Source organism: Lygodium microphyllum, chromosome 11 (genome assembly GCF_053477565.2).
Source record: "Lygodium microphyllum isolate KBCC chromosome 11, Lygodium_microphyllum_v1.1.10, whole genome shotgun sequence".
Lineage (NCBI taxonomy): Eukaryota > Viridiplantae > Streptophyta > Polypodiopsida > Schizaeales > Lygodiaceae > Lygodium > Lygodium microphyllum.
In genome coordinates, this window is record NC_141145.1 from 93449431 (window position 1) to 93593609 (window position 144179).

At 41.6% G+C, this 144179-nt stretch overlaps 1 protein-coding gene across 3 annotated transcripts; it reads left to right on the forward strand.

Moving 5' to 3' along the window:
- Window positions 1-7759: 7759 nt before the first annotated feature.
- Window positions 7760-66615, forward strand: LOC148029094 (pentatricopeptide repeat-containing protein At3g09040, mitochondrial-like). Of its 3 annotated transcripts, XM_087687853.1 has the most exons (3): window positions 7760-8129; window positions 63685-66221; window positions 66313-66545. In XM_087687853.1, the coding sequence occupies exons 1-3, from the start codon at window positions 8028-8030 to the stop codon at window positions 66401-66403; spliced, it is 2730 nt and encodes a 909-aa protein (XP_087543979.1). In that variant the 5' UTR covers window positions 7760-8027; the 3' UTR covers window positions 66404-66545. The 3 variants fall into 3 exon arrangements, with proteins under 3 accessions (XP_087543979.1, XP_087543977.1, XP_087543980.1); XM_087687851.1 differs by having other exon boundaries at window positions 63685-66615; XM_087687854.1 differs by having other exon boundaries at window positions 63932-66614.
- Window positions 66616-144179: the final 77564 nt, after the last annotated feature.

The window sequence follows — 144179 nt, forward strand, 5'->3', positions numbered from 1 at the left end:
TAGAAGCGTCCACAACAATTCTCAAACAATGGTAACTTCAGTACAAAACAATTCAATTCTAATTTTTGAAGATTCAATCAAAACTGCTTCCTTCCATCTTCATTCCGTAAATCTTGGACACGACCCCCTGCTTTACCATCAAACACAAATCCAAATCCTAAGCCATCTCTTCAACCAAATCCCAACATTCCTAAACTTTCCGCTATCACCAACAATGTTTCTAAAGCCAAATCCATAGTTTGTTATAAATGCCATCAACCTGGACATCAAGCGGTGAATTGTCAATCCAAAAAGCCAATAGTTCACATTAACTATTTGGGAGTGACTGAAGATGAAGACCATGAAAAAATGCCAGATTTCACAGAAGACGATGACGATAACGGCACTACTTCAGATACTTTACCAGGTATACCAAATTCCCATTCTTTATTAACGATGAAATGTCTTGTGCATGGTAAAAAAAAGACTATTTTACATGATAATGGGAGTACACACGACTTCATTTTTCCAAAATTGGTCAAAGAATTGAAATTACATACTATTTTCACTCATTATTGCATCAAAGCTGCATTCTTAGACACTAGATACAATGAAACACAAGAAGTGCATGACTTAGAAATTAAAATTGGTGATTATGTTGAATGTAAAAATTTCTTAGTTGTGCATTATTTTAGGAATGCCTTGCCGTCATCAGTATAACCCCGATATAGATTATTACACGCATTCAATGAAGATTCATTCTCATGGGAAACAAATCACATTGCATGGTGTGCATACTTTTGATAATTTTCAATTGCTTAGTCATACACATGCTAAATGTGCATTAAGAAAATGTAGTAAATCCTATTTAATCTGGGTGAATGAAATTGAAGTTAAGACAAATAAGATGCATCCTAGGCACACACAAATTTTTTCACAATTTAAAGACTGTTTTGTTGCTGACTTACCACCTAGTTTACCACCCACACGTCCTGAAGATCATAAAATAGACTTAATTCCAAGTTCTCAACCACCATGTAAAGCACCTTATCGACATAATCAAATTGAACAGAAAGAAATTCAAACTCAAGTTGAAGAATTGTTAACCAGATGACTCATTAGATCTAGTAGTTCTCCATTTGGTGCACCTGTCATATTAGTTAAAAAGAAAAACAACACTTATAGGATGTGCATTGATTATCGTGCCCTAAATAAAATCATTGTCAAAAATAGATATCCGATCCCTAGGGTAGACGATCTTATGGACAAACTACAAGGGGCTGTAATATTTAGCAAAATAGATCTTAAATCGGATACCATCAAGTACGACTGGACACATCTGACATTTTCAAAATTGCATTTAGAACTCAATTTGGACATTATGAATTCCTTGTTATGCCTTTTGGATTAACAAATGCACCAACTATATTCAATCGTATGATGAATCGTATATTTTTGAAGCATCAACATTGTGTCATTGTTTTCTTTGATGACATATTGGTTTTCAGTAAGAATGAGAATGAGCATTATGAACATTTATCTTTGGTTTTCAAATTATTGAAAGAGAATCGATTATATGCTAATCTTGAAAAGAGTGAATTTTTTCAAACCCAAATTGAATACTTAGGATATATTGTTTCATCTGAAGGTATTAAAGTTGATCCTAAAAGGATAGAAGCAATTTTGAATTGGCCGATACCTAAAAATGTGCATGAATTACGTTCTTTCTTAGGTCTTACTAGCTTTTATAGAAAATTTGTAAGAAATTTTTCATTGCTTGCATTACCTTTGACAAAATTATTAAAGAAATGTATTGTGTATCATTTGTCTGAAAATCAGCAAAAGTCCTTTGATTTACTGAAACATGCTTTGACTCATGCTCCTGTATTGCAACTCATTGACTTTAATAGACCATTTTTCCTAGTAGTCACTGACACTAGTGGATCAGGAATAGGAGCTGTCCTAAGATTCCCATCCCATAGCATACTCTAGCTGCACGGTTAAACCCTCTTAACTCAAGTATTCTACCCATGATAAGGAATTGCTAGCTGTAGTACAAGCTTTACGTCAATGGAAACACTATTTAATGGGATCTGAATTCATGATTAAAACTGACCAACAAAGTATCAAACATCTCCTTAGTTAGCTTCAAATCTGTGGGCTGTCATATTAAATGGGCTACTTTTATTCAAAGTTTTCATCCACTTATCCAGTATCAACTAGGAAAAGAAAATGTTATCGATGATGCCTTGAGTAGAAGATCAACTATTTATAATATCTATGTGATATCTTTTGATTCTCTTATCCCTATGAAAGATACTTATGACCAAGACCCTAATTTTCAAGCTGATTGGAATAAATTAATTGCCAATAATTGAATTCTGATTGATTCATTGTTTTATGTTGATGGATTTATATTTTATGAGAAAAGGTTATGTGTAACTGTTCCTTTTAGATCATTTGTGTTGCATGAAATTCATTGTCTCCCATATCAAGGCCATAGAGGTATTATTTTCACTTTGCGTATATTGATTGAAGATTTCTATTGGCCACAAATGGAATCTGATGTTTCTAACTTTGTATCCGAGTGTTTAATTTGTCAAAGAGTTAAGCAACACCATGGTAAAGTAGTATGGTTTGTTAATGCCATTACCAATTCTTGAAAGACCATGGGAACATATTTCAATGGATTTTATTACTAGTTTGCCCAACACTCAACTTAATCACGACATGATTCGGACTATTGTAGATTGGTTTAGCAAACATGCATATTTCATTCCATGCAAGAAAATATTAATTGCATCTCAAGCTGCTCAATTGTATCTGAAAACAGTTTTCACTAACCATGGTTAACCATAAGTTATTATTTCTGACCGAGATTCTAGATTCTACAATAATTTTTGGACTACTTTGTTTGCTAACTTAGGAACAAAGATTGATTTTTCATATGCATTTCATCCTGAAACAAATGGGCAAATAGAAGCTACAAACATTACAATCTTAGATCTTTTACGTGCATACACCATTTCAAAACCACAAACATGGGATACACACTTGCATTTACTTCAGTTTGCATACAATAACACTCCACATACAGCTACACGAAAAGCACCTTTTGAAATCATTTATGGATATAAATTGCCTACATCTCTTACTTCATTGTCAAACAAAGTTAAAGTTGCTGATGATATTGCCCACATGCATGCTACTATTTCCGATGAAGTTAAAGATATGATTGCGAAAGCCCAACAATCATATACTAAACAAGTAAACAAGAAAAGAAAATCTATGAATTTCACAGTTGATGATTATGTTTGGTTACGAATTGAAAAGCGAGGACTACAAAGTGTTGAGAAACACCTTGTTGTAAAGTTAGCTCCTAGATTTTATGGATCTTTCAAAATCATTCACAAAATCAATGACAATGCCTTTAAATTATAACTACCCCAACACTGAAAAATCCACAACACTTTTTATATCAGTTTGTTACGACCTTTCAAAGGCCAATTACTTATCCATCATGTCTATGAAAATCCTCCTTTGTTAGAAGAAAAAACTAAAATCCTTGAACCTGAGACTATTCTAGATACCAACTTTATGACCACTAGAACTGGCTGTAGATATTCTAGATTTTTGGTGAAATTTAAAAATCATCCTATTGAAGAGGCTCAATGGATGCACGCTCATGACCTAAGTGCTTTTCCCTCACTGCTCGCTCCACATTGAGCTAATAGCAATTGAGGACAATTGCTATCCCACCCCGAGGGTATGATGCCAGGAGGCATATTCCACGATGGATTCCGTGAGATTTTGCAATGGATTTCATAAAATTATATTTATTTATCGGGGCTCGTACACAAGGTGGATTCCTTATGTGAAAAGTTGATGGAGACGCCTGTCCTTTTCGGGCGTCATGTTAATTTAATGTGCAAATGGATGATTCCATAGCGGGTGATTCCGCAAAATATATATTTAATTAATGGACGTTTATAAATTAGAGCGTGCACTCGTATTAAATTAAGATCAAGACAGAGTTCTAACCTATTTATTTATTTGGTAGTTGAAGACTACTAGGTATTCACTTTTATCGGTTTAATTTTATTATTTTCTAACAATTGTGAATGCTTCAGTTGATGTGTAGAGCAAGCGACGGTGGCGTTGGGAAGCACTGGGCGATAGCGTGTATTCAAGTTATTTAGAAGAAATTATAATTTTTTATGGGCGCATGTCTTAGGCATGGCGCCAATATTTATTTTGATACATTTATTTATTGAAGCACTTGATATATATTTATTATTTTGTATGCACATGGACACACGATTTAAATATTCATTATTAGACATTGTATTTGGGCACAGTCCGACTCTTGGGACGCCCAACCGCTTTATTATTTATTTGGACAAAAGCAAACACAAAAGCTAAAGCCCGCTAATTGTAAATTTGGGCTATTTTTAAGCTTGGAGATGAATAATATATTAAATACATACTTTGTGGAGTGCTCACACAAGGCATGGGGGGAGATTGTACCCAATTGGTCTTCTTGCTTCATGTCGTGCAAGTCTACTCTCTTGGTTTTTGAGCAAAAAGTAGAGTTCTTTGTTCTTGGGGACCTTCCAGCGCTCGCTACGTACGCATACGGCATCCGATTCGCGCACCAATGGGAGCTGTCCTTATGCAAGATTCACATCTCATAGCCTACTCTAGCTGCAAACTTAAACCCTTTGAACTTAAGTATTTTACCTATGATAAAGAATTGCTAATAGTAGTACAAGCTTTACGACAATGGAAACACTATTTAATGGGATCTGAATTCATGATCAAAACTGATTCAACAAAGTATCAAACATCTCCTTAATCAGCCACAAATCTCTGACTGTCATATTGAATGGGCTGCTTTTATTCAAAGTTTCCATCCACTTATCCAATATCAACCTAGAAAAGAAAATGTTGTTGCTGATGCCTTGAGTAGAAGACCAACTATTCATAATATCTCTGTCATATCTTTTGATTCCCTTATTCATATGAAGGATACCTATGATCAAGACCCCAATTTTCAAGCTGATTGGAATAAATTAATTACAAATAACTAGATACCAATTGATTCATTGTCTTATGCTAATGGATTTGTGTTTTATGAGAAAATGTTATGTGTAACTGTTCCATTTAGATAATTTGTGTTGCACGAAATTCATTGTCCCCCATATCAAGGCCATAGAGGCATTATTTTCACTTTACGTACATTGGTTGAAGATTTTTGCTGGACACAGATGTAATTTGATGTTTTTAACTTTGTATCTAAATGTTTAATTTGTCAAAAAGTTAAGCAATACCATGTTAAGCAATACGGTTTGTTAATGCCTTTACCAATTCCAGAACGACCATGGGAATATATTTCAATGGATTTTATTACTGGTTTATCTAACACTTAAGCTAATCATGATATAATTTAGACCATTGTAGATCGATTTAGCAAACAAGCATATTTCATTCAATGCAAGAAAATGTTAACTGCATTTCAAGCTACTCAGTTGTTTTTGAAAGCTGTTTTCACTAATCATGGTTTGCCAAAAAGTATTATTTCTAATCGTGATTCTAGATTCTGCAATAATTTTTGGACTACTTTGTTTGCTAATTTAGGTACAAAGATTGATTTTTCATCTTCATTTCATCCTGAAACAAATGGGCAAATAGAAGCTACAAACAATACAATTTTGGATCTTTTGCATGCATACATAATTTTAAAACCATAAACATGGGATACACACTTGTATTTACTTCAGTTTGCATACAATATAACACCCCACATATAGCTACACGGAAAGCACATTTTGAAATCATTTATGGATATAGATTGCCTACACCTCTTACCTCATTGTCAAACAAAGTTAAAGTTGCGAAAGCCCAACAATCATACATAAAACAAGCTAATAAGAAAAGAAAAGCTATAAGTTTTATAGTTGATGATCATATTTGGTTACACATTAAAAAAAGAAGATTACAAAGTGTTGAGAAACACCCTGTTGTAAAGTTAGCCCCTAGATTTTATGGACCTTTCAAAAGCATTCACAAAATCAATGACAATGCATTTAAATTAAAACTATCACAACACTGAAAAATCCACAATACTTTTCATATCAGTTTGCTACGACCTTTTAAAGGTCAATTACATGTCCACCTTATCAATGAAAATCCTCCTTTGTTAGAAGAAGAAACTGAAATCCTTAAACCTAAAACTATTTTAGACATTGATTATATGACCAGTAGAACTGGCCACCACAGATATTCTAGATATTTGGTAAAGTTAAAAAATCACCATGTTGAAGAGGCCCAATGGATGCACGCTCGTGACCTAAGTGCTTACCCTTTACTGCTCACTCCACATTGAGCTAATAGCAATTGATGACAATTGCTATTCCAACCCGGGGGTATGATGCTAGGAGACATATTCCACGGTGGATTTGGTAAAACTATATTTATTTGTCGGGGCTCGTACACAAAGTGGATTCTTTGTGCGAAAAGTTGACGGGGACGCTTGTCCTTTTCGGGCGTCATGTTAATTTAATGTGCAAGTGGGTGATTCTATAGCGGGTGATTCCACAAAATACTTATTTAAATTAATGGATATTTATGAGTTTAGAGTGCGCACTCGTATTAAATTAAGGTTAGGACAGAGTTTCAACCTATTTATTTATTTGATAGCTGAAGATTGGTATATATTCACTTTTGTTGGTTTAATTTTATTATTTTCTAACAATTCTGAATGCTTCAGTTGATATGTAGAGTAGGCGACGGTGGCGTTGGGAAGCACTGGGCGATAGCGTGTATTCAAGTTATTTAGAAGAAATTATCATTTTTTATGGATGCGCGCCTTATCATTAAAGGCGTGGCACTAATATTTATTTAAACGTGCTTATTTATTGAAGCGCTTGATATATATCTATTATTTTGTATGCGCATAGGTGCACGGTCTAAATATTCATTATTGTACATTGTATTTGGGCACTGCCCGACTTTTGGGCCGCCCAACCGCTTTATTCTTTATTTGGACAAAAGCAAACAGAAAAGCTAAAGCATGCTAATTGTAAAATTGGGCTATTTTTTAGCTTTGAGATGAATAAATTAATAAATACATGCTTTGTGGTGTGCTCACACGAGGCATGGGGAGACATTGTACCCAATTGGTCTTTTTGCCTCATGTCGTGCAAGTCTATTCTCTTGATTTTTGAGCTTAAAGTAGAGTTCTTTGTTCTTGGGGACCTTCCCGTGCTCGCTACGTACGCATACATCCGATTTGCGCACCACACAGAGAGAGAGAGAGAGAGAGAGTGTGTGTGTGTGTGTGTGTGTGTGTGACTTACCTTTCTTCTTTTTATGATCATATATCTTAAGTTCAATTAAAAACAGAGAGTGACGAAGAGTGTATGTGTGCATGTAGAGAGAGAGAGAGAGGATAAATATAACCCAACTCATCCTTCAAGAAAAAACTCTTTTTTTTCTTAAAATTTTTTGAGATATTTTGACATTTTTATCAAATAACTTTAGTTACAAATTAAAGATTTATAAAAGAGAGGCACTGAGGAGCTAATAGAATGACACTCGAGGATGCATTGTTTTAGGGTTTTACAAAATCTAAGATATAAAAAATTTTATATGGCTCAATTGTTTGACTAAAGTTAAACTCATCTGTAATTTTAAAATATTTACATTATATTGTTAAGTAACTAAAAAAGCCACATCTTTCTTGGAAAATTGTCATTCAATTGGGGTGGGATGTGTTTTCCTTTTCCAGTTATTGGCCCCTTTACCCAATGGGACGAATTGCGAGAAGATGAAGTCTTCAGGCACACTCTCTTGAAAACCTTTCTCAGAACTGCCCTGCAGCACATGCCATTCCTGCCAAATAAACACTTCGCAGCAGGCGATTCTTTGGTTGATGTTGTTCGTATCCTCCAGGATGAGCCCGTTGATGGTGCTCAACAGCAGAGGTTTCTCGTGGCTGAACCACTCGGGAGGCTCCTTCTTATGGACCGAAGTCCACCTTCCTTCCAATGACTCCCCTGGGCCGCCGCTCCTTCTGGTCTTCAACAGTTCAAAGAAAATGTGAAAATCCAAGTCTCCCTCCCGTGAACCAACAAAAGCTCACTTGGCAGGTTATCAGTCATAACCTCGGCCTTCCAATTTTTTGTTTTTTCGAAGAGCTTCATTACCTGCGTGGTTAACTGCTCATAGATTACAGAAAAGAGTCAATGCATGCTTTGTTTTCACATACAGTACAACGAACAGTTAATGCATGTTTAATCTAATACGAATAAGCAGAGTACAAAAAAGAGTCAATGCATGTTTAATCCAATGTAAAAGGCAAATAAGATGATGTAATCACAGATTCACAAGGACTTGCGCAAGGCAAGAAGACAACTTATCATAAATACATCATATTAATGGGGCCCTGGACATTGCGCATTAACTTCCAAGCAGTTGCTGAAAGGAACAGTAGAATAAGTATTCATCCTCGAGTAATGTGAAACATACTATCTTCCAACTCATCTGCCCTGGTAGGAGGAGGAAAAACCATTGGCAACCGCATGCTTCATCATCATGATAGATGGCAAAGGCTCATAACGTTTTGGTAAAGGGACCAAAGAGCAGGAAATGATCATTGGTTAGGCACCTCCATGGAGCCACACATCGATATACAATTTTTTGACACATGCAACTGGAACAACTTTTTGACACATGCAATCAGGAACTCCATGTAGAGCACATGTTGCTGGTTTTTATTGTAGGGGAGAAGTAAGAATACTTACCAAGGATGTGAAGAAGGTGAGCATAAGCGCTAAAAGCTAGCAAGGTGACTATTGCAACATGTAGCTTCAAAATTTGTCATTGTCCCAAGCTTCTTGTCTTGAGTCATGCATGCTGACAAAATTCATTTTTTGCCAAGAAAGAAGCTAGTTGTGTTGAGATACCAAATCAAGACTGGTGTTAACATTTAATCATCTTGCATTATTGCCTAATTTTTCTTCTTAAAAACAGCCCCAAAATCTTTATTTATGTTGAAAGGGCTTTATTTGTGCACTGTAAGACAAAGCGTCAAGATCCCCCCATAAAAGTGCATGTTGTGACCACTGATTCTTAGATCATTCTGAAAGATAACTCCTTTTCTCCATCAGCTTTAATTTTCAAGGTACCTAATGGATGCCACCCTTCTTGGAGTTGCTGCCCAGACTTGCTGGCTGCTGCAGAGAGTGGCTAGCTGCCAGCCAACACTCTTGAACTGCTTGCCATCCGCATTTTCAGGGTTTTCACCATGTGGAGGCTGTCACCCAGTTGCTGCTGCAGTTGCCATGCAGTTTCTCACATTTCGGAGCTGTGTTTTCATCTTCTACCCACTGGGTGGCTGCCACCCATTTGCTGCAGTCTGTCACCCATGATTTGGCACAGTCAACCATCTCACGGAGGTGTTGCCAGTCAGTTTCCATCTATGTTTTGCTGCTTCTGCCCTTGGAGGTCACTTTTTCATCATCAATAGCTACTGAGGTGTGTGGTTCGCTCCCTTCACTGCTGTCCCCATTCAATGGGTGTCTTATCCAACATCCCCTTGCTCGGAGGATTTCATTTCTCTGCCCTTCACAATGCAAACTTTATGGAGAGAGCTGAAATTTGCAAGATAAGATGTCTGTCAATGACTAGGATCAGCTACAAATGGCTAAGTGCATTGAATAATGGCCAATTGTTGCATATTGTTGTTGCAAATTTGGCTGACTTGCTCCTAAGGCTGCATTTAATGCTGCCACGACGTCCCCCTAGGATCGAGCCTGTACATGAGACATGACACAAGTCATATCCACAAATAAAAGGGACTAGATATCAAACTCACCTCCTGGCCATAGAGCCAAACCCATCCTTGAGCCTAGGAGCTAGCACTTTGGGTCACAATCTCATCCCAAGGGTTGGCATCCCATACCACCAGCCCACTGCCAAAAAAATGACTAAGAGATGAGAGAGATAATAGGGTTTGCAGGGAGAAACATGAAGTGTACGGCAAACAACAAGAGGAAATAGAAACTTAGAAACATAAAAACACAGTGATGATGCACTGAATCATGTTATGAAGAAAAGCTAATACAGTAGAGCCAAAGCTTAGAAGATGATTCCATTGTCCTGTTTGACTTAGGCAGCAGCACTTGTGGAGAATTTGCATGGTGAACGGAGCAAAACGTAGTCCTTTGGGCAACGGGCTATCGGGGTAACCATTGGAAGGTGAAGTACAGTTGTCAAGGGAGTGAATTGCAGTTCTCAGATGCCATTGGAAACAAGGAAGATGATCACTAGCTATTGAGGGAGTGAATTGCAGTCCTCGAATGGTGGGAAGATGGCCTGGGCAGCGAACGCAGGGAGAGCAGCCCAAATATTGACGCTAGATATAGAGGATGTTCCCAGGTTGCAAAATGCAAATACCAGGGCTCAAGATGTTAATGCCAAGTGCGTGAACATTGACGCCAGGAAGGAGAGTGCTAATGCCAAGCTGGGAATGATGATGCGAGACAAGGGAATGTCAGAAGTGGAGCAACAATGGAAGTGTAAACATATGTTGTAATAAACTATTGAAACACAAGACAAAAGAGAAAGGGAAGGAAAGGACACTGAAGAGCACAATAGAGATGAGAACTCAGATAGATGCTCGGAAAATGGAATCCATATATCCAATACGAGATAGTTGCATACAATAGTGAGTCACTCGGTGCGTGGGCACTGGCATTGGCACCTCTCTCCAGGGAGTCTCCACACGTGTGATGGCAGATGAGTGACTGAGTGAGGAGGAGGAGCCTGAATATATGGGACAAAAATATGTCCTCAATATAATCAGGTCGGCCAGCAATAAATGCTAAATATGACTAAAATGAAGGCCATAAAAAATGCCTTAAATATCCTAAATAATGTGCCTAGCCTCTACATGCACAAACTCACACATGAGCTGATATATCTGCTAATAGGGAAAGGCCTCTAGACAACCAAATGCAAGAATGAATGATGCTTGAAGGGAGAAAAAGTTGACACCAATGTATGATTGTTGACGCCAAATAGAGGGAAGCTCCAAAATGCAAAGGCTTGATGATGTGGAATAGGACACTCGAAGTGGAGGATGGGCACTTGAAGTGGAGGATGAAGATGGAGTAGGTAGCCACAAACCATGAACCGCAATGTCCATTGGAAGAAGTATGAGGGCGATGAAAGGATTGGAGAGAGAAGGGGAGGGTGTCTAATGACGAAGGAAGAGTGGTGGAGAATAATTGAAGGTGAATAATGAATGAAGTGATAGCCTATTTATAGACATAAGCTTTCTAGGGTGGCGCACCACTGAGTTGGTGCCCACTGAAAAAGTGACCAAAATGAGGACACCAGCCCTTTTTGGGACTGACAATGCAAAATCCTAATTGAAGTGGGTGAACTAAAGAAGTGGTTTCTCAACACCCATACCATCTCAGTGTACAGATGTATTGACCAATGGACCAAGAGTTCAAGAGTGATGATCACAAAATGATGTGTAAAATAGGGCCTTGAGTCCTATAAATAGGACTTAACTACCCAAACCCGAAAGTGCCCTTTGTGCAATTCGCACTAAGCCACTTCGGACCATTGTGATTAATGCTACTAGCATAACACATTTGGATGTCTAAGGATGTAATACTTCCCCACTCATGAATGATTGCTGTTCTCGACAATATTCTCAAGAAGGAAGTGAGGAAAATGACTCTTCAATGAACATTGCGACTCCCAAGTAGCCTCTATCTCTAGGTGATTTTTTCACTTGATCAAATACTCAGGATAAATGGCTTGACGGGATTGAAGAGTTTCATTAAACATGGAGCAGTTCTAAAGAGTTCTTGTGTCCCACATATGAAATCCTAATTTGGGAGAGTCCTTTTGCATCTATAAATAGACAGGTTGTCATGAGGATGTAAAATTTTATTGCTTTGCTTAACATTTAATTAAAAGTTAATCAAATGTGCTAATGTGACTTGCACATGTAAGGTGCAAGGCAATTATTTCATAGTGTGGGACCCAGAACCTTGAGATATCAGTTGGTGCCAAAGGCAAAGATTGCAATAAGTTATGTCTGATAGGCACTAGGTGGTACTTGGTATTAGATTTAGGCTAAGATCAAAATTTTGGCTACTAATGTTAGTGGTGACATTAAAGACTAGGCATTCATTAATTAATCAATGTTAGTCTAGGGATCAATAATTGCTCAAGGACACTTGGGAGATAAATTGGTCTAGCTAATTTAATTATTGGCTAGTGGAATAATTTTTTTGGGTGCTAGAATAATTATTATATTAATTTTCAGAATTAATATTCTACATATTAATTTAATAAGTTGGATAATATTGAAAAATGGGATTGGAAGGTTGCCACTTGGCAAAACTTACCTATGTAAGTGGGAAAAAACGTTTTTGGGATTGGTGGAGGTCTATTCCAACATTTGTGAGAGAGAAGGAGGTTGTTAGAGAGCGAGGAGATGTTAATGATGTGATTTGCAGCCAGTAGGGGCTAGCCCTATTGCAGCTGAGAGTAGTTTGGAGCCCTCTAGGGGTAGGAAGGTCGTGTTGGTGCAGATGATAGCATACTGGTGGAGGGGCAACAACCTTTTTGGTGATCCTAAGTTGTAGGTGTGATAACTTCCATGGCTGTTTGAGCAGGGCAACAGCAATAGTTCAACCTTTCTCGCCATGAAACTTTGAAATCTCTCTCTCTACAGCATTCTCTCTCATGCCCTAACCATCTCTCATGTTATTATAGCAAAATCTAGCCATTTGGGTCATCGAAGGTGGAGATATTGGAAAATTTTTGCTATAAACCCTAACTTACAACAAAAATTAGGGTTTGATAGGCACCTCAGGATGTGTGCTCAAAATTGAGGGCCTAGTACTTGAATTTCAGCAGTTGAAATTGAGGAATTTCAGGGAGATTTAAGAGGTTAGCCAATCAATATTAGATTTGGGGTGGAATTTGTATTTCAAGGAGCATGTTGAAGGCGAATTCCAAAGCAAACCAAGGGGCAAATTGATTTGGAGGCTTGTTGGTTAGTCTTAACAGTAAGTAGCACCTAGATTAGTGAATGAGATTAAAGAATCTTAGTTGTACTCCATCCATTTGCAATAAAAGATAAAAAAATACTGCAAAGGGGCGCTAGTTTTGGGGCAATAGGTTGTTCAATGTCCAAGAATGTTATGGTAAAGTGTGCATTTCAGATTATGTTCATTTGTTAATTGCTGTAATTAAGTGCTTGATCAGGTTTTACTATCCTCTTCAAGAAGGAAGGCTGGTTTCAAGGTTTTATTGCTGGGATACCATCAATTCTCTCTAGTTGGTGGGCCCAAGGCACTTGAATAAATGTCAAGCTTTGTTCTAGTGCTGAAATTATATTCAGCTGAGCATTATAGCAAGAATGTCATTAGATAATGAGATGGATCAAGTAGGGATGATGTCTCTCAATCTGAAAATTCACAAAGTGTTGAGGGAAATGAATGCCTGATCTTGGATAAGGCACGTAGCATGGATAGCAAGCTGAGAACGAGGGAATTGGATAAGAGGCGGGTCCTTCTAGGTCTCTTGAAGATGATGACTAGCAAGAGGAAGAGGAATTTCATGACTAGTTTAAAGATCAGTTAAGGACAGCAGCTGAAATGTTTGTGCAATTGGCAAATGATCCTCAATTCATACACTTTTTGTAATCCTTAAAAGGGGGCAGCAAAGGCAAGAAGAGAAAATTGTCTTCAAGAGCTTTGGGACAGCAATATGCTTCGAAGAAAGAGCCAATACAGCAACATGATGTTCCAAATGTGGGCAATGAGCATAAGCAAATGATGCCAGTGGGGCAATTGATGCTTACGCAAGGCCAATTTGAAAGTGACAATTCAATGTTTTTTGGACGCAAGGCATGCATGTAATTATGGGGCAGCCATGGTACTTCAGTGGTGGCACTAGTTTCCATGCTATGGTGGGTTAAGGACTGCATATGGAGATGTATGGCACAACTCCTTATGGTATGCATCAACCAATGTGTGGTGTGCAAGGCCCAATGTATTTAGGTACGATTGGTAATATGCATAACCCCATGTATAACAATATTGGCATGATGTTGGGGCATAAAGTGGTAAGTTTGACAATGCATATATGCAGCTCATTGTGTTTGAGACTCATGGTATTAATGTTGAACCTTGGTTATGCAAATGCTTCATATAGTGCTGGTTATGAGGAAAAATGCAGCTAGTAATGCTTGTATGAGGAAAAATGCAACCATTAATGCATGCAATGTATGGGAAAATGTATCTTGGTACGGCTGGTAGCATTCAAATTCCTAGGTAGAGTCACGTTGCAATGATCCAAAGTATGCAAATAAGAATGGTGCCTAACGCATCTGGTGCTCCTAGCATATTAGGTACATATGAGGGGCTAGTCAACTCGATGCAATGTTGCATATTAGTTAAGTTGGAATTGCAACAATGTGAAAGTATAAAGAATTGCAATGCTCACGAGGAAAGAGGGACTAGGACCTACTGGAGGTTTTGAGGCAAGCAAAGTTATAGGTGAAGTTTCCATGTGCTTCTTGGTGAAGCTTCAATATTGTTTCACCTATGAAAGAATGCAATTGGATGGAAGAGGGTGATGTGGCAAATCATTTTGAGTGATGCAATCTACCTTAATGTGTTTCAGTTATAGCCGATTTTGGATTGGGCTCTTTGAGGTTCAATAGAGCATGGAAGATCCAAAGTATTGCGTGACGCTTAAGGGAAAGGTTGCATCTCCACTCCCCTAGTGATGGACAGCTTGGTTTTATAGTGGGTCTTAAATTGTACTTAGTTTGAATCCAAGGTTTTGTATGCTGGCAATATTTCTGCCATTGGGATCACTATTGAGTGCACTAGTCATTGTGAGTTGCTATGTAGATATATATGGTTTGCACCCAGGCTTTGAAACTATATATTTGCAACGTTGCTAGCATGTATGGAATACATGAAATGTTTTGGATGTGATGTACATTTGCAAGACATGTATGGGATACATGGAAGGTATGCAATGTATATTTGCAATAAATGATATAAGAGAAGTACATTTGCATGAGTTACATGTGGTTTGCAACAGCTGATGTATGGTTTACATGATTATTATGTGGTGCATCATTGTTACGAGATGTTGTTAATGCTCAATTCATGCATAACAATGCCTTGGTGGTCAAAACAATATTGGGTTATGGCATGTGGATGCATCCCTCATGGTTCTAATAGTGATTATGATTCATGTGTATGGATTATAACTTGATTAAGTAACTAGGATTTTAGACATGTAGAGGGTATAAGCATGGTTAATCAATAGGTGCACATGTTGTTTGACTACGATGCTAGCATATATTTTCAGTAGTGGCAATGGGTGCCTTGGCACATTGCAGTGCAATCGAGGATGATTGTGAGCATTTCAAGGGGGCGGTCTATCACGAGAACATGAAATTTTATTGCTTTGCTTAGCATTTGATTAAAAGTTAATCAAATGTGTTGATGTGATTTGCACATGTGAGGTGCAAGTCAATTATTTCAAAGTGTGAGACCAGGACCTTGAGATATCAGTTACTGCCAAAGGCAAAAGTCGTAATAAGTTATGTTTGACAGGTACTAGGTGGTACCTGGTATCAGATTTGGGTCTAGACCAATTTATTGGCCATTAATATTAGTGGTGACATTAGAGACTAGGCATTAATTAATTAATTAATACTAGTCTAGGGATCAAAAACTGCTCAAGGACACTTGGGAGACAAATTGGCCTAGCCAATCTAATTATTGGCTAGTGGAATTATTTTTTTGGGCATTGGAATAATTATTTTATTAATTTTCAGAATTAATATTCTACATATTAATTTAATAAGCTAGATAATATTGAAAAATGGGATTAGAAGGCTGCCATCTAGCAAAACTTGCCTATGCAAGTGAGGAAAAAAGTTTTTGGGGCTAGTGGAAGTCTATTCCAGCATTGTAAGAGAGGAGGAGATTGTTAGAGAGTAAGGAGATGCTACTGATGTGATTTACAACCATTAGGGATTAGCCCTACAAAAGGTGACAGCTATTTGGAGCCCTCTAGGAGCAAGAAGGTCCTTCTGGTGCAGTTGACAACATATAGGAGGGGACAACAGCCTTTCTGGTAGTCCTAACCTGTAGGTGACAACTTCTCTAGCTGTTTGAGTAGGGCAGCAATAATATTTGAGCCTTTCGCGTGACGATGAAACTTTGAAATTTCTCTCTCTACATCATTCTCTCTCATGGCCTAGCCATCTATTGTGTTATCTCAGCAAAATCAAGCCATGTGAGTCATCAAATGTGGAGATATTGGAAAATCTTTGTTGTACAAGGTTTGATTACCACCTCGGGATGTGTGCTCAAAATTAAGGGCCTAGGACTTAAAAATTCTAACAGTTGAAATTGAGGAATTTCAGGGAGATTCAAGAGGCCAGCTGGCCAATATCAGATTTGGGGTTGAGTTTGTCTTTCAAGGAGCTGGGTGAAGGCCAATCCCTAGTAAACTAAGGGGTAAATTGATTTGGAGGCTTTTTGGTTAGTTTTGATAGCAAGTGACACTTAGATTAGCGGATGAGATCAAAGAATCTCAATTGTATTCATCCATTTGTAATAAAAGATAAAGAAATATTGCAAAGGGACACATCTTTGATCATGGAGAATATATGGCATTTGGGACCCCTGGTGACCCATCTTCTTTATCTCAGCCAAGCCTAGTGGTAGGTTCGTTGTACAATCCCTTTGAGTCATATGAATCAAAATCCTCTCTTATTCTTTTGGTGTGTAGGATTTATAATATTTCTAGTATTTAAACTTTGATAGAGGGGACTCTTAAAGTAGACATCTTTCATCAGGTATATCTACATCTTTTGTTTCATTTGAGCATGTAGATTAACCTTCTCAAATCCCTTTCATTCCACCCTCTTTTGATCCACACCTGGATTTTCTCTCTTCTTAATTTCTATACCTCAGATTGTACTCTACTTTCACATCCAACATACTAGGAGTTGGATGCTCCATCTTTGCTCCTAGCACTTTCTATTTCTGCACATCATATTCTGCCTACCCTCACTCCACTACCTCTTTGTGCCATAGTACATCGTTAGGGGGAACACCATTCTTTAACACTGTGCCTTGCTCACATCTACAAGTGTGCACATTTGTTTGCCTTGGGATGATGGTGATGGGTATCCCCCTCACTTCCCTTAGACACTCACCTCCCCATCTATTGGCCCCTTAGATATAGGGCTTTCCATCCTTTGCTTATGGTATGCCGTTACTCCACGGGCCACTCCCACGCAAGGATTTCCATCCTCTGTCCCATGTGTCCCTATCCTTTCTCAATGGACTACTCATATGGTCACCATATCCATGCCTAGTCAGTCCATTCCCACCCTTGGATCTACTGTGTACACTTCACACATACATGGTGGGCATTTTGGGATTAATTCTTAAGTGTACTCCACTCCCCTACCCTGTCCACCTTTCCCATCCTTTATGACACTACCACTTCTACTGCTACAATCAAGAATGCCTTTGTGGACAATACTTGTTTTAATGAGTCTAATCTCACCACTTGGTTAAACTTCATGCAACAAGTGCTTGAATCTCAGGGTCTTTGGGACCTAGTCATGGGTCTAGAGCCTATGTTGGACCCTTGACTTGCTTGCCTTGACCACATGCGTCAATGGAGAGCTCGCAATGCTACAACCAATGTTGAGTTAATGTAGGGATTGCTTCCTGAGTTCCACTCTTAGTTACAACATTTTTTCATCGCATTTGAGCATTGGACTCATCTCATTGACCACGATGTGGCATGGGATTGCACTTGATATATTGTTCTCAATTTTGAGCTTTAGGGGTGTCAGGCGACTCAGAAGATGAAGCAGAATTCTTGAGGAATACAGTTCAATACTCAAAGGGCATGAGATGCGTTTCACCTCCCAGCCTTGCCTAGTTAATTGCTGGCCACCCTCATCGTGATCCGATTGCTAGCCGTCAAATCTTGGTGAGTCCTACTATTCTTGGACTCTCTTTACTTCTAGGCTTCCCTAAACCCCGTTCGAGCGCCCAAGGCCCCGGACGGTCATGCCTCGTGCATGTTTCCCTTAATTTACCTTATAAATATAACATTTCCTTCCCCTTAAGAATCGGTTTCGTCCTCGAAAACGATACTTGGAAGGTCTAATTGTAAATTGGGAAACCTTTTCTTTAAGATACTTACTCGCTCCCATGTTGAGCTTTCTTCTGAACAATCTTTCCACTTAACCAAACATTCTTGATAAATAGTATTCCTTGTTCGTCTACTACGAACATTTAATATTCTTTCTAGTTCATGTGGATTAGATTGGTCATCTAATAGCTCCTCAATGTTATCATTAAGATTAGATTATCCAAATCACCCAGCTTTTTCCTTAACTTATTTACATGAAAAACTGGATGTATTTTACTACCAGTAGGTAGTTGGAGCTTGTAAGCCAGTTCTCCCACCTTTTTAAGTATTGTGAAAGGGCCACAATACCTGGGTGAAAGCTTTGGACATTGTCCCTTTTTCATAGTTTTAGTTTGTTCAGGCACCTTAAGATAGATCAATTCTCCTTCTTTAAAGGAGATGTCTCTTCGGTGAGGATCTGCATATGCTCTAACTCGATTTTGAGCCTTTTTAATATTTTCTTGAGCAAATTTTAACATATTATTCATATCCTCCAAAAAATCCTTAGCTGCCTGAACCTTTTCCTTATGCAGGAGCTTTGGGCTGAAACCCATACATTAACATAAATGGACTATATCCAGTGGAAGCGTGCTTGGCACTATTATATGCAAACTCTGCTATCGGTAGATACTCTTCCCAATTAGTTTGCCTTTTACTTACATATGCCCTAAGCATATCTTCAAGGATTTGGTTAACCCTTTCAGTTTGCCCATCAGTTTGCGGGTGATCCGCCATGCTCATGCTAAGTTTAGTATCCAACTTCCTAAATACTGCACGCTAAAATTGACTATCAAATTTTCTATCCCGATCAGAAACTATATTTGTTGGAAGGCCATACAATTGGTATATGTTCTCTACGAACAATCTAGCCAATTCTGGTGTTTTAACATCAGTTGAAGTTGGAATGAACCTAGCCATTTTGGTTAACCTATCCACAATCACCCACACAGAGTCGTGCCCCCTCTGTGGGTAAAGCAACAATAAAATCCATGGAGATACTCTTCCATTTTTCCGAAGGAATCTCTAGTGGATGGAGAAGTCCTCCCATTTTTAATCTTTCAGCTTTATTAACCTGGCATTTATTACATTTGACCACATAATCAAGGACGTCCTTATTCATTTCAGGCCAATAGAACTGCCTTTTAATAAGACTATAAGTCTTATTAACTCCTGGATGTCCCGCGCTAGGGGTATCATGACACTCAAAGAGTATCTGGTACCTTATTTTTGTATCTTTCGGGACACATACCCTACCCTTGTAGAGTAAATAACCATTATCAATGGTAAAATTCTTCCACTTGAATCCGGTTTGAGCAACCCCTAATGCTCCATTTCCTTGTTGAACATCCTCAGATATTCCTTCCTCAGTAGAAGCACTTTCATTTGGATCCCCATTTTTTATTGCTTCCCATATGTTGGAATATGCCGGATCAACCTAGCATTTTTCTTTTAAAGATTCAAGCAAGTTGGAAGTGAACTGAGTAAAATTCAATTAATTTATGATGGGCATTTTGCTGAGTGCATCAGCTACTATATTATACTTTCCTTTTCTATATCTTATCTCATAGTCGAACTCTTGGAGGAGTTCGGCCTATCTGGCTTTACGCTTGTGTAAATCCGGTTGATCATTAAGCCACTTAATGCTTTCATGATCCGATAAAATCAAAAGTTTGGCACCGTACAGATAATGCATCCATTTCTTCATTACATGTACTATTGCATACAGCTCCCTCTCATAAACAAAATAATTCTGTTTTGCACGGTCTAATTTCTTGCTTTCAAAAGCAACTGGTCGACCTTCTTGTAATAAGACCGCGCCTATTGCCTTATCACTGGCATCGGCTTCAACCACAAATGGTTTATTGGGATCCACTATTAATAATACTGGAGCTGTAGCAATAGCTACCTTAAGTTTTTGAAAACTTTCATTTTGGTCTGTTCCCAAATTAAAGCTCTTTCCTTTCCCTTTAAGTTGGTCTGTCATTGGAACAACTATTTTGGCATAATCTCGAATGAATCTACGATAAAATCCAGATAAACCTAGGAAGATCTGCAGCTCTTCCAGGTTCCTTGGAGATGGCCATTCAATAATTGCCCTAACTTTTTTTGGATCCATCTTGATTCCCTCTTTCGAGATAATATGCCCCAAATATTTGACCTCTTGTGCAAAGAATTCACATTTAGTTTTCTTCGCATAAAGGGAATGTGTTCTTAACAGTTGGAATACTAATTGTAAATGTTTCAAATGTTCTTCTCTTAATTTACTAAAGATCAAGATATCATCCAAGAAGACTACTACAAAATGTCCTAGATAGGGCCATAAGACACTATTCATTAGCTTCATAAAGGTAGCTGGTGCATTAGTGAGGCCAAAAGGCATGACCAAAAAATCATAATGCCCGTATCTAGTACGAAATGTTGTCTTAGGAACATCCTGTGCCTTAATTCTTACTTGGTGATAGCCTGATCTTAAATCTATCTTTGTGAAGAATTTTGCCCCTTGTAATTGATCAAAAAGATCTTCCATTCTGGACATAGGAAATTTATTCTTCACCGTTATTTTATTAAGTGCTCTATAATCAACACAAAGTCGCATAGAACCATCTTTTTTCTTTACTAATAAAATTGGCGAAGCCCAAGGTGAATTACTGGGTTGAATAAACCCTTTATCAAGGTAATCCTTAATTTGTCTTTCAACTTCTTGATGCTGCGTTTCACTTAACTTATAAGGTGGTTTAGAAATAGGGTGAGTATCCTTATTTGTGTTAATTGGGTGATTTATATCACCTCTATCTGGTGGAAGGCCACTTGGTAAATCAGAAGGAAACACATCTATAAATTCATCTAACAAACTACTTAATTCATTATTTACATTCAACTCACAAACATAAGAAAATTGTTGCTTTATATTACCGAAAGTAAAAGTGTTTTGTACAGGAAGAGACCATAACATATATACCTCACAAGCTTCCTTCTTTATCAGCTTCTGAACCTCAGTGGAACACAACAAAGGATTATCAGATACTTCATGTTCACCTTGAATGACAAAAGTCTTACCATCCGTTTCAAATTCCAGTGTATTATGATGGTAACTACGTTTTAAGGATGGTTCCAATCCCCATAGCCACTCCCTCCCTAGAGCAATATCAGCTCTTTCCATGTTCATAATTTGGAAATGAAGTTTATCTTTATATCCTTGAATCTCAATTTCCAAATTGGATACCATTGTATCCCATATTTTGTTATCTTGACCTTGCATTATACGAACAACATATTGATGCCCACTCTTTTGTTGGGGAAGTTGCAATTTTTTGACAAGTGCATAATTTATAAAATTATGTGTAGCAGAGTCATCAATCATGACTCTAACCCTCTTTCCAGCTATCAATCCATGCACTCTAACTAAATCATGTGGACCAAAGGTAGGCTGCCACATAGAAGTTGACATACAACACTTGTGTTGTACATCCATGTGCAAGACCTCTAAAGATTTATACCTTTCATGCCCCTTTAATTCTAAGGTCTGCACTACATGGATTTGTTTTTCTTTTCCCTTGCCCTTGTCCTTATCCTTTCCCTTGTCTTCCCCCTTTTTCCTTTGAGGGCAATTCCAAGCAGCATGGTTAGGGGATAGGCAATTGAAACACAGCTTTTCTTTTTTGGCTTTATCAAAGTCATCTGGACTTAATTTTGGCCTTACATATTGTTTCTTCTCAAAAGGTTATTTTTGCTCCTTAAAAAATGGCATTTTCCTTTTAAATTTACCCACAATTTTGAGGTTTCCAATTCCTTAGACTTGGGCTCCGTATCAGTGAGACTAGTGAGTGTACCTAGACGCACACTATCTTCATTGATTAATGCAAATTTAATTGCCTCTTCCAGCGTCTTAGGTGAACTCGTTTTTACTTCCTTTTTACAGGCTTTATCTAGTCCCCTAATGAATCCTCTTGTCTTTTGAAATTTATCTATTCCTTCCAATTTGAGGATTATCTCACGATATTCCTCCAAATATGTCAGCAGGGGTCTTTCCTTTTGTTTGACATAATCCCAATCTTCCCAATTTCTTTCCATTTCATTTTCAGGAAGGAATTCTTTCAAAAAGACGGATTCAAATTGAGCCCAAGTTTCAGGTATTTTATTTGCCTCCTTTAAAGTTCGCCACCATTTATACGCTTTGGGCCCCAAAGTTAAACTAGCCTCCAGTGCTTGGAGATGTGGTGGAGTATTTTTAAGTTTATGTAAATCTTCCCATTTTTGGAGAAAATTAAAGATTGTATCTTTATTTCTATCTTTTTCCTCCTCGTGAAACTGAGGGGGTTTCATGTCTTTTAAAACTGGATTATCCCTCAACTTGTGGTGGGGTTCCTTAGGATCTCGCATAGTCACATCTAAATCTTTCGATGAAGATGGGATATCCGAGGTTTCTATCTTATTTTTATCCCTTTCTAACAATAAAGTTAATTGAGATTTTATTTCAGTGAGTGTTTGAGTTAAAAATTCCATTTGAACCCCCTGAGCCTGCACACGAGCAGTAAGATCATCAAATTGTTCTCGTGTAGCAAAGAATTCTTCCCACTGTTCTTCTCGTATCTCCGTTTCATGGGGATCTACCATAGGGTGGTCCCCAGAACTAGAACCTTCCATTACTCCCTCTTTCCCTTTTTCTGCCATTAATACACTAGAATTGGAAAGCAAAGATAAGAAATTTGCATACAAAGTAAAGTACTTCCCTGGTTTTAATGGCAGGGCTACTGTTGCTGGTTTTATTAATAAGCCCGAAAAGTAAGGAACAATTTTTGTCTTCCCGGACTAGACCAGTCACGTTGGAAATGAAGTTCTTCGGCAGAAAATGGGACTGTCACGTGAACCACCAATATGTCTTTTATATGTAGGACGAGTCTAACTGATTTCAGTTAGCTGATGACGAACCGTTGAATGATTGCTCTCCCAATACGATTGGTGTGGCGTGAGGCACGTGAAACTACCCTCCCAAGACGATTGGTATGACGTGAGGTACGCACGTGAACTCTGTCTCACGCTTTGATCTCCCTGCGGCGTCTCACGTGAAGAGACGTCCCCTTACGGCGTCTCACGCTCCTTGCGGCGTCTCACAGTCCCTGGCACGTCTCACGCTTTTCACCTTCCTTTACGGTGCCTCACGCTTTTACGGCGTCTCCCTTGCGGCCAGTATTAACGTATGACAGATAACGTGTCCATCAAATCGCCTGGCCTCGCCTGAAATGACTTCACGAATGACTAAAAAAAACAGGACCTGGCGGCTCCAGCAGGATACGATGGCTGCTCTGATACCAATGTCAGGTGACTCAGAAGATGAAGCAAAATTCTTGAGGAATACAGTTCGACACTCAAAGGGCACGAGATGCGTTTCACCTCCCAGCCTTGCCTAGTTAATTGCTGGCTACCCTTATCGTGATCTGATTGCCAGCCGTCAAATCTTGGTGAGTCCTACTATTCTTGGACTCTCTTTACTTCTAGGCTCCCCTAAACCCCGTTCGGGCGCCCAAGGCCCCGGACGGTCATGCCTCGTGCATGTTTCCCTTAATTTACCTTATAAATATAACAAGGGGTTTTCCATTAATGAAAGAGATGATTTGAAAGTCAAGTAAGTTGAATATCAATGGTTACTTGTTGAGTTTGCCACTATTGGCTCACTGAAGTTGGATGACGATCAAGTTATATTCTTTTTGAACAAGCTTCCTAAAAAGTATTTCCACTTTATCCAATACATCATCTCATTGCCTCGATTGCCAACCTTCTATGAGTTCGAGGTGTTTCCTCCAAATAGCATGGGGTGTCTAGCTCACATTGTACTAAAGGCTGTGCATTTGTAGATGTAGTGCTTCTTGCTCTCCATCTCCTCATGGCATAATTTGCAAATCCGCTTAGCTTTGGGAATATAGGCTCAAGGCTGTCCTCTTGGTCTTGATCTCAAATTGATGAGAGGATATCTTGAGCTAGTCTATGGCTACCCACATCTCATGTAGCACGTATACATTAGGTATCAAGGTCTCTCAAAGGGTGGTTTTGTATGTTTAGGACGATACGTTTAGTATGTGAATATGTGTGGTTTAGTGTGCACAGAAAATTTTTCAGAATAAAGTACGTAGTTTTGTACGTTCATTTAAAAAATACATACAAAATTATATACAAAATCAGCCTACAAGTTGTGCAACTTAAAGATAGATCATGGAAAGCACAAGTTTCTACGGATTTGAGTAACACAACAATTGCAAGGACATATAAGAGTCGAAACTTAAAATTAGAGTCATGTATACTGTAATATGTTCGATTGAGTGAGAGAAAAAGATACAAAATGGCATTTGCCATGGTAGATGCTATAGCATATCACTCAATGGTCGTAAAAAGACTCTAGATGACAAAATACAAAATAACTCATTACTCATGAGGACTCGTCGTCAAGCCCAAATACTAGAAGAGGCCCCGGACACCTCACCAAAGTCCCCATCACTGATGATGTTCTCGTCATCATCATACTTAGGTCCTCTAAATGGAGCATCCTCTGTAGATTGCAACAATTGCATATGTAGTAGAGGAACTCCTTGAGCCTTGCCTCACATAGGTCTTGATGGGTGGTACAACGGTGGTTGTGTTGCTCGCAACTTGAGCAACAACTTGACGCTCCCGTTGGGTGTTGAGACTCGATGATCAATCTCCTCAAGCTTCACGTAGAGATCCTTGAAGATAGGGCTAGGAGAAACTTGAAAGAGGTGAGGGAAAGGGAGAGGAAGAGGGAGAGAGAGACTGGGGTGCTTGGAGAAGATGGAGGCTTGAAGAAGATTGAAGTAGATGAGCAAACTGCAAACTGATTTGTGTGGGGAGATGGGGGGGGGAGGGGGACTGCCCTTTCATAAGGGCTGAGCCTTGAGGTGAGGGAGAAGAGAAGATGAAGTATGATTCATCAAGGAGGGAGGAGTGTGAAAGAAAAAGTGAAGTTCAAACTTCAAACTCCAAACAGTCCCCAAAAACGGTTAAAAAGCGGCACCAACGGTTGGATTCGGCATGGATGCAACAGTCACCTTTTTGGAATAGTTCAAACGCACGGATTGTGTATAGAAACATATGGTAGCACCATACCGAATGGTAAATAGTATGGAACATTTCGTACGTGCATGGAATGCAATATTAGTTTCTCAATGAAGCCATGTGCTGTAATCTTTATAAAGTGGCCCTTAAAGTATGGCATCTTTGAGGGAAGGGGCTGTTGAGGTGAAATCCATGTATATTGTATGTATAGTTGGTAAAGGTCTTGCCACATGACGAAGTTCCTCTCAGTGTGCAAGAGGTGTACGAAGGGGGAGTCAGGGTTATATTGAAAGGGGGGGAGGTGGTCATTGCCAATCTTGTATCCTGTGAGCCATTGCTTAACTTGTGCATACCATGAAGTCTTATGTCTTGCTTGAGCTAGCTACCTAGAGGCCTTGAAGGCTCTCCTAGGTAGTCTATTGGATGCATGCTACGCACTTTGTGTATAAAGCTGATGGTTTGAAAAAGGGTGTGATGATGGAGGATGCAAGAAACTCGGCTCTCATGATCTCATGTGGTACTAATGGTTTGTTGTGGATCATCCATGAGAGTATGATGATTTGTGGTCTCTTAATATGTGTCCATAGGTATGTAGCGAAGCTAGGGGTCCAAATAGGTGCACCATACATCATGGCTGGTATGACCATGTGTCATAACCACCTCTATGTGTGAGGCTCTTGGAAGTGTGCTTGGTGGCACTCTCTCTCCATCACAGCTAATGTTGCGTATCCTTGTGCGAGTTGATCTCTCCTAGTAGATGCCGCGAATGTGACGCCTAAGTAAATATATGAATCCGCAATCTCCACTTGTCCTTCTCCTAGGGTGAAGATTGATCTTCTCCTCATTGGGGCTGATGTGTGGAAGATCAAGATCTTGATTTTCCCAAATATTAATTGCCAATCCTTGCTATGTGCAAAAAATTCATGAAGTGCACGAAGTTCTCATTGTAGGCCCTCGTGTGGCTTAGAGACCAGAACAATGTCGTCAGTATAAAGCATAATAGAGACCGGTGTACTTGTAATCTCCACCCTATTACCTCCTCCTCATTTGATGTGATGATTTATCTTGTCAATGTAGGGTCGAAGAGTACTAGGGAGAGGGGACAGCCTTGTTTCACTTTGATGGTGCTAGAGATCATGTCTAGAAGTCCTTCTGGGGATCTCACTTCGCCTACCACCCTCTTCTACATTGCAGAGATTCCCTAAATCATGTCAGATTGGATTTATGAAAAAATGTTTGAATGCAGAAACGTAAACTAAAGTGTACGACAAAGCATAAACTTAGAAGAACACTGTTAGGGTTAGGGTATGTTGGGTGTAAAGTCCCTTCGGGTGTAAACTCCCTTTAATCCCCTTGTGTATAAACTTATGTGTGTGAACACACCTTTATTTATACCCTAACATATAAATACATTTTTATTCTTTGTGTACTGTAACACATTGGTACACTCATTGTGGATTCCCTCACTCTCACTCTTAGCTCGCTTCTTGCTCATTCTTGTCTCGCACTCCATTGCAATCTAACACAACAAACTGGTATCAAGGCTCTGGTAATAGTGTTCACACTTCCCAAGAAGTGCGAGTCAGGTTTACATGTGAGAAGAAGCTCTGTTTCGCTCAACAGTTGACAACTATGAGGCGATAGTGAACGCACGGCAGCAGGATGACATGTGTGCAGGTGTGCAGGTGTAGTAGGTTGATAGGTAGTCCTAGGGTGAGGTGATTGTCAGCGTTGCATTGCGTAGGGGTTGTGGGTGACGGGCGACCAGTCAACAAAGAGCTTGTATGTGCACAACATGCGAAGCGGCATGCATATCAGGCCAGCAATGGTGTAGGCCAGGTCGATGGTGCCAGGTTAGGCGGACACCATGGTGTGGGGGTGTGTGCAGATAGGCGACCGCGTGCGCAGGTCTAGCAGGCGACCGGGTCCAGTGGGTGACCGACGGGTGACGAGGCTGGTCAACGACTTGACATGTCCATTTTCTTCCGCTTTTTAAAAATTTAAAAATCTGCAATTTTTCCTCCCCTTCCTTATTGGGTGTTCATGTGCACAAGCATAGTGTGCCATCTTGGCCGAAAATTTTGGGGCTTTTCTTGGATTCAGGAATCGTGATCCAAAATAGGAAAATCCGACCCAAAAATTGCAAAAATTGTGTACATTGGCTCTGAAAGTTTTGGGGTTTTTTCTTATATCAGTGAAATTTTGCTCAATTGAGTCAAATTTACTAACATTGGGGCACATTTGGACCTTTTGGGGCTTTTGCAAGATTTTGGAAAATTTTGCTAATTTTTCCCATTTTATGCTCTTAGGATCTTGTATTAAGGCAATTGGGGCAGATTGGTCAGTGAAATTTTGGGGCTTTTGCTGAAATTTGAGAATTTTGGCAAAATTGATTTCTGAAATGTACATTGGGAACATTGTTAAAGCAATCTTGGTGCTGCAAGCAGTGAATTTTATCTCTCACTTCTGAGATTTTGAAGAAATTGCAGAGAATTTTGGTGTTTTTTGTGTAGCAGAAGATGGCTTGGTCACATATGTATGCAGTACACATGTTGGGCAGCTCCCATTGAGTTGATGTATTGCTGAATAGCCATGCTGCAGCAGTCTTAGTGATCACTTGCAGACTTGGGATTGTTGCAAATGTATTTTTGGTGATATTGCTGAAGTGGAAGTCACTTGCTAGTGATGTATGCATGGATCACATGCAGAAATTTCAGTTATATTGCTGAAAGTCATCCGTTCTATTGTTGTACATGTAGTTGGACTGAATCTTGCTCTTATTGTCTGAAAATTTATGCTGATATTAGCTGAATATTCAGCTCATTGTTTGCCGTCATAAATTGCAGCATTGATATTTGGGTGCATTGCTGAAAAATGGCTGCAAATGCTTCTAGCAGTAGTGGCACTAAATCCCTTCTTGAAATCAAGAGGTTTGATGGTACTGGCTTTGACTTGTGGAAGGACAGGATGCAAGGCATTTTGTTTCTCAAGGATTGTGATGATGCTCTTTTGGAAGTCAAGCTTGTAGCTATGACAGATGAGGATTGGGCTAGACTCAACAAAAAGGCCATTGCATACATTAAAATGGCTATATGTGATGATGTACTTACAGACATTAAGTGTCTTGATATAGCTTATGCCATATGGAAAAAGTTGATGGACAGTAAATCAAGTGCATCTCATGCGCAAGCTTGCAAACATGAGTTGGATGAGTCTAAGCCAGCATCGAAGAATTGAGTGCTTTCACAGGGATTTTGCAGGACTCTGGTTTGCAGCCCTTCAATGATAAATTGAAGGCTATTTTCTTGTTGATGACTTTGCTTGATAGCTGGGAGTCTCTGGTTGTTTCACTAAGTAACAAACCTACTTTAACCTTTGATGGTGTTAGGGGCTCTATTCTTAATGAGGAGATTAGAAGAAAGTCCAGTGGAGAAAGCAGTGGTTCAGCCTATCAGGTCAGAAAAGAGAGGTAATGCAAAAAATAAAGGCAAAAGCAAGAGTAAAAGCAAGGGCAAACAATAGGATGTTACTTGCTATCAACGTGGACGTAAAGGGCATAAAAAGCCCGATTATCGCTACTACAAGAAAGAGCAAGGAAAGAAAAAGGATGACAAGAAAGATGATGACAGCTCTCTCTCAAAAGAAGTTGCAAAGGCAAATGTTGCATCTAGTGTGGTAATTGAAGAGCTCTGTGACACTGGAGAGATACTTGTTGCAATTTCATGTAATGATGTAGATGTTATGGCAATAGCAAGTGACATGCACATTACTAAAAAGGAGGTAATTGATGCCTTACTTTGAGCTCATGATGGGTTGTCTCAATCATGGATAGTGGACAGTAGTGCCTGTTTTCATGTTACTCCCTCTTTGGAGTCATTTTCTGAACACACTATAGGTTGTCTAGGCAAGGTTTACTTGGGCAACAATTATGCTTGTGAAATAGAGGGTGTAGGTTGATGGAGAATGTGGTGCTTGTTTCAGCCCATACAAACTCCTTTTGAGTTTACATACCATCTTCTCTTTTTCCTTTTGCCACAAACCCTTCAGGCTACTGCATATATATATGTCTTCATGCAGATCACCATGTAAGAATGCAGTCTTTACATCCATCTGTATGAGCTCCATATCTTCAGTTGCAACCAAGCCCAAAATGGTTCTCAATGTTGTCATCTTGACTATCGGAGAGAAGATCTCATCAAAGTCAACTCTATGTTCTTGCTTGTATCCCTTTGCAACCAATCTTGCTTTGTACTTTGGCGAGAAACCAGAAGTGACCTTTATCTTGTAAACCCATTTGCATGGAACGGTTTTTTGCCCTTTAGGCAATTGCACCAAGTCCCAAGTGCCATTTTTGCAAGAGATTCCATCTCTGATAACATGGCTTTATATCATTTCTTGTTGTCCTGTTTGTACATTGCTTCCTTGAAGCAAGACGGTTCACCAGAGTCTGTCAACATGACATAATCAGCCACATTGTTTGCACCAGGAACGAATCTATCAGGTTGTCTAGTAGCCCTAGACGATCTCCTAACCCAATGATCATTGTTTGTTGGCTGTTGAGCCTGCAAATTTCCATTTTCAGCTTGCTGTCCTGGCATTTCAGCCTGCAAATTAGCGTTAACAGCTTGCTGTCTTGAATGTTCTTGCACATCTAGTGGCTCATCATAATGGGCAATGGCTGGCTGATCGTTTCCAATATTATTTTCTACATTTGCAGGTTCATTTATAGTAGGTATTTGCTGTTGTACAGCAGGCATATTTTGCTGTCCAAAAGGTATTTCTTCTTGGAATACAACCCTGCGGACTTCCTCTGTTCTTTCGGGCTGTTTGTACATGCGATCTTCCCAGAAGATAACATCATTGCTGCGTACTACTATTCTTTTCTCGGGATCCCATAATCTATACCCCATTTCACCTTCATCACCATATCCTAGGAAAATACATTTATAGGACTTTGGCTCAAGTTTGCTGCGTTCTTCCTTACGTATGTGCACAAATGCTTCGCATCCAAACACTTTCAAGTGTGCATACGAAGGCGGCTTGCTTGACCATTGTCAGAGCGAGTACACTTAAGTGTCTTATCAATCTGATTTTCAACCAATACCAAGAATTTTTGAAACTTGTCAAGCACTTCGTCCTTGGTACGAATAGAGTAAACCCATACCTTCCTTGTAGCATCATTGATAAAGGTGACAAAGTATTTCTTTTCCCCTAAAGATAACCCTAGCATCTGACATACATTGGAATGTACTAACTCTAGAGGAGAAGATTTCAACGAAAGATACTTCTTCTTATGAGACTCTTATGAGACGTCTGTGCATGTTTACCATAAACACAATGATCACAATGCTCAAAATCAGCATAACGAAGACAAGGCAAGTAACCCATATGAGAAAGCACTTTCATTCGAGTTAGACTCATGTGTCCCAATCGGCCATGCTACAAAGAAACACTTGGCTGCTCAGTCACGGCAACAACATAGTCATGCATACTAGATACATGGAGAGGATACAAGGTATCACTTTTACAACCTCTGGCAATCACTCTAGATTCCTTACAAATCTTCAATTTTCCATCACCAAAGGTGGTATGAAATCCATTGTTATCTAGCTGCCCTGTGCTAATTAAGCTTTTCTTGAGCTGAGGTACATGCCGTACATGCTGCAGTGTGAAGACAGAACCATGCTGAAATTGCAACTACACACTACCAATACCTGCAATTTCACATGTATAGTTGTCGCCAAGATGGACAATACCATGTTGACCCCCTGTATAGTCAGGAAACCGCTCACGATAAGGGGTGGCATGAAAAGAAGCACCTAAATCTAGAATCCAAGTGTGCATGTCATCGTCTGTATCTACAAGTAAAGCATGTGTACTAAAGTGTGAAGAGACAAAGAGTACGTCATTCCCACTGTCAGTGTCATGAGTGACTACATTCACCTCTTCAATTTTGACACTGCTCTTCTTAGGCTGACTCTCTTTCTTCTCTTCCTTGCTATCATCTGTCTTCTTGTCCTTTCCTTTCTCTTTCTTCCATTTGTAGCAGCCACGTTTAAAGTGACCCTTCTTGCCACAATGATGGCATTCAACATCTTTACTATATGATTTACTGCGTCCCTTGCTATCAAATGTGCCTTTCTGCTGAAGACTTACTGGATGCATTGTTTTGCCGATTCATTTCTTCCATGAGTAGAGCACTCTTTACATCAGCATACAAAAGTATCACATTAGAATCGCTCATAGTATGGTCTTTTTTTGTTTCGTCAATTCTTAGAAGTTATCCTGAATGTATCCCAACTCTCTGGCAGAGTGCAAAGTAAGAACGTAGCCTTAAATTCTTCATCAATCAAGAGCTTCAAGGCAACCAGCTGGCTGAAAATGGAGTTAAACTTACTCAAATGAGTAGACATTGCTGTACCCTCTATCATATGCAAATCCATAAGCTTTTTCAGTCAATAAACTTTGCATGCGGCACTCTTCTGGGCTTACAGTTCTTCCAGTCGAGTCCAAATAGCATAGGCAGAATCCAAACCTTCAATGTTAAACAGCAAGGCATCAGAAATTGATAGCTCGATGGCTGAGCATGCAAGCTCATTTAACTCATCCCAGTCTTCTTGTTCCATATCTGCGGGCTTTGCCCCTTTGGTCTTAATCAGCTTTGCCTGCTTCTTCTCCAATAGGATATTATGGCACTGTTTTTGCCAGATTGCAAAGTTATGTGCTCCTTCAAGCTTCTTAATGTGCATGAGATGATTGCTATCACTGTTGCCAAACATGATTTTCAGCCCAAATGTGACCAAAAAAATTCAGCAAATGCAGGCCCAAACTGCCACACAAGTGACCAAGGTACAAACAAGTACCGACCAGCAATAAATAACCACGTAAAAGTAGAAATTTCAGATCTGCAAATAAATTTTTAGAAGCACTGAACCTTGTGCTATAGCACTCCGCAACTGATTACAGCTGTTCTAAGGACAAATACATCACATTACATGAGAAGTCTCAAATTTTAGCTGCAATTTCTGTTGTACATGTACTCACGGGCACAAAATTTGACATGCACGGTCAAAAGCCCCAAAATTTTTGTGCTCAAAGCATCAACCATACATCTGCACTGTCTCTGACATGCATAGAATAGACCAATTTTGCCAAAATAGAGCAATTTCAGCAAATTCCTCAAATTTTTTGAAGTGCTAGATGTCCAAATTGCATGGAATTAAACCCGCATGTACATAAAATGACCAAATGGCACACAAATTTCGCCCAAACAGCAAAAGCCCCAAATTGCACAGGGTCCAATGTGCATCAATGTCGAGAAATTGGGTAAATTTCAGCCCAATTCTTGTATGTACATGAAAAGCCCCAAATGTCGGAGGCAAAATGTCACAAATTCTTTCAATTTCTGAGACAAATATCACTGTCGTGTCTTGCTCGCATCAAATCTGGACAAATCCCCAAAATTTTGGCACAAATTTGTCCAAAATTCTGAACTATGCTTACACGCACGAACGCTCGCCAAGAGTAAGTGATGGCTGAAAGTATTAAGGGGAAAGGAAAAAAAACATTTGCGTGACCTGAGGTGGATCGACAGCCTGCACAAGTTAGACGATTGCAGATGACAGCTCCCATGCAAGTGATAGGCAGGCGATAGCAAATGACAGCTTCCAGGCAGGCAACAGCTCACGAGGACATGCGTAGGCAGATTCGTCAGGCGACAGGCACGCGGGATAGGCGGCTGGTCAACGGCTGATGTTTTCGTCACGTTATCAGCAATTTACGTCAATTTTTCATTAATTTTTGCAAGTAGACCCCTTGCTCACTGACCGGGGTTCGTGTGCACAAGCATAGTTCGCAAGTTTGTGCAGATTTAGGCACAGAAATTTAGGGCTTTTTCAGATTGAGTGCTGCTCATGCAAGATTGAGGCATCTGCGTCAGAAATTGCAGACATTGTGCGAGCTTGAATTGGGGATTTCGCCAAATTTATTGAAATTTTATTCATCTGAGTGAAATTTCTCAACATTGGACCCATAAAATTTGGGGCTTTTGCTGTATTGGTAAAATTTTGGCCAGCTGAGTCAGATTGGCTGACATTGGTGCACAATTGGACCCGAGAAATTTGGGGCTTTTGCAAAATTTTGTGAAATTTTGCTAAATTTGTCCGTTTTATGCCTTTGGGAACATGTATTAATGCAATCGGGGCAGATTGGTCAGTGAAAATTTGGGGTTTTTGCTGAAATCTGTGGATTTTGGCAAAGTTAATGCGTGAAATGCACTTTGGGAATATTTCTGAAGAAATCTTGTGGTTATAAGCAAAGTGATTTGAGCATTTTTATCTCTCGCTTGTGCGATTTTGGAGAAATTGCAGAGAGTATCAGAAGACGATACGAGCACATACGTATGCAGTACACTTGCTGGACAGCTTCCATTGAGTTGATGTATTGCTGATTATTCATGTTGGAGCAGTCTTAGTGATCATTTGCAGATCTGGGATTGGTGCAGATGTATTTTTTGGGGATATTGCTGAAGTGGGAGTTACCTGGCAGTGATGTATGCATTTAATGTATGCTGAAATTGCAGTCATACTACTGAAATCATTCGTTCTACTGTTGTACATGTACTTGGACTGAATCTTGCTATTATTTGCTGAAAAATTGGGCTGAAATCAGCTGAATATTCAGATCATTTTTGCTGTCATAAATTGCAGCATTGAATTTCTGGTTTATTGCTGAAAAATGGCTGCAAATGCTTCTAGCAGTAATGATACTAAATCCCGCTTTGAAATCAAGAGGTTTGATGGCATTGGCTTTGACTTGTGGAAGGATAGGATGCAAGGCATTTTGTTTCTCAAGGACTATGAAGATGCTCTCTTGGAGACTAAGCCTGCAGCTATGACAGATGTGGATTGGGCTAGACTTAATAAGAAGGCCATTGCATACATTAAGATGGTAGTGTCTGATGATGTACTTACAGACATTAAGTGTCTTGATATAGGTTATGCTATATGGAAAAAGCTTAAGAATACTTATGAAAATACAGCTCCTGTGAATCAAGTGCATCTTAAGCGTAAACTTGTGAACATGGAATGGGATGAGTCTAAGTCAACATCTGAGCATTTGAGTGCTTTCATAGGGGTTTTGAGTCAGTGACATTACGAGGCATAGTTCATTGTGAGGCATTGAGGCTTTGGGTTGTGGTGTTGCCGTTACGAGCACTTCCATCCTCTTACGTCCAGTAAACCCTTTCAAATGGCTTCCAAGCAAGTCGGGAATGCATTTTCTTCTGCTTTCAAGCATCTCTCCGAACGATACAAGTCTCTTGGTAACTCTACAATCATTGTTGATGAGCTCAACCCAGTTCAAAGTGGATTCTTCCAGAAATTGGTGCATCTCAAATCTATGGGAAAAATGGGATATTCAAGCTCAAGGTATCTACCATGTTCATAGAAGACCAAGGTATTTTAACTGTTGGGGACTCTCTTTCAGAAGACCAGCATGTTAATTTGTTATCTTTAGTTTATTCCAAAATCCAAAAAAAAAAAAATAAAAAAAATCCTTACCTACATCTAGGTTATATTGCTATAGGTATTATCCCTCTGTTTCGCAAAGGATTAAATGCATCTTGTATGGCAGCAGTCTTAGACACTCGCCATTTAGAATTACAAGATATGATAGTAGGAGCTGCAGTATCACCTCTGTCAAACGACCCAATATTTTTTGAACTCAGACCTAACTATGTTATAGCTGTTGATGACCCTTATCTTTCAGACCTTCTTATGTTACACATTAGAACCATAGGATTGCAAATGAAAGCATATTCTGCACATCTAGCCATCCAATATAGAATGGTATTTCGCTGTATGTCTTTAGCTATACCCAGGGTGATTGAAGGAGTTAATTCTTCAACAGATAAAGGACAGACTATCATTATGAAATCTGATGAAGTTACTCAAAGGTTGTTGCCTGACTGTGTCAATTGGTCAGAAATAGAACTACCTACAGAATGGCATCTTGATATTACCTCTATTAGGAAAAAAAAATTACTTCCTCCAAAAATTATCAAAGTCTAGAATATAAAAGGAAAAACATTATTACTTCCACAGAAACAGTTGCTCCAGACTCCTCCAGAACATCCAAAGGTGTTGTACAACCACAACTAAAAGTTTCTCCCTCACAAAGAACCAATCTTCTCAAATTCCACACACAGCCTTGCTCTCATGATCAAGTGGTACATGGAGTTTGCCAGCATTGCAAAAAGCTTATTGAACAAGCTTCCTCCTCTGTTCTCAATGTCATCCAGACTTTTGAGTATGAAGAGAATAATTATAAAGCTGCTCCTTATTTACGTCCTCAAAATGGTCACTCCTGGACACCAGAACTACAAGCAGCCAATTGGACACATTTGGCTCTTTCAGGACTTATGGAAAAGATGGATTCTCTTCAGCAGATCGCAGACCAATTACTTGTCTTATGCCAACAAACACAGAAAAATACTATTGTTAAGCAAGCTACTAATGTTTCTTCAACAATAGTACAAACACCAAGCATGGCAACAGACTGGTCTACCTTCTCGACCAAAAGACTCTATAAAGGATGGACATCACACTTTTCCTTACCAACAACTGGTGCATTGAACATGTATATCTCCAGCAAAGGCAAAGAAAAAGAGATTATACCTACAGGTGAAGGTACTTCTACTTTTACTACGACTGAAAGTCCTAAAACACCTATACTTGATGAAAATGATTTGCTCTGCTATGAAAATCTACAGATACAGATTATTCTGAAGAACTCTTGCAGCAAATCCAAGACATATATTGTCAACCCACTGGTTCATGGTCGCAGACCTCCACTGAACCCTCATTGCTCCAAAAGACAATCCAACCAGGCTCTACAGCATTAGAACTATCAGAATACTTGGAATTGATGTTTTCTGATTGGTCAGACTCTGATTACAAATTAGCTTTTGATGATATTGATCTTGACCTGGAAAAGATCAGAAGAGTAAGAGAAGAAAATCTGGTTCTTGTGCCTGTTTACAAATGGATTGAGGAAACCTTTGGTTTAGCTGAGTCATCTTCTGGTGGTGACGAACTTCTTTGACTGTTTGTTCTATGGTCTGAATAATCTGTCCCATGCTATCTGTGAAATCTCTGTTTTCAGACTTTATTTTCTGTTTGCAGTAAAATGGAATAGGCTCTGGGAAAGAGCAAACAAGGTGTTCCTTCATGGTGTTGTCATGAGCTCCTAAGCCTTCATACAAAAGGTCTTGCATATAGATCAAGTATTCTTTATACAAGCGAGGGTCGCAAAGCTTGGACTTGAAGAATGCTTCACGAGCTTCTAAAACATCAAGTTTGTTGCCTACTAGTTCTCCTAGTAGTAATTCAAAGAATATCTGTACAGGGTTTGGATCTTGTGCAATGGCGGCTTTTACCTGGGGATGTATAGATGTCCACCAATGCTTGATTCCACCAACAAATCCATGTGTGATAGCATTTAGGATGTCAATTCTGCTGGTTTGTGGTTTATCAACTATCTTTTGTCCTGTATATGCATATATCATATAGATTAGCAGTTTTATCTCTTCTGGTGTTTTCCCATCAATTGACCAAATAGGGAATGAACTAACTTTCTCTGGAACTCCAATCTTCTTATAGAAATTATTATGGGATGGTTTGGATGTAGAACCAAAAGTAGTTGCATTCAATAAAGCAGTTTGAATGACAGAATGATGTGCATTCATTTGTGCTCGGAGAATACTAGTGGGAGATTTAGACCTGTGAGGATTAATGGGTGTGAATTCTTCTTCAATCACACTATCACCATCTTCATCAGAAGATGTGAGGGTATAAGCTATTCTTTCTTCAAAATAAGCCTGATCTCGAGCATACCATGCAGGTGTTTCTACAATGGGTAGATCCGGTGGTGTCTGTTGAATACTTTCACCCATATATCTAGAGTTCAATCTGTTATGAATATTCCTAGTAAGGTCTTCATCATCTTATTGCTCAGGGTCAATGCATAAGGGCATGTTTTCAAGAACCAGATTTTCTTCTCTTACTCTCCTGATCTTTTCCAGGTCAAGATCAATATCATCAAAAGCTAATTTGTAATTAGAGTCTGACCAATCAGAAAATATCAATTCCAAGTATTCTGATAGTTCTAATGTTGTAGAGCCTGGTTGGATTGTCTTTTGGAGCAATGAGAGTTCAGTGGAGGTCTGCGACCATGAACCAGTGGGTTGACAATATATGTCTTGGATTTGCTGCAAGAGTTCTTCAGAATAATCTGTATCTTGTAGATTTTCATAGCAGAGCAAATCATTTTCATCAAGTATAGGTGTTTTAGGACTTTTAGTCGTAGTAAAAGTAGAAGTACCTTCACCTGTAGGTATAATCTCTTTTTCTTTGCCTTTGTTGGAGATATGCATGTTCAATGCACCAGTTGTTGGTAAGGAAAAGTGTGATGTCCATCCTTTATGGAGTCTTTTGTTCGAGAAAGTAGACCAGTCTGTTGCCATGCTTGGTGTTTGTACTATTGTTGAAGAAACATTAGTAGCTTGCTTAACAATAGTATTTTTCTGTGTTTGTTGGCATAAGACAAGTAATTGGTCTGCGATCTGCTGAAGAGAATCCATCTTTTCCGTAAGTCCTGAAAGAGCCAAATGTGTCCAATTGACTGCTTGTAGTTCTGGTGTCCAGGAGTGACCATTTTGAGGACGTAAATAAGGAGCAGCTTTATAATTATTCTCTTCATACTCAAAAGTCTGGATGACATTGAGAACAGAGGAGGAAGCTTGTTCAATAAGCTTTTTGCAATGCTGGCAAACTCCATGTACCACTTGATCATGAGAGCAAGGCTGTGTGTGGAATTTGAGAAGATTGGTTCTCTGTGAGGGAGAAACTTTTAGTTGTGGTTGTACAATATTTTTGGATGTTCTGGAGGAGTTTGGAGCAACTGTTTCTGTGGAAGTAATAATGTTTTTCCTTTTATATTCTGGACTTTGATAATTTTTGGAGGAAGTAATTTTTTTTTCCTAATAGAGGTAATATCAAGATGCCATTCTGTAGGTAGTTCTATTTCTGACCAATTGACACAGTCAGGCAACAACCTTTGAGTAACTTCATCAGATTTCATAATGATAGTCTGTCCTTTATCTGTTGAAGAATTAACTCCTTCAATCACCCTGGGTATAGCTAAAGACATACAGCGAAATACCATTCTGTATTGGATGGCTAGATGTGCATAAGATGCTTTCATTTGCAATCCTATGGTTCTAATGTGTAAAATAAGAAGGTCTGAAAGATAAGGGTCGTCAACAGCTATAACATAGTTAGGTCTGAGTTCAAAAAATATTGGGCCGTTTGACAGAGGTGATACTGCAGCTCCTACTATCATATCTTGTAATTCTAAATGGCGAGTGTCTAAGACTGCTGCCATACAAGATGCATTTAATCCTTTGCGAAACAGAGGGATAATACCTATAGCAATATAACCTAGATGTAGGTAAGGATTTTTTTTTAAATTTTGTTGTTTTTGGATTTTGGGATAAACTAAAGATAACAAATTAACATGCCGGTCTTCTGAAAGAGAGTCCCCAACAGTTAAAATATCTTGGTCTTCTATGAACATGGTAGATGCCTTGAGCTTGAATATCCAATTTTTCCCATAGATTTGAGATGCACCAATTTCTGGAAGAATCCACTTTGAACTGGGTTGAGCTTCATCAACAATGATTGTAGAGTTACCAAGAGACTTGTATCGTTTGGAGAGATGCTTGAAAGCAGAAGAAAATGCATTCCCGACTTGCTTGGAAGCCATTTGAAAGGGTTTACTGGACGTAAGAGGACGGAAGTGCTCATAACGGCAACACGGCAACCCAAAGCCTCAATGCCTCACAATGAGCTATGCCTCGTAATGTCACTGACTACCTTACTTCACTCAAGTAAAGGAATGAAACTCTGCTCTGATACCAACTCACCAGAGTACACAGCGGAAACAGTACACAACGGAAACAAACAGATGATAGCACAGTATAATAGATCACAGTGAGTATAGACGATAGATGTAAGACAAAACCAGTAAGCAGTGGTGCAGTTAAGAAGGAAAAGAGTCAAGGTGAACAAGAGAAGACTTGGTGTTGCTTGGAACTTTCTCTCTGAAGCTATATTTCTTATGTTGCTACAAGAGTTACAAATGTGAGCCTTATATAGGCAAACTCAGGTGGGTATATGCTTTTTCCTGCTAAGAAGTGGAGTGGAGAGAAAACAAAAAAGTTACATTGTAGCCTTTCGGCGGGAATGGATTTTGCAAAAGTAAAATGGAATATTGTACAACATGTCTGTTGGTTGTGTCAAGGTGGTTTTCGGGAAAGTAGATCTGCTACAGTGTTTTGGATTCTCGGTACGTGCTCGAAGGTGATATCCAGGGCATCAAAAAATAATGACCACCTAAGAAGTCTTTTGTTCCCTATTTCATTCGGGGCTTTTTTGGTTAAGTAGCCAGGTACATGCTTTAAGTCTGTTCTGATGGTGATAGGAACAAATTCCACAAAGAACCTGAAAGCTTTTATGGCTTTAATCATGGCAAGGATTTCTCTTTGGTATGAAGGATAATTCTTCTGGGTAGGAGAGAAAATCCATGAAGCATATCTGTATGGGTGCAGTGTAATAGGGTCTTTTTCTTCTTCACAAAGACATGCTCCCCATCCGGCATCAGATGCATCCGTATAAAGAATTAGTGGATGTCCTGAGGGCAATCTTAAAGGGGGAAGATTGCTAATGAGCTACTTGATATGTTGTACAGCTATAGTGTGGATGTGTTCCCATTGGAACTTGTCTTTCCGCAATAGGGGATATAGGTCCTTTGTATACATGGCAATATTGGGTGCAGAGAAATTAACCCAATTTAAGCAACCTAGAAATTGTTGTAATTGTTTTACTGAGGTTAAAGTATCTGGCATATCCACGAGTTTTTTTAAGACATGATCTTGAAGTCTGATTTGTCCCTGTGAAATTTAAATGCCAAGAAAATCAATAGAAGATTGAAAAATAAGGGACTTGGTTGGTGATAAGACCATTCCGGCTTCTTCAACTGCAGTGGCAACCTGAGATAGATGATCTAGATATGCTTGAATAGTTTCAAAAAATACTAGAATATCATCTATGTATGTTAGACAGAAAGGAAAATTTCCAAAAATTGCATCAGTCCACTCCTGAAATTTAGTGGATGCAACCTTAATGCCGAAGGGAAGGACTGTCCATTGGTAGTGTCCATGGGGGACACAGAAAGCTGTCTTATACCGGTCTTCCTTTTTTAGGGGTACTTGCCAAAAGCCAGATTTAAGATCAAACTTGCTAAAAACATTAGCATTTTTTATCCTTTTTAGCAGTAGATCCTTCAGAGGAATAGGATGATGGCCTATGAGATATTTGTTCAGAGGTTTATAATTGATAACCATTCTCTTCTTGCCACGTTTCTGCTCTGAGTGCTTGTTGACATAGAATGCCTGACAAGCCCAAGGAGAAGTTGTTGGTTCGATCAATCCTTTGTCCAGTAGGGATTGTATCTCTTCTTTACAGAGCATTAAATCCTCTTCTTTCATGCCTTGATGCACAGCCTTTGTAGGGATAGCATTTGGCTGAATGGGTAGAGAAATAGCATATTTTTGTCGTTTTTCCTTGTACATCATTGGGTCCTCATGCATGAACTGTTGAAGTCTGTTTTTCATGTGTGTGATCTGATCTTCATACTTTTTCATTTCTTGCTGTATCCAGAATTCTCTGGCAACTGTTTTGTCATGTCCAGTGGTTTTTGTGATTGAGTAGATTGTTCTACCAATCCTAGGGAGTAGAGGAAGTTCTGCTGTTCGGTGTTTATAGGTGATGCCAAATTTAGTAGACCAAAAGGTGTATGGAATAAGATACTGTAGGATATCCGTCCCAATCAACAGATCATACCTCATTTGCCTCATAAGCTGGATTTCAATGGGCACTTTAATTTTATCAAAATGAAGATAAGCCTGTGTAACATGGATAAGTGTAATCTTCTTATTGTTGGAGAGCTCTACTATAATAGGTGTGGAAACCTTTATACATTTTTTGGGGAAGAGCTCAAATGGGGCAATGGTAAGACTAGATCCTGTGTCTAGTAAAGCATCAATATTCAAAGAGAATTGTGGCATGTTCTTGAGTTGCACACATACCATAGGAATGGGTCCACCAGTGTCTAGGGCATTGACTTTGAATGTGCTTGCCTTATGTAATGTGATCTGGTTTATTGGAGTTGTAGGAGTAGGCCTTCCTTGGGAAGTAGAAGGTATTTCTTGTAATTCCTTTAAGATACAAGTTGTGCCTTTTGCTAGATCTTTCTGATTGGAAAGAATTCTTCGGTAAACCTTGCATAATGTCTTGACTTCTTGTTGCATCTGCAAAAATGCATCGAGCATTTCTTCACCTATATTCCTCGTGGCAATGGTTGTTGGTGTTAAGGATTGTAACAACTGAGATGCAGTTCTTGGCTGATGTAGACTTTCCAGTTTATGTGGTATGAACATATTTGCCTGATTATTTGTTTCTGGGGCCAAAGTTCCTTGTTTAGGCAAATCATAAGGATTAGAGAAAAATTCTTTTCTTATTTTATCCTTAGTCTTTTTGGTCTTGGAAGACGATGTGTCAGTATCGGAAGGATCTGATGATTCAGAGGAATCATACTTCTTTTGTTTTCCTTTGAAGTCTTTAGGGTAGGTACTAAAAGTTGAAGCCATGAATTTTTGCTTCCTATCTCCTGGGAGATAAGACTTGTGGACATTTACTGGATGAAAATTATATGACATGATTGTATCCTCATCCGACACTTTTGTTGCATCAGAAACAGTGTCTTCTTCTTCTTGTTCTACGTCTTCTTCCTCAACAGTGTGCCATGAGTTTGAAGAGTCTGTAGCAAAAGCTTCTGAGCTATAAGATTCTGTCTCAGCATCAGAACCAGTGTCATACTCACTATCATATGAGTATTCAGTGTCAGAGTAGATGTCATATGAGTAACAGCTGTCATAGTCAATGTGGTGTTGCATCATATTGACTTTAGCTGCATTTGTTTTTACTTGTTCTTTCTTCTTCGGACATTTGTTCGCCAGATGAGACAAGCTCCCACAAATGAAACATTTCAATTCCTTTTGCTCTAATTTCTTCATATGTTCTTGTGGGTACTGTGATTTTTCTTTTGAATATTTGTATGGCTTTCTTGGATGCTTTGAATACCTTGAACGTCTTGAGTACCTATCATTTTGTTTGTTGAAAAAAGATTTAGTATGAGAATAGGTTTTATGATACTTGGGAAAATGACGATGTCTGTGGTGCCGATATCTGTTTCTTAGTTCAGTGTCACATGTACATTTGTCACATCCAAAATCCATGTCAAATTTGTGTGCCTGTTTACAAATGGATCGAGGAAACCTTTGGTTTAGCTGAGTCATCTTCTGGTGGTCACAAACTTCTTTGACTGTTTGTTCTATGGTCTAAATAATCTGTCCCATGCTATCTGTGAAATCTCTGTTTTCAATCTTCATTTTCTAAAAACTATTTTCTTATTGATGACTTTGCTTGACAGCTAGGAATCTTTGGTTGTGTCGCTTAGCAACAATCCCGCTTTGAATTTTGATGGTGTTAGAGGTTCAATCCTCAATGAAGTAATCAAAAGAAAGTCTAGTGGTGAAAGCAATGGCTCAGCTTATTATGTAAGAGGCAGGTTTGAAAAGAGGGGTAATGCAGCCAGTAAAGGAAAAAGTAGAAGCAAAAGCAAGGGCAAACAACAGGATGTCACATGCTATCAGTGTGGGTGTAAAGGACATAAAAAACCTGATTGTCGGTACTTCAAGAAAGAGCAAGAAAGAAAGAAACAGTAGGGTAAGAAAAAGAAAGACGACGACATCTCTTCCTCAAAAGAAGTTGCAAAGGCAAATGTTGCATCCAGTGTAGTCATTGAAGAGCTTCATCACACTGTAGAGATACTTGTTGTAGCCTCATGTAATGATGTATATATTATGGTTGTAACAGGTGATATGCATATCACCAAAAAGGAGGTAATTGATGCCTTACTTTCAGCTCATGATGGGCTACCACAATCATGGATAGTGGACAACAGTGTTTTTTTTCATGTTATTGCCTCTTTGGAGTCATTTTTTGAATACGCTGCAAGTTCCCTAGGCAAGGTTTACTTGGGTAATAACTATGCATGTGAGATAGAGGGTGTTGGCACCATTCACTTCGCTCCTGAAAATGGCCAAGAGCTGATTTTGCAGGATGTCTGGCATAAAGAAGAGTCTACTATCAGTTGGGCAGCTTGATGCTAAAGGGTACTTTACTGGTGGTGGATCTTGGAAGATCCATAAGGGCTCTATGTTGATTGTTAAAGGTAGCAAAAGGGGGACTTTATATTACTTGCATTGTAAAGCATTACCTGGCAAGTTCTTGGCTGTGGCTGAAGTCCATTCACAGATGGAGCTTTGGCACAAAAGACTTGGTCATATGAGCTAGAAAGGCCTTCAGGTTCTCTTCTCTTTGGGGAGATTTGATGGAAAAGGCTCTGGTCTCGAATTTTGTAATGATTGCTTATATGAAAAACAAGTGAAGTCTCTTTATTACTCTGGTGTCGTTAAGAAGTCTAATGCTCTTTACCTAGTATACTCTGATGTGTACACTATGCCTATTAATTCGTATAGGGGTGCATGGTACTTTGTTACTTTCATTGATGATTTCAGTAGAAAGTCATGGGTGTATGCACTTAAGAGAAAAAAGGAAGTGTTGGATTCTTTCAAAAAGTTTCATGCCTTTGCTACCACACAAAAAGGGCTTAAGTTGAAAGCCATAAGAACAGATAGTGGGGGTGAGTATGTCTCAAAAGAATTTAACAAGTTTTGTGAGATGCATGGCATTAAGAGGGAGTTGACAGCCCCTTATAATCTTGCATCAAATGGCGTGGCTGAAAGATTTAACCGCACACTTTGTGAGAGAGTTAGATGCATGCTGTCCATAGCTAATCTCCTGCAGCAGTTTTGGGGAGATGCTCTTAAAACTGCAGTTCATGTATGCAATTGCTCTCCCAATCGTGCATTGGAAAATGGCATTCCCAAAGAGGTTTGGTTTGGCAAACCTGCTTCATATGACCATTTGCGTGTCTTTGGCTGTGATGCCTTTGTGTATGTACCCGTAGAACAGAGGACCAAACTAGACATGAAATCCATCAAGGGCATCTTCATGGGATATGGAGATGAGGGAGAGATGGGATATAGAGTTTGGCTTCCTCACGGCAGGAAGATAATACGCAGCCGAGATGTAGTATTGATTGAGGCAAAGTTGCTGAAAAATGCTACACATAATGATCTTGACAAAAAGAAGGTCAAATTTCAGCATGAACAGCCAGCCATTCAGCAGCCATTAGCTGAAAGTTCTGTCCCTTTTGATGCTGAAAATGAGCAGCAACCTATTGTGCTACAGCGAGAAGATCATGGACAGCAAATAGATGCATAGGATGAAATAGGACAGCAAGAAGAACATGCTGAAAACAGATTACAACAGCAAGAAAATGTTGAAAATCAGCCACCTGGTGATGTGTGCATATTCCTCAGGTGTAGGCCCACTCCCTGATAATACAGATCATTGGGTAAGACGGTCTACACGTGTCAGAAGGCAGCCACAGAGGTTTCAGCCATCTTTGGATTGCATTTTGTTGATTGTTGAGGGTGAGCCTTTGACATTTAAAGAGGCGCAATCATGTGAAAACAAGAGAGTGGGAGCTTGCTATGCACGAAGAGATGAAGTCTCTATATGCAAATAACACATGGGAGCTTGTACCTTTGCCCAAGGATAGGAAAGCTATTCCTAATAAATGGGTTTGTAAAGTGAAATATATTGATGGGAAGCCCAAGTACAAGGCACGGCTGGTTGCTAAGGGCTATACACAAAAGGAAGGTATAGACTTCCAGGAGGTCTTTTCACTAGTGGATTGCTTTTCTTCATGGTGACTTGGATGAAGAGCTGTACATGAAACAACTAGAAGGATTTGCTATTCCAGGAAAAGAGCATTTGGTTTGTAAGCTGAAACTCAACTTATATGGGCTGAAACAAGCCCCTAGACAATGGTACAAAAAATTTGATACCTTTATGCTTAGCCATGGATTTCAACCCAGCCATGCAGATCACTGATTATACACTAAAAAGGTTGACGATGGCAGCCTTATTGTGCTGGTTTTATATGTGGATGATATGCTGATTGTTGGACAGCATAAGAGTACTTTGAATGCTCTTAAAAGGCAGTTGAGTTCAGCCTTCTCTATGAAAGATTTGGGGGGTAGGTGAACACATTTTAGGCATGCGCATTAAAAGAGATAGAGGCCAGCATTTGTTGTGTCTCTCATAGGACAAATACATCAGCAATGTACTTGACATGTTTAATATGGCTAATGCTAAGCCTCTTGGTGTGCCTTTACCGCCACATACAAAGCTTAGCAAATCTGATTGCCCTAAGGATGATGCAGCTGCTAGTACCATGAAGGGTATACCTTATGCATCAGCTTGTGGATCTTTGATGTATGCCATGGTTGCAACTCGCCCTTACATTGCTCATACAGTGGGAGTTGTTAGCAGATTTATGTCTAACCCTGGCAAGCTTTGGGAAGTAGTGAAATGTATCTTCAGATACTTGAAAGGTACACAAGAAAAGTGTATATGCTATGGAAAGGATACACTGGAGTTGTAGGGATTTTGTGATTCAGACACGGCAGGAGATCTTGATACTAGGAAATCTACTAGTGGTTATGTTTTTACTTTGGCTGGTGGGGCTATCTCTTGGTGTTCAAGATTGCAGAAAATTGTGGCACTGAGTACTACAGAAGTTGAATATATTTCAGCCACTGAAGCTTCTAAAGAAGCTATTTGGCTTAGTCGTCTGGTCAAGGATTTTGGTATTTCTTCACGTATTCCAGTGCTTGGTTGTGATAGCCAGAGTGTAGTATGTTTAGCTAAGAATGCTATGTTCCATGCACGTACCAAACACATAGATGTTCGGTATCACTTTATTCGACAGGTCTTGGATAATGGTCTTGTCACATTGACTAAGGTCAAAACCCAAGATAACCCTGCAGATGTTCTCACTAAGTGTCTTGCAAAGGCTCAGCATAAGCATTGCATCCGTTTAGTGGGAGTTAGTTAGCTTAAAGGTACCACTTCGGGTCTTTAAGTGGGAGGTTGTTGGGTGTAAAGTCCCTTTGTCTTCGTGTAAATAGACTTACGGGTGTGAACACATCCTTAATGTACCCTAACATATAAATACATTCTTTTTATTCTTTGTGTACTATCACATCGGTACACCTATCTCTGCGTTCACTCTTCCTCTAACACTCAGCTCATCTCTGCTCTTCAGCTAATGCCTTGACCTTGCATGCCATTGCACACTCTCACCCCCTTCAGTGTTGGATGCTTTTAAAAGGTTTCATGCTTTTGTTACCACATAGAAAGGGTTTAAGTTAAAAGCTATAAGGATTGATAATGGAGGCGAGCATATTTTAAATGATTTTAAAAAGTTTTGTGAGATGCATGGCATTAAGAGGGATCTGACAGTCCCTTACAATCCTGCATTAAATGGCGTGGTTGAAATATATAATCACACACTTTGTAAGAGAGTAAGATGCATGCTGTCCATAGCTAATCTCCCGCAGCAGTTCTGGGGAGAGGCTCTTAAAACTGCAGTTCATGTGTGAAATCACTCTCCCAATCGTGCATTGGAAAATGGTATTCCTGAAGAGGTTTGGTCTGGCAAACCTGCTTCATATGACCATTTGCGTGTCTTTGGCTGTGATGCCTTTGTGTATATTCCTGTAAATCAAAGGACTTAACTATACACGAAATCCATCTAGGGCATCTTCATGGGATATGGAGATGAGGGAGAGATAGGATATAGAGTTTGGCTTCCTCAGGATAGGAAGACAGTACGCAGCCGAGACATAGTATTTAATGAGGCAAAGTTGCTGAAAAATGCTACACATGGTGACCTTGACAAAAAGGTCAAATTTCAGCATGAACAACCAACCATTCAGCAATCATTAGCTGAAGTTTCTGTCTCTTTTGATGTTGAAAATGAACAGTAACCTATTGTGCTACAGCCATACGATAATGGACAGCAAATAGATGCACATGATGGAATGGGACAGCAAGAAGGATATGCTGAAAACAGGTTACAGCAGCAAGAAAATGCTGAAAATTAGCCACTAGGTGATGGTGTGCATATACTTGAGGATGTAGGCCCATTTTCTATCAATACAGATCATTGGGTAAGAAGGTCTACACATGTTAGAAGGCAGCCACAAAGGTTTTGGCCATCTTTGGATTGCATTTTATTGACTGATGAAGGTGAGTCTCTGACATTTAGAGAGGCACAGTTATGTGAAAATGAGAAAGTGGGAGTTTGCTATGCAGGAAGAGATGAAGTCTCTGTATGCGAATAACACATGGGAGCTTGTATCTTTGTCCAAGGATAGGAAAGCTATTCCTAATAAATGGGTTTATAAGGTGAAATGTATTGATGGCAAGCCCAAATACAAGGCATGTTTAGTTGCTAAGGGCTATACACAAGAGGAAGGCATCGACTTCTGTGAGGTTTTTTCACCGATGGTGAAGATGACTACGCTTCGTGTTTTGTTTGCTCTCATTGCATCCTTGGATTTAGAGTTGGAGCAAATAGATGTGAATACTATTTTTCTTCATGGTGACCTGGATGAAGAGTTGTACATGAAACAACCTGAAGGTTTTGCTATTCCCAAGGAAAGAGCATTTAGTTTGTAAGCTGAAACACACCTTATATGGGCTGAAACAAGCCCCTAGATAGTGGTATAAAAGTTTGATACTTTTATGCTCAGCCATCGATTCAAACACAGTCATATAGATCATTGTTTATACACTCAAAAGGCTGATGATGGAAGCCTTATTGTGTTGGTCTTATATGTGGATGACATGCTGATTGCCGAAAAGCATAAGAGTACTCTACATGCTCTTAAAAGGCAGATGAGTTCAGCCTTCTCAATCAAAGATTTGGAAGCAACTGAATACATTTTAGGCACGTGCATTAAAAGAGATAGAGAACAACACTCGTTGTTTCTCTCACAAGACAAGTACATTAGCAAAAGTACTTGACAGATTTAATATGGTTGATGCTAAGCCTCATGGTGTGCCTTTACCGCCATATACAAAGCTTAGCAAAGTTGATTGCCCAAAAGATAATGCAGTTGCTACTGCTATGAGAGGCATACCTTATGCATCAACTTGTGGTTCTTTGATGTACGCCATGGTTGTAACTCGTCTTGACATTGCTCATGTAGTGGGAGTTGTTAGTAGATTCATGTCTAACCCTAGCAAACCACATTGGAAAGCAGTGAAATGTTTCTTTAGATACTTAAAAGGTACACAAGACAAGTGCATATGCTATGGAAAGGATACCCTAGAGTTGTAGGGATTCTGTGATTTGGACATGGTAGGAGATCTTAACACTTGAAAATCTACCAGTGGGTATGTCTTTACTTTGGTTGGTGGGGCTATTTCTTGGTGTTCAAGGTTGCAGAAAATTGTAGCACTGAGTACTATAAAAGCTGAATATATTTCAGCCACAGAAGCCTCTAAGGAAGCTATTTGGCTTGGCCGTTTGGTCAAGGATTTTGGTTTTTCTTCACGTATTCCAGTGCTTGGTTGTGATAGCCAAAGTGCATTATGTCTAGCTAAGAATGCCACTCTTCATGTATGTACCAAACACATAGATATTTGGTATTACTTCATTCGACAGATCTTGGATGATGGTCTTGTCACACTGACTAAGGTCAAACCCAAGATAACCTTGCAAATGGTCTTGTCACATTGACTAAGGTCAAACCCAAGATAACCGTGCAGATGTTCTCACTAAAAGTCTTGCAAAGGCTCAGCATGAGCATTGCATTCAACTAGTGGGAGTTGGCTAGCTTAAAGATACCACTTCAGCACCCTTATTTGTACCCTAATGTATAAATACATTTTTATTCTTTGTCTACCGTAACACACTGGTACACTCATCTTGGATTCCCTCACTCACTCTTAGCTTGGTTCCTGCTCATTCTTGTCCCGCACTCCATTGCACTCTGACACGTAACACAACAGGGTAACTCAAAGACAACAAACATAGGGATTTTGAATGAAAGACTGAATATTGAATATACAACACTCACGCAACAAACAAACCGTGCAAGAATGAAAACTATACCCCGAACTCTTGTGTCTAGAGGATCGAGGCAGAGTTGTTGAGCGGAAGAGTGTGTTGTACTCTTGACGGATCTCCAAATGCAGCAAAGGAAGCCTCCGAGAGTCAAAAACCAACAAATGTAGCCAAGGTCGCTAGATTTGATGCAGATGGCGGGCACTAGATGAGAGAGAAAAATATAAGCACATATATTTGTAGGGTGTAGATCGCTTGGGTGGCAGCAGCAAAGACCAAACGTAGTAGTGTGGAGTGTGCAGAGTGTTGGGCGGCAGTTGGAAGGTCCAAATGCAGATGGAGTATTCGCCAAGCAGTTTGTTGTAGTAAACACAGAAAAAATAGGCTACCAAGCCGATGTGCAGACAGCAGAAGGGTAGATGACAACAGGTGACAGTTGGAAGGGGTGTAGATTGTGAAGTGTGTTAGAGATCATAGCCTGTTTGGAGGGCAGGCCTGCACAGTCGGACCAGCAGGCTGCTGCACAGTCGGACTGCCACGTGGCAGTCCGACTGCCTGCAGCCAATTTATTCCAGGCTGCGCCCTATTTCTGGCGCCCCAGTTCGTGGCTGTTTTCGACTATTTATAGTCGACGTCTCTAGCAGTCTGGCCACTCTTCTCTGTCGCAGATTACAGACCGGTGCCGTGCAGATTTCTGACTCTGTTCACAGATTTCAGACAGCAGACAGTGCAGACTGCAGCAGACTTCGAGGTGGACAGCAGGTCGCATCGTCGAGGTGGAGACACGCAGTCCAGTGCACTGCGCCCGTGTATATCTTTGTATTCAGCATTCTTTATACAGCAGATCTTCATTGTACACTGTCTCTTTCTCTCCCTTTTCTCTCTGCGTTCTCTCTCTCTCAGTCCTACGCTTCCGCACCGCTGCACTCTGACATGGTATCAGAGCAGTGTTTGAGGGCTGACTGAGCGCAGAATCAACCTGAAGTGGAGTTTCCATCGCGACACAAATTTGCGTTTTTTGCGTTTAAGGGCAGACAGGAGGGCTGCGCCTTGGAACAAGGCTGAAATGAGTGTGGGCGCACAGGAAAGGAGTACAGGTGGTGGATTTGCTGCTGTTTACTGCTGTTTGACGCAGAGGAAGTTTTGAGTTTTCAACCTAAAAGTGCAGGTTTTGCTTTTTCATCGCCTCCGGCGGGTGAAGAAGCTTCAGGACGCGGAAGAGCCTTAGCAAGCTGAGTTTACCCAGTCAGAGGGGGCTGCTTTTGCGTTTGAGAAGGCATTGCAGGTGAAGATGTCTACAGAGATGGACTTGGAGTTCCAGGCGATAATGGACCGGAAGGTGCCTGTCCTACCGGCTCTTCCTACAGATCAGAAGCTCGACGGCGACAACTACCGCATTTGGCGCGTTATGATGTTGGCCATCCTTGAGTCCTATGATTTGGCGGAGTTGGTCCAGGAAGATATTGATCGGCCTTCGGTAAGAGATGAGTCCAAACTCTCTTTCGATGCTCGTGCGGAGTTGGCCAGGGCCCAGTCTCATTGGGACAAACTGAATGCCAGGATTCGATCCTTTCTCTTTCTATCATGCACTACAGTCGTGATCGCTCACATCGAGCACTTGACGGTGGCTCGTGAGATATGGCTGGAGCTTGATCAAATGTACAATCGGATGACCCTGATGAAGAGGGTTTCTTTGGAGGTACAGATGCGGACCTTGTCCGTCAATAAGTCTTCTTCGCTAAGGGAACACATTAACAAGCTAAGGCAGCTACAGATGCAGGTTCAGAATGCGGGGAAGCCGATTTCCTCCGAAGACATGGCGATCACACTATTGTCCCAGTTGCCGCCACGATTCGGTACATTTTACTCTGCCCTTATTGCTTCGGGGCGAGAGTCTACTCTTCGGTGGGAAGAGTTGGTTCCTATGGTCTTGGACCAAGAGGAACAGTTAAAGGGACAGAATGCTTCCAAGACGGAGGCGTTGACAGGTCAAGCCTCCCAGAAGAAGGGGAAAGACCAAAAGAAGAAGAAGGGGGATAACAAGTCCAAGAAGGATAAGGACAAAGACTCCACATGTCATATTTGTGGAAAGACTGGCCATTGGAAGAAGGATTGCCCTGACAAAGACACGAAGGACACCAAGAAGAAGGATACCAAGGATTCTGGAGCGGTGGCTGCACCCTCATCAGCTGCATTTCTACATCTAGTTGTCATTGAGGACGCTTCACCGAATGCTTCTGATGCTGTGATGACGGCTCCCCAAGCTCGAGAGTGGATTGTTGATAGTGGTGCCTCACGGCACATGACTCCTTCATCAGATGGTGTTGCCCAGCTGCGACCTTCGCGTGGGCGGGTTCTCATTGGAGACAGCTCTTCAGTTTCTATTGCAGGTCGGGGTAAGATGCAGCTTATTCCGGATGGACGAGGTGGCACCCATACCTCAGAGGTTTTGCATGTACCAGGATTAGGGTACCATCTCCTTTCAGTTCATAAGATTTGCTCCCTTGGTCTTTTGGTGGAGTTTGACAGTTCTACTGTGCGAGTCCTTGATCGTGAATCGAGGAAGGTTCTATCATCTGGATATGAGGAGAACGGCATTTACAAACTGAAGTCTTCTATTGCCCTCTCTACTCTTCTTCTTACCTCATAGTCACAGTCTGAATTATGGCATGCTCGGTTTGGTCACCTGAACTTTGACTATCTTCGGAGGGCGTCACGTGGACAGCTTGTTCGAGGGTTGCCGGATATAGTGGTGAGCCAGCAGCCATGTGTCTCCTGCATACGGGGGAAGCAGCATAGAGATGCCATTCCCCACACCGCTTCGCGGCGGTCTACTTCACCGATGGAGTTAGTATCTACGGATCTATGTGGCCCTATGCGGAATGAGTCCCTGCGTGGGAGCTCGTACTTCATGCTGATCGTGGATGATTATAGCAGGATGACATGGGCCTATTTTTTGGTACTAAAGTCAGAAGCTTTCTCGCACTTCAAGGATTGGCTTCTCTTTGAGGAGAACCGATCAGGCCGGAAGTTGAAGACCTTGCGATCCGACAAGGGAGGTGAATTTGTGTCTAATGAATTTGCTCGGTTTTGTGCAGATAGAGGAATTCACCAGGAGTTTGCCAATACCAATACTCCTCAAGAAAATGGTATTCTAGAACGGAAGAACCGCAGTGTGATCGAGATGGCGCGTACCATGATGGAGCACCGATAGACCCCTCAGGTTCTGTGGGCCGAGGCTGTGGCTACTGCAGTCCACATTCTTAATCGATCCCCTACTTCGGCCGTGGAAGGGATGACTCCATTTGAGGCTTATTTTGGGACGAAGCCAGATGTTTCTTACTTTCGGGTCTTTGGGCGTGATGCCTATGTTCATATTCCCAAGGCTCACCGTGATAAGTTTGAAGCGGCTTCCCGAAAACAGGTATTTGTTGGCTACAGCTCCCAGTCCCAAGGCTACCGACTGTATGATCCCGTCAAGCGGGATGTATATACTAGCCGTGATGTGCGGTTTGTGGAGGTTCCGGCTTCTTCAACGGGTGAGGAGCACCCCGTTCTTGGAGATCCAGGGGAGAGTTTGGCTCCTTCTACAGTTCCACTGGAGCTCGTACCTTTTGATTATGATTCTGTTTCTGACACAGAGTCTACTGTTCCACCGGACCCTTCTGAGGAGTTACCACCGGTAGACATTCGAGAGTCTTCTACTGATGGAGAATGATGAGGGGAGGTTCGGCCTCCTCCTCGCTGGGCCCGTGACACACTCCGTGATTCAGGGATCGAGGGGGTTTCTGAGGAGTGGGGACCGCAGGATGGTCCGCGGCGGTCACGAAGGCACCAGGCGCATTCTTCGGAGCTTGTTTGCTCCAATTATTGTTTGATGTCCCGTGTTATGTAGGATCGAGAGCCCACCTCCGTGAAGGAGGCTTTACAGTCCGCCCCATGGAAGAAAGCTATGGAAGCTGAGTTGGAGGCTATTGAGAGGAATGGCACTTGGTCACTTGTGCCACGCCCCCCGAAGAAGAAGGTGATTGGAGTCAAGTGGGTCTTCAAGACCAAATATCTCAGTGATGGTACTTTGGATAAGCACAAGGCTCGCCTTGTTGCTAAGGGTTTTGCCCAGCGCCCAGGGATTGACTGTCATGACACTTTTGCCCCCACAGCTCGTATGGCAACCATTAGAGCTATTCTTGCTTTGGCTGGCCATAGGAGATGGCCTGTTTATCAGTTGGATGTGAAGTCGGCCTTCTTGAATGGTGATTTGAAGGAGGAGATCTACGTTGAGCAGCCTCCTGGCTTTGGTTCTTCAGATGGGAAAGTCTACAGGTTGAAGAAGGCCCTGTATGGTCTCAAGCAGGCCCCGCGAGCTTGGAACGAGAAGATTGATTCGTTCCTCCAGTCTCAGTTGGGATATCGGCGGTCCAAGGCCGATCCGCAGCTGTATGTTCACACTTCCGAGGATGGTTGTGTGCTGTTTGTATTATATGTTGATGATTTGATTGTCACAGGTGATGATGCACAGCAGGTCCAGGAGACAAAGTCAGCTTTACATCGGACGTTCGAGATGACGGATTTGGGGCTACTCCATTTCTTTTTAGGCCATGAGATTTATTAGTCTCAGAGGGGGATCTTTCTCTCCCAACAGAGATATGTACAGGAGCTCTTGGTGTCTTTTGAGATGGAAGATTGTCGGGCCCTCTCTACTCCTATGGATCCGAACTGGAAGGCCACTTCCCATTCAGCTTCTCCTTTGGCGGATGCGTCCCGCTATCGACAGTTGATAGGGTCCTTGATTTGGCTTCTCAACACCAGGGTTGATCTATGTTTTGCTGTTGGGCTCTTGGCAGGGTTCATGAGTGAACCTAAGATGGTGCATTGGCAGGCTGCTCAGAGGATACTTCGGTATCTAAGGGGGACGTCTGATTTGGGGATTAATTACTCGCAGGGACAGATGGGTCAGATCTTGTACTTGCAGGTTGGAGCGACTCGGATTGGGCCGGTGACGTGGACCACAGGCGGTCTACAACAGGTTACTGCTTTACTTTGGGTGCAGGTGTTATTTCATGGAGTAGCAAGAAGCAGCCCACGGTAGCCCTTTCGTCTACTGAGGCGGAGTATCGGGCCGCGTCTTCCACCACATGCGAGGTTGTGTGGCTTCAGAGATTGTTGGAGGAGCTTGGGTGCCCCCAGACTCGTCCTACATTGCTGCGATGTGACAATGAAAGTTGCATTGCCTTGGCGAGGAACCCTGTTTTTCATGCCCGGACGAAGCACATTGAGATTCAGTACCACTTCATCCGAGAAAAGCTTCTGGATGAGACCATCACTGTGGAGTATTGCAAGACAGAGGACAATCTTGCGGATTTGTTTACGAAGGCGCTTCCTCAGGCTCTCCTTCGGCAACATTCCAGATCCCTCAGGCTTCTGCCCTGTCCAGGCTCTGAGAGGGGGTGTTAGAGATCATAGCCTGTTTGGAGGGCAGGCCTGCACAGTTGGACCAGCAGGCTGCTGCACAGTCGGACTGTGCAGTCGGACTGCCACGTGGCAGTCCGACTGCCTGCAGTCGATTTATTCCAGGCTGCGCCCTATTTCTGGCGCCCCAGTTCGTGGCTGTTTTCGACTATTTATAGTCGACATCTCCAGCAGTCTGGCCACTCTTCTCTGTCGCAGATTACAGACCGGTGCCGTGCAGATTTCTGTCTCTGTTCACAGATTTCAGACAGCAGACAGTGCAGACTGCAGCAAACTTCGAGGTGGACAGCAGGTCGCATCGTCGAGGTGGAGACACGCAGTCCAGCGCACTGCGCCCGTGTATATCTTTGTATTCAGCATTCTTTATACAGCAGATCTTCATTGTACACTGTCTCTTTCTCTCCCTTTTCTCTCTGCGTTCTCTCTCTCTCTCAGTCCTACGCTTCCGCACCACTGCACTCTGACAAAGTGAAGACTGGTAACAAGCGCTAGATTGATGTAGATAGCAATGGGCAGCTGCTTCTAAGATATCCTTCGCGAATGGGATGTGGGCAACGAAGCTAGAGGGCCTGAAACATGCAAAAACTAGATTGGGACCGAATGGAGGGCAGCTCACCTATTTATAAAAAGTTTTGGGACCTTGTACTGTGCACCATTTTTAAACTCTCTCGAACCGTGCACCAATTTAGGGAGTTAATGAAATAAGTATTTTTGGGGCTTTAAAGTGGTTGATTCAACATGTAATGCTTATTGCTCAACACCCCCTCTTAGGCCCAAAAATTGAGCAAGAAAGGAAGCACAACCCAATTTGTAAGTGTTTTTACCTCAAGGTATCCCACCCTAAAGTAGCTAGGACATTGGACAAAGTGTGCATGGTGGTTGCCCAGTGGCCTACCAAGACTGTAGAGGCGATGGTTATTTTACCAAGGGAGTCCAAGTGGTCACCCCGTAGAGAGGCCACGACATCGGATAAAGGGTGCATGTGGACTGCCTAGTGGCCTACCAAGTCATGCAAAGGTGGATGGAACCACAATGAACTTTTTTTTTGGTTTGGGTTTGATAATGATTGTTTCAAAAAGCGGAGGTGGCGGTCGTTTAAGTAATGTGTGGGAGACAAGTAGCCAATCGCAAAGGCTTTCACAAAATAAACAGGCTATCCCTGCCATTACTGCATGTCGATGATGAAGGAACGTGCTAATGGAATGGGTAGTAAATATGGGGGGTATGTGGAGAGGCAAAAAAAGAGGTGGGAAAAGCAAGTAGCAAGGGAGGTTGCCATGTGCAATGCTGAGAATACGGTGGATCTAGAGTCGACCGCTTAGAAAGATTGAATAGGGATAAATGCATACATATGTACGCTTACAAGAACAGAATGCCATTGCACTCAAGTGATGCAAGAAGCAATGCAAGGGGGATCATGTTCATGCAAAGTGCTATTTAATGGTACCACTTGGATAGTGCCCTTGTAGGGGAATTATTGACTTGCCCAAGTGTTCTTTTATAATCATGTCATCTTGACAGTGTGGATGAAAATACAATATTTAAAATGTACAATAAATACAATGAGTGAATCAAAATTTGTAAGCATAATTATTGTCACTATTAAGAGAAGAAAGCCACCCCCTCTCAAACGGGAAAGGAAAGCTAGAGGGAATCTCCCTCTCCCCATCAATTTGAAGAAATATAGGAGGGGGTACTGAAGCTAATCTTGGGTAAAAGATACTGCAGCATCGGCTGATTGATCGCCTTGGTTAATATGTTTGGAAAGTTGTTGGAAGAAGGCACAAACTCTAGGTGTATGGTGTCTATACAAGTTGAGTCACAGACCGGGCTAGATCTGGAGGCACAGACTAGGCTAGTTCTCATTACTCATGAAAGCTTTGATTACATTGGTTTTCATTACAAGTATAAAGGATAGTTGAAATACAGCACAAGAAAATTTACTTCTGGAGAGGTGGAGTGTGAAAATCTCTGATAACTTCTTTTCCTCTATATACTCCCCATTTTCCATGCTTTCTTGTCTCTCTAACTTTGGCTAATTCTATTGGTCGATTTTTGAGTTGGAGGGGGGACCAGCCCATTTGTGATCCACACTCTTGTCCTTTGCAAGGACTTAGTTTGTTTCATCACTGCTAACTTATCTGTCATGTCCACGTACATAACCTTGGCTTGTATACCCTTTGGGGTAATGTGGATAAGGTCCCCCAAGTCTATGAAGGGGACAACCTTGTTTAATTGTGCTTTTAGTACATCTGTTTCTAAGATGATATCTTGCTCAAAATCTGGAGTGAGCTTTTCCATGGTCCATCTTGTGGGGAGGCCACCAATCCTTATCTCATTCTTAATACTTTCAATCCTCTTATTTTCCTTGATTACTGACATGACCTCTTTAAAGTGTTGAACATGATGAGTTTGCTCTTTGTCTCTGGCTGGTCACTTCGGCTTGTAATGACTCTATCTTAGGTTCTTCCTTGACCTTCTGTTGCTGCTCCTTCATACTTTGTACCTGTTTGTGCAGCTCCTTGATGTACTTCTCCTTGATCAGATTGAAGATGTTTGGAGACTAACTAATGCAGCTGAGATATTCTTCTTCTTAATCTGAGCTGCTGAAAATTATAATTATATATATATATATATATATATGTATGTATTGAAGTGAGTGATGCGCTGCGGAGATGCAATGTCCGGCGATGAAATGTCAGGTAAAGAGCAAAACACGTGAGCAACAACAGCGAGTGAGAGCGAGAGATGCAAGATGTTCTTGGGTACAATTGGAGTGTGTACCACTTTAGGTTTTTAGATAGATATATATGAAAGTACAAGTGTGCTAAGGGTGCGTTCACACCCGTGCACATATAAAAGGCACGATGGCCCTTTATTCCCAACAACCTCCCACCTAAAGGCAATGTGCCTTAAGAGGAGAAAAGAATCAGCTAAGTCTAAGTATGTACAAAGCTGAAATACATATATCTATCCAACTCCCATCATCTGTCGGCAATGAGCAAACCGCTCTGCTGGAAGACCCTTCGTGAGAAGATCTGCAGGATTATCATCTGTATGCACTTTGACAAGCTCAATGCTCTTGCTGTGAAGTACATCTCTGATGAAGTGATACTTCACCTGTATGTGCTTCGTCTTTGCATGAAAGACGGGATTCCGTGCTAGCATGATAGCACTCTGACTATCACAATGAAGAACGGGTAACTCTGTAATGCCAAGATCTCCCACCAGACGTGAAAGCCATAAAGCCTCCTTGCATGCCTCAGTAGCAGCCACATACTCTGCCTCTGTAGTAGACAATGCAACACACTTCTGTAGCTTGGAGATCCAAGAGACTGCTCCTCCTGTGAAGGTAAACACATTCTAGAAGTGGACTTTCTACAGTCCGCATGACCAGCATAGTCTGCATCCGTAAAGCCAACGACAGATGCCTTCTGCTTTCCAAAGCAGATGCACAAATCACTTGTGCCTTTGAGGTATCTCATAATACCTTTCACTGCTTTCCAATGCTTTTTGCCAGGGTTTGCCATATATATGCTAACCACTCCCACTGCAAAGGCAATGTCAGGACGTGTAGCAACCATAGCATACATCAAGCTGCCAACAGCTGAAGCATATGGAATCTTGGCCATTTCAGCCTTCTCATCATCAGATGTAGGGCTGTCCTCTGCACTGAGTTTCACATATGGAGGCAATGGAACACCAATTGGTTTCCCCCCCTCCATATTGAAACGCTGCAAAATCTTAGAGACATACTCCTGTTGAGATAGAAAGAGTAATCCTTTGGACCTATCTCTGAGTATTCGCATGCCAAGAATGTGATTTGCATCACCTAGATCCTTCATGTCAAAGCTGCCATGAAGACTTTGCTTCAACGAATCCAAGGCATGAGAATCCCTGCCAGCAATTAGCATGTCATCAACATACAGAACCAAGATAATTAGGCTGCCATCTGCGGCCTTCTTGGTGTACAAGCAGTGATCCACTTGACTTCTTTGAAAACCTTGAGACTGCATAAATGTATCAAACTTATGATACCATTCTCTTGGTGCTTGCTTCAGCCCATACAAACTCCGTTTGAGCTTACATACCATCTTCTCTTTGCCTTTAGCCACAAACCCTTCAGGCTGCTGCATATATATGTCTTCATGCAGATCACCATGTAAAAATGCAGTCTTTACATCCATCTGTATGAGCTCCATATCTTCAGTTGCAACCAAGCCCAAAATGGTTCTCAATGTAGTCATTTTAACTACAGGAGAGAAGATCTCATCAAAATCAACTCCATGTTCCTGCTTGTACCCCTTAGCAACCAATCTGGCTTTGTACTTTGGCGAGGAACCAGAAGTGACCTTCATCTTATAAACCCATTTGCATGGAAGCGTTTTCTGCCCTTTAGGCAACTGCACCAAGTCCCAAGTGCCGTTTTTCTCAAGAGATTCCATCTTTGACAGCATGGCTTTATACCATTTCTTGCTGTCCTATCTGTCCATTGCTTCCTTGAAGCATGACGGCTCACCACAGTCAGTGATCATGACATAATCAGCCACATTATTTGCACCAGGAACGAATCTGTCGGGCTGTCTAGTAGCCCTAGACGATCTCCTAACCCAATGATCATTGTTTGCTGGCTGTTCAGCCTGCATATTATCATTTACAGCTTGCTGTCCTGGCATTTCAGCCTGCAAATCAACATTAACAGCTTGCTGTCTCGGCTGTTCCTGCACATTTAGTGGCTCATCATTATGGGCAATGGCTGGCTGATCATTTCCAGCATCATTTTCTGCATTCGCAGGTTCATTTACAGCAGGTATTTGCTGCTGTACAGCGGGCACATTTTGCTGTCCAAAAGGTACTTCTTCCCGGAATACAACCCTACGAACCTCCTCAGTCTTTTCGGGCTGTTTATGCATGCGACCTTCCCGGAAGATAACATCATTGCTGCGCACTGTTTTCCTTTTCACGGGATCCCACAATCTATACCCCATTTCACCCTCGTCACCATATCCTAGGAATATGCATTTACAGGACTTTGGCTCAAGTTTGCTGCGGTCTTCCTTATGAATGTGCACAAAAGCCTCGCAGCCAAACACTCGTAAATGAGCATAAGAAGGTGGCTTGCCCGACCACGCTTCCTGAGGGACTCCCCCCCCCCCCCCCCCCCCCAAAGACCTGTTTGGTGCCCGATTGATCAAGTGAACGGCTGTCATAACAGCCTCTGCCCAAAAACCATGGGGTAATGCAGCATGAGACAGCATAGTACGGACTTTATCCTGTATAGTCCTGTTCATACGCTTTGCAACTCCATTCTGGGGTGGATTATGAGGGGCAGTGAGCTCCCTTTTTATCCCTTTGCTGTCACAAAATGCTTGAAAGGCCTTGGACACATATTCCCCACCATTGTCAGAGCGAAGACACTTAAGTGTCTTATCAGTCTGATTTTCAACCAATGCCAAGAAGTTTTTAAACTTGTCAAGTACTTCATCCTTGCTACGAATGGGGTAAACCCATACCTTCCGTGTAGCATCACCGACAAAGGTGACAAAGTATTTCTTCCCTCCCAAAGACAATCCTGGCATCTGACATACATCTGAATGTACTAACTCTAGAGGTGAAGATTTCAAAGAAAGAGATTTCTTATGAGATGTCTGCGCATGCTTACCATAGACACAATGATCACAATGCTCAAAATCAGCATAACGGAGACAAGGCAAGTAACCCAAACGAGAAAGAACTTTCATTCCTGTTTGACTCATGTGTCCTAACCGGCCATGCCACAAAGAAACACTTGGCTGCTCGGTTACTACGACAACATGGTCACGCACACTAGATACATGAAGAGGATACAGAGTATCACTCTTTGAACCCCTGGCAATGACTCTAGATCCTGTACTGATCTTTCATTTTCCATCGCCAAATGTGGTATGATAACCATCATCATCTAGCTGCCCAGTACTGATTAAGCTCTTCTTGAGCTCAGGTACATGACGAACATTCTGAAGAGTAAAGACAGAACCATGCTGAAACTGAAGCTGTACACTGCCAATGCTTGCAATATCACATGCTAAGTTGTCCCCGAGATGGACAACACCATGTCGGCCGCCTGTATAATCGGAAAACCAATCTCTGTAAGGGGTGACATGAAAGGAGGCACCTGAATCTAAAATCCAGGTATGCATGTCATCAGCCGAATCGGCAACCAATGCATGGGCATCAAAACATGAAGACACGAAGAGTACATCGTTCCCACTATCACTGTCCTGAGTGACTACATTCACCTCTTCGATCTTGACGCTGCTCTTCTTGGGCTGGCTCTCTTTCTTCTCTTCCTTGCTGTCCTTTGTCTTCTTGCCTTTCCCTTTCTCTTTCTTCCACTTGTAACAGTCACGTTTGAAGTGACCCTTCTTGCCACAGTGGTGGCATTCCACATTCTTGCCACGAGACATGCTGCGACCCTTGCCATCAGATTTTCCCTTCTGCTGTGATCTGCCCCTGGTATGCAAGGCACTAGATGACTTACTTGATGCATTATTTTGCCTATTCATCTCTTCCATAAGCAAAGAGCTTTCCACGTCAGAATACATAAGCATAGCATTCGAGTTACTCAAGGCAGTCCTGAATGTATCCCAACTCTCTGGTAGAGTGCAAAGCAGAAAGGTAGCTTTAAACTCGTCATCAATGACAAACTTCAAAGCAACCAGCTGGCTGAAAATTGAGTTGAATTCACTCAGATGATTTGACATAGCAGTTCCTTCTTTCATCCGCAAATCCATAAGCTTTTTTAGCCAATACACCTTACTAGCTGCACTCTTCTGAGCATACAATTCCTCCAGTCTAGTCCAAATGGCATAGGCAGTGTCCAAACCCTCTATGTTAAACAGCAGAGCATCAGAGACAGATAGCTCAATGGTCGAGTGTGCAAGCTCGTTCAACTCATCCCAGTCATCTTGTTCCATATCTGCGGGCTTTACCCCTTTGGCCTTGATCGGCTTAGCCTGCTTATTCTGCAACAGGATATTGTAGCATTACTTTTGCCACACTGCAAAATTATGTGCATCCTCAAGTTTCTTGATGTGCATAAGATGGCTGCTATCGCTGCTGCCAGCCATGATTTTCAGTCCAAAATACGACCACAAATTCAGCAAATGCAGGCCCAAACTGACAAACAAGTGACCAAGGTACAAACAAGTACCAACCAGCAATAAGTACCAGTTAAAAGCAGAAATTTCAGATCTGCAAATCAATTTTCAGAAGCACCAAATGTTGTGCTACAGCACTCCACAACTGATGACAGCTGTTCCAAGGACAAATACATCACATTACATGAGAAGTCCCAAATTTTAGCTGCAATTTCTGCTGTACATGCACCCACGGGCATAAAATTTGACCCGCACGGTCAAAAGCCCCAAAGTTTTGTGCTCAAAACATCAACCATACATCTGCACTGTCTCTGACATGCATAGAGTAGACCAATTTTGCCAAAATGAAGCAATTTCAGCAAAACCCCCAAATTTTTCAAGTGTCGGGCGTCCAAATTGCATGAAATTAAACCCGCATGTACATAGAATGACCAATTTGCGCACAAATTTTGCTCAAACAGCAAAAGCCCCAAATTGCACGGGGTCCAATGTGCATCAATGTCAAGAAATTGGGTCAATTTTAGCCCAATTTTAACATGTACATGAAAAGCCCCAAATTTCGGAGGCAAAATGTCACAAATTCCTGCAATTTCTGAGACAGAATCTCATTGTGTGTCTTGCTCGTGTCAAATCCGGACAAATCCCCAAATTTGTGGCTCAAATCTGCCCAAAACACAGAACTGTGCTTACACGCGCGAACTCCCGTCAGTGGGCAAAGGGGGCAGCTTGCAGTAAACCTTTGAAAATTAAAAAATTTTGCAAGAGAAATTTGACGAAAACTGTCCCGTAATGTGACGACTGCTGCGTTTTGACCTGCCGCCAGCGTTTTGACCTGCCGCCAGCTGCACGTGGCCTGGAAAGTCACGAACTGACCTGGCGTGACCTGCGTGACCAGCGCTTGTGCAAAACACGTCACTTCTGATCTGCGCCTGACCTGCACGCTGCCTGGAACTGCACGCCTGACTGCACACTGTCCAAGAACAGTGACGAGCTGACCAGAAAATGACTGACTGACCTGCGCGCAACCTGGGAAATGTCGCCTGGCTGAAAAACGTGACCTGTGGACTGCGAGAAGCACGAACACCTTAACCGAAGCTCTGCACGGACTGCGAGAAGCGCGAACACCTTAGCCGAAGCTTTGATACCAGTTTGAAGTGAGTGATGCGCTGCGGAGATGCAATGTCCGGCGATGAAATGTCAGGTAAAGAGCAAAACACGTGAGCAACAGCAGCGAGTGAGAGCGAGAGATGCAAGATGTTCTTGGGTACAATTGGAGTGTGTACCACTTTAGGTTTTTAGATAGATATATATGAAAGTACAAGTGTGCTAAGGGTGCGTTCACACCCGTGCACATATAAAAGGCACGATGGCCCTTTATTCCCAACATGTATGTATGTATGTATGTATGTATGTATGTATGGAGAGAGAGAGAGAGAGAGAGAGAGAGAGAGAGAGAGAGAGATGACTCTATTGTACAAGCTACCTGACTCACTACTTTGATGCATTGGTTCAATTTTTAAAGGATTTTGGGAAAGATAGGAGCTTTTGGTGGGACCATCTAACAAGTGTTGAGATAAAGGATCTTAAAAATGACCACAAGATGAACCGGCAAAATATTTCTATCTCAAGGGATGGAATTTACTTGCTTCTGCAAGAATGTAATAAAAGCAAAGATCTAGCAGCAATCACGCATGCTCATTGCCTTATGATGAGGACTGGTCTTGATTTGGTCACAGTTTTAAATGATCAATTGATTCACCTTTATGCAGAGTGTGGGAGTTTACCTGAAGCAAATCATGTATTTCAAAATGTTCCAATTCCAACTATTTATACATGGAATGCAATCATCTCATCACATGTGAAGCTTGGCAAATCTCAAAAGGCCCTGAACTTATTTTTAAAAATGAATCTGCAAGGCATAAAACCAGATGCTGTGACTTTTTCATGTGTGTTAAAAGCCTGTAGTGAGATTGGAAATGTACAGCAAGGCATGCTAACACATAATCAGATCTTGAGAAGTGATCACGTTTCATCTGTGATTGTGGGCAATTCCCTCCTTGATATGTACGCCAGATGTGGGGATCTAGAAAGTTCACGTAAGGTGTTTGAACAGCTAATAAATAAAAATATCATATCATGGGGAGCAATGCTTACAGGATATGCTATACATGACCTTCCTGTTTCTACCCTTGAACTTTATAGTAGAATGAAGGATGAGGGAATAGCCTCTAGTAAAGTTATAATCTTGTGTGCCCTAAAAGCGTGTGCCAGTTTAGCTGCACTGGAGAAAGGAAATTTGATACACACTGAAATTATACAAAAAGGTCTGGAGTCAGATGATGTCATTGGTAGCACCATTGTGGACATGTATGCAAAATGTGGGAGTTTAAATGCAGCATGCTCTGTTTTTCACAGTTTGTCTAGTCAAGATGAGGTATCTTGGACTACCATTATTGCAGGTTGTGCTGAACATGAGGGTGGACTTGCTCTTAGCTACTTCAAACAACTGCAGCAAGATGGTCTGAAGCCAGGGAAAATGGCATGCTTGTTTGCTCTAAAGGCTTGTGCGAGCATTGGTGAGTTGAGACAAGGTATGCTTTTGCATGAGCAATTACTCAGATGGGCATATGATTCTGATGTGATTGTAGGTAGTGCTTTAGTTGATATGTATTCCAAATGCGAGAGCCTTGAGGATGCGCGCTGTGTGTTTGAGAAGTTGACACATCGAGATGAAGTGTTATGGGGAGCAATGATTGAAGGATATGCTCGACACATGCATGGTTATGCTGCCCTTGATCTTTTTAAGAGAATGCAGAGTGAAAGCTTAAAGCCTTGCAAGGGAACGTTCTTGTCCACTTTAAAGGCTTGCAGTAGTATAGGGAACTTAGTGTTGGGTCGATTGGTGCACACTGAGCTAGTCAAAGCTAACCTTGACTCAGATTCAGCACTTCAGAATACACTCGTTGACATGTATGCGAAGTGTGGAAGTTTGAAGGAAGCACAGAAAGTGTTTGATGGAATACAAAGAAGGAATGTTGTGTCATGGGGTGCAATGGTCTCAGGATATGCTGGCCAAGGACATGCTTTATTTGCCCTTAATATCTTTGAAGCAGCGCAGCAGCAGGAATTAGTGGCAAATACTGTCATCTATTTGAGTGCATTGAAGTCATGTGCTATAATACCATCCATTGAGTTGGGGAGGCTTATACACAACCAATTATGTCAATTTGGAGATTTGATAGATGTCGTTGTCGGGAACACACTTATTGACATGTATGTGAAGTGCAGGAGTCTGAATGATGCGCACAAAGTGTTTGATATTTTGCCAACTCGGGATCTGGTTTCATGGGGTACATTGATGTCAGGATATGTGAACCAGGGGTTTGCTCTTCCTGTCTTCGAACTGTTTGAAAAAATGCAAGAAGAAGGGATAAAGCCAGACGAAGTCACACTTTTATGCAGTCTAAAAGCATGTTACATCTTGGGGGCTCTGGTCTGGGGTAGGAGAATTCATGGTGCCATATGTGCTAGCGGATTTGAACTGAATGATGTTCTGGAAAGCCATCTTGTTAATGTATATGCAAAGTCTGGGAGTATAGAGGAGGCACGTAAAGTGTTTGACTGTTTATCAAACCCTGATGTAGCATCTTGGGGTGCACTAATTGCAGGCTATGCTTTAAATGGTGATTTCAAGTCGATCCAACAGTGTCTGGCATGTATGAAAGAACATGGAGTGAAACCTAGTGGTGTGATCTTCACAAGTATTCTTGCTGCTTGTACTCATGCAGGCTTGCTGGAGGAAGGCAGTTTGTATTTCCAATCAATGATAAAGGACCACGCTATAGTGCCAAGCCTTGAACATTATGGCTGTATGGCTGATCTCTTTGGTCGTGCAGGACGGTTGACTGATGCTGAAGACTTCCTGAGAAGTATGTCAAACTCTCCAGATATCATCACTTGGCGATCTCTGCTTGCCAATTGCAGAACCTACAGCAACATGGATCTTGCGAAGGGTTGCTTAGAGGAAGTTGTACAATTGGATCCATATAGTGCATCTGGGTACTCACTTTTCTCCAACATTTACACCAATGCTAGTGGGCAGGAGGATACTGAGACATCATGTCAACTGACAAAGTTTGCTGGTGTGCAGAAGCAGCCAGGCATGGCCTGGATTGAAGTTTACAACAATGTTCATGAGTTCATTGTTGGAGATAATTTTAATGACCAGATTGTGCTGCTGAAAAGGATAATCAGGGTTGAAAAGCACGAAGGACATGTACCCCAGCTCAATCTGGCAGCTCAGCTTGATACCCTATTATAGATTCTAAAAGATGATTTTTACACAGATTTTCTATGTGGACATAAAAAAAACCTTGTTGTCATTTCTCTTATCGACTCGTAATATTTGATCAGATGTTTTGCATCGGGTGTTTCATAATTATTTATTTCTGCAATCACTAATCTTTGATTAATGGGCTTGTGACAGTATGATTAAATGTTTGTGCCAGGTTTCTTCCAATTTACTTATTTCTTCTACAACTAGAACTTTACTTTTTTTGATAATGGTTTCAACCCATTAGAGAACAGCACCATTTTGGCCAGAGGTTTATATAAACAGAAAAGACATTTTATGCAAAACCACTGTCGAATTGTAATCCTCTTGAAATGAGTTCTCTCTATTTACACATTATATTGTAATTACCCGCAGATATTTACTCCAGTGACAACCTTGGTTATTGCTTGTACCTTCAAAAGAACTCAAGTGACTAATGCTTAAAGCAACGAAAGAAAACTGACTGTGCTGACTTGTAGCTTAATCTCCCCATTGTAACCTCAAACTTTGGGCATTGCTCACTGACATGGGCTGCCCAACTATCAGTTTCAGTAGTAAATGCCTGATCCCAGTAGGCAAGCCTAACCTAAGGCATTGGGATATAACAATTTCCCCAATCTAGACTATTGCTTTTCTTTAGGAGTGTCCTCAAAATTGATGCTAGGTAAAATGATGCCTAAAATTATGACTGATTTTCTAGTAAGGCAATCTCATTGACTCCATGTGAAAAAGAGAGCGAACTTGATTCCTAAGGTGTTGTCTCATTGGTTCAAGTCATTGGGTGAGTTCTTCATTAGCATGATACATTTCTGGCCTTGGGCAGTCTTTAAAGTCTCTTGCGTACCTCAGAAGAATTCTACAGCTGATTGCAGCTCAGGCTCCATTAAGCCTGATGGCAATTGGTCTTTACAGTGAGCCATGGGCATGCCATGACTATAACAAATAGCTGCATGCTTTTATCTATTTTCTGTTATCCAAGTAATCTGATTTTGTGGAGTGATACCTTAGTCTGACTTTCTTTTGGAGTCATATGAATAAGAATATCCGTTCTTGAGTTGGTCATTTGCTTTGCCTGACCATTAATGAACATGATTTTAGCGCCATATGTAGCTGATCCTTCTGGCTTATTTAGTGCAATGCATAATATATTGGTACGGATGCCTCAGATACGTGTAGAGCTTCTAGTCTCTACAAACAGATGAACCTAGTCAGAGTTCTGGATTACAGCCTCTTTAATATGATTATCATCAAGTTAAAATCAAAGCTAAGGATGCACCTAAAAGATAACTTTATGTGAGTTATGGTCACCTTCAAATCCTAGTCATGCCTTTTGGTTTGAGTAATATCACAACCGTGTCATGTTTTGATGAACAATGTCTTCAAACAAAGATATATGAACAATATCTTCAAACCTTGTTTAGATTAGTTTTTTGTGTTGCTCAATTACATGCTTGTCTTTAGTAGAATTTGGGAACAGAAAATTTACTCATTTGTAGAAAGTGCTTGATTTATCGTGTAAATAGGCTTTGTATGCTAAGACTCCGGATCCTCTTTACTATAATCTTCTAAGATAGATGGATTCAACTAAATTGAATGCTATTTTGCATTATATTGGCCCATCAAAAGTATATCGGTTTAGTTGGCTTTTATCATCAAGGATCATGGTTGTCTTAATGAAGTGTGGCTCCTAACATCTTCACTTTGTATGTGCTAATACCTCAAGAAGCACAAAAATTGTGCTAGTCCAATTCCCATTAGTTTTTGGCTTGCTCCACAAGACCTCAGCGGTTTTTTTTTGGGGGTGATTTATTATTTGTTTATTTGTTTTGGGGGGGGGGGGGGGGTGGCACTAAATGCTTTTGCTACTACAAAACATAGAAAACTTTTTTTAAAACAAGGTGACATGACGACAAGGACTTGCCTAGATAAGAGTAGAGTAATGTGCAATGACTTAAGATGAATGAATTATCTAATCAACTAGAAAAGCAACTTGCAAAAATAACAATCTAACAATTTTGGAGTTGTATTATGGCTAGAGTATTCTTAGAACCTATTAGAAATGCTAGGTGGTACATAATGGTCCATTTTGAGAAATAAAAAACACATGGGGGTAGAGTTTCAAAATAAGTCTAGCCAAGCTAAACACACAATTTTTTTCTAAAATTAAGTTGATTATAGAAGCTAAAAGTCAATATGTATTTTAAGATTGTGTAAAATTTTCTCTAGCTAGTTATATCGACTAACAGCTAGTTTGGTTGAAGAAATAAACATTTATCCTATGAGTGAGATGTGTATACATTTGCACATGCAAACTATGAGCATGTTTTGTGAATGTTAATCATGTGTTGGAAAGATAGAAAATATGAATGGGCTTTTACTCTAATATGGATGTAAAATGAATATAAGAAAGGGAATGAATGATCAACAAGTCTCATGGAATTTTAGCTCATTTATGTGTTTGCAAGTGTGTATGCATTTTGTATATAGACATAAACAAAGCAAACTAATTTGGTACGTGCATGTGTCTCTCTTTCTCTCTCTCTCTCTCTCTCTACACAGACACACATGTAGAAATAAATAATATAAATTGGTCCATTTTCATGCATACAAGTTTGTGGAAAGATCATATCCATGATCTACTTGATTCATTAATTATGTCTACTTTCATATAATAAATACATCTTTAACACTAGAAGGGTCCTTACATATTGCTAATCCAAATATCAATATTTTCTCAAAAGGTTTATCTTGAAATATATATCTCCCAGTATTTATGAATCTTTGGTAAATTTATATATGTATAATACACTAAGGAATAAAACTCATATTGAGGGAAATGAATGTAATGCAAATATCTATAAGAATACAATGTACGTATAAAAGAAGAAAGCTTGAAATCTTACTTCTTGCATGCACATGTGCACACACACAAAGATTCTAATAAGAGAGAGAAAAGAGGGGCACTTATTCTTTTAATGAAAGAGACTAAGACAATCCAATATTAAAAAGAGAGAGAAGGATAGTTCCATCACCATTTATGATACTACAAATTATCACCAATTGAATTTTTTGTTTTCTCAAAGAATGAGTTCCTATTTTATGTTTATGAGAGAAGTAAAACCACCATACTATCACTAAGTTGTGTGAGGCAAGTGAGAAAAGTAAAAAGAGAAAGCATTGAATTGTTAGAAATTTGAACATAATAAGCAATAATGGAGATGTCCCTCTCTCTTGTTTGAGTGGTGGACCATCTTTGCACGTATGCACATGCGCGCACGCGCGCGCGCACACGCACACACACACACACACACACACACACACAGAGTCGTGCCGCTACACGCATACCGTGTAAAAAAATCTAGAGCGTGGCTTTCTTATTGATTTAGAGAGCCAATGCCATTTTAGACATTAGTGTCCATGGTTCAAAAATATTAGATTTTTGGACAAGTTTTAGCCAATTTTTGATATTCTAGATATTATCTCTTGTAAAAATCCATAAAACTATAGATAACTTACGATGACATGTAAAAGAAAGCATGTAGCTTTTAGCCAAATTGAGAGGATTTTATGTAAAAAGAGAGATTGGCGAAATCACACAATGCGCGATCACTGTTTTCAGGCAATGAATAGCACTCCAAAGTGGGAGATGAAGAAGGAGTGACCTGATTGAATTCTGGCCAGGTATCTTGGAAATTTACCCCCCTTTCGGAGCCAATGGAGGTATCAGATTGGCAATCTGAACAGCATAGAGGAAGGTACTATTTTATACATGTTTTTGTCTATTAGAGTTTTATTTTCTCATAATGCAGGAATAAAGTGACAGGCTTAATCTCTATTAGTATTCTTCTACATTTTCTAATTCTTTTCGGGAGTATTCTTCTACATCTTCAATTTCTTCGAACCGCTTCTCTTCCGTCTTCTCCTCTCCTTGAATCCACCTTCACCCTTCTGTCTCTTACCCCTCGTGGTGGACTTTCGACACTAAACACTCCGACACCGTATTAGGGGAAGTTTATGCTATCATCAGAGGTGAATTTCGAAAGATATTTGGGATGATATCTTTACCCATATTCAAAGATTTAGCTACAACAGTATTCTTTTAATTCATTTCTTACTTTAGAGAAGACATCTTATGCAAGTATTATGTGCCCTATGGCAGGGCAATGTTTGTAGATCATTCATAGATGCTTTGAGTTGAATTAAGAGGATCTTTTTCTCTTATTTCTTGGCTGTGGTAACTTATCCTTATTAGGAACTCAATTTGAAGCTCTCTTGAAGCAAGTTTCTTTGCCCTACAAGCCTTGTAATTGACTCATAAGCTTTTGTCCCTAACAGTCTACATTGAATGTAATCATGCAAAGTTGATTTGTTTATGATACATGTCAACATATTGTACTTGATTTTATAATGTGTGATTGCTCTTATAGTTAAGAAAACAAGCTTGATTTGAGTTAGAAATTATGAGATAATAATCTTGTGATCTGTGCTAAGAATATGCAGTTGGAAGCTCTATTAACATATTTAAGAACTTGGCTTGAAACCTTCAACCCTTCTCTTATCTCTACCATCTTTAGAGTCTAAGCTCTTGAACACCCATACATTCTTCTCTCTCAAACCCCTGTGATTAACCAAGAAGTACCTCTTGAACCTTTAAACATTCATTGTAATCTACTTATCTCTTGAAGACACATCTCTATCTATCTTATCCACCTTTCTTGCCAAACCCCTATGGTAACCTTCAACTCTATGCGCTGCAACATTGGTGAACCCGACGTGAAGGTTGGTGTAAGAGAAATCCAAGATGGGGGATTCTTCAGGAGATACTCTAGAACATTTAGTGCGCATACTGCAGCAAACTCAACAACAACAAATCCAAATGTTACAATAACAATAACAAAGGCAAGACGAAGAGAAGATTGATTCCACAGCTATCAAGGCCCTAGAGGAGGTTGGGCGGGAATTAAAACAATTTACTGGCCAAAATATCTATGTTTTCATTCGCTTGTATGTTAAGAAAATGGTCTTCTTTGGTGTACCGCAACATGCACGGAGTCACTATTTTGCCAAACTAGCCAATCATGGTCTTCAAGAAAGAATCCATGGTCTTTTTAGGCGAGATGCAGATTGGGATGCATTCAAAAAGGCCCTATGCGAAGAATTCTTCTTAGAAAACTCTGGCCTAATGACGAAGAAAAGTTTCATTGATTGGGTTGAGAAACCCAACAAAGGTTTAGCTGCAACAGCTTTATACCATGAGTTTGTAAGTAAATTTGGACAACTTGATGCTGAAGACCAACAAAGTATGGAAGGTTAGAAGTTTGAAATATTCTTTAAGGCTGCAGATCCCATTATGCGCAAGAGAAGCTTGCTAATCGCCTAGAAGATGCTACCTCCGAATCGGGAGTTAAGACTGCATAGACAGATGCTACTGATGCAGTTAACATGATTGGTTGAAGAGAGCGGATGCGGCTAAGATTGGAATCTACTTCAACTTTAACAACTCCATTGATGGAGCTTGTTTCACCTTCAAAATCCCCTATTCCTTTGACTAATCAACCAACTCTCTCTTCTTCTGTTCCTTCTAAAAATGATGTCATGGATGAACTCATTAAAAGCATGTGTGATCTTCATCTGAATCTTACAGAAATTAGTTCAAAGGTGGAGAAGCTGGATGTCAAAGTTGAAGAACGAGGACGATCATCAACTCAAAGACCCATGAGAGAAGGCTTTAAGAGGCGCTGTATTTGGTGTGATGGCGAACAACATGACAAGAGTGAGTGTCCTGCCTTCTGTGAGGTTGAAGCACAGAAGCTCGTCTTTTGGAAAGATGGAAAAATTCATGTAGCTGAAACTAGTCTTCCAATGGAGCCAAATTTTAGCAATGGTGGAATGAAGAAAAGATTAGAAGATTTAGCTATAAAGAATGCCTACGTAACAATTGATGTAGCTACCTATGGGCTGCAAATTTAACCAACTAAATTAAATTTGAAAGCATGTAAAGCTAATATGTAATCTAAAGTATGTAAACAGACACTAGATCAAATGGAACGTGGTAAAGCAACCAAAGAAGATTTGGCTAACGCCAGCTAGTGCATTCGAGGAATAACTGGTTGGAAAGATCTGGTAGATTCTTTTTCTGTTTTTGCATGTTTGGCTGATGTCAATCATAAAGAAGTCTTGATTGACGAAAAGAGAAGAAGAGAAGATGAACCAGGGCCTTCCTTATCTGGCCCTCCGAAATGGGTAATTAGAAGAACGCATGAACAACCAAAGCTTGCTGAAAATATAACCCCAAATCAAGAGATGGAAGATGGGCCACAAACAAAGAAGGCCGAAGGAAAGAAGAAAGGCAAGCAGCCAGGCTACAAATTGCAGTTTGACATAGAATCTGCAACCGATCTCAAACAAGTCCTAGAAGAACGAATTCAGGGAAGCAAAATTGAATTCACCTTAGGCGAAATTCTTAGAATTGCCAAACATGAATTCCATGATGTAATTATTAATATAATCAAAGGAAAAAGATGACATGTTGGTGATGAAGCTGAAGAAACAGTGCATGCTTTTTTGCAAGTTCTTCGAGTTTTTATGCAGGATGAAGAGAAGCTGACTTCATAAGGAATTCATTTTGAAGCAGTTAAAGAATTAATTGCAGCAATTGAAGCTAAAAATAAAGAAAGCCTGAATGTAAAAATTAAAGAAGTGAAAACTGAAAATGTAATGGTTGCCTGGTCCAAACCATTTGGACAGCCTACCTCTCAAAAAGAAGGCCGTCTACATCACATGCATGAGGAGGAAGAGGCTCGGTTCATTCCAAGCACTCACTACTCTCGTATGCATTGGGCAAGAGCAACAACGGAGACAATTGTCAAAATTGGAGAAAAAAAAACACCATGTATTGTACTCTTAGACCATGGCTCAGAGATAAATGTCATGTCAAGGAGTCTCTATGAAAGTGGTGGATGATCCATAGATGTTGATCTAGGTTGGCGAATGAGAGCTGCAAACAACTCTTTTGGAGAGTCATATGCTACATGTCCTAATGTGCAGGTAACAATTGGAGACATAAAAGACAAATTTCACTTTTTTGTTCAAGACTCTTGTAGTTACCCTATCATTCTTGGGCAATCTTACATTTTTGAAGCTCGCTTGGAAACAAAAGCTCTTGATGATGGTTCTTTCTATGCTCGAATCCAAAGCAAGGATAATGAAGGAGCTGTCCAATTTCTTACTGTGTGTGTTAACCATTATCAAAACAGAGATCGACTGTGTGATTATCTTGTGCCTCCTAGTGCTCGAGAATTCAAGGGTTTTCGGGCTACACTACTATAAAAGGAGGCTATGGCAGTGTGTCATGTAAAAAGATTAAACCTCCTTATGCTACAGAAACTGTGTCTCTAGCAAATCTGTATGTATGTGTAGTCAATAGTATAGGCTGTCATAAGTCTCTTCTAGCTATGACTAAAGCTGAAAGAAAAAAATTATGTCATGTAAAAAGGGTGCTCAAACTTATGACATGATGGCTGAAAATGAAGATATTTCGGACATTTTTTTTGGACTGATTGCTACTGACACATTGGCTGAAATATATACAGCTACTCATACAGAAAATCAAGCTGAAAATCAGTCCATAGAAGTATGTACATTGGATTTTTATCAAACAATTCAAGAATTTGTTGAGCAAGAAGACATTGGTTTAATCAACAAGGTTGAAGCGCAAGTGGAGACAAAATGCAAAATGGTGGATAAGAAAGTCAAGCCTGTGGCAGTTCCACTGCCTCTCCTGAAAGTGAAGGGATGGTTGATAGGGTAGCAAATCAACCAAGTCTTCGTGATCCTTCTAACATTGGTCACAAGTTCACATCTGAAAGTATAAAAGCTCAAAATAGGTGAAAATTATTTTCTTTCACTGGTCGAAAAACACTCTTTTATGCAAATGCTAATGAAACATGAAAAAGCTTTTACATTTCAACTAAGTGAAATAGGATCCAAAATGGTCAACCCATCATCCTTACTGTGGATACAAGTCCCATTGGGATAGGATGGGTTGTTGGCCAAGAAGACCTTGAAGGTAACATGTATGCAATTCGTTTTGGAGCAAAGGTTCTCAATGAATGTCAAAGAAGGTATGCACAAGTAAAAAGGGAATTGTGGGGAGTTGTAATAATATTAAAGTGTGATTGTGAATACTTTATAGGTGCTTTTGTAGTGGTAGAAATTGATTGTCTTCCACTCTTGGGCATGATTGCCAATTGCTCTACACCCAACATTGCTATACTATGATGGATTACATATATTAAATTTCTCAACCCCGAATTAAAGCATACTGCAGGAAAGGCGAATCCAGTTTGCTGACATGCTATCATGTGCAAGATATGACAATGAAGAAGAGATGATGGAAGAAGATGAAGGTGAAGAATCTGTACTTATTGAATTTCATTCCATGGCTACTGAAAGTACATTTTTAGTTGTTGCATATACAAACCCAAAGCTGAATCTTGCAAGTGAAGTTGATCTTTTTAATGGTATAACATTAAGTACAGGAAAAGGTATTGTTGTAAATCACCATACAACAATAAAGATTAAAGATTTATCTATGGAAGAAGGGTATAGTCAACTAGAAGCCAGCATGCTCATTGCATTTCTCAAGTTCTAGTTCATTTCCTTGAAGAAGATTATGAAGAAGATGGGCTGAAGATCGCCCAATATTTGAGCACAATGAAGAAGAAAGAGACTTGGACAGATGAAGAGTTCAAGCATATTAAGAGGAAAGATTATGGATTTTTTCTTAAAGAAGGGTATCTATGGAAGCACACAAAGAAGAAATGAGTGCATGCCTGAGTTTTAGGTAACAAAAGATTGCAACAATAGGTAATGAAGGAATTTCATGAAAACCCGTGGGTTGGCCATAGAGGCATATGGGGAACCTTTAGTAAAGTCAAAGAAAAATATAGGTGGAAAAACATGTATCAGGACATAGCACATTTTGTTGAAACCTGCTATGTGTGTTAGATGCATTCTATGGTCAAGCATCGAGATGGGTTATAACCAACTTATCCTTTGTCTATACATTATAGATGGGTTATTGATCTTATAACTATGCCTAGAGGAATATGGAATATGTGATATTTAGTGCTTGCAAGAGAGGATCTAACCAATCAAGTTGAAGGCAAAGCCTTAACAACCAAGACCACTCAAGCTTTTTGTCATCTTTTGCTTGAAGAAGTGTTTTGTAGATATGGTTGTGTGGGTAAAGTAACTACAGATAGAGGAGAGTTGGATGCTGATGAGGCATGCAACTTCTTTGCTCAATTAGGTATTAAGTTGGCTTTAATATCAGCCTACAACCCTGAAGGCAATGGGAAAAGTGAGAGAGGGTACTAGCCTATTCTCAAAGCTCTAGCAAAGTCTTGTAGAGGAAAGATCAAATACCTTAATTAAAATATAAGCTTTAAAAAGCTTATAGTAAGCACCGTTGTTAAGCACATGTGATGCACGTTGATGTCAACTTGTTGGAGTTGAGCCCTTTTCTTGATGGTTATAATGGCGCTGAATGCTATGTGTGATGCTTCTTTGCATGCTACATACTATCGATGATGAGTTGGAAATTCTATAATGGTCGTTGAATCTGTCGCCGGTGATGATAAATGATTACATCACGGAGTGCTGCCAATGGCTGTGTTGTTGCTTGGAGTATTGACTGAGCTAGATGACGCTGTTACTAGTATTGATGACCTTGGCTGGGCACTCAGTGTGGACTGTCTACGTCACTAGATCTACTTCCTTTTAGTTGTGCTGGTAATGTGGAGTAGGGCGCTGGACTATTGCTGCTAAAATCCCGGGCAGAGATGGCACTGCCATTGGTGGTAAGCTGCGTTGCATTGTTAGCGTTGATGCCTGCGTGTTGGGTTGCCAAAAATGATGGAGGCCGATGAGGTGAATTGAAGATTCAATCTCCTCTTTAAATTAAACAAATTCAAGGTTTAAGAAAACCTTAATACAGCAAGAAATCTCTCTCTCTCTAAAGGAGAGGTGATAATAAAGAAGATAAGAGTAGGCGAAGATGATAGGAATAAACAAGAAGTAGGTGGATAGGATAAAATGAGATTAGGATAATGAAGATAAGGTGCATGTGAACAAGGTTAGTTTGCCCTGACGTGGATTCAAATCTTACTAAACTACACACAAAGCAATTGATTTGGATTGCATACAAGAAATGAATCTAAGGATGAACTGAGTAGACAAAAGCTAGAAGCTAATAACCTAGGCCCTTAAGAGCTTAGTGTGCTTTGATACCATGCAGTGAAAGTGATGGTGAGAGAAAGAGAGGCATGGATAGAAGAGCACATTGGCACTAAGTATGCTATTACTGAAGATGTAATGCTCAAATCTTAGAGTCCTCTCAAAGATAACCTGCTTGAAATTTCTCATCAATCACTAGCTATTCATCAATAACCTTCTAAAAGATCAAGTCACAAGCACCTTATCAATCTCTCTTTTACTATGATGTCTAGTCACATTGGGATCATACCTCCATCTACAAATATGCTCTCACTATTGTTTCACTCCACCACTATAAAGTTCCAATTACAATATATCATCTATCTACATGTTGAACCTATCTCTTATCAAGTCTTTTATGAAGCACAAACAATGGCAATCAACTCTTATCAAGGTATCCATCAACCAAAGTCCAAATATCATCGTCATCAACTTACATCTCTTGAATCATCGCAAGCAAAGATTGATGTTTTTCTTCTACAAACAACAACAAGGACAATGTCTCATGCTACACTCATCATTGTAATATTACTACTCTTTTAGCAAGATGATTGGTAGAAAGTCCTTATACTACAAAAAAAATTACCATTTTCTTTTGAGAAGGGAGGAAGAATGTTAGAAGATATTGTTAACATTTTCTAGAGAGGAGAAATGTTAGAATGATGATATGTAGTTATATGAACATGTACTTAGAGAATATCTAGGAAGACAATATCAAGATAATTAAGAGAACTAGATAAGATAGATCTAGAACATGTGGAGGATACTTCACTAAGAGAACCTACCATATCCACACCTTTATATATATATATATATATATATATATATATATATATATATATATATATATATATATATATATATATATATATATACTCTCAGCTATTGCAAGTGCATAAGCAAGTGAGCAAATACATGCATGTGATTCATTCTCCATCTCATCATCTCATTGTCTCTCTCTTTCTCTCATCATCACTTTCACTACAATATACATATTGTTGGATAGTCTTGAATGATTCTCCATTAAATGCAAATTGATGCTTAGATCTCGTTACCCAAGCAGTTGAATTGTATGAATATTATAATCTTGGTCTTCTCAAGATTCATCCGAAGGTCTCTATTTGTGTAGAAAGCTGGTAATGCATCCAAGTGTCTTTGTAGTCCTTTAGGTGAGTTAGATATAAGCACAATACCATTTGCATAGAGTAGTATCGATATCAACACATTAGCTAGAGTGGCTTCGGTTCCTTCCTCTTTCAATAAATATAATATGAAAACTCATCTATGTAGAGCCCAAACAAAGTGGGAGAGAGTGGGCATACCTATTTCACCCCAATAGTGCTACTAATTGAGGCTGAGATACCCATGGAAGACCCGTACTCTAGATGTCTATATGTTCTCAGTGACATCAATATCTTGTAGCCTCCTCATGAGTCTAGCACATGGCATTGTATTAAACACCTTGCAAAGGTCTACAAAACAACAATATACATTTTTTCTTACATGCTCGACCTTCTTCAGTAATCACCCTTGGTATGAAAATATGGTCAGGGTCTTTTCTATTGGTCGTTTCGGTAGTCCATGCTCAAGCACTTGAACTATGTCATCTACCCAATATGGCATCATGTCAGCTCTAAACAAATCCCTTTTGTTGGACAAGCTAAATAGATGTGCATCTGACACTTCGTCTACAATGCCTTGCCCAATGGATTCTCCTGTGGGGATGCAAGACATATGGTCAACCATGTAATGCTGCTTCCCTTTACGCACCACCACGGAGAAGTTAAACTCCAAAAGGAGAAGTAGCCATCTAGCGATGTGTCCTGTAGCGCAAGGTTTGTTAACAAGATACAACAAGGCTTGATGGTCAACAAAGAAGGTAAAAGGCATATCCCCAAAAGATAATGCCAAAATTTCTTTACAACAAACACCATGGCCAAGCCCTCTCTCTTTGTTGTTGAGTAATTTATTTCGGTCTTAGTGAGCTGTCTGCTACCATGAAGACCTCTAGCTCCTTCCTGAGCATGTCTCTGAATATAGTGCACATTAGTCGTTGGAAGGTAGCTGGTGCATTAGTCAACCCAAAAGGCATGACTATGTAGGCAAAGATGCCCCATTCAGGGTGAAGGCAGTCTTATGCCTATCGTTAGGATGCACTTGCACCTGATTGTATTTGAAGAATCCGTCCAAAAAATTGTAGGCCTCTTTGCCAGCGACTCTCTTGAGTATGTGCTCGGTGTATGGAAATGGATAGTTATCTCTCTTTGTAGCTGCGTTTACCTTCTTGTAATTGACACACACTAATTTTTCCATTCTTCTTTAATACGATGACTATGGGCAACATATGTTCAATTTCATAGATGAATCTTGCTCTCATTAGCTTGCCAATTTTTTCCTTGACGGTGTGGGCGTGCTTTGGATTCATGGGATACGATCATTGCTTGACCGGTGTTGCATTAGGGGTCATGGCTATGTTGTGAGTCACCACACTTGGGTCTACCCCCTTGAGCTCTTAAAGGGACCAAGAAAATACATCTATATACTCTCGTAGGAGAGTAATGAGATGCTTCCACTTCCTCAATCAAGTCATCGGCTATAAAGACGGGTCGTGGTGTCTCCCCTTCCCTGGCTAAATTAACCTCTTTGACCTTGGTGGGTCCTTCGATTGGTTCACTTGCTTGCCCCTATTGTTTGGCTCCCAAAAAGATCACCACCCTATCTCCTTTTTTGAATTTCATGAATTGCTTTGGTAGGTCTTGCGGTCTTTGTTGCTCTTTTGTCTACGTTTCCTTAGGCAGCTTCCATCGTTCCTCCCTTATGTTGAGATATCGAGCTCCACTCGTGATACGCCAGGGTGACTGTTGTGTATTTATGTCACCGACTTGTCAGTTGTTGCAGATGCGGTTGGTACACCGCCCATGAATAATAGCTACATGATAGCTATCCTTATCTACTCTAGTTCGTGGCTCAGTTAGTATGCCACCTTAGTTAGTTGAGTTTGGTTTGAGACCCATATAGAGGGTTCTTCTATTTCTTTGTACTTGAGTTTTTTTGGCTTACACAACTAAGAAGAGGAAAACTGTTTTCAGCCTCCACCCTTGTGTGTCTTCCCCCATTGTGCAAGCAAGAAAGCTTCAAGCGAGACTCCTTCCTTCTCTCCCACAATCTTGACATGGTATCAGAGCCTTGTTCGTGGTAAGGAGCTCAAGAAAGCAAGCCAAGCTCACGGTGTTCTGGTAAGAGGAGCAGTGTTGCTTTCATTTTCTGTTTTGGGAGCAGATCTTTGCAGGTAGCACAATCGGAAAGTGCAGGAGTGCATTGTCTCAGGTTGAGACGCCCTTCGCGGTGAAGTAAGAGGGCAGTATATGCTGCGGAAAGGGCTTTAGCCCTTGGCGACCTTGTTTTTTTGATTTGAGGCCATTTCGGGGCCTGTTTTGGAGGCAGAAGTTTTCTGCACGCACTCAGAAAAAGGCCCAGTTTTATGCTATGCAGCCACTGTTCTACAGGTCGGTGAAAAGTTACTGTAGAAATTGCATCGTATGCTTGTGCGCAGAGACATTGGGAGTTACAGAATCATCCCTGTTGCCTGTTGATGCAAAATCGTCACTAGGAAGTGACTGTGTGGTCAAATACTACTTCCGCTAGTTTTGCAGATTTGCCCTTGTGAGGGTGAAGCTGTGTTTTTTGCAGTGACAAAATTTTTTGCAGTCTTCTGTAATGGCATCTGATTCTCTTTCACAGATTGTCACTGAAAAGCTTGACAAGAACAACTTCCAAGCATGGAAGTTTAGAATGACGAATTTCCTTATGGGAAAAGGATATTGGGAATTTGTTGCAGGAAATGAAGAAGAACCAGTTCTTCTTGATATTCCCAATCAACAGCAAATGCATGCATTTAAAGCATGGCATGAGAGGGCCAGGAAAGTTATGTATTGGCTGTCTATCAACATTTCAGACTCTATGATTGTGCATATTCAGGATGCAAGTACGCCAAAGGAGGCATGGGATACTTTGTCAAAAATGTATAGCACAAATACGCAAGCCAGGAAAATGCAGCTCAAGCAAGAGTTGCACAATGTGCAAAGAGAAAATATGAGCATCAACGACTACCACATGAAGGTGAAGAAGATTGCAGATGCACTTGCTTCCATTGGGTCGCCAGTGGAAGATGATGACTTAGTTTCTGTGACCTTGAATGGTCTAGGAAAGGATTATGTGCAGTTTCGGACATCCATTTCCGTCCGTGAAAGATTTCCTGATTTTGAGGAGTTGATTGCTCTTCTAATTTCTGAGGAGCAGAGAAATGGTGGTGCATCTTCTTCAGGAGGAACTTCAAAAGAAGCTGTCTTCTACTCAAATGCTGGAAGAGGTAGAGGCAGAGGTAGAGGAGGCCGATTTGGAGGCCGTGGTAGAAATCAGAATATGCAGCAAACTCAAGAAAACCAGTCCTATGGAGGAGGACGTGGTAACTCTAGAGGCAGGGGGAGCCAAAGAGGTCGTGGTGGATGGCAAAGAGGCCAAAATGCAAACAGTAATGTTGAATGCTACTATTGTGGTAAAATGGGTCATATGGCTAAAGACTGCTATAAAAAGCAGAATGACATCATGAAGGAAATTATGCATCCTCTAGTAGACAGGGTGATGAAAGAAATGAGCATCTGTTTATGGTGCAGCACATGAACAACTCTGTGACAAATGCAGAAGAAAGCAATGATGTATGGTATGTCGACTCAGGTGCATCAAACCACATGACAGGTCATGCAGAATGGATGGAGGATGCAAGGAAAATGGAAAAACCAGGATTTGTGGAGACTGGTGATGATACTGCACATCCTATTGTGCAGATTGGAAAAATTCCCTTGTCTATCCAGGATGGGAAAAAGAAATACCTGTCCGATGTATTTCATGTCCCGAATATCACCAAGAATCTGGTTTCTGTTGGTCAAATGGTTGAACAGGGCTTGCAGGTCAGATTTAATCCTCATGGATGCTTTGTTGAGGATATGAAAAATAAAGGTCGCTTGATAGCAAAAGGAAAGAAGAAGGGCAGAATGTTTACATTGGATGCAGACATGTCTGAATTGAGTGCAGCAATGTTTGCACATGGGACCGGTGTAGTTGCAGATATTGATATCTGGCATAAACGCATTGGTCATGTTAATGTACAACGACTTAAATCAATGCAGGCCCAAAATATTGTTGCAGGTTTGCCGAAATTCAAGGTTGCAAAAATGCATAAGGTATGTGAAGCCTGTCAGTTTGGAAAATAGGCAAGGAAACCATTTCCTAGACATGTTCAAGAGAGTAAGAAGCCATTGGAATTAATCCACTCTGATATGTGGACAACTAAAGCTGCATCTCTTGGAGACTGTCATTATTTTGTCAGTTTTATTGATGACTATAGCAGAAAAGTTTGGGTGTATTTTATGAAAAAGAAAAGTGAAGTTTTTGGGCATTTCAAAACTCTTAAAGCTATGGTTGAAAAAGAAACAGGCTTGCAAATAAAATGCTTAAGGTCAGATTGAGGGGGAGAGTACCTCTCAAATGAGTTTGCAAGGTTCCTGCAGGAGCATGGCATAAAGCAGCAATATTCATGCAGTCATACCCCACAACAAAATGGAATTGCGGAAAGGAAAAACAGGCATATTGGAGAGGTATCTCGTGCCATGCTCAATGAAAAAGACTTGCCAGATTTTTATTGGGCTGAAGCAGTTGCTACAGCAGTCTACATAATGAACAGGACTCCCACTGCAGCAATACATGGAATGACTCCAGAGGAGAGGTATACTGGTAGGAAACCAGATATTTCTCATTTGAAAATTTTTGGTTGCATTGCCTATGTACATGTGCCAGATGAGTTGAGATCCAAGTTGGATCCAAAAGCTGAGAAGTGCATCTTTATTGGTTACTCTCTGCAGCAAAAAGGGTATAGATGCTATAACCCTTCTACTCGTAAGTTTACAGTGAGCAGAGATGTTGTTTTTGATGAGATGAGTAGCTGGTATAAACCAGTAAATGTGATTGATGATGTAGATGTACAAAATGGTAATGCTGCACAGAATTCACAGCAGCAGTCACAAAATATTAGTGGACCTGGAGTGTCCTCTAGCAGTGGTTCACATTCTTCGCCATGGACAGGCATATTGAGATCAAGAGAATCTTCTCAAAGTAATGCAGATAGTGGTATGCATGTATCACGAAAAGGAAAAGAGAAGATTGATCAGCCCATGTTTGATGTGAATGTAGGTCACTCTTATGTGGATGGTGAATCCAGTGGCTCAGAACAGAGCATTGATGATGAGTTGGGTATTCCTTCTATTGTTACACCTGGAGTAAGGAAGACCAGGGATGTTTTGAGAGTACCTGGGAGTGAACCTACTTTGCGCAGGTCTACGAGAGCTAGGTATCCTGTGGATAGGCTGAAATATGATGGATTTACAGCCATTCACTATGCATATATGGTCAAAGTGATACAGGAACCAGAACCCACTTCTTTTGAGGAAGCCATGGGAAAAGAAAAATGGGAGAAAGCCATGGATGAAGAAATGGATGCCTTGGAAGCTAATGCTACATGGGAATTGGTACCTTTGCCTAAAGGTAAAAATGCAATTGGCTGTAAGTGGGTTTATAAGGTGAAGCACAATGCAGATGGTTCTGTGAACAGATACAAGGCAAGATTAGTAGTCACGGGGTATGCACAAACATATGGTATTGACTATGAAGAAACATTCAGTCCGGTTGCAAGGATGGCAACCGTAAGAGCGGTCATTGCTATGGCTGCATCAAAGGGATGGTCTTTACATCAGATGGATGTAAAGAATGCCTTCTTGCATGGTGATTTGCAAGAAGAGGTCTATATGGAGCAGCCACCAGGTTATGTGCATGCTGTTCATCCTGAGTTTGTTTGCAGGTTGAAGAAAGCCTTGTATGGCTTGAAGCAAGCACCTAGAGCATGGTCTGACAAGATAGGACAGTATCTTGTCACTATTGGCTTTCAGATTTCCAAGGCAGATTTCTCACTTTATGTGAGAAAAACAGAGAAAGGTATTATGCTACTTGTCATTTATGTTGATGATTTGATTATGACAGGTGACAGTGATGAAGATATCCTTCATGTGAAAATGCTATTGAAGCAGAAGTTTGAGATGAAGGATTTGGGAGAGCTGCGTTATTTCTTGGGCATTGAGGTGATTAGATCACCAAGTGGGATACAGCTCTTGCAGAGGCAGTATGGATTGGACATGCTGTCCAAATATGGGATGACAGGCTGTAAGCCTATTTCAGTTCCTTTGGAGCAGAATGTGAAGCTGAGCGCAGATGCAAGTGAGCTTCTGGAAGACCCTACTATGTACAGACGCATAGTAGGAAGTTTGATTTATATGACTATTACCAGGCCAGATTTGAGCTATGCTGTTGGATTGGTAAGTCAGTTTATGCAGGCTCCAAGGAAACCACATTTGGATGCGGCTAGACGCATACTCAGGTATGTGAAGTCCACATTGCAGTATGGACTATTTTATGAGACTGGGGTTCAGATACAGTTGCATGGATACATTGATGCTGATTGGGCTGGTAGTATTTCTGATAGACGATCTACCAGTGGATACGTGTTCTCTTTTGGGAGTGCTGTAGTCACTTGGAGCAGCAAGAAATAGCCTACAGTTGCCTTGTCGAGCAGAGAGGCTGAGTACAGGGGTGCAGCAATGGCTGCATGTGAGGTAGCTTGGTTGCATAAGCTACTTTATGATATGCATCAGTCTACAGATGGACCAGTTGTCATTTATTGTGACAACATGAGTAGTATACACTTGGCAAATAACCCAGTCTATCATGCTAGAACAAAGCACATTGAGGTGCATTATCACTATGTGTGAGAGAGGGTTTTACTAGGTCTTATTGATCTAGTTTATGTCAGCACAGAGGATCAGGTAGCTGACATATTCACGAAGGCATTGGGCGCAGAGAAGCTGCGCAAGTTCAGAGACCTGCTTGGTGTGCAGGAATTGGGATTGAGCTCGAGGGGGAGTGTTGAGATATTGAGCTCCACTCGTGATACGCCAGGGTGACTGTTGTGTATTTATGTCACCGACTTGTCAGTTGCAGATGCAGTTGGTACACCGCCCATGAATAATAGCTACATGATAGCTATCCTTATCTACTCTAGTTCGTGGCTCAGTTAGTATGCCACCTTAGTTAGTTGAGTTTGGTTTGAGACCCATATAGAGGGTTCTTCTATTTCTTTGTACTTGAGTTTTTTTGGCTTACACAACTAAGAAGAGGAAAACTGTTTTCAGCCTCCACCCTTGTGTGTCTTCCCCCATTGTGCAAGCAAGAAAGCTTCAAGCGAGACTCCTTCCTTCTCTCCCACAATCTTGACACCTTAATCGTCGGCGTCTTAGGGGGAAGGGTAGGTCCCTCTTGGTGTGTCTAGTCTTGGAAGGTCGAGGTATCTTAGGGTCACTATCTGAGCTAACTTCCGACTCAGAATAAAACTCTCTATCTTTGCTAGAAAAGGGGGTCTCTCCTGGTGGTTGCAGCTTGGAAGGTGAGCCTATTCTTAGCAGTGGTGTGTCACTCGGTTGTGGGCTAGGCCTGCCTGTTCATAGTCGATTGCACCCATGTGCTCCAACCAAGTTCGATTGTAGTCCTTGTGCACAAATCCTTTCTCTATTCTAAGGATGCTCTACTTGCGTGGTTTGGGGTCCACTCGTATTTGTTCTATTATACATCCCCTCATGTTGTATTCTATAGTATCGATTTCCCTTTTACTCTCATCACTGAAGGAACAACAAACTTCATATTCGTTGTCATAGCTGTCTGTGTCCAATTGCTCATCATTCTCCAAGTTCTAATACATCTCTTATTACTGGTCGGGGACTAAAGCCCAATTGTAAATTAATTTTAAATTGTGCACCTTGGATCATTACCATTCAGGCTCATCCAAGAGATCATGGAGTGGCCTGTGATTGGTTGCTGGATTGCCATCCAACTTGTTGGTTGGATATCCTAGGATTTCTAGGAGCTCTCGTTTATTGTTCGGGACTTGGAATGTGATAGGGTTGGGCTTTTCGCGTAAGCTTTCAACTATCATGTAGACTGGTGCCAAGGGTGTGTCCTTGGCTTTGCTAGTTGCCTTGATGGCTTGTTCGTACTCCTCAGTGTTCGAAAATAGCAGGTTGATGGTAGCAAGAACATGCATCTAGTTTCGCTCATCCTCAGGGCACGGGATATACTTAGTTAAGGCCCTATAGAATCTCCTAATCTGTCCATTGCCCTTCAGCATGGTGGAGATGGCATCTAGGTCAACTGACGTAGTCTTCCAAGTGTCCATGTCTACTCTTACAACCTTTGTTCGATTGCCTAAGAAGATAAGATTGTTGCCCCAGTCTTCTACGACTCTCGCATTGCGTATCCAGGGTCATCTTAGCAGGATGTCATAGTCCACTCCCTTCATGACTAAAGTCAACATAGAATTGGATTCTTGCAATCTTCACTGGCCAAATTTTCAACACTCTAAATGGTTTCACCTTCATTCTGTTAGCTAGTGTGACATTGAATTTAGCAGTCTTGACTAATGGATTACCCCAAGTTTGGAGTACTACATGGCTTAGCACACTCACTCTTGCCCCCGTGTCTACGATTCCCTTTCTTGTAACATTCCCCAAAGCTAAGACTGGCATGATTGTATGCATTTTTGTGCCTTCCCAAAAGGCATTGACGTGCAAGGATTTAGGCAAAGAGTGCAGCATCAGACTCGGTATTTGTGTTTCTGCATTGTGCTCAGGCAGGTATGTGAAAATTGGCTCATTTGATTCTTCGACCCACTGTTTCAGCTCTTGCCATAGCGTTGGATGCTGCCTAAGCAGGTCACCTAAGCTTAGAGTCACAGGGGTGGTCACTAATGTATTGAGGAGGTTGCTAGCCGATTGTCTCTCTCCTAACTCTGCGGTTCTTGGCCAATGGCCCTGATTGGTTTGCTGGGCTGCAGCACTTAGACTTTGTCTAGGCGGCACTACTTGTGGTGCCAATGTATCCCTTGATCTTGGTCATGGGGGAGAGACTGGCATACTTATGCTCGAGAGATTATCGATCTCATCTTCTAGTATGGGCTCAATGTCTTTTAGGATCTCTTGGGCCTCCTTCACCCATTCCTTCACTTTCTCAATGGCTTCGAGTTGGCGCTTTAGGTTGGGGTACTCCCCGGCCTTAGCACTCCCCTTCTCAGCTGTTCATGGAGCCGACGTCATTGCCTCTATGTCAATGACCTTCTTTCCAAAATGTAGTGTTGTGGCACTTTTGATTTTGAGAGTGACCTTAGCGTCTGGCCTTTTCCTTCTCAGTCTTTGACTCTTTTTTCTAACTGAGGTTGCGTTAAGGTTGTTAGGCCCTAGCAATGATATGCCGGCCTTCTTTATTTGCTTGTGGGTCATGAAGTGCAATGGGATAGGTGTGGCCTCCCCACCATCGAGTGTCTTGATACCAAACAACCCCAATGGAACTGATGGCTTATTTGCCGAACTAGAGGATGACTTCCATCTAAGGCAATTGACAAAGAGATAAGTGATCCCACACTCAGTGCATCTTAGATCAGCCTTACTTCTATTTGCTTGCTCCCTCTCGAGGCAGTGCGAAGAAACGTGTCCTGGGTGACCGCAAGTCCAAACAGGCTCTTGGATCAGCCCTCCTAGGCCTATGTCTCTTCCACTACCTAATGCCATCATGGGTACTAGTTGGTAGTCCATAAGGATTGCATTGCCTTCTTCATCTTACGATACATAAGGGTTTACAAAAGGCTCATTGCCATTCGGCTCCTCCACGTAGTGGATGGAGTATCTCTTGGTGGATGGATTATGTAGGGTCCCAGCGGTCTAGGGATGCCTATAGGGTTTATCTCCATCCTAGGGATGATTGCCTTAGTGTCATTAGGTGTTGGGAGGGTCAATGGGGCTCCCCTTACCAAGAAGTTTGGTGGCCTATTTGCAAGGTAGGGTTGACCATAGGGCTACGGGTATGGGATTCTCCAAGGTAGTTGATAATGCATGGCATCATGATCGAACCTACCGCAATTAGCACAAGGTTGTGACCTAGGTCTTGACACTTAGTTGGCAGGTGGTTCCCACCGCAATGTACGCATTGGATGTGTGGGTGAGTTGGTCATCTCATCATCTCCTATAGTTTAGCTATTTTCATCTTCATCTATGCTAGCTCTTGTCCTAAGTCCGTGCCCTTCCCTTTATCTTGAGCACTTGGGCCTGATCTCTCACTTAGTGTTGAAGCCCTCTCGGAATCCCTAGTGGTGGACTCTTCTCGACTCAAGCTCCTGGATCTTCTCTCTTTGAGATGGTTGTCCACTCGAATAACTTCTTCAAAGACCCTCACCAGCGCGTCTCGCTGCAAGCTTGAGTTACCGACCAAGGCTTTGTAGAGCTCTTCACTTTATATTCTGTTAATAAATACAATGGACACCACTCCTTCGGTTGGGCTCTTGCCCATAGGGATTCTCTTGAAGAGGCTCCTCACATGGGTCATGTAATCTTGGATGTCCTCTTTCTCTCTCTGCTTGACATTCATGAGTCGTACTAGCAGGTTATTGGAGTACCCAGGTTCGAAAAATCTCTCAATGAAGAGATTTTTCAGGCTGTTGAAATTGGCTCGCTCCTTGGCAGCATCCAGACTTCTGGCACTTATTGCCTAAGCATAGTCCAAAAGCTTGGGAGCATTGAGTAGGATTAGTGAGGCCATTGGCCTTGCACACCTACTTAAATTGCTCCACAAAGTTGTATGGGTCGTCGGTTGCTTGTATTTGTCCAGCTACTTTGCTACCATGGGATTTTTGATTGGCTCTTAGAGCTTTGGTTGACTCCCAACCCTGCCAATAGCGATGTTGCCAACACTGCAACACTTTGTTTTGTTGCGTAGTTATCTAGAAGCCACTTTGTCAGAAGCTCGCTTAGCGTGAGCTCTCCTTCTAGTGCTCTCTCGCCCTCTATTCGCTAGGGCTAGCACTCTTTGGATCTCTCACATTTCCATGCTTTGGAGTAAACTCCTAGTTTGTTGGTCCTGGTTGTATGCAGGTAGACCTTGCAGAGTCTTGCGTGCTAGCTTCCTCTCCTCCACAAGATCTGCTATGATGTCCTCTACAAGTTTGTCGTCGGTGTTTTAGTTGGGTTTGGGCATCATATTTGCTCACTAGTTGTTGGATCGCCTCAGGAAAGTCTTTTAGGTCAAGTTCCTCATTGCTTCTATGACTTGAGTTGCCCTCTTCCATGTCTAAGACTTCCTGTTGTACCAAGTTGTTGATCAGGTTGATGAGGTCGCGTAGATCCACTTCCCTGATAGTGTCGGTCCTTGCTAAGTCCGGCTCTTCGGTCACGTTCTTCACTTGGTCCTACTTTTGGGGATTCGATTACCCATCTATGTCTTGGGATCTTCTCTTACTGGTGGGTTTCTTCCAGTTCTAATGTCTGGGTGAGTTCCTTGTTAATTACAACCAATCCACAACTTACGCTCACTCTGTGCATGTGTGTGCGTGTGTGTTCTTTTTTTACACAGTGCGAAATCATGCTTTTAGCTCTTCTCAAGTGTGTTTCGAGGGATGGAAATCAGAGTGAGTGAGAAAATAAAGTGTCTAAGCAGCTCTAGCACTCTCATATGGGTTTAGCCTGATAGGCTTTCATGCTCTGACTGGTCCTCGTTGGATCATAGGGTTCTCCCATATGCCCTCTACTTAGTTAAGATTCATTTGGACTCTACGATTCCGCTTGATGTCGCTAACAGATTGGATTGCTAGATGGTCGACTAGTATTGCCTCTAAACCTGCGTCTTGCTGATTCCTTTGTTCCTTGTGCCAGAAAGGAGTCTTAAGCATCTGTATGGTGTTCGTATGACTGGTGTCTAGGTGGGTTTGGTCCAAATTTTAAAAATTTTGGGAAAAATCAGACTCGGCCCAACATGTCTGAATTGTAGGGGTTGAGTGATTGACTCAGATGTGGGCCGAGCAACCGAGTGAAATTGGGCCGAATTGGGTTGGGGCGAATAACACGAGGCTTGAGTGGGCCGGGGAAAAATATGGAATTTGGACGGGTCGAGCGGCCGAGTGCCGGGCACCTAGTCTAGCTGAATGGAGGACTCAGACGGTGGATGGGCCATTCGAATGGTGAAATTGGCCGAGCCGCAAATGTCAGCTTGCTCAAGTGGGGTGGGCCCGAGTTGGGGGACTGAATGCTGAATTTACACGTGTTCGAGTAAGATGGGCGGAGTGGCCAAACACAAAAGGACCGAGGGCCGATTTTAGGACTCAGCCCAGAATTGCCATTACTCGGACAAGGCCGAACGCGGTACATTTTTTTCGAAACGATGAAAAATTCGTCGAGCCAAGTGATTGTGGGCTTCACACTTGCTAAGCACTTTCAAATCCTACCTATGCATGAAGGAGAAGGTGTGGGTATACTTTTAGTGGGTAACAAACTTGTCGGCGACACGATTGATGAGGATCTAGGCAATGGAGCTCTCTCTCTCTCTCTCAACCAGGGTTTCAAATGAGCTCTCCCTTGGCCTCTTGGCTATTAAACCCCTTCCCCACAAGGTTCTTGCCATTCCTACCCCCTCACTCATCAACCTCAACCCCCTTAAGCACTCCTTCCCATTTTTCGTTGATTTGTGCCATGTTTGGCTTGTTTTACAGCACCAAACCAACAGCAAACCCTACACTTTTCCAATCGATCTCTTAACCTTAACCTAATCTAAATGCAACAAGAATCAGAAGCAAAGAATTGAACCGATTTCTCCTACTCTCCTACTCATCCAACCATCAAAATAACCCAAATACTTATTTGTTGTGAAGATTAAACACCCAAAACTTCCTACCTATCTCAAGCTCCTGTCGAGAAATGAAACCCTTACTTCGATGCTCGATTTGAAGTGCGCAAGTACTCAAGCTTGAATTCGTGGTCCTGGAAATGGAACCAAAATGTCGGGTGCTCACGCTCAACTGCCAAGACCCACTGACCACTTATTCGTTCAAGCGTTTCAAGAGAGCATTAATGGCTACCTCTCACATAGCCAATGCGCTATCCCTCTCTATGAGTGTAGTAAGCTTACCTTGATGCATGATTGAGTTACTTTCTCTCTCAAGCACTTCGATAGCTCCACGATTCATGATGCAAGCTCAAGCATCCCCAAACCTCTTTCCTCCAAGCTCTATCCTCCATAGCCAAACGTGAGACAAGAGAAGAGAAGAAGAAGAGAGGAGATGGATGAGGGCTTCACCTCCAAGATCCCTCACCCTCACACACTCACTCCCTCACTCACTTGCACTCCCTCCCTCAAGCACTCACAAGCAAGCAAGGAAGAAAAGAGAAGGAGAGAAGAAAAAGAAGAAGAGTTCACTTTACTTCACACCAAAGAATTGTGGGAGCTTTTGCTCAACTGCCAAGACCCATGGATGGCTTATTGTTTCAAGCGTTCCCAGTGAGTTCTAATGGCTATCTCTCACCTAACTGATGCGTCGTCGATCCTACGAGTGTAGCGAGCTTACCTTAATGCCGATATGAGTTGCCTCCTCTCTCACACACGTCGGTAGCTCCACGATCCTAGATGCAAGCTCAAGCATCCTCAAGCCTCCTCCACCTCCAAGCTCCATCCTCCATAGCTGCGTGCGCAAGAAGAGAGAAGAGAAGGAAAGAAGAGAAGAGGAGATGGTGAAGAGCTTTACCCTCTTGATCCCTCACACTTTCACACTCCCTCTCTCAAGAGCACACACAAGCAAGAAGATGGGAAAGAGAGAAGAAGAAGAAGACTCTTGTTGCCACACACCAAAAGAATGAGCTCTTATTCACTTTTTGAACTTTATATATACAAACCCTAAAATCCCATGGACACCCATCCCTTTTTTATATGACCGGCCATTGTGGCAAAGTTCTTTTTCCATTTCCCTCTTCTAGCCTTATGCCTCTAGCCTACACCCATCTAATATTTTACAATTGGCACAGGAGGAGCCTGGCGCTCTTTTACAAGAGTTTTTTGAGTTTTTTGAGGTGCCTTTTCATTTAAAGTTGTGCTTTTTGCCTCGGTTCATCTTTAGAGGCCGCCTGCGTGTCTTTGCTCTTTTTCGACTTGGGGTTAACATTGCCCCCCTCCTAGACGGGTGCCAGTCCCATGGCACTTCGGCGTTGGGTTGGTGTAAGGGTGAGGGCCACATGTATACTCATATGGAGTGCCTGAAGGAGAAGGTGCGGTGCTCTACCTAAGGGGGGGTGCTTTCCTCAGCATGTTGGTGCATTGTGCTCGTGCTAGTGGAATGGGGAGGTGGGTCTCTAACCGCAGGCGAGCCTAGGTGATGTCCCACACTTGAGGACCCCATTTGTGCCAAGGGGGGTGCAGTGCCAATGTGGCGTAGGGTGATAGGTCTAACCAGAGGCGAGTGTTACCTCCCTAGGGGTGTCCTGCCTTTGATGGGCCCTAAGCGTGAAGTGGGGGAGCAAAAAGGGCTAAGCCACCGGACATGCCTAACTTAAGAACCGCTAGGTGCAGTGATTGTGCTTTTTGTGGTGATAAGTGCTTCTACAAGTGGGTGACGTTGACCAATCAAATTTTTTTTTTTGGTGGAATGAATGACATAGGCCTAATCCTCTTCGTCTGAACGAGGGGGGGAAGGAGGGCAGATGGATTTGTGCAAAAATTGGTGGCTTTGCATGTACCCTTTCAGGTTCATGTGGACGTGGAGAGAGGTGGCGGAAAGGAAGGGGTGATTACACCTAGTGAATTGGCTGTCACTCATGTCCTCTAGGAGAGCTAGGCAAAAGGAAGGTAGTAGGCTAGCTCTCATCATTAAGCGTGCCATAGCGCAACTATCAATAGCATTGGGATCAAAAAAGAGGGGAGGCAAGCCATTTTCCTGCGGTGCCGGATCCTGCTTGAGTAGGAGCTTAATAAGCCTAAGGTAATTACACGTAGTTATAAAAGCGGGATCGGGACAGGAGGAGAATTCCGCGAGGAAGCGCGTCATGGAGTCGGTTAGGCTTCCTAAATAAAAAAGGAGGGCATCCTCAAAGGAGGTGGCATTGGAATTGTAGATGATGGGAAAGTCATGCCTCCCATGGAGGGTGGCGACAAAATCCACACCTAACCTATGAGGATACGCCATGAATGTGGGGTCGTTCCTCTCGTAGGGTAGGGTGTTACAAAATGCCATCCAGGCGACCATGTTAATATCACAGATTCGCCTTCTCCAGAGGGGTTGGCAGTTGTAGCCCCTTACGGTGTGTGGCACTTCGAACACTTTGTCTTGCCAAAATTCTGCTTCCTTCATGCCCCACAGAGTGGGGGTCTTTGCCCTATCGTCCAACCATTTTTGGCTCAGTAGTCGGCTTCCAACCAGGATCACCTCCTCCATTACTTTGATCGGCATGACCCTTCTCAGGCTGTTAGGCATCAGGAAGCTGAAAGAGAAAGGGTCCTCTTTGATTTCTTGTCGTTCTCAGACAACTAGCTCCACGTGGAATTGCATTGGGAGGTCATCAGGGCATGGTGGGAGGGATGTGGATGGACGCATGACTGGCTTGGCCTACAGCCTTTTTTTGGCTTCGTCCACCAATTTTTTCTGTCGCTCCTTGAGCGTGGCTTGTCTGTCCAGGGGCGGGCCAAGTGTTGCTGTTCTTGAATGTGTGGCAAGGGGGGTTGTGGGATCACATCTTCTCTGAATTTGTTCATGTCAAATTCAAGTTCGGCTTCCTCCCCCTGCTGGTTTCCCTGTGGTGCTCTCTCTTCAAATGCTAGGGCATCCACAACCTCCATACCCGATGTAAGAGGCTTTGGATAAAGATTTCTTCCTTTCTGTAGCTTTGGAGGCTGGAGACCCTCCACCTGTTGGCACACTTCCTAAAGCCAATGCTTTAGCTACCTGGTCGATAGTTTTTTGTACATACCCGTTCCGGTCAACTTCATCCAGAGTGTGGGCCGCTATGTTCTCTAGCACAAGCACGCTGATTCGATGCATCAGGGAGTTGTAGCACTGGCTGGAGAAAAGCACATGTACTAGCTTTGCTTGCAGCCCTAGCTTCTGCATCGGGGATGTCTAGGATGCTAATGCCATCATTGGTGAGCACCTCCTCCTTTTTCATTTTCAGCATAGCATAGACATCCCTCTTCTGTTTTCTCTCCCTCTTTGGTTCCAATCCCAATGCCTTCTCCACCAAGGCTGGGTCTAGACGGACCTGTACCTGCTTGGCACTTTCTCCTCTATCCACCATCACTGTGCCGCATTCTTGGTCTGGGTCGTATGATCTGAGGAACTCTACACACTTCAAGTGGTTCGGCTCCTATGAGAATTTTTCAAGGTACTTGCTGAGGTTACATTGCTCGACCACCCTCCTACCTCCTTCCTCCCTAGCCACCACAACTTCTATGTTGCAGATGGTTCGAAACTTAAGCTGGTTGAAGGCGCGGTTTTCTAGGTAGATGCAATATTGCTCTCTTTCCTCGTCTGTGAATGGGAGTCGGTGGGCGCGGTCTTGCTGCAACATCTTTTGTTCCTGTCATGAATCGTAATTTTCATTAGTGCTTGCGACATAATAATTTGCTGAAAAAGAGAAACTCTATGCTTTTGAATGAATTCATTAAGATCCAATGTAGATTCTCGTTTTCAGACTTTGACTTTTTGCCATTTACTTCAAAATTTTCATGCCCTTTTCCTACCCCATCCGTTTTCCATAATATATATCTATGTGCTTCATTGACTTTGATTTGATTTACTGATTCTCATTTGATTCACCTTACCCCCTCCCCTTCCAGCTTGAGAAAAATCCTTCCTAGGATTTAGGGTTAGAAGGTTAAGGGCTTTCGGCATGGGGGTGTAGGGGTTACTTGTGAAGGAGCCAATTATAGAATTGGGGGTTGTACTCTAAGTGAGCGTCCGGTCCAGATCAGAGGGTTTAATCCCCACTTGTGTGATGTATGTGAGAACATCTGTTAGAAAGTCACCAGAGTTGACTGGCTAGCAATGTGTAACTCCTCCTCGGACAACAAGCGATCGAGGTAGGGGTGTCCTTTGATGTGTTCTTCCATGGGACGGCCCCGAAGAGTGGTTAACACTCGATAAGGGGTTGGCACGACATATGTGGGGTCATATTCCGCCGTTTTGATAGCGCGACACTACTCAGCGTTGGTCATTACGCGGCACCCTTCGACTTCCCATTGCAATCTAAGAGTGTACCAATGCTTTAAGAATTGGGATTCTGTCTCAGCAAGTCTTGACAACTCTGTAACTTCTTGGTCAATGATGGTAGAAGTGGTTCGCTAATCATACGACGCGATGAGGCATTGTTTGATTGCTTGCTCTTTGGAGATCTCATTACTGAGCAATTCAGCAGCGGAGGTAGTGGCTTTTGTGAACGCAAATTCAAATGTTTCCTAAGAACAAGGCATCATTTGAACTTCAGTTGCAAAGGATTCGTCCAATAGGCCTAAGTCCAGTCGATCGTAGCTCAGAGCTAGCGACACAAAAGTGGCGTCCAGTTGCTTAATGCAATCCACCACGTCATCCCCTATTTCTTCAGCTAAATTAGCGGCTAGTGTGAGAAAGGATTTCCTCACTTAAGAGGGTCTAAGACATGCGGGTGGTTGGGGTTTGGTAGGACTTGAGCCTTTGGCAATGAAAAGTTGTGGTTGTGAGTGTGTTCGTGAGCTTGCGATTGGGTCGCTGGGACTATGGTTGGGTTAGCAGTAGCCTTGAGTGACGGCATGCTGCTTTTAGGATGGATTTGGGAAGTTTGATCGACTCTGGCGGGTGATGACTCTTGTGATGGTGGCTATCGCTTGGGTGGATAGGCTTGGGCGACTCTCTTGGGTTCACGCGTGGATGAACTTGATGGTTGCGGGTCAGGGAAGCTCTACGGCTTGTGGTTTTGAGGTTTTTACAGTTTTTGGGATGACCAAGCTTGAGGCTGGCGTACGAGTGGTGCCTTTGGCCGTGTGGGCCTTAGGTATCCATATCCAAGCATTGCCCTCATAGTAGTCTTGTGCATGCAAGAGGGCTTTGGGGACCTGTGAAGACTGATTACACGTCTACTGCTGTAACTGCGTCTGGGCCTCCTAGGTTTAGAGTTTCTGGTCTTATGAGGGTAGGAGCGTCGACTCCTAGGTGGCTGTTGCGGCTGTTTAGGCATCCATTAAAGGTGGGGCTATTGGGCCTTAGCTTTGGCTGCCATGGGTTGCGGTTTATGAAATTTGGAGAGTGGTAGCCGCACACTACCCCCCTCCTTAGACTTGACTACATATGTTTCTATCGGTGGCTTTGTGGCCCGGGATGAGGTCACGCAGCCCTTGCTGAAAGCTATAACAATGCGAACGTTGCCTATTGTGAGGTGGATGCGCTGCGATGCATAATCAACATTGCAGTGAGCCTACTTTTTGAAAGTTTGCCCCAGTAGTGATTCCGTGCCCGCGTCTTTAGTGTCTGGCAACACGTAAAAAATCAGTGGTATAGTCTCGCAGACTTGATAGAGACGACGGCTCTGCACTTGCCCAAAAGTGCGTATGAGTGGGCCCCATATGGGCTTAATTTGGCACTGGTGGGTTGAAGTTGTGGTTTGCCAAGTTTGATCCAATGATCATGAGTTAAGACATTGCAGTCTGCTCCCTCGTCAATCAGGGCATTAAAAGCGCATGTTTGGTTGGCAGTGACCATGATATGGAGGTATGCGGGCTCTACAGCTTCCTCATCCTCATCGTCGATTTCAGTGATTGTGGCTACTCGTACTTTGATAGGCGGTTCTAACATCGGTGGCTCATGCAAAGGATGTGTAGGAGGGTAGTATTTCTTGACACGACTGCCATTGAAGAAGCATATTCCTTCACCATCTAGGGTCTCAAGTTCGACATTGCCTGTTCGACTGATTGCATGAATTTTGAAGGGTCCAAGACCTCTAAATTTCATTTTTTGCTTATGCCCCTTAACTGAGTAGAGGAGCACTAAGTCGCCCTATTCGAACTCGTGCTGCTTGATGTGCTGGTCAAACCAGCTCTTGCGTCGGGCTTTCTCACAGATCAACACATGGGTGGCTAGAAGACGAGTCTCCGAGAGGCATTCGAGTTCAACTAGGCGTTGTGTCCATGCCTCCTTCCCTTCCCATCGTTCTTGAAGCGCTATTCTCAGGCTAGGAACGAAGAATTCTAATGGTAGAATTGCTTCTGTTCCATATGTTAGCCTAAAGGGGTTTCGACAGCCGTTTTATAAGCTGTACGGTAAGCCCACAAAGCTGCCATAAGCTTGTTGTCCTAGTTGCTGCGTGAAGCAGAGACAACTTTGATTAGGACATTGACAAGAATCTTATTCGTTGATTCGGCCTGGCCGTTTGCCTGAGGATAGTATGGCGAGGATTTGCGATAGATGATGAGGAAGGTGGATAGGAGATGCGTGATCACTTCATTGATGAAGTGTGAGCCTTGGTCACTAACCAGTTCGATGGGCAGCCGAATCGTGAGATCACTTGCTCCCACAAGAACTTAGCAGTCATTCTAGCATCGTTTTTTCGTGTTGCTCTCGCTTTTGCCCATTTCGTGAGGTAGTCCGTGGCTACAATGATGTACTTGGCCTCCTGCGGATATTGTGCCGCAGGACTGATGGGTCTAATGAAGTTAATTTTTCATTTTTTGAAGGGTTGTCGAGCAATAATTGGGGTTAATTCCATTTGATCCTTGCAAATCGGAACCTTCGTCCGTCACTGGCACTCGTCACAGTGCTTGACAAATCGTGCTGCGTTGCGAAAAAGCATGGGCCACCACAGTTGAGACTGTAGCACCTTTCGTGCTGTCGTATCCCTGCTAAAGTGTCCTCTAGCAATGCCGATGTGTGCCTCTGAGAGCACATTGTGCATCTCATGCTCGCAAACACATCTACGCAGCAATCCATCTTGCCCCAGCCTATAGAGTTGGCCTGCAATCAGCTGATAGGGGTGGATCTTAAGGATTAATCGCCTAAGTCAGGCTTTTTCTATCGGTCGGTCAGACAGTCCGTGCTCAAGCACTTGGACTATGTCATCTGCCTAATATGGCGTTAGATCAGCCTTAAATAGATCTCTTTCACTGGAAAGGTTAAATAGATGGGCGTCGGGTAAGTCATCAACAACACCTTGTCCAACGGCTTCTCCGATGGGAATGCGTGACATGTGATCAGCCATGTAATGCCGTTTTCCCTTTCGCACCACCACGGAGAAGTTGAACTCTAAAAGCAAAAGGAGCCATCGAGCTATGCGTCCTGTAGCGCAAGGTTTGTTTACTAGATAGAGCAAGGCTTGATGGTCCACGAAGAAGGTAAAGGGCGTGGCCAAAAGATAATGCCGAAATTTCTTCACCGCGAATACCATGGCTAATCCCTCTCTTTCCGTCGTCGAGTAGTTCATTTCCGTCTCAGTGAGTTGTCTGCTAGCAAAGCTCAGTGGATAGTCTAAATTGTGTTCGCCAGGTTGGCACAACACTGCCCCCACAGTAAACTTAGAAGCATCGATATGCATGTGGAAAGTAATGGTCCAATCTGGGGCTCGTAGGATTGGTGCTATGGTTAGAGCCCTGTTCAACTCTTCGTATGCCCATTGGCATGCTTCGGTCCATTCGAAGACAATAAGCAGCTTGTACAAGGGTCTGGCGATCAACGTATAATTCAATACAAACCGTTGATAGTATCCAGTATGGCCTAGGAAGCATTGAACTCCCTTGTAGTTGTTTGGGGGTGGAAGGTTAATAATAACCTTGACCTTCGAGAAGTCAATGGCAATGCCGTTCTTTGACACCACATGCCCTAGGATGCATCCATGCTTCACCCAAAATTGGCACTTTAAGGGGTTCAAGGAGAGATAATATAAGTGACACCGCTCGAAGACTGCTCGGAGTTTGTCTAGGTGTTCGATCCAGGTCGAATGGACACAGAGGTCGTCAACAAAGACTTCTAACTCCTTGCGAAGCATGTCCTTAAAGATGGTGCACATGAGGCGTTGAAAAGTGGCAGGGGCATTAGTCAACCCGAAGGGCTTGACTATGTAAGCAAAGACACCCTGCTCAGTGGCGAAGGCCGTCTGTCCGCAGGATGCACTTGCACCTAGTTGTACCTTGAGAAGCCATCCAGAAAACTGTAGGCTTCCTTGCCTGCCACTCTCTCAAGCATGTGCTCGGTGTACGGCAACGGATAGTTGTCCCTCTTGGTAGCAGCGTTCACCTTCTTGTAATTGACGCACACTCGGATTTTTCCATTCTTCTTCATCATGATGACTATGGGCGATACCCAATATGTCTGCTCAATTTCGTAAATGAATCCCGCTCTCATCATCTTATCAATCTCTTCTTTGACAGCATGAGCGTGTTTTGGATTTATAGGATCCGGTCGCTGCTTGACCGGCGCTGCGTCTGGTGTCATGGGTATGTTGTGAGTCATGACACTCGGATCTACCCCCTTAAGCTCTTCTAAGGACCAGGCGAACACGTCTATGTACTCTCGCAAGAGAGCAACAAGACTCGTTTCTTCTTCATCAGTGAAGTTATCGTCAATGAAGACTGGTCGGGGTGTTTCCCCTTCCTGGGCTAGGTCCACCTCCTTGACCTTGGCTGGTCCCTCGATTGGTTTGCTCGTCTGCGCTTGACATTTGAAACCTAACAAAACTACCACCCTATCCCCTTTTTTGAATTTCGTAAATCGTTTAGGGAGGTCCTGTGGTTTTCGTTGTTCTTCCGTTCATGTATCCCTGGGTTGTTTTGCCTTTTCTTGCCTCAATCGTCTGTGCCTTAGGTGGACGGGTAGGTCCCCCTTGGTGCATCTGGTCGTGTGGGCGGCCTAGGTATTTCTGGATCACTATCCGAACTAACCTCCAATTCAGAGTTGAACCCTCCGTCCTCGCTAGAAGAGGTGGTCTCCCCTGGTGGGCGCAGTTCAAATGGTGATTCAGTCCTAAGTACCGATGTCGTTCCTGGTTGGGCTAGGCCTGCTTGCTCAAGGTCCATGGCTCCTACGTGTTCCAACCAGGCGCGATCACATTCCATACACATGACTCCTCGCTCCATCCTGAAGACACTCTTTTTTTGCGGCTTGGACTCTGCTCTATTTGCTCTATTTCTTGTTTTTCAGTGTTGTATTCCACGGTATCTACCTCGCCCTCACTTTCATCACTGAAGGATTGGCAGTCTTCGTATTCGTCGTTAGAATCCTCTTCATCAGACTGCTCGTCGTCTCCTAGGGCTTGGTATATCTCTTGGATGACTTGCTTAGAGAGAGAAGCTATAGGGTTATATAACAAGGGAGCAATACATTTAGAAACACCAAGAGAACTGCAATACTTATCAAGTAAGATAAAGGAAAGAGTATTGACTAGACCCAAGTGATAGTAGTTGAGCTCAAGTTTGAGCTTAACAAATTGTAGGAGTCAATAGGAAGGCCAGTAGCTAGCCTCTCCAAGGATTGACATCAATGGGAGCTATGGAAAAATCATTGCTACCCTTTCGAGATCACCTTCACCTTCCCTCGAACGTTAGACAGGGTACTATGTCCAAGGGTGGTGGAGGACATAATAAAGCTTTTGGCGAGGCTAGGAAAGAGATAGTTGGAGGAAAGAATGAGACATCCCACCAGTAGGCAACAAGAGCCTACGGATTATTGGAAAGACAAGGTGGTGGAGGTGGCTAGGAGAGTGGAAGAGTATGAGGCTCAACCTAAGTGGCACAGAAACATAAGGGAATTTAACTTAGAGGCATGGATGGCTCTTTGCAGCACCCTACCATATGAGAGGGATGATCCTACCTACATGCCCTACCCAAGGAGGATTAAATTTGACTTCAATCGAGAGGTGCATGGCAAGTATGACTTCCCTATGATCTAAAATTTAAATGCATCATCTCCTCTGAAGAATGCCTAACCTTCAATGAAAGGGACCTCCGTCCAATAGTAGGTTTCCTTAGAGATTTCTCCTCTTGCCTAGATCTTACTTTTATTACCACCTATAATTATCTTTGCCTTTTGCGAATACTACTAAAACAAAAGCCTACTGTAGAGAAAGAGCAGTTACCACCCCTCTTTTTTTATATTAATGCAGGAATAGATAGATGTGCAATGGTTTGCCTCATGATGGGAGCCACCCTCTTGTGCCAACATTTTGTATGAACATATTAGAGGATATGAGTAAACATAGGTTCATTGGGTGTGCAACCACCTATTTTTGTCATCTACACCCCTAAATCTACGAGCTAACTTGAAGGGCTATATGCAAAGTAGGGCCTTCCTAAGCAAATCTCTTAAGCCTGCACACAGCTTGGCCCCTACCCATGAATGGGATACCACTTAATGTGCTTCCTTTGTAATTTAAAAAAAATAAAAAAAGGAAAAAAAGAGGAAAAAAGAAAAGAAAAGAAAGAAATGGAAAAGGAAAGGCACACAAAATGACATATGTCCATCTGTACTCTATGAGCGTCACAATCACTACACCTAGGGACCACCTTAGCCCTTCCCCACTCCACAACTTAGGGCACATCAAGGGTAGGACATTTTGATAGACATGAATGCCTAAGTCACTCACAACTCCTTCCTTTACACGCAATTAGTCCTCAAGTGTGGAACAACACCTTAGGATCACCTACGACTCATCTCCCAGTCCCACCATCACTTGCACAATGCATTGCACAATTAAGGTAGAAACAACCCCCCAGGGAGTGCACTCTTTTTCTTTTTAGGTACATTGTACGATAGCGTAGAAAGACAACAACTATGGAGGCCTTCTTCAATCAACCATCCATCTCCAACATCGAAAACCTTCAAAACTTGCTTCTCATAGACCGCCGTCCCCAATATGATCTATATCTCCAAAGACACCATGAACCATTCCACACTGACCCTCAATATTTTCAGCCCATACCATCATGTGCCATGGGACTAGCACTCAGCTAGGAGAGGGGGATAATGTTAACCCTTGGAAAACCAAGACATGAAATCCAAAAAAGTCGAAAGTAGAAGACTATCCCCAAGCAAGAGGAAGACAAAGGACAAAGGCGCAATGAGGAAAATTTGGAGACACAAAGTGCAATAAAAGTTTAAATGTAAGAGGAAGGTGCAGACAAATAAGTGTACTTTAATATTTTTACAAAAAGAGCACTAGGCACCTTGTAATCCATTTTATAAAAGAGCACCCAGGCAACTTGTAAAGAATGAGAAGAACGGGTTAAGGCCAATGCTAATAGGAAGGAGGAGGAAAGAGAGTGGAGGAATGGTGGACAAAGGCCACAAACCAAAAAGGGAATGGCTAACCAAGAAGGGGATATGGCATGTATAAAAGTCAAAAAGTGAATAAAAAAGTTCATTCTTGGTGTGTGGCCAAACTTGTTCTCTTCTTGCTTCTTGCTCTTGCTTCTTTCTTGTTTATGAGAGAGGGAGTGTGAGAGAGGGAGAGAGTGTGTGTGAGAGAGTGAGGGACTGTAAAGAAGCTCTTTTTCTCCTCTCTTCATCTTCATCTCATTCTCTTCTTCTTTCTTGCGTGCATGGCTATGGAGGTCAAAGCTTGGAGCTTGGAGATGGAGTTTTCTTGAGAGCGCATCTTGGATCATGGAGCTACCATCAGTTCGTGGGAGGAGGAAACTCGACTGAATTCAAGGGTAAGTTTAGTACATTTGTGTGTGGAGGAGTTTACATTGTTATGTGAGAGGTAGCCATAGCTCTTGACTTGAATTGCTTGAAGAAATAAGCGGTTCGTGGATCTTAGCGGTTTGCTCATCTTCGAAAGAGAGGTTACAATGAGGTATAAAACCTATGATTGAAAAGCTTGTGAATGGGCAATCTCGTTCGGATCAATAAGACATTAAAAAACATCTTATACCATTAATGGAATCATGTATATACAAAGATCTAGATCATGATTCACCCGGAGCTACGAATCATGAGACGATAAATCTGGAAAGAGATATGTTGTTATGCGAGCGGTGATTGAGAGCAAGCCTCACTCACGACCCACTAACGAGATGTTAAGGAGTGCCGGTTAGGAAAATTGACTTTGTCGGATGCACAAAACAACACAAAAAATTTAAATGTTTCGACAAACACCACACAAACCACACACAAAACCAAACACCAAACAATGTCTCTTGTAGTTCAAACAACTAAAACCCAATTTTGGGTAGAGCATCACTCAAACACCCATGAAGTTCAGAAAACACTATCACTTTGCACAAAGTTCAAAACAAACTTTGAAGACAAATCCAACATCATGGAAATTTCATACCTTGATAACCTTGGGCCATCACTCGTCGATGCTTTGATATCCAAATTCTCCAACTTCACAACTTGCACGACAAGAGTTCACACTTCTGCATGCAACTCCTCTCACCTCTCTCACAAGGTACAATTGGAATTGAGGGGGAAAGCCCCTAACTCCTCCATCTCCTCTCCTTATATTGTTGTCACATGTACTCTCACACACGTTAAGCTTTTTGCTTTTTATTGTTTAAAGCTTAAAAGATTTTTTGTTAAAACACGAAAGCCTTAAGGCTTAATGCTTAAAGCTCTCCAATAAAACTTTTTAGCTTTTCCCCTTTTTTTGCCACCTTCGCATCGTTTCATCAACCCGTCGATCATCCTCGTCCACCAGAAGGTAAACAAAAATGCTTGCACGCAAGAGTGATGCAATCCTTGTTATCCATCATCAATATTTCTTATTAGAATAGAAATCGCAGCCTTCGTCAAAACCATTGCTCCTTTTGTTTTTGTTTCTCTTCCAATCAATATTGCTCCCTTTCTGCCATTCGAGCCATCATCATCAGATTGAATTGAAATGCCGTCACACTACTGAATCTTTGCTCATGATTATGTATTTGTTGTCACTGAGTCCGCATTCCAGTACGCTGTCATTGCTTCATGACTCTACTAGGTCGCCTATGCCTTCATGTAGGAAGTCGCCACCTGCCAATAGGTTGTTTCATCTCTTCTTCAACACATCAAGCAACACCGTCGTATCAAACTGTCAACACTGTCATTGTCTTGCCATTTTTTCCTGTGATCTGCATATGCTGTTTCCTATTGATTTTGAACTTCGAGCTGGCCGCCATCATTGCCCAAAGTCTCAGTCCAATTGATCAAGCCGCCCTGATGAAGAAGTTAATGTTTCATGCTTGCTTGAATGAGCTTCTTTTGCATGCTTTCCACATGATTCATCACTCCTCTTGCGTTTTAAGCACAACATATGATGAAACTGATGATTTTATGAGCTTCTATGAAACCCATAAAATATCTAAGAGAAATTGAATATTTTCATTTCAGATGACAACCTGACACATTGTAGGTAGCTCATAATGAAAGCTATAAGCTGTAGTATCTTGGACTCTTCGAGCAAAAACTTGATATATGCTGAGTATGTGACTACCCCTCCATTAGCTTTTAATTGATACTTCTTTTTACTCTTGCTTCTTTCATAACATCCATCTCTTTTTGATAGTAATCGCCAATTGTATTCTTGCTATGCAATGTGACCCTAAAGATAATGCTTTGAAATAGAACTTCGTGCTCAACCACTCTTGATTTGAGAAAACATGCATTTGGTCGAATCCATGATATGCTTCCATTCATACAATGCCTACACAAAAAAATATGGATGCACTTGAAGAAATTGTGCCTAGCCTATCTAGATGTGCTTGTGCATCATGCAAAGTGCAAACAAAGTTCCTTGATTATTTAAAACCTTAACCTCACTTCTCTACACTCATAAAAAAAAAAGTCATGCTCCGCTCTATCCATCCAAAATCTCACAATAACTTAGGAAATGATGGTGCTCAAGATGTTGACCGAGTAAAAACAACCCATCTCACAATTGGCAGCGTCCTTCATGACCCTCTAACTCACCCAAACCACCTTATCCACTCATCCAGAGGTTCCTAACTTTGTGATGAATATCCCAAATATCACGCATGCAAGAAATGTGTGTGCTCAATGACAGGTGCTCTCTCAAGTGTGAGTGCAACTAGGATTTACTATGTATAGCTACAGCGGGCCTCATGCCATGCAGGTGCTCAACGATGGTGCAAAATGTGCTTAAAACCCAACCCATGGCATCGAAGTATTTGATAAGAACATGAGACAACCTCGAGTGTAGTGCATCAAACAAGTGCATTGTAAAGTGCTCGTGAACCCATTATCCCAGTGATGTGCAAGAGTCTCAGTAAGAAAACAAACCTTGTTCCACAATGTTCGATAGCTACTAGCAAACTCCAGCTTCAACCTGTTTAAAAAAATACCAAGATCAACCAAGGCTATCAAGTTTTCACACTCAACAAACCAAACAAAATGACACAAACAAATCCTAGACTAGACAAACACAAGAAATCCAATTACGAAAAGACATACAAACTATCACGCAAATAACTAATGTAACAAAAACAAACCTAACTACAGTTTGACTAGGGGTTTTTAGGTTTCATAAAAACTCTTGATATAGCCCTCCCCTAGTTTGCAAACATTCATGTGTAGTAGTTGTTCTCATAAAATAATGCAACATTTATGAGCCAATAAAAAATCAAATGCAACAATCCATCCACAATATTCTTCTCAACAAACACAAATGACACATTTCTCTCAAACAACTCCTTTATATGTAAACATAACTCATCCATGAAAGTCTCATCAAAATCCTTGAGACAATCCTCACCATCTAAGGAAAATACATCATCATCCAATTTCTTCTAATCCCAACCATAATCCAATATCTTCAAATTCCTCAAATCGCAACCCCACTAAATTTTTTTCAAATCCACCCATCCTTCCTAGGAAAAACCATGTTACTTCTAGAGTCTCTGAATAAAATTTTGACCCTTTCTTTGTTGCCAAACTCAAATTCATCCACTGATTGATCTACAACTTCTCCTAAAGATAATATGCAAGGATATGCCAACTCAATATCCAAATCAAACACAACATCAAAAGGAGTCAACTCTGGACTCACAACACCATAAGAACCAACAACATCCACAAATGGGGTCACTCTAGGACACCCATCCACACCACTTAACTCATCAACAATACAATAATCCATCAAGTCTTCCACACAAAAAGAGTGGTAAATACCTTTCATAGTATCCTTACAAGAAACCTCACAAGAAACATCATCATTATAAACAACATTTTCACAATACAACAACTTTGGGTCAAAAACCTCAAATAAAGACTCCTCAAATACCAAATCCCCAACTACCTCCACACAAACCCCTTCCAACTCTATTTCCTTGGTTTTAAACCTCTCTTCCCTCAAATTTTCACTTCTTTTCAAAGCCTTACTTAAATTTCCTCTCACATCCTCATCAATGTCACTCTTAGGGTCCTCAAAACCCCAATCAAAATCATCACCAACAACATCATCAACTTCAGGAGAACTCAAAGAAACCATAAGACTATTAAATGAAGTTTTCTCTTCAACATTGTTGCCAAAATCAACCAAAAAATCATCCACATAACTATCAAGAAGCATGAGGTCATGTGTACTCAAAACAACATCATCAACATCACAAACAAAAGCCTCTCTAGGGCTACTCAAACCATCATTAACCAACTCACAAGACTCATTAGAGTCAACAACACCAACAATAAAATCATCACAACAAGAGTCAGAATCTAAAATCTCAATACTTTCTTGATCAACAAACTCACAATCAAACTCATAAAAAATCTCAACCAACTCATTAGGCAACAAATTCAAACCCTCAACTTCATCTTGAAAACTTACAATTTCTAAGCCCTCCCCCTCATGGTCTTCTAACAAACTCAAAAATTCATCCTCTATTCTCTTTTCATATTTTAAGCAATCAGATCCATCTATACTATCACCAAGGCAAACAAGCTCACTCTCTAAATTTTCTACTCTCTTCAACACTGCCATGACCATTAGCACTTTCATCACACCTTCCCTCATCAAAAATCTCAAAACTTTCTTGACTCTCATCCTCTCCCAAGGAACATGAGAACTCTTGGTTCTTAAAACAATATGGACTCTCCTTTTCTTCCTTATGACTCAGATCCATCTCTCCCTCATCTCTATAGTCCTCAAGCTCCAAAGTATCATCAGTCGATCCCTTCTCTTTAGTTAAATCACTAATCACTAGACTAGAAGTATCCATGGTCAATGGGTATGAATTCACACTCCTAGATTCTTCACTCCAATTAGTCAAACAAGTATTTTTCTCCTCAACCATCCTAGGGAATTTCTCCTCAGAGACTTCAATTGATTTCTCACTAGTCAACTCATCTCTCCTAAACAGAGAATATAGTATACCTCTCTTAGGATAGGCATAACTAACTCTCTCCTCCTCAAAAACATTTCTCTCAACTCGCATTGAACTCAACCTTTCCCTTGGTTCATCAAACCCTAACTCTTTTTTTCTTTTGGTCTTCCTCTCTTGATATTTAGCTATCTTCACTGCTTCCCCAAAAGTCTTAGGGCTCTTAACCTCTAATTTCACTCTCCAATCTTCTAATTTCAACCCATTTACAAAATACATTAACTTCAACATAACTAGGGAATTTTCACCTTTTGACAATGTCAAACTCCATCAATTCCACAATCTTTCAAACTCCCTAGCAAAATCCTCAACACGTTGATTATCTTTTTGAATACAAGTTTCGATTCTTGCCCAAATCTCACTCTGACTTTCTCTTTTTTTTAACCTAGATAGAAACACATTTTTAATGGTCTCATAGTCCAAATTTTGTCTCCTAAATTTCAGGCTTCTCTCAAAGTTAAGTAACCAGTTTTGGGCTTCTCTTGCAATTGATATCGAAGAATTCGGAGTTTATTCTCAGGGTCTATCACTCTTTCTATCAAACAACACATCTTTATGTTTTCTAAAAATCTTTCAGGATCTTCTGTACAATTACTATGGAACTCATGAAAATCAACAACCATTTTCAAAAATCACAAGAAATCAAAACTAGGTCACATACAAGTAAAACAACTAAGACAAAGCCATTTTTCGGCACCCCTAAGTAGGGGCACCAAAAAAGAAATGTTATGCGAGCGGTGATCAAGAGAAAGCCTCACTCACAACCCGATAACGAGACGTTAATGAGTGCCACTTGAGGAAATTGACTTTGTCAGATGCACAACACAACACAAAAAATTTAAATGTTTCGACAAACACCACACGAACCACATGCAAAACCAAATGCCAGAAAATCCCTCTTGTAGCTCAAACAACTAAAACCCAAATTTGGGTAGAGCATCACTCAAACACCCATGAAGTTCGGAAAACACCATTACTTTACGCAAAGTTAAAAACAAACTTTGAAGACAAATCCAACATCATGGAAATTTCATACCTTGATAACCTTGGGCCATCACTCATCGATGCTTTGACATCCAAATTCTCCAACTTCACAACTTGCACGACAAGAGTTCACACTCTCGCATGCGACCCTCCTCTCACCTCTCTCACAAGGTACAATTGGAATTGAGGAGGAAGGCCCCTAACTCTTCCACCTCCTCTCCTTATATAGTTGTCACATGTACTCTCACACATGCTAAGCTTTTTGCTTTTTAGTGTTTAAAGCTTAAAAGCTTTTTCATTAAAAAACCAAATCCTTAAGGCTTAACGCTTTAAGCTCTCCAATAAATCTTTTTAGCTTTTTCTCTTTTTTCTGCCACCTTCGCTTTGTTTCATCAACCTATCGATCATCCTCGTCCACCGGAAGGTAAACAAAAATTCTTGCGCGCAAGAGTGATGCAATCCTTGTTATCCATAATCAATATTTCTTAATAGAATAGAAATCACAGCCTGCGTCAAAACCTTTGCTGTTTAATCCTTTTGTTTCCATTTCTCTTACACTCAGTATTTCTCCCTTTGTGCCATTCGAGCCATCATCATTAGATTGAAGTGAAATGCTGTCACACTACTGAATCTCTACTCACAATTATGTATTTGTTGTCGCTGACTCCGCATTCGAGTATGCCGTCATTGCTTCATGACTCTACTAGGTTCATCTATAGTCCGCTTACGAGTTCATCACCACCTGCCAATAGGTCGCTTTGTCTCTTCTTCATCACATCAAGCAACACCATTGTATCAGACCGTCAGCATTGTCATTGTCTTGCCATTTTTTCCTGTGATCTGCATATGCCGTTTCCTAATGATTTTGAACTTTGAGAAAGCCGCCGTCATTGCCTACAGTCTCAGTCCAATTGATCAAGCCACCCTGATGAAGAAGTTAATGTTTCATGCTTGCTTCAATGAGCTTCTTTTGCATTCTTTCCACATGATTCATCGCTCCTCTTGTCTATTAAGCACAACATATGATGAAACTGATGGTTTTATGAGCTTCTCTGACACCCATAAAATGTCCAAGAGAAATTGAATATTCTCATATCAAACGACAACCTGACACATTGTAGCCATGCCAGCTCATAATGAAAGCTATAAGCTGTAGTAACTTGGACTCTTTGAGCAAAAAATTGATATATGCTGAGTATGTGACTACCCCTCCATTAGCTTTTAATTGATACTTCTTTTTACTCTTTGCTTCTTTCATAACACCCATCTCTTTTGATAGTAATCACCAGTTGTATTCCTGCTATGCAATGTGATCCTAAAGACAATGCTTTGAAATAGAACTTCGTGCTCAACCACTCTTGATTTGAGAAAACATGCATTTGGTCGAATCCATGATATGCTTCCATTCATACAATGCCCACACAAAAAAATATGGATGCACTTGAAGAAATTGTGCCTAGCCTATCTAGATGTGCTCGTGCGTCATGCAAAGTGCAAACAAAGTTCCTTGATTATTTAAATTCTTAACCTCACCTCTCTACACTCATTAAAAAAAAAGTCATGCTCCTCTCTATCCATCCAAAATATCACAATAACTCAAGAAATGATGGTCCTCAAGATGTTGACCGAATAAGAAAACCCATCTCACAATTGGTGGCATCCTTCATAACCCTCTAACTCACCCAACCACCTTATCCACTCATCTAGAGGTTCCTAACTTTGTGATGAATATCCCAAATATCGTGCGTGTAAGAAATGTGTGTGCTCAATGACAGGTGCTCTCTCAAGTATGCGTGCAACTAGGATTTACTGTATATAGCTGCAGTAGGCCTCATGCTGTGCAAGTGCTCAACGATGGTGCAAAATATACTTAAACCCAACCCATGGCATGGAAGTATTTGATAAGAACAGGAGACAACCTCGAGTGCAGTGCATCAAACAAGTGCATCGTAAAGTGCTCATGAACCCATAATCCCCGTGATGTGCAAGAGTCTTAGCAAGAAAACAAACCTTGTTCCACAATGTTCGACAGCTACTAGCAAACTCCAGCTTCAACCTGTTTAAAAAAAAAAACCAAGCTCGACCAAGGCTATCAAGTTTTCACACTCAACAAACCAAACAAAATGACACAAACAAATCCTAAACTAGACAAACACAAGAAATCCAATTATGAAAAAACAACACAAACTGTCACGCAAATAACTAAGGTAACAAAAAACAAACCTAACTTGACTAGGGGTTTTTAGTTTTCGCAAAAATGCTTGACAACGTAAAAAGGTCTAAGCTTACTTGGAAGAGGAAATGTAAACAATGCATAATGAAATAAATGCGACTATCAAAAAGGGAATAGAAATGCAAGCATCACTAGAACTAGATAGTATGAAGACTGAAATGCAAAAACCCATAGATGATTGTAAAACACAATTCTTGGAAATAAAAGAAGAACTAATTGTAGATAAAACAAGAAGCAAAAATACAAAGGGAAATGCGAACCATACTTGAGATTAAAATAGAGATGGAGAGATTGAAAAAGGATATGTATACATGCACAAATGTGGTAGAAGAAGCAAAGAAAAAAATGGAAATTGTAGAAAGTGTGATGAGGAAAATGGCCCAGGGATTGAACTAGTCAAGAAGTACATAGGAGCGCCACAGAATAAGTGGAAATTATAAATGCCACATGTGAGGGAAGAGTCAAAAAGGAAAATATACGTGCTTTGAGTAAGGGTTGTAGGATGGGCTAAAAAGGGTCCACATGAGGATGCAATTTCTTTAAGGAACAAAATGGGACCTACAAAGGTGCCTATCATGGATGCATGGCGTGTTGGTTAAAGTGGGAATATCTAAGGAAAGATTCCAATCCTAAAATTTACTAATATGGATAAGAAGAAAGCATTCTTGGCACATCGAAAAGCACTCAAAGGGGAAAAAATATTTTTGGATGAGGATCTTACACCTCCCCAAGTGGCACAAATAAGAACACAATGTTGTGCATTCTTGAAGCAAGGAGGGAAATTATGCTATATATCGTGATAGATGAGTGATCATTACAAAGCATTGATCTACTTGACAATGCACAGCCTACGCAACTTTGCGGATGATAGTTTGGAATTGTAAAGAAGCTTTGAGACTTGAAGCAAAGTACTTTGAGGATATATTCCAATTCCTAGACACTGCTATCTATATAGAGACATGCTAGTATGTGGGTAGTAGCTTACATGCTAATGTACATGGATATCGGTGGGAAAGAACATATCAACCTTAGCCTAGGTGGCGTAGATGGATGAGGGGATGAAGTGGTGTATTAGTTTTGTTTAGAGAAGAGCTCTGAGATATGCCACCATGTGGTGCATAGAATGTGGAAGCAAGATACATGTGGATTAGAGTGCACACAAATAGACTTAGGGACATCTACATTACAATATGTTACTTTCCTCTTGCATACTCTAGATTTGACACTAGAGAGAGGTTCCCATATGCAGCATTCTATGAGGACATCATGAGATTCATGAGCATTGGGGATGTCTTACTAGCAAGAGATTTCAATGCCTATACAGGAAATAGACAATCTACTTTCTATGGGACAAGTAATGAAATGTTTTGAGAACTTGCACTAGATGAGATGGGGTTACTCATATTAGGCCAACATAGATAATTAACATCATGAGACTCATGAGCATTGGGAATGTCTTACTAGCAAGAGATTTCAATGCCTATACAGGAAATATACAATCTGCTTTCTATGGGACAAGTAATGAAATTTTTTGAGAACTTGCACTAGATGAGATGGGGTTACTCATATCAGGTAAAGGGAACACACCTTCTGGCATTGGGGAGTGCATATAATCTAACCATCTTGAATGGACAGTCATAATGGCCAAGATTAGACAGTTTCACATGTTGGAATAGTAAGAAAGGAGTGAGTAACATGAATTACTCCATTGGTTCACTAAGCTTAATAGCAAACATCAAGAGTTTTGAGATCTCATGTAGAGCGATTGACTTAGTGACAAATCATGTTATTACGGCCTTCACAGTGGCATGTCATTGTACACAAGAGGTACAATCATATGTACCTAGATTTCCACATTATGAATTTGTGGAGGCAACCTCACATGTATATAATACTACAACTAGAAAGACATTGATGGAGATAGATCCACATATCCACTAAATGCATTTTTGAGAGATCTAGCTAAAATATTACATATTCTAGCAGCCATGCATTTTCACACACTATGCCATCTACCATGCGACCATGATTAGGCGCACATCCACAGAATGGTTGGTATGATGATGAATGCAAAGAAACATGAGCACATCTCCAATGAGAAATCACACTTAATATATGCATGCATAGGCATGGACACTCTTCAAACACATAGTGCAAAAAAAGAGATAGAAATTCTTAGCTAAATCGAAAAGTGAGATGTATTCGATGCTCTTAGGACAAGATAGGAAAAGGGCATGGAGAAGACTTCATGATAGTCATCCCCATAAGTATAGATTACTAAACCTGATGACTAGCATCAATATGCTTGCATGCTATATGATGTTCCAAATTAGGGCCTTATGTCTCTCCCCTCTCTTTCTAGACTGACACAATGCAAATTTTTCACTCAGAAGAGAGTGAAACATGACATATGGAGGTTAAGCCATGGGACATCTCGTGATCATGATGGCTTAGTGGCAAAGCACTTTGCACATGCTTGTGACATTCTAGCACTAATGCTTTCTCATATTTTCAATAGGGCAGTTTGTGAGGGATTTCCAACTAGCTAGATAGATCATACAATTATACCACTATTTAAGAGCAGAGATCCTATGATGCCCAATAATTATAGGTGGCTCATCCTGAAGATCCAACTCTATCAATTGATAGTAGGCCAACTCTAAAGGTTGGGACAAGATGAGTTATTGCGTAGATGCATGTGTGAGCATGAGATGCACAACGTACTCACAGAGGCACATGATGGAATCATAGGAGGACACTTCAGTAGAGATGCAATAGCCTGCATGGTGCTGCAGTCCTAGCTGTGGTGGCCTACTCTTTTTCGATATGCAGCACGATTTGTGAAGCATTCTGATGAGTGCCAACTGACTAAGGTCCTTTTTCATAAGGATCACATGGAGCTAACCCCAATTATTGAGGACAACCCTGAACTAGCAACTTAGAACTTGAAACCCTAGAAGGTGAGGGCATAGGCTTCTTCAATGGCAGCCACATAAATAAGTACTTCCCTCCCATGAACCCACTAGTGCATGAGCCTCCAATGCTAGCTTCCCCTTATCCAAGTACGATTAGCCACTATTACTCAGATGGATGATGAGGATGAGAAAGTTGTAGAACCAGCTTACCAAAGCATAACGGTCACTGCCAAGCACACATGCACCATCAATGAATTGATCGATGAGGGAGCTGACTTTAATGTCTTTACTCATGACCATTGGACCTAAATTGGCAAACCGCAGTTACAACCCACCAATGCTAAGCTCAGCTCGATGGAGGCCGATCATACACACTTTTGGGAAAGTGCAAGGTTGCAGTTTCTATCGAGTCTCAAAGCATGCCGATGATCTTCTATGTGTTTCCCAATACTAAAGATGTAAGCATATAATCACTATTAGGACAAACCTTTAAGAAGCGGGCTCGTTGCCATGTCGACTATGAATCACAACATATCCACCTAGCCATGGGCAATGTCAACATAGTTATAGCTTTTAGCAAGGGCAGCGTGACTCCTTTCAAGTCCACAAAGCCACCAGTAGAGACACCCATTGTCAAACCTAAGGAGAGGGGTCGTGACTCGTCACAACAACTCGCCAAGCCTCAATGCCAGCAACTCGTTGAACCCAACATTGAAGCCCATGAACCCTAGTTCAAATGGGGACCTAAACATCAAGGACCACCACCTAGAAGCAGACACCTATGCCCTCGCAAAGCTAAGGGCCCACACTCGAAGCCTAGGAGGCATACTAGAAGCTATCGATATCGACCAATGGTCAAGCTGTGATGGATCCCTAAGATCTTATTGCAAGCACAAGGCTACTATAAGGGTAACAACTGTGTTTGGGTACCTAAAGCCAAGAGGGCCAAAGGCACTCCTCAAAAGCTAGCCTCAGACTTAACCACACAAACCATCCTAGCAAGTTTTGTACTCAAGCCACAAAAGAGTCAGGCTGCTAAGTCCATAGAACCTTCAAAGCCTAGAGCAGCAGGGCTAAAACAAATTTATCGCCCTACAGTGTGCTACTAATGAACCGCCCAAATCTAGTCCCGCTAGTGCTCCTCAAATCTTTGAAGCACCTAGTAGTGTGACACCTGCAGCTACAACCAAACCCATCCAACATGAGGCCAAGCTACTCCCTCAAGAGCTCCCTTGCTCCTGGGAAGAGTCAAAATTTGTATTCGTAAAGGCTTCTGAAGAAGCTGAGGAGTTAATTGCAATTGAGATATCCAAAGAATAGGCAACTGCAGAGTGTCTCATTATGTCGTCTAACAGAACCGTAGTCATGGCCACGGACCAAGAAATCATGCGGTTGCAATAGCTTCCTGACAACAAATCCTCCTTCTTGCAAAAATGGTACACTTTCGATTGTAATGGGAACTAGAAGGATGCCAAATCATGACCAATGTTGAGCAGCGACACGCAGTCAAGTCATCAGAATACGACCCAACATATGTAGCTCCAACTTCCTATAGGGTGTTGACTACCATCCGTAACCGAACCCTAGAGGAACACATTAAGGGACATGCTTATTTAGATCGCATCCTCACCGAGGAAGAGCTACACATCGTTAGCCGAGTGGACTCTGGCAACTTCTTGCTTGATGTCCTCACTTATATTATGCATGTGGACATACGCCCTTTGGACATGGACAACTATGCTAATTTAGAATACAACTTGAATTTCTATGCTTGACTCATGCGTAGCCTAAGAAACTAAAACTATGTGCTGAAAGCCCTTCACCCTCCCACTCTTTTAATCCTAGGAAGGATTCTTCTCATCTCAGGGGGGATGGGGAAAGTGAGGTGAGGCAAGGCGAATCAAAATCAAATCAAATACCTAAGGAAAAAAGAAAAGGAGAAAAAAAAGAAAAACATTGGATAGCGATCGCAAGGAAAATTTCCCAAACTTAGCTTGGAAGGAAAGCCTAATTCTGTACTAAACACATTTTAATTCAACAAGCATGAAATTTTTCTTTCTTCTAGTAAGTAATTGTTCTGAAAAGTACTAATGACAAACCATGGCTTATGACAGAAGCTGAAGATGTTGCAGAGCAAGACCGAGCTCATCGCCTCCCCTTCACGGAAGAGGAAAGAGCAAAGTATGGCCTCTCACTTGAGAACTAGGCATACATCTAGCTCAGATTCAGGAGCACTCACAACATCGAAGAGGTAGTGACCAATGAGGAGGCCGTTAGGAGTATCGTAGACTAGTACAACCTTGCCAAGTACATCTAAAAGTTCTTGACCACACTAATTGTGTGGAATTCCTGAGGACATATGACCCTGACAAGGAGTGTGGGATAGTGTCCTTAGTAAGCATAGAAGGAATCAAGCAGGTGCAGGTCCCGCTCAGCAGGGCCTTGGTGGAAAAGGCATTGGGATTGGAAACAAAGATGGAGAAGAGGAAGAAAAGAGATGTCTATGCCATGCTGGGGATGAGGACGAAGAGCATCTTGACAAACGATGGCATAAGCATCTAGGACATTCCCAATGCAGAGGTTAGGTTGCAGGCCAAGGTGATCCACTCCCTCTTCTCCATCCAGAGATACAATTCGTTCATGCATAGGATCAACATGTCCATGCTGGAGACCGTGGCAGCTCATTTAGTGGATGAGGTAGATTGGAATGGCTAGGTCAGGAAGACCATAGAACAATTAATCAGAGCACTATCCCTTGGAAGCAGACTGGCGGGTGGAGAATCCGCGGCATCGAAAGGAACCGATAGGAAGAAGCCCTCAGCCAAAGCCTCATTTATAGGGTATGGAGGAGTCTTGACCACCCTTATCCAAGAGGCGATAAAAGAGGCACAAGAGGAGAAGAGGGAGCACACAAAACACCTGATAGGTCACCTCCTTGACATGACAAAGAACAATCAAGCAAGAGGACGATTAGCGACGAGGAGGAAGAGCAAGAAGCTCACCAGCAAGAGGAGGGCAAGGATGCCTAAGAAGAAGACGATGCAGAAAAAACATGAGGAAGAGTACTTGGAGTTGCAGAGATAGAGTTGAGCTTGAGGGGGAGTGTTCAGATGGCAAGCTCAACACGTGCGGACATTGATGATGGACCACTTGGCTAGATGGGTCCACATGTCTACACTTAGCACGTTGGTGGTCATTATGATACTCACATGGCCATTGACTTATCACTTATTATATTTAGTTTGTTACACCTACCTACAACTGGCAAAGACATAGCTCCAGTCGATTAGTGTAGTCGGTTATGTACTGTTTGACTTAATAGGCCACTTTTCTTTATGTTGTATCTTATCTATACTTTGTGTACATTGTATAATGTGTGGAAGAAGAAGAAGAAACTAGCAAGAAAACGTTTTGGCCTCCATCTCTCTTCTTGTGTTCTTGAGTGAGCTTCCTCTTGTGTATACAGTGTGTGTTTGGCGCAGCAGCTCAAGCAAGTCTCCCCACCACGCTATTCTTGACAAAAAAGAAGTAGAAAGGAAACAGGAGCAAGAGGAGCATCAATGAGAGGTCGAAGACCTTGTAGTCAAAGTATTCCTAAAAATAGATGAGCAAGCGAGGCTGGAGAGAGAGATTGAACACTTGGAAAAAGAGGAGGAGGAGCTCACCCACAAGGGGAAAGAATAAGAGTCGATCATAACATCCCTAACACGCAAGCAGGGGGAGAGATCCAAGGAGATGATGAAGAGAGCCGAAGAGTGGGCAATCCACAATGAAGGGAGGGTGAGAAACTTGGCGCGCCACTTGGCTCAATTAGAAAAGACAAAACACTTGCAAAAAACAGAGCGGAGGCCGCCTAGGTGAGCTTCCAAATGCAGCAATGCGCCTTCCTGAATACCCTACTGGACATCACCCAAGCAAAGGAGGGAGAGTCCATAGAGGCCATGAAGAAGAAACTAGGAATGGCTCATAGATCCTTGAGAGTAGTCTTGCAGATACCACCACAACCTAGGAGAGTTGGCCCAAGCCTGGAAGAGCAATGCCACTATCTCCTATTGGCAGGCCTAACCCCACAGGAAGTGGATGCACTTGGATTCACTGAAGGAGAAAAAAAGGAGCCAAGGCAGGAGAGGGAGGTGGATATGAACTTTGAAATGGTACCACACGAGGAAGAGCTTGTCCACCACCTCCTTCCTTGTGGCTTGAAGAGTGGCAACACGTAGACACCTTCGCAGAAAGAAAGGTGGCACTGAGGGAAAGAAGAAAACAAATGGTGGAGGAAACAAGAAGAAACTGGAATGCCAAGGGAGTGAGGGCACCCCGGGCACCTATCCTACCCTGTGAGGACGATGCCCCAACAAACTTCCATACCAACCTTGTAATCTGGGAGAGGCAAGAAACAGCCAGGAGCCCCTTCGACTTTAACTTCCAATTCCCCAACACCCTGTGTAGGGTTTTGCCCATCAAGATGGTGGAGGAGGTGATTCACATCGGAGGCAGGCTCCGACATAAATGGTTGGAGGAGAGAGAGCAGAGCTCCACATTTTGGGCCATTGAAGATGCTGAATTTTGGTAGAATAAAGTTTTTGAAGTGCCAAGGTCTGTGCCTGGCTATGAATGCCAACCTACATGGAGAAGAAGGGTCTGCGACACCAACATGGACACTTAAATGGCCTTTTACAATACTCAACCCTTCGAGTGGAATAACCCAACCTTTATGCCCTACCCTCAAAGGGTGGGAGTGGATTTTGACTCCAATTTCCACAACCGCTATGATTTTCCAATAATTTATAATCCACATTGTACTACATATGAAGATGCCCTCGTCTTCACATCAAAATATTTGTATGATATCCTAATCCACTTCACCAATGAATTCTCTTCATGCCCTAACCCTGCCTTTTTTACTACTTGTAATTACCTTAGACTACTTAGGATACTCCTTAGGGCAAGACCCCACTCCATAGGAGCGCGACCTCCCAGTCCTCCATTTTGATCCTAATGCTATAGATAGTTGTGCAATGGCTCGACTAATGATGTGAGCTGCTCTACTACCTTCATTTTTATTAGTTCTTCTAGAGGATATGAATGATAGCTACTTCACTCGATGCAATCATCCATTCCTCTCCACACCCTTCAAGTCCACCTAAACCTCAAAGGGTATCTCCAAACCCATCAATTCCTTAACAAATCTATTAAGTCCCCTTCTCCACCTTACTTGGATGATGAAGACTAACTTCTGTCATGACTATGTAACTTGGACAAAAAAAAAAACACAAAAAGGTACAAAGCAAAAAGGAAATCCAAAGAATGGAAATGGAAAGAGAAACCACATATAGACACAGCAAGATGCACGTAGGTCGTAGTCAGTGCACCTAGGGGTTCTTAAGTTAGGCGTGTCCAGTGGCCTCGGTTGACCCCCTAGCCCTTTTTGATTCCCCATGACACATGCTTATGGCGCATCAAGGGCAGGACATACTAAGGGAGATAGAAATCACCTATGGTTAGACCTGTCACCCTAAGCTACACGCACTGCACCTCCCTTATGCACAAACTAAGTCCTCAAGTGAGGGACAACGCCCAGGCTTGCTCCCACCAGTCCCACTAGCACGAGCACAATGCACCACACAAAAAACTAAGCACATCCCTAGGTAGTATACCTTCTTTTCTTTTCAGGTACAAAGGCCCCAACCACAAGCTTCAGAGGTCCCATCATCAATGCAATGCACTCCCCATCTTATGCGACAATGTCACCTTCTAGGCTCAACAAAGCAGGGGAAGATCGCAATAGCCCAGTCAAAAAGTGAATGAAGAAGCTAATTTGCAATAAATAACGCAAGAGAAGGCAACTATGGAAGACCAAGGGAGGGATCCGTCTAACACGATATTAAATTTTAAAGATGGATTTGCTTATCAGCCTCTTTTTACACAAGGATCCGTCCAACATGATATACAATTTTAAAGATGGATCCGTCCATCAGCCTCTCTCCATGCAGGGATCCATCTAAATTTATCTTCAATTTCAAAGGATGAATCCCCTCAACACCAACAGCAAAAACAGACCCACCCCACCTACATCTTCAATTTCAAGGGCCGGTCCATCCAACATCATCCCCCACAAGGGCTTGTATACAAACTCAAAAAATCCATTTGGCTACACCCATCCCACCTTCCAACTACTACACATTAGTGCCATGGGGCTGGCACTAAACTAGGAGGGGGGTAATGTTAACCTTGGCACAAAAAGAAAGCGGAAAAAAGTGGAAAAAGTGCAAGTCAGAACCTAGAAGAGGTGGGCCAAGAGGAAATCAAACACAATGAAAGAGGCAAGAAGGAGAACGATTAAAAGCGCAAGGGTGGCCTCAAAAATCAAGTCAAAGACAAAAGCACATTTTAAATACAAGGGGCCCCTAAAACTTTTGTAAAAGGGTGCTAGGCTCCCTCTTGTGAAAATTGTAAAAGGGTAGACGGGCATAAACCAAAGAAATAAACCAAGTAGAAGGGAATGGGAAAAAGGACCTTGCCACAATGGCCGGTCATGTAAAAAAGGGGATGGGTGCCCATGGGATTTTAGGGCATGTGTATAAAGTTCGAAAAGTGAATGAGAGCTCCTTCTTTGGTGTATGGCAAAGTGGACTCGTCTTCTTCTTCTTCTCTCATTCTCTCCTCTTCCTTGCTTTCTTGTGAGTGCTTGAGGGAGAGAGTGCGAGTGAGTGAGGGAGTGAGTGTGTGAGGGTGAGGGATCTCGAAGGTGAAGCCCTCCTCCATCTCCTCTCTTCTTCTTCTCTTCTCTTCTCTTCTCTCATCTTGCATGTTGCTATGGAGGATGGAGCTTGGAGGAAGAGGTTTGGGGATGCTTGAGCTTGCATCACGAATCGTGGAGCTACTAAGTGCTTGAGAGAGGAAGCAACTCAATCGAGCATCAAGGTAAGCTCACTACACTCGTAGAGAGGGATAGAGTGTCGGCTTTGTGAGAGGTAGCCATTAGTGGTCGCTTGAAATGCTTGAACAAATAAGTGATCCGTGGGTCTTGGCGGTTGAGCATGAGCACCCAACAGTTAGTTGCTATAAGCTTCAATGCTTACTCACTTACAGATACTGAAGCTTCATTGGATATTATGCTCCCGGATGTATTTGTGATGTGCTTGGGCTTCTCAAATGCTTTGACGTATATGTCTTGATATTTTCTTGCTCATTTTGCATTCTAGATCTGCTTCTAGTAGTAGGTTCTTACACTTACTTGATAGAGCTTGGTTCTTTGAGACAGTGGGACTCTTGGCTCATGTATATGCTTTCTTGTCTACTATTGGATATAGTAACCTCTGCTTGTGGGATAATTTGATTCAGTATGCTTTGGACGTTGGCACTTACTTCTGTCAGTAGTTTATTAGTGATGTATATATTTATAAGATGTATGGCTTACTGACACTTTGAGTTCATGACAGTCTTTGGCACTGGTGCTCTATACTTAGTCACTGCTAGTTACATTCTTTGTATCTCGGTTGCTACTTGAATATCCCTAGTAGTGGGAGCTTTCTTTCTTGGCTATGTTTTCATAATTAGATTGACATATACTACTATATTTATTTTAACATTGCTATAATTATAGTTTCTAGCATTGTCTTGGAGAGTAGATATTGTAATTTGGTAGTCTATTGCTTGCACTTGATCAACAACTCTATACTTTGTTATTCCTTTTCATTTGCCTTTGTTCTGGCTAAGGTTTTGGGACCAAATTTCTATCATTTATAGCGACCCATCCTCTTGGATTTTGTATTGTTATCATATTCTTTGAATGATAGTGCTATTTTTAATATTGAAAAGCTTGATGTCACTAATTTCACTTATTGAAAAATATAGGTATGGCAGGTACCAGTTCAAAAGAAGTAGATTAAGTCTTTGAAAACCAAGAGTATAAAGATCAAAGACATTCATCAAGATGCTTGGGATAACTTGGACACTCTTTTATTGTCATTATTTAAACATGTTTATTTCAATGTTGTGGCACTTGAGGATAATGTTTGGTAGTTATGGGAAAAGACATGAGATCTTTATGACAAGCAAAGTTTTTCTTCACAGATGTATAAGTTGAAATAGCTCATGAATCTTTGCATGAAGGAAGGGACTAGTGTATTTGCACATTTGAATGAGTATCGCTCAATTTTTAGCTAGTTTACATTGCATGGAATTGAGTTTATGAATAACCTTCCTCCCATATTCTTGCTTGTGACACTTTTCGAGTCATGGGACACTTTTCATATAGCCATGTGTGCTAATATGCCTAAGAATAGCTTGAAACTCCAAGATGTTAAGGGTGCTTTAGCCATAGAGAAGATAAATAGAAAGAATGTGAATGCAACATGTACTTCTCATACATTGACTATTAGGGATAGACATGAGGGTAAGAGTGGTAATGATCATCATGGTAGAGCCTCACAGAGGTCTCAGTCTCATGGGAAGTCTCACAGTAAGTCTTATTGTTATAAGTCATCTCTAACATATAATTATTGTGGGAAGCAAGGATACCACAATGTCATAAGATGCACAATGATAAGCGCAAAGAGAAAGGCAAGAGCAAAGTGTAGAAAAAGTGTAATGATTACAACATTATCCCTAGTAAGTCTAGTGTAAAGGTTGAAGAGATAAATGTAGTGTAGCTTGAGTCAAATAATGTGTATATCTTATCAACTTTGTCTCTTGATCCTTCTCAATTGACTAATGCTTTTTATACATAGTCTCAGTGTTGGATGCTTGATTCCAAGGCTTTCTTTCATGTTACCCTAGATAGGGATTGATTTCAATTCTATCATAGCATGATAGATTCTATAAGACGACTAGAAAATGACTTAGATGTAGATATTATTGGCATTGGGAATATATGATTATAGTTTTCTTTAGGTATCTCTTGAATGTGACCATTGAGGAAAGAGTGCACAATATCCTTAGTCAGGTAGGTTTATTGTAGTATTTTTGGACTGAGACAATTACTACTATCGTATATTTGATCAAGAGATCCCCATGTAATTGCATGCCATTTCTTCTTATAGTAGAAGCACTCTCCTTGAAACTTTTTCTTACCACTCTTTTTCTTTTTGTCACCCATGTACTTCATCTCAAAGCTCTTCTTGAGCTGAGTCTTCAAAGCATCAAACTTAGCATGAGAACTCCCAACAATCAGTTGTTGGTAGAGGAACCACCTTTACCTTTCACATTAGTGGAGAATACAACATCTCCACTACTACTACCTGCTTGGGCTTTAAGCTACATGTCCTCCTCCATTAGTAGTGCATAAAATTCCTCAAATATCAAAGTTTGGTGTCTCACCTAAGTATTGAGGAAAGTTACTAGTCCATCAAACTTTGTAGGACAAATTTGAAGACACCTTTGAGCTTGCTTCTCACTAGTCTTTTGTATCCAAGCACCAACCATTTGGTCATGTAGATTCTTGATTTGAGTGATGAATGCTTTAGCTCTCTCTTCTTTAGCAAACTTCTCTACCACTAGTTGATTGACCAAGCTCTTTATCTTTGTTTGATTTCACATTTTGAATATTGACTCCTCACTATGTTCCAAGCCTCTGATGCCTTGATTGCATACTGAATCAAGGTCAAAACATTGTTAGAATAGCTTTAACTAAGGCACACAATTCATCTGCATTCCTTCATTTCCTAACTCATAGAAGATCTGCATTTAGACAAATCATAATACTTAAATTTCTCATTTTGGGTCAATTCTTAGCACCATCTCTAGAAGCTCATAAGATTCAAGAATACTTATAATTTTAAACTTTCACAAAGTATAGTTTGTACCATCCAACGTAGCTTTGCTAAAGATTGGTGGACAAATCTTAGTGTTTTGAATTGTCAGTACAACACTAGTAGCATCACCCGGTATGGTAGCAGTGCTACTTGATGTAGCAAACAACATTTCTTCTCTTCACTATTGAATCTCTTGTTTCTCATGTATTCTTCACTCCTCAAAGCCCCTTAGAATCTAATACTATGTAGAAATTACACGGTGTAGTGAATAAACTTTGAGCAAGGAGTAGAGAATATATAGAATAAAAATTACTTTAATTTCAAATGAACTGATACAAAGATATCTATATCTACTCGTGTGCTTCCACTGTGAAGCTTAGATGGCGATCCAAATAGAAGATAGATGAAGAGCTTAAGGGTGGTTGGAAAAACTCTAAATGGGTGAAAGATGGATTGACAATGGCTTTAGAGGATTTTTCATTTTATAGCTTGGGAAGGTAGTCTAGGTTGCGTGTTCAACCATATTATGAACCTTCCCTGGTCAACAAGGGAATATTTCAATAAATGTTATCTTTACTGTCAAGCAAAGGGGACTATCCTCAAACCCTCATCAAGGGGGTTGTTAGTCCCCCTTGAGGCCCCCCAGCCAAGGGTCACTTTTGGTGGATCTCGTATCCCAAAATAGGGGTCCTTCATAGCTTCCATATCCTATAACTTGATGCATTGTGCCTCGAGTTGCTACCAACATAACTACTCTATCTAACCAAAAGGATAGAACCACAAAGGTTACCTTTTTACCATCCAATCACATAGACCTCATCTAACATACAAATTAGGATCCAACCAATATCTGTACTCACACATGGCTTCTCCTCATAATGGAGGCCTTATAACTTATAGTACCATGGATCATTGGTGGCACCTTACGAGGGTGGGACATTGAGCATATTTAACAAAAAGTCAGTTTGATCAGTTTGCACTCTCCATGAACTATGTTATGGTGAGAGATTCTAGTGAGTCTCTTTCTTATTGAGGAGACCATGCACAAAGATGATTGTCACTCTTGGGAGAGGGCCATGGAGTTTGAGTTTGATTTAATACAAAAAACTATACATGAAATTTGGTTTCTTTGACTAGTGAAAGTTATGCTACATGTAGATGTAGAAGTTGAATAGTACCCCTAGATACCTTGAGCTATCATATAAGACCAGATTGGATGCTAAGGGTTTTAAGAAGGAGCATGGTGCTGATTTTGATGAAGCATGGTGTTGATTTTGATTAAGCATTTTTCCCTTAGTCAAGATGACTATCCTACGCTTGGTTTTGGCCTTGGTTGTTTAGTTAGATCTCAATCTCTATCAAATAGATATTAAGATTTCTTTCTTACATGGAGACTTGAATGATGAGATTTATATGCAACAACCTAAAGGCTTTTAGGAAAATGACAAAGAACATCTAGTGTGCAAGTTGAGAAAGAGTCTTAATGGTAATATATTTATTGAAGTATTTTTTCCTTAGTCAAGATTACTATCCTACGCTTGGTTTTGGCCTTAGTTGTTTAGTTAGTTCTCGATCTCTATCATATAGATATTAAGATGTCTTTCTTACATGGAGACTTGAATGATTAAATTTAAAGTAGCAACCTAAAGGCTTTTAGGAAAAGGAGAGATAACATCTAGTGTGCAAGTTGAGAAAGAGTATTTATGGTATGTGATCACAATCTTACTCCCAAAGTGATATAGATCTGTGTTTCTACACAAAGAATGCTTGTGATGGTAGCATTATTATCTTGCACTTTATGTGGATGATATGTTGATTGTTGGGAGAGCTAACAATGAGCTAGATGCTTTGAAAACTTGGCTTAAGAAGAGCCTTGAGATGAAGGACATGGAGTAGGTGTCACATATTCTTGGGATACACATAATGTGCAATTACTCTTAGGAGCTCCTTTACTTGTCATAGAGGGAGTACATACAGAAGGTCCTTGAGCAAGCTCATATACATGATATTAAGCCTATTGGATATCCTTTACCTTCCCATTTAAAGGCTAGTCAGGTAGATTGTCCCTAGTCACATAAGCAAAAGACTGACATGTCCAAGATCCCTTATGCATTTGCAATGGGGTAGTTTGATGTATACCATGATAGCCACTCACCTTGACATAGTATTTGTAGTGGGACTAGTGGTGCTCTATATGGCTACACCTAGTCAGTGATATTGGGACATCATGAAGGGTATCTTGAGGTACCTAAAATGCACTTTATATGTGTGCATTTATTGTGGTAGCCAAGATACTACAATCATGGGTTACATTGACTCTGCCTATGCAGGACATGTAGATACTAGGAAGTCTACCTCTAGCTATGTCTTTACTATTGGTGTAGGTGCTATTTCTTAGATGTCTAAGGTGTAAAAATACATGGCCTTATCTATTACTGAGATAGACAACTACTAAGGATTGCAAGGAGATCCTATGGTTAGGCCGCGGTATTACTATTACTCCTATATTGCATTCAAATTTTATGAGTGCTTCTCAATTGGCTAAGAATCAGGTCTTTCGTGCAAAGACAAAAGATATTGAGATGTTCTATTACTTCATCAGGGACGTGGTAAAGGACAAGTCTATTAAGCTTGTCAAGTTCTCGATTGATAAGAATCCCATAAGTTTGCTTACAATAAGCCTCTCAGTAGAATATTTTACCTTCCTTAGGAAGATGATGGGTGTAGGATGAGATGATATCTATTCCTCATTCTATTGTACTTTGTCATTTTTTCTTGTTCTCTCCTCACTAAAGGTACATTTTTCTTTAAGTGGGAGGTTGTTAAGAGTAAAGATGCATGTGCCTACATTGCCTTTGTTAACTACACATATCGTGGTTGCACACGTGCATTGTAGGTGGTGGGCACCTATCACTGTCACTTTATTCTTTCTTATTTTAGTGACTATTAAATAGAAAAAGGCTAGTCACACATTGTGGCTATTGGAGTTCCCACATATGATGTCTCTCTCTTGTGCTCTCTTGCTCCATCCACTATAGCTCTTGCTTTTGCTCATGTGATTCCACTCGGGCTCTACCTTTTGTATAGTGTGCAATAAGAAATGATAACTTTTGTGTGTTTTTCTTACTGAAATTGAGAAACATTAACAAGTAATGATAACTTTTCATGTGTTATTCCTATTGATATTGACAATCATAACATATAATATAATTAAGTAGAAAAAGATACAATAAACACTATAAGTTATGATCCATATATTGATGTTTAAAGCGACAAAATTATTTATCCAAAAAATTACTCCTATGTTGCTAAAATTGTTGGTATATATGTCTCTAAAAAATCGTTGTTATATGTATCACTATTTGCAAGGCAAATAGGGACACGTGTAGTGTTTTTATTTGCATGATGCTAATAGTGATGGTTGCATATTATTATTATTTTTGATGGCAAGGTATGTGGCTTGCCACCCTTCCAACCATATGTGCTGAATACTATTCCACAAATCATTTATAAGTTGAGCATATAGCTATTGTCAAAACACATGTATCGTGAGATGTTAGAAGAAAAGGATTTGTTGATTCAATTTTCAAACAAGTACAATATCGACAATGACATCTCATAAAACTACATGGACTAATAGTAGGGAGGAGTAGAATCCAAAACAGAAAAATATATCAATAAATATCGCAAAATATGAGTTCATATATAAAGGATGAGAAATATATCGAAGGAAGCCTACATAGAAAGAGCCTACATCATGGACTATAGGGTCAAAAGGGGAAAAAATACATGCTCCACAAATCCAAGTGACTGCTACAACTCCTTACCATCTGAGAGCTCCCGATGCAATGGAGCCTCGAACGGACTTCGCAATACAAAACAATCAAAGATCAATCTACATAACATAATGTATCACAAAAAAACTAAAAACTAAAAATAGGAAAGAGGCATGACTTATCAGACCACCGCACACATATAATCTATCAATGAGAGAAGTGAGACTGTGCCTTTCTATATACTGATTCTCCAAGTTTGTGGGATCACGATTTGTGATCGAGTACTGTAAGGAAAACAAAGTAGCATTATTAGAAATAACTTTATTATTATAGCTAGTATACCAAATAAGAAAGTGAACATAACCAAAAGAAAACTTACAAAATCCTCCAAATATGTTCTATGTCCACCACTCCTAGGATGATGCATGATCCTGTTGAAAGAGAGGGAGAGAGACAGAGTGGAGTAGAAGATGAGCCTCAGCTCATTATTGTTCTTCTTCCATTATTCTACCATTATACTAACTGAAAGAGACTTACACACATAGGTATGACTAACCAAGACTAATTGTGGTTAAGTCATTGACTACACCGACTTATTGAATGTCACACACGTGTACAATTGTATCCATCTAATGTCGGTCACACACATAAAGATAGATTGACTGAAGAGTAACGGGATCTTGATATTCTAACACTCCACCTCAAGCTCAAACCATCTGATAAACTCCAAGTAGTTGTCTGAAGTATATGAAATTATCTTTACCAAGAGACTTGGTAAATATATATATTACCTGGTCTTCAGTTTTTACATGAATCAAGTCAATTTTCCCTGTAAGAACCATTTCTATGATGAAATGGTAGTGAACCTCAATATGTTTGGACCTAGCATGGTAGAGATTGCTAGCCAACATAACACTGTTGAGGTTATCACAATGCAATCTCACTCTGCTTTCTAGCTGTATTCCCAAGTCTTTCAGCAATTTCATTAACCAAATAGCTTTGCAAGCTGCTAAGGCAACTCCTCTATACTCAGCTTCTATACTAGATAATGCAACAATAGGCTATTTCTTACTCTGCCAAAATTGATCATCAATCCAAATGTATAACCATTGGTTGACCTCGTGTCATAGGCACAACCAGCCCAATCAGCATCAGTAAACCCTATCAAGTCAAGGGATTTTCCATATGCATAAAACAACCCACAATATGTAGTACCCTTTACATATCTCACGATCCTCCTAACTACATCTAAATGTGGTTTGCAAGGATTCTGTATGAATTGACTAATCAGCCCCACTGCATAACATAAGTCAGGATGGGTAATAGTTAAGAATATCAAGCTGCCCACCATCTATCGATACATGGTCACATTCTATATGCCATTCCCAACATCAATCTGCAGCTTGACATTCTGATCAAGAGGTGTCTCCATAGGCTTGCATTCAGACATACCATACTTCTATAGCATGTCATGAGCATACTACTTCTATAGCAGCCATATACCTTGAGGCTTAGAGACTACCTTGTTAACCCCAACACGAAGAAAGCAAAAAGAAATAGAAAAGACACAGGGCAAAGGCAGAAAAAAGGTAGCCCGACTGAAGAAAGAAAAGGAGAAAAGGCCAAAAGCGCAAGGGCAACCTTAAAAGTCCAAGGCAAAGGCAAAAGGGGAAAGGCGCATTTTAAAATAAAAAGGCGCACCCTGAAATCTTGTAAAAGAGCGCCGGGCTCTCACCCGTGCAATTTGTAAATGTAGACGGGCGGTGGAAAGGAAGATAGGAAGATAGAAGGACAATGGGAAAAAGGGCCAAGGCTACGGCCGGCCATGTAAAAAGGGGAAAAGGGGATGACCACCCAAAAGGGATTTAGGGTTTTGTATATAAAGTTGAAAAGTGAATGAGAAGCTCATTCTTGTGTGTGGCCAAAAGGAGCTCTCCTCTTCTTCTTCTTCTTCTTCTTCTTCTTGCTTGCTTGAGCTTGTGCTTGAGAGAGAGAGTGTGAGAGTGTGAGGGAGTGAGTGTGTGAGGGTGAGGGACCAAGGAGGAGAAGCTCTCCATCGTCTCCTCTCTTCTTCTCTTCTCCTCTCTTCTCTTGTCTTGCTCGCGGCAATGGAGCTTGGAGCATGGAGCTTGAGGATGGAGCTTGCTTGAAGCTTGCACTTGGATCATGGAGCTACCGGAGTGCGCGGGAGAGGAGGTAACTCAAACGGCATCAAGGTAAGCTCACTACACCCGTAGATATGGATGGCGCGTCGGCTATGTGAGAGGTAGCCATTAGTGCTCGGCTTGGAACGCTTGAAAGAATAAGCGGTCCGAGGGTCTTGGCAGTTGAGTGAAAGCTCCCACATTTTGGTTCCGTTGCCGGGACCAACAGATTCAAGCCTTGAGCGCTTGCGCGCTTCGAATCGAGCATCAAAGTAAGGGTTTCCCTGAACTGGTGCTTGAGATAGGTAGGAAGCGAGGGGGTTGAAGATGGTATTCGATCTCCTTGGCAAGTAGATTTTTTGCTTTCTGTGATTTATGTTGTGGAATGAAGTAGTGTAGGAATTTACCTTGTGATTGGATGCATTAGGATAGGAAAAAACGAAGAAAAAGAAACAAACAGTGGGTTTTCTGTTGTTGTATAACAGGCTAAAACAGGGAAACAGGGGACCAGATTCAAGTTTCTGGGTAAGATAGGGACAAGGAACTAGCTGTGAGGTTCTGCAGTGCTCGAAAAGGACCTTAAGAGGCCTGGGAGGCCAGGACAGACCTCATTTCCTTGGTTTGCCTTGTGTGTGAGAGAGAGACAGAGAGAGAACTTCTGGTTCACAGGACGAGGAAGCGCTGCCCCGATTCCTAGGCATCGGTGATTCGTGCTGTTCCAGGTGAGTCCGATGTCTTCCAACAAGTGCCCTGATCAGATTTAGAAAGTTTGTGGTGATTTTGTGCACTAGACAGTGAGGAGGGGACAAACGCGCAGGAATCGCGTCGGCCCGTCGACGCACTCGGACCAACTCGCTGTGGTCCGATTCCCAAAATCAGACCATCCGAGTTCGGGAGTCGGACCATCTGATTCCCAGAATCGGACCAGCCCGATCAGACGTGCCACGTGGCACTCGGACCAACCCGTCCGATTTTGAGAATCGGACACTCGAACCAATCTGTCCGACTCGGACACTCGGACGAGTCCATAATCGGACCAGGCCGTCCGAATCCCAGAATCGGACAGCCCAAAATCGGACCAGCCAGAATCGGACCACCTTGTCCGATCCGATTCTCAAAATCGGACCACTTTTTCAATCCGATTCCCAGAATCGGACGTGAGCAAAATCGGACCACTGCGCAGATCGGACCAACCCAAAATCGGACGTCCGATTCTGATAATCGGACTCCTGAAAATCGGATATCTGAGAATCGGATAGAAAACTGTCAAAATTGGACAGTGGGCTAAAATTAAAGCACGTAGTTCAAAATTTGACTATAAACGGTCATCCAAATTGCATATGGCGTCTACCGTAACGGCTCTGCGGGCCGGGGGGGACTGCCCCCCCGGACCCCCGCAGAGGGGGCTCTGCCCCCTCCGCACCTCCCCCGAGTAGGTTGGAGAGAAAATGCGCGCCGTGACAGGCCTTCCAAATTGGACCCTAGTGAAGTAATGGCTTTACACCAGCATGGAGTCTCACTTGTAATAGAGCACCCAAAAGCCCATACCCGAACAAAGAGAAACAAAGACCCTAGAACATCAATGGGCCAATCTAGCCATCAAGAGCGAAAAGGCCACACCATGAGAACACAAAGACATTGTGTTCAGACTGTGTCTAGTCAGAGCAAAATGCAACTTCAGCAAGCTACAAATGCGAATATGACTAGACATAACACTCTTGACGAGAGATGTACCTTGAGTAGCACTGCACTGACAATCCAAGACAGCAGTGGAGAATCCACATCTGGTCGTGCAGTCGAGAACTCAAGGGCGTCTGTCAGAAGGCTTAAATTTACAAGCCAGGACCCGGAAGATGAAGACATAGTACCACCTGCTTATCTTAGGGTCAAACTCACCGCAAAAAGAGAGCATACTACTGATGCTCTAATTGATGAAGGAGCAGATTTCAATATCTTGACCTATGAATCATGGACCCTACTGGGCCAACCGGAGCTCACACCGACTAATGCAACTCGTAGCCCTTATGGGGGACACCCACAAGCACTCATGGGGAAGAGCAAGATCCTAGCAACTATTGAAACTGAAAGCTTTCCTATCATATTTCATGTTCCTCCAAATAGTGCTAGCTGCGGGAAAGAAACCCTCCTTGGAAGACCCTTCAAAAGGGCGACTAAGTGTGAGGCTAACTATGTAGCACAGAGGATACACCTGACACTACCGGGTGTGAGGATAGTCACAACCTTTAGCAAGGGTGACCTCATCAAACCTCGAGGGAAAGACAACGAAGGTGCTGACGTAACAGTCAAGCCTACTAACGAGGGCAAGGATTTGTTGAAAGAGTTGATACAAGCACAGGTCGAACAATGAGGACCAGTGAGTGAGGCCATGCTTGAAACAAAAAGGTCAAGAGACAATGCCAAGGACGGACTTTGGACTTACAAATATCGAAGAAGACTCCAAAAGAAGCCCAAGCCTTATAGACGGAGGCATCGATGGAGAGCCAACACAACGCCACGATGGATATCCAAGGCGTTGCTTCGGGCTCAAGGGTATTATGCAGGGAACCGATGGATTTGGGTGCCAAAACCCCTTGCTAAACCTCCCTGGTTGACTGAAGGCCAGAGTGCATCAAAAGCAATGAAGCACAAGAGGAAATCGGAGAGAAACTCTAGGTCTTGAGGCAAGAAACCAGACATGAGTGTTCGAAAGAAAGAGCCTCAACCTAGCATGCTTAATAAGCAGATGTCATATGTAACCATTGAGCGTGCACAAAAGCCATTAGTGCCCAATGAGCCTTTGACTTCCCAAGGGGAGAACAAACATCATAGGCACAACGATGCTCAAGGCAAGACTGATCGCTCAACAAAGCAAATGGCACAATCGTCTAATAGCCTCGAGAAAATCATTCAGCCAGTGCCAAGTCCGCCTAAGAGTCCTGGATCTCCTACATCCTCTTTTTCCAAAAGGACACAGGAAGCACAACAGCGGTTGTCAAGGGAAACGGCTCAATTCCAATCTCTATCTCCATCTAAGTTTCCAAATGTCCAAGAAGTGGGACATGACGCCATCTGTAGCTCTCGACCCAAGGATATGCATGAGCAACCTAATGCGACTAGATCAGCTCATGTTCGATCTACACAGATGAGTGCTCAAAGGCCAACAAAAGACACAACCACTTCTGATCGCCCTAGGGACTTGACACCACAATCCACCAAGGGTAGCCAGCCCACTAAACTAGCTGCTACTACTTCCAATCAGGGATCACAGCAGTCACAGCCCTTGGCCGTAACAATACCCTATGTGGAACATGTCCTTAGTAGTTTATCTGTGGAGGAGGTGTCGCAACCAAATTCTTCAGCAACTCCAGCACTTTCAAAATGCCTAAAGCCTAGGACAGAGGAGTCAAACGCAAGGGAGATGGTTAAAGAGCTAGACTCTCCGAAAAGGGAGGCAGTTGTGCCCTCACAACCGGGCAAGGCTATTCAGCAAACCACGGCTATGTCCCATAAGGACACACTAGAGAAGGGAAATGCTAAGGCCCGACCAAGCACATCAACGGTCGATATAGCCCAGGGTCCTGAGTCCTTGAGAGAGGCACCTTCATTGACCAAGAAAAAGAGGAGAAAGCAGAGAAAACAACAACAGATGCAGCTGGTTGTGGACCCAAAGAACATTGAGATGAAGGGCGTTGGAGAGCTGATGAATAAAGCATCAAGTCCATCCACCAATGAACCCACTGATGCCTCTCCTAATAGCGGTGAAATCTCAGACACGTCTGTGTATTCTAAGAAACCAAAGCAACCGTTGCCATCAACAGTTGCTTGCAACACTCTATCCACTGACAATAGAACTCACATTGATCAATCAAGAGTGGATACAATGCTGTCACAACAGGGTGACAAATCTATACCAGTCACATCCGAGAAGAACCAGGACGAAATAACAGCAAAACCTCAGGAGAAACGTGAGAACCCCAAGAGCATAAGAAAACCTAGTGTGGACCAATCTTACTCATCTAGGCCTGAGCCCCCAGCCATGCTAAAGCCTAAGGAAACTCTTAGAACTTTGCATGAGATAGCAACCGAGCAAGCCTTCGTTGAACATAGAAGTGTCGCAGAATGCTTAACTGAGTTGGAGGCTAAGCTCAAAGTGGTCGCGTGTGTCTACGTCCTTGCGGACGTGGGCACGATCCCCAAGGAACAGCTTGGAGATTACTTGACCTTTCCTCTATCATGGGAAGAACAAGAACATCTTAACGGGCACTACGATAGGCTCCTGCATGAACAGATGCGACTCATCCCTGACGAGGAGGCTGACGAACTACGCTTAACCGTCACGTTCAATGAAGTGCTCTGTCGACCGAATCTCGTAGACATAGAGCTACTAAAGCGACTGTCAGCAGGCCAGAGTCAATTTGAGCAGCGTTGGTGCGAAAGCCGCGTCGTAATGGCCGAACTAGGGGCTCAGATCATGACGGTCTCAGAAGAGCGATTGGCCAAATGGTAGTCTCAAAGAGACCCAACCTACGTGGCACCAACTTCCCTTCGAGTGCTCACTGACATTCGGGGTGCGGACTTGGCTGGGACTAGGCTACAGGGCCCTTTGATTGATAAGGTTCTCACCGAAGAGGAGTTACATATTGCCAGTAGACTCGGTCAAGGTTCCATGCTACTCGACGTGGCAAAATATCTATCAGTATTAAGTCAGCTGCCACGAATACTAGATGCGTGTGCCATGCTCCGGTACAACCCCGAGTTCTACACTTGGTTCTTATCCTCGTGATGTGACATGGATTCATAGATATGTATATAAATAAACACTGATTTTTGTGTCACCTTGTATAAACAATATTAACACACACAAGTAATGATAGTCAAGCGCAGGGAGAAGAGTTGGTTCTAACAAGATAACCTCCTCAAGTCCTCTTCTCATCACACATTTAAAAGCCGTGTGACCACTCCCACCTCCAAGTGAAGGGCATGCAACCCACGTTACCGCCATAGGAAGCCTTGACCAATAACACTGATGGTGTAGACAGGGTGCAGTCCCTTTCTATACACCTTCTTCCCGTTTTGGTCTGTCCTTCCGAGAATGTGCCTTATCCCACTCCATGACAACCAGTCCACACAACTTAGCACAAGCCAATATTGGCTAATGGCTGGAGGCAAAATGAACATCATCATGGGGGCCATTCCGTTATGACAAAACACTGCATGCCTCACCCCTCCCCTTCTTGTCACATGCGCTTGATAAACCACACTAAAATCCCTTCCATGCAAACAGTCGTATACTATATCCACGTCTGACCCTTGGATTGCATCTTGCAGGCTTCCTTTTGTGGCGGAACGCATGGAGGATCATGGAGATCTAGCATGCAAAGATGCTCTGCGCACAAGGCGGGAGCATGTGGCAGGCGCCTCTCCACCGGAGCGCTATGTGCCCACCATCAAGCGGTATGCCAAGAAGCGAGGCCCTAAGCGACATTGCCCAGGGCGAAGGCCGAAGAATCCTCGAGTCAAGAAAGTCGAGACTCGAAACCCGCAACAGGCCACAACACTAGTGGTACGCACTCCCAGCTCCCGCTCGGGCCCTAGACGCTCAAAGGCAGAAAGGGCAGCCCGGGAAAGAGAAGAATTTAATGAACTATTTAAAGATATTCTGGAGACGGTAGCGGGCCGGGATTACACCATTCATATCCCGGTCGACATGTTCCCTGCACACCCCCACGGGAGCCCCACACCAGTAGAGCCCCAATCACCCGGCCATCCAGACTCGCCCCGCCTCGTACAAATCGGGTAGCCCATAATGCATAAAGGGCTTATCAAATGATAACTGGCCAGGACTTTTTGTTTTTAAATGGTTAAGTGTTCCCGACTTGTTAAGTGTTGACATGTTCCAGACTTGTATGAACTTATCATATCTGCGTTTAATATATGCTACGCCTTTAGCAAAAGAAAAAGCTAATCAAGCACAGGTGATAAATGTCTAGTCAACACCATAGAATTCAAATAAGTGATGTCCCCTTGCATTGCACTGGTTTATTATAGTTGCGGCATACACAATGCATATGCTCTCATGAAGCGACAAGTGAATGCAGGATAATACAGGTCCCTGTGCGAAAATGCTCAATGTCCAATCACTGCAATACCCACAATCCCACAACGAGCCGCGGCAAAGCCACGTTGCCGAAAGCACCCTTGCCAATCGCCCACATTGCATGGCCCACAAAACATTCCTGGGCCACGCCCCCTTTCTGGGACAAGCTCTATAGTTGGCTCACGGCAGTCGTCACCTCAATTGTACCCACATCGCATGTGCCGCAAGGAGGGTTGCAATATCTCAAGTGCATCTCCCCCTTTCGCCAACTGCTTCTCTAACAACGAGGCTAGGGCACCATCATCATGGTACTATTCATTTTCGAAGCCTTCGAAGCTTGAAATTTTCCAACCCATGGAAAGGCTGATAGCCTCAACATATTGTAATGGTTGTACTCAGGCAAAAAAAAAAAAAAAGAAACAAAGAAAGAAAGAAAGAAAAAGAAACGAAAAGAAAGAAAAAGAAAAGGAAAAGAAATGAATGGAAAAATAAGAAGCACCCACGATCACAGCACAGCACCTAGGGGTCCTCAAATTAGGTACGTCTGGTGACCTTGGTCGACCGGCTTCGTCCCTAGTCCCCTAGCCCCCTACAATCACCCACAATTGTTCAGGGCACATCAAGGGCAGGACATACCTGGGGAGCTTGTCTCGCCTAGGGTTAGACATGTCACCCTGACCCACTTGCACAATTTTCTTTTGCACTCTGCCTTAGTACCATTGCAATCAGTGGTGATAAGCACCGCACGATTGGCCATGAAAAGTACACCGTACTCATCAAGCAAGTCCAATAGTTTCCAGCTATTGAAAGTGCAGTGTCCCTATATTCAATTATGCTCCATCGTGCAGTCACAATGCAAAGGATGTCTCATATACCTTCACGTGTACTTCTTCTCAACACGGACAACTTTGCTTCATCCACACATTGTTATGAGAAACTAGCCCACGGTCTTCTAACTACGTAATATCTAACTATGCACAAGCACTTACATAATATCTGCACCAAAGTATATGCACAGTTTGGGTCCTCAAGTGCAGGACAATACTCTCAGCTTGCTTAGAGTTCGACCTGTCTCCCAAACTAATCAAATATGTCTTGTGCACGATAAGAAGACTAGCACTACCCCTTAAGGAGAGACCACATGTGAGGTTTTCCAATTGCAGGTATAAGGTGTTGTTCGCTCTTCATCAACACTCAGCTTTGAATGCTTGTCCCTTACCATCCAACAAGCCCGCAAAGAATCGTCATGTGCAGAATCCCTAACCAACCAACACTTGTGCTGGCCATCAATGCAATCCCCAACACATCATAGCCCTACCACCAACTCCAACAACCTTTCACTAGCCACCTGAGCCACCAACAGGCCCCAGGACCTTCTGCCACACCACCACCAACACTCCTCCATGGAAACCACAGGCGTCCTTGTTACCCACGTCTTTGGTGCATGCTACAGCCTGCTACCTACGACGGTGAGTACCATGGGACTGACACTCGTCTGGGAGGGGGGTAATGTTAACCCCAACACGAAGAAAGCAAAAAGAAATAGAAAAGACACAGGGCAAAGGTGGAAAAAAGGTAGCCCGACTGAAGAAAGAAAAGGTGAAAAGGCCAAAAGCGCAAGGGCAACCTTAAAAGTCCAAGGCAAAGGCAAAAGGGGAAGGCGCATTTTAAAATAAAAAGGCGCACCCTGAAATCTTGTAAAAGAGCGCCGGGCTCTCACCCGTGCAATTTGTAAATGTAGACGGGCAGTGGAAAGGAAGATAGGAAGATAGAAGGACAATGGGAAAAAGGGCCAAGGCTACGGCCGGCCATGTAAAAAGGGGAAAAGGGGATGACCGCCCAAAAGGGATTTAGGGTTTTGTATATAAAGTTGAAAAGTGAATGAGAAGCTCATTCTTGTGTGTGGCCAAAAGGAGCTCTCCTCTTCTTCTTCTTCTTCTTCTTCTTCTTCTTGCTTGCTTGAGCTTGTGCTTGAGAGAGGGAGTGTGAGAGTGTGAGGGAGTGAGTGTGTGAGGGTGAGGGACCGAGGAGGAGAAGCTCTCCATCGTCTCCTCTCTTCTTCTCTTCTCTTCTCTTCTCTTGTCTTGCTCGCGGCAATGGAGCTTGGAGCGTGGAGCTTGAGGATAGAGCTTGCTTGAAGCTTGCACTTGGATCGTGGAGCTACCGGAGTGCGCAGGAGAGAAGGTAACTCAAACGGCATCAAGGTAAGCTCACTACACCCATAGATATGGATGGCGCGTCGGCTATGTGAGAGGTAGCCATTAGTGCTCGGCTTGGAACGCTTGAAAGAATAAGCGGTCCGAGGGTCTTGGCGGTTGAGTGAAAGCTCCCACATACCTCAATCCCAAGAAAATACTTTAGTTCACCAAGGTCTTTGACTTTGAATTCAGCATGTAAACATGATTTAATTTTAGCAATGCCCTCTTCATCATCTCCAGTGATGATAAGATCATCTACATAAACCAATAGAAACACATATGTATCCATGATCTGTATTCTTCATGAACAGACTGCGATCTACATCACCCAATCTAAATCCATGTTGCTATAAATAACTATTCATCGGAGCATTCCATGTTCTAGGTGTCTGTTTCAGTCCATATAAAGCCTTTTTCAGCTTACATACATGTGTAGGAAAGTCCGTGTGAGCATAGCCTTCAGGCTGCTCCATATATACTTCCTCAACCAAATCATCGTTCAAGAAAGCATTCTTGACGTCCATTTGCCATAACTTCCATCCTTTACATGCTGCCAAAGCAATGTCAATTCTGACTGTTGCCATTTTAGCCACCGTACTGAAAGTCTCCTCATAGTCAAGGCCATATTGCTGTGCATACCCTTTTGCAACTAGCCTGGCCTTATAGCGTTCTAACGAACCATCTAACTTGCACTTAACCTTGTACACCCATTTGTAGCCAATGGGGACTTTGACTTCATGTAACTCAACCAATTCCCATGTCTCATTTTCAGCTAGGGCTACATACTCCTCATCCATGACAGCACATTAGTTATCATCTGTAACTGCATCATCAAACTTTGTAGGTTCTTTGTAGCCTATCACACGAGCCATGTATGCATAATGGCGGGCTGAATAACCAATGTATGTAAACCTGTCAATTGGTTTTCTGACTCTCTCAAATCTCCATAATTGTGGCTCACTCTGCCTCTCATGAGGTGGTACATAATGACTCTGCCTTGCTCCAGGCATCATAATAGATGGAATGCCCAACTCACTATCCAAACTGTCGTTGTTAGATGACTTATAACCTGTTGTAAGTGGACCTGTCACATCCTCAACCATCTTTCCTTTTCCTTTATCCAATCTCCCCCTCACTGACATATCCGTGTCAGTGGACGTAGGAGTACGAATCCGTAAGCATCCTGACCAAGGACTTACTGTATTGACCCATTACCTGTAGGACAACTCATAGATGTACTCACTGTAGGTATATTTTTAGCATTACTAGTGCTAGCTGATCCATCAATAGCCACTGCAATAGGATTACTATACCGTGATGCCAGTTCATCACAAACAACATCTCTACTAATCAATGTCTCATGTGTAGATGGTACATAATACTTATAAGCTTTCCGGTCTTGTGCATAACCAAGGAACACACTCTTGATATCTTTAGGATCCAATTTCTTCCTCTTTTCATCAGGAACATGCATATATGCAATGCTATCAAATACCTTCAATTGTGAAATGTCAGGTTTATGACCATACAACCTCTCATATGGAGTTACATCATGAATCCTTGCTGTAGGAGTTCTATTCAGCACATAGACAGTAGTCACTACTACTTCAAACCAATAATTGTTTGGCAAACTCTTCTCATTCAGCATAGCTCTTACCGATTCCATCAGTACCCTATTTTTCCTTTCTGCTACACCATTCTGCTGTGGTGTATAGCTACAAGTTAACTGTCTTATGATCCCATGTTTAGCAAGGTACCTGTCAAAGTAATTAGAGACATATTCTTCACCTCCATCTGATCTAAGACATGAAAATTTTACAACTCAACTCATTTTCAGCATGCTTCTTGAAATCCTTGAATGCATCAAACACATCATCCTTATGTTTCAGTATGTAAAGCCAAGTATACTTGTTGAAATCATCAATGAAGGATACATACTAACGAGCATCACCAAACGAAGCATTATGGGACGGACCCCATACATCTAAATGTACCAACTGCAAGGGTCATGAGCTATTCTGTACATGTCTCATGAATGGAAACCTTGCCTACTTTCCAAACTGATATGCATCATATACATGTCCAAACTCATGGTACTTGAACTTAGGTAGTCCAAGCATAATCTCCTTCTACTGCATAGATTTTAGCTTTTGTACATTCACATGGACAATCCACTTATACCATATCTCAACATCCTGTATCGCACCATCATCATGTGCAAACATGGCTACTTTCAATTCTGGAATTGAGGCATCAAGAGTAAACATTCTACCATCTCTTCGGCATCTAGCAATCAATTTGCAGCCATTACCATATTCTTCAACAAAGCATCCATCTCTATTAAATCTCACCTATAGATTCTGTTTTGCCATCTGTCCAACTAACAAAATATTCTTGGTTATTGTAGGTACATGTAGTACATCATGCAGGCTCTTTTTCTTTCCATCAGGCATTAACAATGAAACAACTCCTGTGTGTTAAATGTCATGTTGGGTGTCATCCCGAGTACACACATAACCACGTGAACCTACAACCATCTCATCAAACCATTCTCCATGGGGTGTCATATGATTTGAAGCCCCTAAATCAATGTACCATCTCTCATCTCTGTTCAGCGTAGATGCATTCTTAGACACATGATGCATGGCAAACAATCTGTCACCCTGATCATCATGAGCACCGTTAGAAGATGCATAGTGTCCATGTTGTTTGCCCTTTGCCTTCATATCTCCTTGCTTCTTGTAACAATCCTTTGCAATGTGTCCATATCTGTCGCAGTAATGACAATCCTTATCTCTATTTGACTGATCATTTGGCTGCCATAAATCAGATCCACCACATCTACCATGGGGGGATCTCCCCCTGCCTCTAAAGCCACCAGATCTATGTTGGCCCTATGTATTTGTGCCATGCCAAGCATTCTACTGATGTTGTCCATAAGTGTTTTGAGTGTCTCCTCGACCTCGAAAAGAGCCATGGCCTCTGCCGCCTCTACCACGCTCACTAGAGTAAAGAACGATGTCTCTGCTTTGAGACGTACTAGAACCTGTATTCAGCCCAAGCTTAACTTCCTCATGCAGCAGCAAAGCAATCAGCTCATCCCAATCAAGGGATTCAGCTCTCACAGAAATAGACTTATCGAATGATTTATACTCTTTGCCAACTCCATTCAATGTCATTGTAATCATATCATCCTCGAACACTGAAGATCCAATGGTGGTAAGTTGATCCGCTATGTTCTAGATCTCTGTAGTGTAGGCTTGAATGCTTCTACCATTCCTAGACATGTTATTGAATTTTTTCTTTAGCTGAATCTTTCTTGCATGTGTTACATTTTCATAATTCTTCATGAGTATGTCCCATGCATTCTTTGGGGAATTGCATCCAGTAATCTGTATAACCATAGCATCTGATATACATAAGAAAAACCAATGTAACACCTTGCATGCTCTCTCAGTCCATAGCTTATGAGCCCTTTTTTGATCATTTGTTGGATTCCTTTCATGCATTTCAAGTTCAACCTCATCACTTGCACATAAGTCCCAATAACCTCTGCCAACCAAAAAATTACTTATACGGAACTTCCATAAAGTAAAATTTTTATTGTCCAGCTTTTCTTCCACAATTGGAGTGATATTGTCAGTGCCTTTAGCATTTGCCACAGTTGCAACTTAGTTATTCAGTGATGTATACAACCTATAAGTATTTGACTCCTTTTTCTACAGTTCAGGACCAGTTTCTTGCTATTCATGATAGTTTCTTGCAATTCAGGACAATTTTTCTGACAACCTGCTTGCTATAAATTGTATTCCAACAATGAAAAAACACAGTCAACTAAGCATAAACCAAGCTCAAATTAATTTAAAACATTCTATGGTAGTGGCAAAACATCCCAGCAACAAACCATATCCATACAATTATCAATGTTTGTAATGTATGCAAGTAATAGTACCAAATACAGCCAGGCCACTGCTATAACCAGTAGTATTTTCTCTGTTAAAACAAGAGTATTCAGACCTCAAAACAGCCCCAAAACATCTCATTCAGTTTCCATTCTATGCAGGAGTTGATACATGTCCAACCGGTCAGAATATATTGCATGTATGTCAAGTGAAGATGATAGGTATCCTTCCTGTAGACAATAACCAGTCAATACCCTGTATAACTAGCAAAAAATCAGTCCAAACTTTGTACTTTCAGTACTCACAATATCCCAAAAAGCATCGACCACTCAAGTGGTATGATCCAAGCATTTTTCAGTAGAAAATAAGCATCACAGATACTTCAACCCTGTAGGTATATTGTTTCCAAATTGAGGACAGTAACCAGTTCACTGTTTCCAACTTGCAAATAAGCTCCAAAACTAAGCATTTAACACTCCAATATCATGCTCAAATGCATGATAATAAGAGCATATACATTGTTAGGATGAAAGCTACTAGTGCCTTGGAATCACTTGTTGTTTACTATAGTAAACATCCAGTCTGTACAGGTCTATGTTGAATATCTCAAAATCTGTGAGAAATTTGAAAAATTTTTATTTTGCAAAGTTGTAGACACGTCGAAACAGTCAGGAATTGCGGGCCATTTCTCCAAAAATCATTTCTGTAGCAAGATATAGCTTTTGCAAAAAAACGGGCTGCATGCACAGTCTCCTTTGATGATGTTTTCTTTAGATCTAATGTCTTGATGTCAAATGGCCACTGCCAAGCCTTCAGGATTCAGGCATTCAAACTCTGATACCATGTTGAAAGAGAGGGAGAGAGACGGAGTGGAGCGGAAGATGAGCCTCAGCTCATTGTTGTTCTTCTTCCATTATTCTACCATCATACTAACTGAAAGAGACTTACACACATAGGTATGACTAACTAAGACAAACTGTGGTTAAGTCACTGACTACATCGACTTATTGAATGTCACACACGCGTACAAATGTATCCAGCTAAGGTCGGTCACACACATAAAGATAAACTGACCGAAGAGTAACGTGAGCTTGATATTCTAACAGATCCCAACCTCTAGTTGTTCCCTCACGGCCTCCCATTGCTACTACCACCACCTTAGAGAGTCTATAGCCTCCTCTATGAGTCTCTGCCAATCCTCTATGTTCAACCACTCAAACTTTGGAGCACCACTATTGATTTCCTTGCATGCATCCGACCATCTATGTGACATATATGCATGCATACAGTCCATCGTACATCTAGTGGAAAATGGATTAGATATTGTAGAACTCCTTATGCAAGCATGTAACCACATACTCCTTGTCTCCCTTAAATATGTTTTTCGAATGATCTAGAACATTGTGCCTAAATAAATGTTGACATAACTCCCTCATGTGTGCCATCACCCTCCTCCCCTCAACATTTATAATCATGGTACATGTTTCCTCATCCACAAGTATCAATACCCTAGTGGGGTGTGTCTAAGGTGTTCCCTCTTTCATCTGCGACCAGTCTTCTAGGCATAACTAGGAGACTTGTGTCCATCTAGCATACTGGTAGGGGGTCTTAGATTAGCACCCATAGAGGTGCCATCTACATACAACTGAATGAAACTTGGAGTCAGGGGAATAGACATCTATATAGATGTAGCAAATCCTAGATGTGATAAGCATCCACTCGATTGATAGGATGGGAACACTATAGTGGTGTCTCCATACCATGCACCTAAGCTACCCTGTATAGAACTTATACAAAAGCAAGGAGTAGGCTATTGCATCTAAATCTCATCATGCAAGTACCCATGTAGAAAAGTCATCTTTACATCCATCTGATAAAGCTAAGTAACCAATGCTAGTACCACATATAAGGTCATCATTTTGACCACCAAAGAAAAGACTTCATCAAAGTCAACATCATGTTCTTGCTTGAAACCCATAGCTACCAATCTACCTTATAAGTAGACTTGGGGCATCCAGGGATAATTTTCAACTTGTATACCTACTTGCATGGAAATGCCTTCTTTCCACTAGGAAATGGAACCAAATCCCCTATATAGTTTGCTTGTAAAGAGTTAAACTTCGACTATACAACCATGTCCCATAGGTGACTATCATCTTTGTGCATGGCCTCAACCTAAGAGAGAGACTTTCATACATCAATCACCATAATATAGTCCATAGAGAACTCTAGTAGAGTGTCTTAAAATAGGTTGATCCTATATAACAGGTAGATCTTGGGTCACTGGAGCATCAACTATTGCACGCTATCTAGCTAGTTATACAAGATCGGGAGGATCCTCCTGAAAGATTACCCTACATACCTCATTTACTTGCTTAGGCTACTTATGCATGTTTTCTTCATGGAAAATGATATCATGGTTGTGGATGACCTTGCAAGCTTGCGGATCCTATAGATGATAGCCCATTTCACTTGCATCTTGTTAGGACCTAAAATGGGCCTAACAACACTAGCTCTAGGGCTCTAAACAAGCTCCTGTGCCCACCAAACCATCCTCATGGCCTCACGACTAGGAGCTTATGGATGCTACACACTACTCTAAATAAATCGATTGTTTGTATCGATTTGTAGTCCAATGATTTTTCCCATCCCAACTCCAACAAAGGGAGTATTTGAGCATACAGGTGATCAAAACCTCATATCACATACATAATGAGCTCCTCCCCCCTAGAATGCTATGACTCCTACGACTCTCCTACACACTGAGGATTAACCCCAGGATACACATCTAAACATAGAACACAATGGTAACATTGTCCAATCTTTTGATAAAGCATTCTAGGAGATAATTTCATTTCCTTACATAAGAGTCCCCAAAGACAATCGTACTATCCTATAGGTTAAGAATTTTCACACACCCTCATTATTAGCCAAATATAGTACTATCATATCGTACTATCCATGAGATCTTCTCTTAGTACCATGTTTAAATGTAGATGCAATGTGCAATGCCATATATAGTGCTCAAACAAACTAACCACAAATTAGCCAATGTGTTGTGTGCAAAATATTCTTTCAATGAATTTCCTTTCTAATGCATTGTTTTGTTACTCAAAAACA

What these genes read in the sequence shown, in the direction of transcription:
- LOC148029094 (XM_087687851.1), top strand. Translation starts at nt 8,028, where the DNA reads ATGACTCCCCTGGGCCGCCGCTCCTTCTGGTCTTCAACAGTTCAAAGA. An exon ending in AACAAAAGCTCACTTGGCAG is followed by an intron (nt 8,130 to 63,684) that starts GTTATCAGTCAT and finishes CAATTTTTAAAG; the next exon opens with GATTTTGGGAAAGATAGGAG.